The 136,819-nt window shown below is 45.5% G+C and overlaps 3 protein-coding genes, 2 long non-coding RNA genes and 1 other non-coding gene across 16 annotated transcripts; 3 read left to right on the top strand and 3 right to left on the bottom strand.

Moving 5' to 3' along the window:
- Positions 1–18,469: 18,469 nt before the first annotated feature.
- On the bottom strand, positions 18,470–33,913 carry ZNF207 (zinc finger protein 207). Of its 10 annotated transcripts, none has more exons than XM_055577224.1 (12): positions 33,735–33,913; positions 32,203–32,329; positions 27,778–27,916; positions 26,364–26,534; positions 26,165–26,240; positions 25,608–25,655; positions 24,440–24,519; positions 22,704–22,861; positions 21,466–21,558; positions 20,224–20,466; positions 19,454–19,613; positions 18,470–19,324 (listed from the first exon to the last, which is right to left on the bottom strand). In XM_055577224.1, exons 1-12 carry the CDS (start codon positions 33,773–33,775, stop codon positions 19,164–19,166), a joined length of 1,497 nt encoding a protein of 498 aa, XP_055433199.1. In that variant the 5' UTR covers positions 33,776–33,913; the 3' UTR covers positions 18,470–19,163. The 10 variants fall into 10 exon arrangements, with proteins under 10 accessions (XP_055433199.1, XP_055433201.1, XP_055433200.1 ...); XM_055577226.1 differs by having other exon boundaries at positions 24,449–24,519; XM_055577225.1 differs by having other exon boundaries at positions 26,364–26,531.
- Positions 33,914–37,031: 3,118 nt separating this feature from the next.
- C4H17orf75 (chromosome 4 C17orf75 homolog) lies at positions 37,032–48,634 on the top strand. Its single transcript, XM_055577223.1, has 10 exons — positions 37,032–37,300; positions 38,127–38,207; positions 40,463–40,588; positions 41,578–41,721; positions 42,109–42,166; positions 43,601–43,720; positions 44,498–44,562; positions 44,713–44,849; positions 45,670–45,773; positions 47,400–48,634. Exons 1-10 carry the CDS (start codon positions 37,161–37,163, stop codon positions 47,613–47,615), a joined length of 1,191 nt encoding a protein of 396 aa, XP_055433198.1. The 5' UTR covers positions 37,032–37,160; the 3' UTR covers positions 47,616–48,634.
- Positions 44,013–44,084, bottom strand: TRNAQ-UUG (transfer RNA glutamine (anticodon UUG)). Its single transcript has one exon. It is a non-coding gene; the product is annotated as a tRNA-Gln (tRNA).
- A 5,935-nt stretch (positions 48,635–54,569) lies between the features above and the next one.
- RHBDL3 (rhomboid like 3) lies at positions 54,570–107,925 on the bottom strand. The gene is made up of 9 exons (XM_055577222.1): positions 107,545–107,925; positions 105,936–105,959; positions 87,285–87,443; positions 82,697–82,921; positions 78,778–78,926; positions 76,839–76,951; positions 70,131–70,231; positions 59,268–59,328; positions 54,570–55,863 (listed from the first exon to the last, which is right to left on the bottom strand). Exons 1-9 carry the CDS (start codon positions 107,647–107,649, stop codon positions 55,592–55,594), a joined length of 1,209 nt encoding a protein of 402 aa, XP_055433197.1. The 5' UTR covers positions 107,650–107,925; the 3' UTR covers positions 54,570–55,591.
- On the top strand, positions 86,406–94,637 carry LOC129649613 (uncharacterized). Its single transcript, XR_008713196.1, has 3 exons — positions 86,406–86,638; positions 89,874–90,061; positions 93,867–94,637. It is a non-coding gene; the product is annotated as an uncharacterized LOC129649613 (long non-coding RNA).
- A 10,042-nt stretch (positions 107,926–117,967) lies between the features above and the next one.
- Positions 117,968–120,320, top strand: LOC129649611 (uncharacterized). 2 transcript variants are annotated; one of them, XR_008713194.1, is made up of 3 exons: positions 117,968–118,052; positions 118,176–118,299; positions 119,268–120,320. It is a non-coding gene; the product is annotated as an uncharacterized LOC129649611 (long non-coding RNA). The 2 variants fall into 2 exon arrangements; XR_008713195.1 differs by having other exon boundaries at positions 118,011–118,073.
- The last annotated feature ends 16,499 nt before the right edge of the window (positions 120,321–136,819 follow it).

Below are 136,819 nucleotides of genomic sequence, written 5' to 3'. Positions count from 1 at the left end.
ATTTGTTTCTTCCACTGAACTGTGTAAGCTCTATGAAAACATGTGCTATTTTCTCATATTACAAACATATATATCCACATATTCACCACCTAGCTTTAGCAGTCTGCTGTATTTGCTGCAGATTTTTAAGAATGAACAGTTGAAGCATTGTTTACCCCCACCCCCAAGAGGTAACTTCTACCCTATATTGGGTATTTACCATTCCCATGCAGGTCTCTATACTTTTGTTACACATATCTGTATGAATTACAGTGTTACATGTTTCCAGCATTATTTGCCATAATATTGTGCATATATTTATACAACTTCCCCTTATCACATGCTTTGTATTTATCCATGTTGACAGTTCAACTGTACTTTTTTTGTATTTACCTATGTTCGAATCATCTGTTCCTCTACTGATGAACATTCAGTTGCTTCAAGTTTTTCAATTACAAATAATACCACAGTATTTCTGTACATCTCCTTGTGTATACATCTGCTTTCTATACGACACAGACTTATAAGTGGAAGTGGTAGATCTAGGAATATGTATATCTCCAACTTTATTGATAATCTTGCCAAATTGCTCTCCCAAGTGACTGAACTAGTTTCTCTGTGGCAACATCTGTAGAGGTCCAAAATATTCTCTTCTTTAATAACAGATCCTCCAAATTTTAGATGGGTACATAGCTGACTAGAATAGATATCATTTATCATTCCTTATCTGTGGCCATGGGCCAAAATTCTGGCCAATAACATGTAAAATAGAAGTTGGGCCACATCTTTAAAAAGATGAAACAGACCTTCCCCCTTATTAATTGGCATATGGACATGATGGCCATACTGGAGTAGCTATCATGAAACCAAATAAAGGTGCCTACTAAAGTTGACAGAAAAGAGCCTGTGTCACAAATACTCTTATCAGCCCTATACTTGGGACTCTTATGAGAGGAAAAACTCTGACATACTCTTATCAGCCCTATACTTGGGACTCTTATGAAAGGAAAAACTCTGACTTTATTAAACCATATTATAGTTGGATTTTTATTACAACACCAGAATGTGTATCCTAATGAAACACACTTCTCATTTGCAGTTCACAAGAGATGCTGTTCCACATCTTCGTCAACATTTTTATCATCAGACCTTGCATGTGTGTTCAGTCATTTCCTACTCTTTGCAGCCCCACTGACTACAGCCCACCAGGCTCCTCGGTCCATGTAATTTTCCAGGCAAGTACACTGGGGTAGGTTGCCATTTCCTATGTCTGGGGATTTTCCCAACTGAGGGACCAAACCTGCATCTCTTCCATCTCCCACATGGGCAGGTCGATTCTTCCATCTCCTGCATGGGCAGGTGAAGCCCACTGGACCCTAACTTCTGCCAAACTGATACAGGCTCTTGAAATGATATTCTACTATGTTTGCTTGAATTTTTATGATTAGTGAAGCTGAGTCATCTTTTCGTATTTATTGGTCATTCCAGTCTTCTTTGTGAAGTGCCAGTTGATACCCTTTGCCCATTTTCCCACTGGATTATTATTTGTCAACTAAATGCTTTAGATATCCTAGATATATATACACAAGACATTGCAAAATACTTTTTTCTGACATAATCTTACTGTTGTGGGATAATTTCAGTTTTCCTGTAGAAAGAGAGGTTAACATGGCTTTACAGCACTTATCATATGAGGAGGCTGAGAATACAATTCTCACTTCTAATATGAAGACATCTTTCAGAAAGCATCCAGGATTTGCAAGCAAACTTTTAAAATACTACAGGATGGATTTTTCTTAGAAAAGGCACACAAGAAAAAAACAGGAGGAGGGATTCCAAAGATTGACACTGTCCTCAAAAGCTAAGAATAACCAACAAACATAATAAAGTAGACAAAGTGAGAGACACATACACAGGGACAGACTGACTCCGGGTAAAACAAAAAACTTTACTGGAAAGGAAATGTAATTTACACCTCTTGGCCTTCTGAGTAATATTTATTATAGTCATAAGAAATCTATTTCCAATTTTAAAATCAATCTATACACAAAACATGTTGTTTATAAAAAAAATGCAAATATCTGAGCCTTGACACTGAAGAAAAGTGTACATGTAAAAAAATGAAAGGTAGAAAAAGAATGGAAGAGTAATGATGATGTTATTAAGGGACTGAGATACTGTTGTTTTTTAAGATACTGTTTTTAATTGATGGAACAAGGAATAAAGATATTTTACAGAGGTAACAACCAGTGGAACAAAAACTGATAGAACTACAAAAATGAGAGAAGAGCTAAATCATTACCCACCAGTAGAAATCAACAAATGTTAACATTTATGTCAGTAGCAGAAGGATGTTATTTACGTATACTTGGGGGAACCCAAATGAAATACTATTAAAAGTAGTTTTTCCTTGGGACTGTGACTGGGGTGGGGCAGGGAACCATTGCTTTTTACTTTTTGGCTACATCATGCAGCTTGTGGGATCTTAGTTCCTTGACCAGGGATTGAACCCAGGCCTACGGCAGTGAAAGCACCAAGTCCTAACAACTGGGCCACCAAGGAAATCCCCTACTGCTTTTTCATTTGATCCACCTTAGACTTTTTAAAAACTGGTAAGCAACAATTCAAACAAAAATTTACTGTTGAAAAAAGCAACGGTATGAACTCTGTATCAATTTCCAAGGATCAGGTAAAAAATTACATGCTGTTAATTATGAACTTCTGGAGTTGTTTATCTTACCACTATTTATTTACTGATTGAGAAACAGAAGTCTGAGGTACACTTGTCAATATCCCGATGGTGATCAGAGATTTTTTTGACAAAATTAGAGATGAACATACTGAATTTAACAAACATTTATTGCCCACTATGTGCCAGGCACTACGCATAGTGCATGAGGTTTAACAACAACAATCAAGGTAACATAACTTATTATGACTGTTTACAAGATTTGCTTTTTTGCACCAAAACATATTCACTCTGGTTCCTCTGGTTTTACTTTTGTGTTCTCAACCCTCTTATGGTACTGCACTGCAGCCAAAACCCTTCTAAGAACTAAAATCCTGATGCTGAACACTAACTTCTGTATTTATTCCCATCTACAATCTGCAGATGGGTCACTGTTGCCAATTACTGGTAATTCACTTTTGTTCTGACATTATGCTCCACCACGCGGGCAGATCATTTGTTTCTTGGCCAAACCTTCCACTCTGGGACTATCTGGGTTTCCTGGCATTGACAGCTGTTGGGCAGATCTCCACAAATATCAGCTTCCATCCAACAAGTCCCACACTGGCAACCCACAGAACTAGTCTGCAGTGTGTTTGGCTCACAGTAGTTTTTAAAGCAGAAATATCTTTTTGCCAAATTCAAAAATATTTCTCTTTTCTAGGAAAATGAAATTTGGCAACCCTGATCAAACATTACACATGCATAAACCTCATTTAGAAGGGTCATAACTTCGATACTCTTCATTTGGCTCATCTCACTCATTTCTACTATATATCTGGTTCTTCTAAGCATTTTAGTTTGCAATCCCTAGTCCAGCCTCTCCTGTAAACTGGAGCTAATCTTTCACCATGTAGGAAAGGGGAATTTTTTTATTCTGACAGACATCCTATAGGAAAAGTTACTTCTAAAAAAATCTTTCCAATCGTCCTGAAAAAAGCACAAATTAGTTTCTCAGTTTTGTTCAAGAGACCTTTACTGTTGGATAGGATTATTCTTTAGCCAATCAATAAGTACCTTCTAAAGCTCCTGCTTTAAAGGAAAAAAAAAAAAATTCTTGTTCAAAAGAATAGATGTCAGACAGATTTAAGTCGCACAATGCTCAGATAAAGGCACGTGTCTATCTGGACTGCTTCTGTTCTGAAGAAATGAACTAACCCACTAATGGCAAGTCTAATTAAACATAGCAATTAAGGCCTCTCTTTAAGTACCATGCAGCATTTTAGGTTTTGGGGATGTAACGAGTAAGACACATACCTGTATCAAGGGGGTTGCGGTCTAGTCCACAGAGGCAACATCAATGGTTGAGTACTTGGTTTAAAGAAAGCATCTACGAAGGTCAGGAAGGCTCTGGGATTTATAAGAGGAAATAACCTCTAAACTAAAATTTGCTAAGTGTAAAGATGAGGACATGAACCAAGACAGGAGGAAAAGGGTGTTCAGGCAGAGTCTGAACAGACTATCGTGGGAAAAATGAAACTAGGAAGATAAGCAAGGGTCTGATTATGAAAATAAAACCTGAGTACTACCCTTGACTTCTATCATTTATGCCACTTTCCATCATTCAGGCTTTAACCTGAGGGAAAAGAGGAGTCATTAAATGAGAATTGGGAAAAGCAGCTGTTGTTATTGTTCAGTTGCTAAGTTGTGTGTGACTCTTTGCCACCCCATGGCAGCCCAGGAGTACGTCAGGCTCCTGTCCTTCACTCTTTGCTCAAGTAAGGGAACCACCCAATTTAAAAATGGTCCAAAGACCTTAACAAGAAACCTTACTAAAGATACGTGCATATGAAAAGATGTTCCACATTACATGAAGGAAGTACAAAGTTAAATGAGGCACCACTACAGCTACCAAAATGGTCAAAGTCCAGAACGCTGATACTACCAAATGTCAAGGATGCAGAGCAAGAGCCTAAATACACTGCTGGTGAGAATGCTAAACGGCAGCCACTCTGCAAGAGTTTGGCATTCATCTATAAAACATGTTACCGTACAATCCAGCAATTATCTCTTCATACTTATTCCAAAGGAGTTGAAAACATCAATGCAAAATCCTACACATGGATGCTTATAGCAGCTTTACTCGTAATTAACAAAGCCTGGAAGCAACCAAGACGTCCTTCAGTAAGTGAATGGATAAACTGTGGTACATCCAACAGAGTATTTTATTCAGCACTAAAAAAAAATCCACAAAGACATGGAAGAACCTTAAACACGTTTTACTGCAACTTAAGTGTCTGTATACTGTATCACTCCAATGTATAACATTCTGGAAATGGTAAAAGTATGAAAACAAAACAAAAAAACCACTAGTGATTGCTAGGGGTAGACACAGAGAAGATGAATAGGCAGAGAATTTTTAGGGCAATGAAAACATTCTGTATATTACAATGATATGTCACTATACTTTTATTCCAACTCATAGAAAGTACATCTAGAGTGAACCCTATGGTTAACTACAGACCTATAGACTTTGGGTGATTATGATGTATCACTGTATGGTCATTCATGGTATACACACACATATATACACCACTGTGGTGAATGATGAATGACTATGATAGGAGAGGCTTTGCTGGTATTGGGACAGAAGTTATCTGAGAAATCCCTGTACCTCCCTTTTAATTACTGCAAACCTAGAACTGCTCTAAATCACACACACACTTCACAGAATTCGAGTATAGTAAAAGATGTTAACCATGAAGAATTGAATACGGAATACAAAGTAATAAAGAGTACAAATATAGATTATAGATATGATATCTAAAAGGCTTCCCTGGTAGCTCAGCTGGTGAAGAATCCACCTGCAGTGCAGGAGACCCCAGTTTGATTCCTGGGTCAGGAAGATCTGCTGGAGAAGGGACAGGTTACCCACTCCAGTATTCTTGGGCTTCCCTCATGGCTCAGCTGGTAAAGAATTCCCCTGCAATGTGGGACATCTGGGTTCCATCCCTGGGTTGGGAAGATCCCTGCTATCCACTCCAGTATTCTGGCCTGAAGAACTCCATGGACTATATAGACCATGGGGTCGCCGAGTCCAACACGACTGAGCAACTTTCACTGACATGGTATCTTAAAGTTAAAGCTTTTTACATCCTTCATGAACTAGGAAGCAAAACCATGAGAAAAGTGCCTGTGTGCTGGCAGGGCAAAGAAGCTGACAAGGATTTGAAGAGATATGGAACCAATCAGTGGAAAAGTTCTTACACAGAATTTCTTCACAGCATCATGGACCCAGTGAAGGTTGAAATTGTTTTGTCACATCCACATAAATAATACATCCACAGTATTATTATACACTATTAGACACCAACCTGCAAAATTGTGTCAGTCTTCAGTAGTATGTCATTATAACCAATGTTCTTCAAACAATGTCTTTTCTAAGGTTTTTAAGTTTGATGTGTCCTTGTCAAAGGTCTCATTTGTGTGTTTCCACAGCTAAGCATCCACTTTTATGTAATTAAGATCATAGCTATATATCATGCTCTTCCACACAGCACAAATATCTACCATTTCAAAGAACTTTTAAAGCTATGAATATTTCAACAACCAAGAATATACTGTACCAACTCAATTGAAAAAAATGTAATCCTGCTTTTGGTGACAAAAATTTCATAAAAGACAAAATTCACAAACAAATCTTAAAAAAAAAAAATCACTAAAAAACCCAGAAAACCCCAAACCACCCAACTATTGAGCACTTACTATGCCGTGTGCCAGACTTCAATAAAAGACAATTTTAAGGAGTCAGTAAATCACAGGAGTAAGTCATGGAACAAATATATTTGCAAATAATGGTTTGCTTCAGTCACTGATTCTACCTCTCAAATTCCAGGTACAGATAATCTGGAAGAATAGCACACTCAATTCTGTACCTTCACAAAAAACCAGTTTTCAGAAAAGTTAAAGTTCAGACTAAGAATTCAGTTATATGAAATAGGATCTACATGGGTGTAACAGCTTTTGAAGGCTTCCCTGGTGGCTCAGAGGATAAAACATCTGCCTGCAAAGCAGGAGACCCAGGTTCAATCCCTGGTTTGTAAAGATCCCCTGGAGAAGGAAATGGCAACCCACTCCAGTATTCTTGCCTGGAGAATCCCATGGACAGAGAAGCCTGGTGGGCTACAGTCGACAGGGTCGCAAAGAGTCAGACACGACTGAGCGACTTCACACATACAACAGCTTTTGAAGTGTAAGATCAATGCCTTACTACTTAAAAGTGCTAGAAAAAAAGTCAAGGTATTTAAAGGAAGATGACCAAGTAAAGGTCCAAGACAGTGTGTTGTCAAGACATTTTAAGCTAGCCCTGGGGAAAAGAAGGAATTCTACTTTTTAACTCAATCAATAGTGGTCTGGCCCAATTATGGTTCTTGAGCCCTACTACTCCACATCATGACAATAGCAGCAATGGAAAAATGGTGGCAGCATCTGATGATCTGGGAGTAGAAGCTGCTTCTAAAGAGTAGTCCACAACCACAGCTCTCATCAGTAATGAACAAAGGCACTTCAATTCCTAGGAGAACGCATATCCCTAACATGGCATTCTGCGACCTTTATGTTTATCTCAAATTACTTTATCTCATTCTTTACAACTTTTACTCACATTCCTCTCTATATTGATATATATTTTCCAGGCATTCCCCTAATACTCTTAATTTGCCCAAACCCTAACAATTCTTCAAGACCTAGTTCAAACGCTACCTCTTTCCCAGACACAAGGCAGGTGGAGTGACCATCCTCCAAACTTCCTCAGAGGGCATTTTCACTTTCTTGTATTAGCATTTATCCTTAAAACCAAGAAAACGGAAGTTTTCTCAATTCCTTATATAGATCCTCAGTATTTCCTAAATGAAAAGTCAGGTGCAGGCTAAACCATGTTAACTATCCAACCTTAATTCTTCTGTGCTTAGGCTCAGCATAATCTAACTTCTTCGTGATTATCCAGCCATAGCAATTCGTAACTTCAGTTATCTTTAGAGTTCTGTTTAGAGCCAGGTTCTTGCCTTCTACCTAGTCCCTATAATGTCGACCCCACCGCCCACCTTCACACACCTTAGAATGGGCTTTTAAGTCATACATACTACTCACCAGCTCAAAGTCTTTCAATGACTTCCACTAGACTAAAATTCAAACTAGGATCTGTGATTGGCCTACCTACTTCTCCAGTCTCCACACACACCCTCCCAACCCACCACTTGCACTTGATTTTTTGTTCCTCCAAGAGGCTTTTCCCATCTGTTTCTGCACCTATTGTTCCTTTTGCCTATAACACTCACCCAAAACTTTTTTGCAAGGGCTGGCTTCCTAAACCCTCAGCTCCAAGGTCCCTTTTGGGATGTATCTCCTCTGTCCACCCGTATATAGGCGAGTAGCCAAGCATATAATAGGCCTTCATAAGCATTTACTGAAGTTTTAGGTTTTCAGTAACTGCCTATACCTAGACCCTAACTCTGCCATTTCCACTGGTCTGGTAGACATGGCTAAGTTACGTTACAGTAACTTTTTCTCACAAGCCTAGGCAAAATATTACCATCACTTTCGAGAAGGTAACTTGCTCAAGGTCAAGTTAGCTACTACTAAATGATGGAGATGGATGGGACTGCAAGGTTTAATTTTATGCTTATAGCCTAAACCACAATGCTACTTCTGGCTTCATCTACTTGTTCAACCTAACCACCACCAATTACTCCATACCTAGAGTATTAAAACTTATTTACCATTTTCTTCCAATAAACATTCCATATTTAGTAACTGTGGATTCCATTTCCCAAGGCACACCAAAACCTGTTCAGGACAGCTGATGTGTATAATTCATCCTCAGTATAATCTGTTCTGGATACAACTTAATAAACAGGGCTCAGACAAGTATCATTAATTAAGAAATGAAAATTTTTATTAATCTTTGTAAACAACAGACACTCAAATGTTAATGGTCAATCATTACCTTGGAATAAAAAGACATTTGCTTTTAATAATGCAGAAACAAAAATCCTTTCACCTTTAAATGAAGATGCAACCCAAAACTTGCTTCAGATATGAAAATAAAGCACCATTTTTCAAATGGTAGTTCTGGCTTTTTCAAAGCCTTGCAAACACTTCCAGACAAACTCAAGAGGGGAGAAAAAAAAAAGAAAAAGGCTTTTTGTGAGCTCCAATTATATGGTTCCACACACGAACGAACATCTGGGAACACCTCTTCCATCCAAACCCTATCATTAGGCTAAAATTTAATATAAACACTATAAATATGGTCATCCATTTCATTTTTCTTATGCTCTAGCTTCCAAGTGGTATGTCAAGGTGACAAAACACACTATTACTTATGCAAGAAAGCTTTAATTTAAAAATACCCACCGACCTCCCCCCTGCCCCGCAAATCCTAGTGTTAATTGCTAGTGTCTTTCTTTTTTGATTCGTTTTAAAAGTCAGTAAAAATTCTAAGCTAGTATTTAATTACAACTTTTAAATCAGTAAGTTCATTTACTTACATTCAAAAGCTACCAGTCAAAAGTTGTTTAGCCAGACCATTTAATCATATACATATATACATGGACTAGCATTTATCCTCCTTTGTTTGTTTTGTTTAGGGTCTTCTTACCATCATATCCCTTGTATGACTTGCTCTTCTTCACTTCCCTCCTTGCCAGTACAATGCTGGAGTGAACCCTGGAGACAGAATGGAGGGAACCCACCTGTTCTCCCCACCCCTTTGAGATCTTATACCATCTCACAAAATGCTGTATCACTTTGGAAAGAAGCAGACATAGTGTTCAGATGTAAATCACCTTCCCTGCTGTAACAATTCAATATTTTCACTTGAACCTCCGTTTACCCTCTTTTTACTAAGAGCAATGGTGTACCAGGGAGCAGAGATTCCAAAATCTCACCACCTTTCTCTCTTAATTTAAAAAACACTGCTTCGCTGAAAATCCACTGTTGCCTTAAGTTATATTTTACTATTATACAATGATTCCCACAATACTCCAGAAAGAGCACAAAGAGTTCATTCCCATTTTTGATCAGTTGCCTATTATCTGTCAGATCTAACTGGAGCTGTAAGAACAGAAGCCTTAAGGTAAACAGAAGGTCATCATTGGGTTTTAAGATGGGGACATTTAAATAATTCTTCTTTGAAGATATTCTTTACCTGCCACTTATTTCTACTCTGAAAAAAGTTTGAAATATGAAATTAGTAAAGCACCATAAAAATAAAAACAAACGAGACAAAGGAGTAAGGTACCTTTCAATTTAATCAGTGTGCACACAAATTTGTAAAAATGCTAGACACATTGAGTCGCAAAGGATATTCAAGAATTCTTGTTTATGTCTAGATATTACCTTAAACCATGGAAATTTAGCTATTTATTCAAATATTACATGCATTTAAAGTTACATACTTACCGAATTTTCAGCGTCTGCTTATCCTTGCTAGTAAAGGACAGAGTTCCTTAGAAATATACTTCACTTTAAATCTTAAAGACATCAATTGAGGGTCCACACTTTGTTTAGTGCTTATCTAGAACAATACATCACCATTATCACATACTCAGATATCAATTTTCAGATTTTAGAAGACGATCACTCTTCATACTAAAAAGCAAGAGTTGCCTCTTTATTACTGACTGACAAAAATCACAGCAGGAAAAACAATCTGAAAACATCCTTAGCATATACTGACATTAGCTAGGATGTGACTAAATGCTAAGGCGGGGGGGGGGGGGGGGGGAAATCTATGTGATAAAATGATTAAACAGGGATCAAGTAATTAGAAATATACTCAGGCTAATTTCCACTGGTATACACAGTCCTAGAAATCAGTATTCCAACCAAAGCTTTTCATGCAAGGTTAGAATGATTTAAGAGTACATTTGAAATTTTCAAGCTTCACTCAGAGGCTTCTGTGTAAGCAATTAGTCTGCATGACCATTTTGGGCAAACTTTCCTTTACTCTACTCTCAGTTAACTGCTCAGGAATTGCTGGACAGACAGAAATTGTGGTCTTTAAATTTTCTACCTATGTAAAACGGCAATCAAAAGCACTGAGAAAAAAATTTTCTGTCAACTACAAAAAAATCTGTAAAAGATTTTCCTTAAATGTTAGTTTTGAGCAAAAACATTTTTCCTACCTCACCAAAAGGAAATAATTTACATGTTAAAAGTTTCTGCAGTTATAATCTAGTAAGTGAAGGTCAGGAAAAAAGTGAGCCCCAATTATTAGGAACTGTGAGGAAGTCAAATAATCACCTTAACATTCTTGATTCAGATAATAGTTGAAGAACACAGAAACTCAAGACACTGCCATCAAAGTGTCCAACTTTAGAGAAATAGTAATTATATGAAGTATAAAATAGTAAGTACTCACCAGCAAAGCAGCTTTAAAGAGATGGTTTTAAGGAAAACCATTTCCACTGTATCTACACCATTTCTTTTACAGATTAAACTGTGAAAGGCAATGAAACTTAAGCCCTTAGGCAATTTTATATATAAAAAAAAAACCAAGCTAGTATCTTATAAAAAATATTATCAGTTGATAAACCAAGGTCATTAGAACACTTAACTGAAAACATGACTTCCATATTAACATTGAGATGATCTGTTTTCAGTGGCTCATCACCATCCCAGTTTAATAGGAATAAAAGATCAGCTAGTTTTATGAACAGACTGTCCCATATTATACAACTTTACACTTAAGGTGAAAAGGAAGCCATACAGACTGGAGAATGGTTCAGGCTTGTGTAAACTAAACTGTACACTTTCTTCTTCTCTCCTCAGTATTTAAAATTTTTATCAACATAAAAGCATAATATTTACAGCTTAAAGGAAATCTTTGAAGGATGGTTCAAGTCGACAATGAATCCTGGTAGAACTAATGAAACTAACAAAAACTTTAATGTATATGTCCTCATTGCCCCTCAAAAGGAATACACAAAGAAACCTGTCTAGATTTCTTGATAGTCAGCATTCATTTGGTAATTAAAATATTGCTTAGTTCAAAATAAAACAAACCCACAATGGTGGTGCACCAACAGAATAGGTTATAGTATACAAAAAAGATGAACAAAATCAGTACTTAATTACAGCAAAAGTTGCTAAAAACATGTAAGATCAAAAAACGTATAAAAAAAAATTTCTAGCTTATGATTGCACGCCATTTATCACTGCTAGAGGTGAGGAAACGTGACTTTTTGTCTGTTGATTCATATTGTAAAAAGTTAAAAAAAGTATGAGTTCCACCACAGGAGTGGCTTAAGTAGGAGACCCTGAAGCCAAACACCTGCACTCTATATACCAACATGAGCATACAGCCAACTGAAACTGCCACTGTCTTCCTCCTATGCACAATTTATCTATTTAGGTTCAATCATAACCAGATAAAGGAGCAGTATTACACCTTTATTACAACTAAGGTGATCAAACCTAGAGCTACTTTGGCCCAAATATTGTGTGTCTGAAAGTGTCCAATGGATCTCTATTAGTCATACTCACATTTAATAACTGCACAGCTTTCTTCCTTGTGTGGGTTATATGGATATGTTTGAAAAAAATAGGAACATCAGGTACTTACAGATTAAACTAACCTGTACTGGCAGGGCTGTGGGATTTTTCTTCTCTACCAGTAAGTAGCAAATGCTGAAATTCTGCTGCTAGTTAACAAAAACACAAATTGTATTAAACTGAGGAGTTCAATTCAGTTTAAAAAGTCAATGCGCATAAAATTTCCTCAGAGTCTGACATTAATACAGTTAAAATTTTTTTTCCCTAAGTCTTAAAAAATTACCTTATTTTGGCTATTAAATTTAGAGTGATCTTACGAGACTGAGTTAGTAATACTGTATATCTCTTGGATACATCTCAATTTTAATAAACTATTTTGGTATGTGTAATATGAAAACACAGGTTACTCTAAGGGTAAACTTGAATATTTTAAGATTCAACTTTTAAAATACTTGACTTCATTTCCTTATACTGAAGATTTTCAATTTTAAGAACCCGGGCAGAAAAGTAAATTCTATTGCTTCTCCTACAAGTATAGTAACAAGCTAGTAACTAAAAGGGAAGGCTCTGTTCAATAACTAAAATGTCTCACTTTTCTAACTCAAACTTCCAGAAACTTTAGTAACTCTTTCCTTGGTCCACTTGGGTACTTAAGCAGCCTTGTTTTATTAATAGAAACTGGGAAATGGTGCAGCAAATCTTGTTTATTTTCATCTTTGACTGACCACCAAACTATTTATGAATAAAATGTTAACAAGCTACATTGTAATAAATGATTTGGTGAAACCTTTCATAATGAATGTAAACCAAGGCCAGAATGCTGTCACTTTTTGTTACATTTATGGTTCTTAAAAAAGTCAACAACACTATACAATGGCTTCTCCCAAATAATCACTACTGGTTTGTGTATAGTAAGCTGGGTAAACAACATTCTTCATTTTTATCCAAGTTGGGCATCAATGAATTTCATTGCCAGTTCCTTATATTTAAACCAAAACTGAACATACAATTAAACCAAAACAAAACATACAATTCTTAACTATAATAATGGTTAAAAAACAAAACCCAGACACAGTAAGAATGCCAAAAGGCCTGGAAAATTCCAATAAAGGACTTCCCCCTTTATATACACAAAGCATTACAAAAACTCCTGACCCAACACAGCACATTACTGAAGTTGTGCTGTATCACTACTTTACATAGCACTACAATATTTGGCCCCTGACCCAACACAGCCCATTACTGAAGCTGTGCTGTAATATTTGGAATTAATGGCAGGGATCCAAGTAATCAATTGTTCAAACAGTTTACTCACATGTATTTTCTCTGCAGTTAATTTGACAAAAATTACAATATACAAACATATTTTCTTAAGAAAGTTGGTGATTTGCCTCCTAAAGAATCTAACTATACCAGTCTTCATTTACAATACTATGTTCAATTTGAGTCAAATAGAAATAAATAGCTCAAACTAGCTTCAGTGAAGATTGACTTTGGGTTTCCAATTTCTACCCTAAAATGACTTCTATATCCTGACTAGTGTAATTTCCCCTGAGATTACATGAGATTAATTAAGTTTAAAGAGAGAAGGTTCAATAATTTCAAACTAGTAAGAGTTTCAAACTATTCTTTTTTGAGTTCGGATGAAAATGAAAGGCTTTTCCTTTTATGGCCAAAATACTAAGCAAAAGGTCAGGAAAAACAATGCTTATAAAAAAGCAGTTCTTCTCCAAGCCTTAATGAAGAATCTAGTTTCTTTTAAAAACTGTATTTTCCAACACAATGCCAAGTAAAAACACGAAAACACTTGGAAATATTGGAGATATTTAACCAAAAAATTGTGAATATCCAGTATGTGCATCATAACACTATATGTAGCTGCTTATTTTGCCAAGAAATCACACAGAAATGTTAGATGATTTATATGCTATAAAAACAGATGGTTATTTATTAAAATGATTCAGATAACAGAAAATAAAATATTGAGAAAGAAGGTTAAGAGAGGAGTAACCTACACTAATATTCAAATCATGAGGATTGCAAGCAGAAGTATAATTGGGAGAATGTTTACTTACAAAACTCTGCCTTATAGTCAATAGTCTCATAATGAATCCTTTTTAGAAGACTTCCATAAAAGAGTAAGAGAGAACCAGTTTCATTTTGGAATAACATACAAAAGTTATTCAATATGGTAGATAAATACCACCTTAAAGACATACCTGATTTATACAAATTTTAGGTTACATGTTTCCTACTTTAAAAAATCTCATAACCAACACAAGTGTCAGTTTAAACAAAATTTTATCTCAGAAAGTAAGTGACTTCAACATTTCCTTTCCGTAATTTACCAAGTTTTACCAGTGGACATGATAGACACCTGAAAGTTAAGTAATTCTTAAAATTGTTATTTGTCTGAATCACAGAACTACAGAGTTCAAGGAACCTACGTCTTATCACCTTCAATAAATTATGTCACCCTTAGAAAATCCCTCCCACCCCAGCACTCAAATGTTTAAGAGTATATTCCAATTATAATTATTTCAATGATCACTATTAGAATTGGGACAAGCAACTTCACTCTTGAATATTTCAATATATTGGGGCAATGGTGGCTATAACAGAAAGCACCTCCAACTAAGGAGTCTTAAAAGGTGCAATTATTGAAAGGTGCAATTATTGAGCAGGGAGTAAAATATTCCAATGGAATTTTTTTGTGGTGACATATTCTTTTTTCAAACATTGTTATCTTCTTTCCATGATTCAGTTACAGAGAAAAGCATATGTTCTAGTTACAGATGTGAAAATTTGGAATTCATTCAATGTGTATTTCTTTACGCTCCCAAGAATTAAAACCACAAAGAAACACAAGCCTGAGTTTGCTAATAGGTTAACTGTTACTGTTCAGAGGAAAATGCTATCTGCATAGAATGATGGCTTTAACACAGGAAGGAACAAAAGTAATCCAAGTTAATGATTTGGCCTCTCTTCCAGATCCCCATTTACTTGCCCCCTACAACATATACATATACTTTTCTTAACCAAATAAAAGCAATTTTTGGTTGGAAACATACATAGATGCTTTTCATGTGTGCATACTGCATCAAATATTGCTCAGTAAAGATAAAAATGAAACTCAAAATAATCATTCCAAAACCACAGTTCAATATACTAACTTTACTATGTGATACAATTTCAGTTTGACTGCTTGAAAATAATCCACCCATACTGTAAGTCGTAATACCCAAACGTTTTTTATACCAAATGTGTAGTGTATACGCATACATACCACACATACACACCATCTTCCCACTTTTCACAGGGCTCTACATTAACATTTGCTCTAATGTGGTGAGAGTTATATATATTAAAAATCACAAGCATTTCCAGATGGCCTTTCAACCTTCAATGCATAACTTTGGGATTAAATAAAGTCGATTTCACTATCCAGTGGCACATCTAATGATTAAACTTATCCTTGAGGTTAAATTTAATAGTTTGAGAAGAAAATAACCAGTCAGATTTTCCTAAAAAGTGAAAGGGAAAATTTGAATGAAACATATCAGGCCTCCAAATCAAGAATGTCAAATTTTGTCAATTTACTAAAGTTCAATGTAAGTAATACCAGCTTTACTGAGGCTGTTAAGTATTATGTAACACAAATTACATGTCAAATATTTTGTTTATTAACACCACAGTCAAACGTGAATATAGAGCCTTCTCTGCCAAAAGAGTATAAAAACCCTAAATTTAATTAAATTTAGGGGCCTTCACCAAACTTGCTGCAAGTTTGGGGACATGAATATCCAACAGCCATAAAGCTGTGAAAGCCCCTATAAGGAATAAAATAAATCCCACTTGCCTCAGACTGAACAGGGCAACACTGAGACTCAGCCTCAGCCTGTCCTATGGCAGGGCTATAGGAAGAAGAAAATTTTTATTTTAGAAAAACATTACCCAATTAATTTAAAAGACATGCATTAAAAAAAATCCCAATGATCAAGCAAGCATAGGAAAAAAGGAGTAGCTCTTTAAAAAAAAAATCTATTGTCCACTGTAATTCCATTCTGAGTCCATACTTTTGTTGGGACTCTCCCCCACCCCCACAAATAACTAAATTTAATTAAACTGAGTTTAAGTTCAATTATGTAACTTGATCAGTGGAATAGGAGGGCTCAAAGAATATTTACCCCATTTCTAATTGGTAAATGTGTGAGAGATTGCTAAGACAGTAAGAATTCAAGTCAAATGATATTCCAGCAGTCACTCAAAAGTTGATCCTCACCTGCTGGCCTTGTTACTGTCATACAGTAGTAAAAGCTACATAATAGAAACTAGTGCCAGACAAAAATGGTGGTTCTTTTTTTTTTTTTCAAGTGGTGACAATGGATGTATGCTAGAGCCAAAGATGGCAGTCTCATTAATCTGACAACCTCCTAAATTATGTTAATCACAATGCCTGCTTGTATATAACTGGGTCCCCAAAGCTGTCTTCTCTGAGGGCAGATGAAGTTTACTTAAACTGAACTCCATCCATTATTTAAGACAGTTAAGTCAAAGAGTTAAAATTACTTCAACATAAGTTGTTCCACTCATTACTGAACCATAATATGGACCCCAGAAGCAGTCAGGTAAAAGGTTATGTTCTAGAAGCTTATTACGCTCTGATGCATGCACAAATTACACATTAAATATACCAAATGGGCACCATCTGAGCCATATACATACAAACACAAGAGATGATGTGCCTAAGTGCTGTGCATAACATTTTAAAATAACTTCTAATTAGAATTCTACCCCTTATTCAAAAGTACTAGTGTTTTCTCTTCATGGATCTCAGAAAGCAACCTCAATATATTAGTTTTCTTTGAATTAAATGCAAATGAAGCTTTAGCAAATTTTTTGAAACATTACTAACCCATTTTTACCCTCTTCCTGCCCCCTTTGCCCCATTGCTATCATCCATTCCTGGTTTGTTGATAACCCTGTACATGAAATGCTTGGGAGCTATTTGGTCTGAGAAAACATTTCCTATTTAATAATTCTAAATTTAAATTATGCCATCTTGACCTTAAAGATTCTCAACACAGGTCTTTCTTGGCAGTATGATATACGTACTTTCAAAGAAGTACACGATAATTCCAAAACTATCTAGGTAGATAGGTGCTGGTTAAGAAAAGGGGTAGAGAAAGAAATGCTTTCCTGGTGATAAATAGCACAGGAGCTATAACACCACTGGAGCAAAACAAATGGCACTCAGCTTTGTAATATTCAGTGTTTTCTTTAAATCAATGACTTTACTTGTCACTTATATACAGACTCTTTTATGATAATTAAAACATCCTTTAGTATTTTGTTACATGGTTAAACTTTTTTTTTTAAACAAAACTTCAGATTCTGTCTGATACCTACACCTCCACATAAGGTTATAGAGAAATGTTATTTTTTTAGCTGTCTTTTAACTTTGTATCAAGGAAAACTAAACTTGAGTTCATAATATTAATAATTATACTTTGTACAGGTCATTTGATACTTAAATAATCATAAAAGTATTCTATAAAAGATTTAAAAATAGATGCCAAAAAGTGGTCAACAAGCTATTATTATGAGACTTGCAACACAAGATACTGAATAATAGCAGTCATCTCTACAGAAAAGTTCTCCACAGAACAGTTTTAACATTCAAATTTCCAAGGACGAAAAGGTTAACAGCAAAAAGCCATTTAGGCTTAATAACAGAAGGCAGCCATTTAATCAAAGAAATAATGACATCTTCCAGGAACATAGTAAAAAATTTCAAATCCATCTGTTAACCATCTTAACAGAGGCACATTTAGATTCCCATAATTACACTTAGAATACATACCAGTCATTAACAGCACAAAAGGCTATTACTGCATGCACCTAAGCTTCTAGAATTTTGCACCTGAAAAGCTTCTGAGGTCCACTCGGTACTGCAGTTTCAAATATAATCAAAAGGAAATGAATGGGTCTGGCACTAGGCTCTAAACATCAGCAGCAGGAAGAAGGGAATATCAGGATTTACATTTTAAGTCTCTATGATATCTAACATGTACTGACACCAAGGGGGTAGAAGGGTGACACAATATAAAGATTTCATACTCATATAATGACCCATATATATATATCTCTCTCTAAGTTTTTTGTCAACTGAAGGATTAACATACAATTCCACATACACTATCCAGTTAAACATGCAGCTAACGAACAACCTACAATTCAATGACAGAATCCAATGATATATCAAAATTGCATTGGTAACTACGAATTTTATTATGTGGACATCTACTCTGGCATGCATTTGTACAAACCTTTCAGGCAGTGGTCCACAGCTGGGTTATGAATAAAAAGGCATAAATTTTTCTCTCATTTTATTACAATGAAGTTTAACAGTACAGAAAAGTCACATGACCTTGGAGGGTCAGATTTCTTAAACCCTGCAACATGAGGAACTCTAAATACATTAAATATTGTTACACATTCAGACTTCCAATGTACAGGTACTTGGAGACAGTTACAGCCCTCACCAAGCTAGGTTGGGGACATGAAGTCCAACAGCATCTGAAATGCTGTGAAGGCATAACTTTACAAATAGCAATGTAAGCTTACAGAACTTGCCTTTATTAAGGTGGTATGTTCATGTAATTCCAGCGCCTTCACAATATAACGAACCAAATTTACTATACTTCACTTCTAAAAACCTAGATGAAACATGAAAAAGAAGCCATACAGTATAAATTGCAACTTCAGGAAAAGTTCCTGCTTTATTATTCCAAATAAATTTTCCCATGTAAAATAAATGTCCAATAGTTCCTGGTATGTGGGAAGATAATGTTTTTGTTAAAGTCACAATGACGCCTTATTGACGGAAGCTTGGCTATTTAAACAGCACAAGTTGAGAAAAGGTTTAATCTCCAAACCTATTAGACTGGATGAAGTAAGATCAGTAACGGCCACCTTGAGACATTACAGGAGGTCTCATTCCCATCGGAGGTCGAGGAGGCCCACCTTGGTAAGGGGGCACCATTGGCGGTCCCTGCCCATATGGTGGCATAGCACCAGGAAGGTAACCTGGCATGCCTTGATGATGACCACCATACTGACCTAAAAAACACATTTAAAACACAAAAAGATAGGTTCAGTCTGTGCACCGTACTTTTAAATGTAATGTATTTTGCATATAAATTTGTTTTTCGTGTATACTGAATAAAAAAACGTAAAAAAGAAGAATACCATGAGGTGGCATTGGGGGTCTCATTCCTTGTTGCTGTGGGATGCCTGGCTGCGGTGGCATCATACCTCCAATTGGTCCAACAGGTGGATTACCAATGGGAGCCTGTCCTGGTCGAGGAAGATTACGTTGATATTTAGGTAACTGTGCTCTTCTCTCTTCCTAGGAATAAAAATATGTGAGATGTGAAACATATGAACACAGAGAGTTGTTAAACATGAAGGCAAGAATCTAAAGTCTTTATAGTCATTTTTAAATGTACTCTTACATTCCAGTTACTTTCACAACACAAATCAATCCAACTACTTAAAACCTTGATGCCTTAAGAAAACATCATCTATTTTTATATTTGAAGTATGTTATGTTTGAACAACTATCCAGGAATTATAAATTGCTTCAGCAAGAAACCGTAATCAAGGTGTATGTAGAGCAAGCAATCTGCAGATTCTATCTCACACTTAACTGCTTCTTCAATTTATTTACAAGTTTATGTCCAACTAAACTAATTTTTAAGAGTAAGAACCCAACTCACTACCTTCTTTTAGACATAGTGTTAGGGGAGGGGGACTGGATCTAAGATCAAAATATGCAATATTCACCTAGTTTTGTGAAGTTAGAATGGTAAGAATAAAAAATTCAAATGGCAAAAATTACTTGGCATTCAATCAGACTGTAAGACCATTGGTACACAAATTAAAATTTTTTCAAATGAACAAGTTGCTACAATAGTACTCAATCAAACTCTGCTAGTAAAAAATTTTAAACAACTTACCAGTGATATATCCTCATCTGGATGGATCAACTTACTGGTTGCACTGGTTGTGGTAAGTGTAGCAGGCTTACTTGTTATGGAAGCTGCTGGTTTAGCTGCAGTGCTATTTGTTGTACTAGTGGTTGAAGCTGTAGACTGTGTATATGCAGGGAATGTAGGCTTTGGTGGTTCTGTAGTTGTTGCAGGGGTACTATTTAAGGGCTTGAAATCTGTACCAACAGGTCCCTGGACAGCTGCCTGAGCCTGTAAAACAATCTTTCATCAATAAAACCTCAAAACTCAAAACTGAATTTATCTACTACCAATTTAACTTAAAAACAATACACTAACATTCAATAAAGGACAAAATTTTAAATGATAACTAAGTTAACATCATGATCAATCCACAAAATTTAAGATAACATATAATATTGAAAGATGCTGAATCAAAGCACATCTAAAACACAGCAGGGGAAACAAGAAACAAGACTGCTTATGTAATTTCTCTGATAGCATGTCTCCTCACCGAAAATTACTTAATTTACAAAGCTTTGTATTATTCCTAATTGATGAAATACTGTATTGTATCATGAAATAACATATTCAATTTTCATTACTCTAAATTATTTTTAAAAAATTGATGTACCAAACAAAAAGTCAAATTATAGAATACAAAAAAATGTTGGCATAAATTTCAGTTACTAAGTCTACCATAAACAATTATCAATGGTGACACATTAAAGATATGGCCTTCACAAGTATTCTTTATATAGTAATACAATGTCCGCTCAATTAACAATGTCTGTATGATTATGATGGACAAAAGGATTCAGTAGAGCTTTTAACATAAAGTTACCAGTAATAAATTTGTTACTTTCTGTAACACTATGCATCTGAAACATGTAAATTAGGCCAATTTTTAGAACCAAATGCAGAGTACTCAATTTCCTTAGGTTATATGTGATGCATTAAACAGCATAAAACAGAATAGCTTACTCATGCATCAAGCTAATCATTGGCCACTATAATGCACTTACTGCTTACATGCTTTTAACCCTTTAGAGCCATAGGAGATTGGGGTACATTTTTTTCTATTAGTATGTGGTTCAATTTTTCAAATACCATTGCTTTATAAGCCATTAATTTTATTTTAAAAAAATTAAATAATATATTTTTGGGATAAGATTTAAGTTTTAAAGTAGGGTCCAAAGGGTTAAGTTATAAAGCCATTTTAACAATTTTAAACTGCAACTTCCTGCGTACTTGTGCTGTGCTAGGAAACAGAGCTTTAGAAGATGCAGACAGACTTTCTGAATTGGATGAAGCTGTACTTGAGCTTGTTACAGGTGTCCCCATCTGTAGCATAAAAGAAAGGAAACAATGAAAAGTCTCCAAACAAATGGGTGAAAATAAGCCACGTGGTAGACTTTTTTTTCCAGTATAGATTGCATTTCTGTAAATGCAAAATACAATGCCATCAAAACTGTTTTATATATAGAGGTAGGCAGTTAATGCATTTGCAATAAACAGAGTGACAGTATGAGCTTCAAAAAAACTTTAATTCTATATCAATAAATCTAATTAACCAGTTTTTTCTTCCACCTAAACCTAAGGTGTTCGGCACTATGGTATTTCAAAACTGATACCTTAAACTGAGAATTATGATGCATTACTTCAATTTTCTCAGTAACAGTATTTGCCAAAAGTTTAATAACATCTCTCAAAAAAAACCACATCAGCCCCAACCTCAAAAACATAAGTTAATATGTTTTAAAGGGCACTTAAAAAGTGCCTTTTAACTACAAATAGGAAAGAGTTGAAAAAAAGAAAATATCTAATGGATCATTTTAAGGTGAACAATAAAGAACATACATCCTGATCTTTTGAATTCTGAATGAATTAAACACACCTGCCTAATTCAGAATGAAACTGGGTTAACAACCATTACATACATACTACATATAAAATAATCTTTTGCTTCTGAGTTCTGGTGAGGGGTAAAAAAAGACCAATAGGAAATACCAGTGTTACTAGGTCAAAATCCATTAAATGATGCCCTTCCTACAACAGTGCAACATTGTTTAACAATTCTAGATTAAAGTAAGAGCCCCAAAATAATTTGCTACGCTTTTAGGATTTTACATTTTTGTCTTTGGTTTCATTCTACCCAGAGCTCATTATGTAGGAGAGGAGTTAACATTTTTATTTAAGCTCTCAGAAATTAAATTTTCATTTCTAATAAAGTGAAGAGTAACCAGCATTAATTACTATGAAAAAACAACATACAACACTATTCTCTGGTTTCAGTTAATTGTTTATGAGTAGAGGAAATCAATGTGTGCAAACATGGGAGAGAATAGGCCACTCCTTAGTATAATTAATAAATTATATTAAAAAGATTAGGAAATACTTAAATAACCTATGACAAACTGAAGGATTTCAGTAAACTGCACTTTACCTTAAAATATTAATGCACTCCTTTTTCAAGAGTTTCACCTTACCTGTCCCGCACTGGGGAAAAGAGGCTTAGTAACTGGAGGCTGCGGAGCTGGAACTGTTGCTGTTGGTGCAGGTGGTCTGTTAAGAATACCTGGAGCTGAAACAGCCTGTGCTTGAGTCATTGGAGGAATTCCAGGACGTGGAACAGGAGGGGGCATACCTGCAGAGAATTAAAAAAACTTGTAGCCAATTAAATAAAAAAAAAAAAGAAAAAAAAAAACCCTATACTGTAAAATTACTAACTCTTTGACTGCTGAACTCAAAGAGGCTCAGACAACCTAGGCGTTTGCCACTTGGAACAATTCTGCCTCCAACTTTCTCTATGACTTTGTTCCTCTTTAAAATTTTTAGACGTTAAAGATAACCACGAGAAAACCTGTATATAGGCAGATCGACAATTAGGCCTATTGATATTACTAATGCAATAAAATTTTCAAACATATACAATTATTTCAATCATCTAATAGATGTTTTCAGAACTCTAATGCAAACTGCAATAAAAACTATTAATAGGTCATATACCCATAAAAATTATTCCAGAAAAGAAATTACTCCTTTAAATAATACATCAGATCAGATCAGTCGCTCAGTCGTGTCCGACTCGTTGCAACCCCATGAATCGCAGCACGCCAGGCTTCCCTGTCCATCACCAACTCCCGGAGTTCACCGAGACTCACGTCCATCGAGTCAGTGATGCCATCCAACCATCTCATCCTCTGTGGTCCCCTTCTCCTCCTGCCCCCAATCCCTCCCAGCAACAGGGTCTTTTCCAATGAATCAACTCTTCGCATGAGGTGGCCAAAGTACATACATTTTCCTAAATGCACCACTAGCCATTCTTTCAAGTGCCTCAAAGTAATTATTTAAAACTTACTGACTTCCCATTACCAAATGAATAGATTATTTTTCTTTATTCCTTTAAAGGTCTAAAGTTGTCTCAGATCATAATGTATGTGAAGTTGCCGCCTCAAAATTAATGATTGCACTAGCTATGATTCAAATTTTGCTGCTGCTTTATTTTTCCTGTTCCTTTTATACTATCACTTGAATACATGTGAATCTGTTATGGACTGCAAATCAAACGTGCTAGGATTAAAAAACTAGGCAACAGATCGAGAGAGTCTCATGAAAACCTCTGTGGCACACTTATTTCCTGGGCTAACCAAATCCCATCCCCTCACATTATAGACTAAAAAGTCAAGATATTTTAATTAATTTGCAGGCTTCCTTGTACCTAGGGGGTCCATTAGACTTTTTCTGGCAAATGATATCTAAGAGGCTAGAAAGTTACTTTGCCATAAAGTAAAAGAAATAAAAGCATCCTTTCTTGCCTGAGTCATCTTCGAACTACTGAGTAACATGTCTGAGGAACAAAAGCTAAGGCTGGCAAAGGGGCAAATTTAAGAAAGTATGGGTTCTTGTTATCACCATAGTCGCCAAATCTACCACTTAGGGTTGGATTTTTCTGTTACTTGCTAAGGGTCTCCATTACTTGTCTAAAATAGTCCTAATATATATAACCACTCTTAAGTCACAAGCTCAGTGACTCATACTTTTACCATCTACTTCAAAAAAAACAAAACAAAAAAACACATTTCTCACAGTAATTTTAAAAGAAGTTACTAACCCATAGAAAATTCAAAATCACATTGTACCAACGCTCATAAATCTGTTATTCAAAATACTTAAGAATAAAACATGTCATATTTTTATATGTCATATTAAAAAGGAAACTAACATTTCATACCTGGTGGCATACCAGGCATCAGAGGTGGTATTCCCGGTCCAGGTGGCATCATTCCACCCATTGGCATCATTCTATTAGAAAGCAGATTTCAAGAGACAACTAAAGTTAATTAACAGCATAAAACATTAGAAAATATTCTAGCTAAAAGCCTGAAACAACAATAAAGACTTGAATTTGACCTCTAATATTGAAATCTATCAAAGTGAAAGAACATACAACACACTAAAACAATCCTATCAAAATAAATCCCCTAAAACCCAGCAAACTCTCTGGTTTACCAGTAGAATAGGGGTGAAAAAATTCAGTGTCTGTTAAAAGAATATTTTAATACATTTAAAGTTATTGAGAACAAATATTTTACTCTTCTTAAAAACAAGAGGCCTTATCTAAAATGTGTAACTGGAAAACAAAATCATTTTTTGTCTCACTTGGAATATATCCACAGAATATAAATTAAAAAATGAAAACAAAACCAAAAACCTCCCCCCTTAAAAAGAACCCTCCAGTTTAGAGCTGTCAGATTTTTTTTCAAAAAGAAAAAATAGTGTATTCTATGGAGTGAAGATTTCTTTATCTGGGGATGCACACACATAAACTACCATCAAAACGAAAGATAACCAAAACTAAACTCAGTCTCTACTTTTTATGTAGAAAGTTCCTAACACTAAACCAGGACTTAAAAGCATAACCCATATGTATTTTCCTTTCCTTAGAAGAGCTCACCTTCAAATATCAGTGTCCAATTCACTTTAAAAGTTACAAGTTTTGTGAATTTTTGATTTAGGACTCAAACAGAATAATTTCTATATATAGGTTTTATTAAAGAAAATTCAATTACTTTCCATAATAGAGCATGTAATTTCACCTAAGAGTATACTCTTTCTTAAATATCAACCCCTTCTACTAAGTCTCATAACTTTCAGCAGTTTGGGAAAAACAGCTGCACAGTTAGAAAAGGATTTATGTGGGTCTATTACTATTTCCTCAGATGTTTTTTAGTTCCCTCCTTTAAGAGATCTGTGTCAGTTTGCAAATTTTAGAAGTTTTAGTGAGGAAGGTTAGAAAAGTTTTGAAGTCAACTGAATAGATACCATTAAACACACAAAAAAATGACATTATGATTATACCTCCTGAATTACATTATGAATGAGATGCTTACATGTTTTCACCGCAAAATGACTGGGTGTATTTTCTCTGATGATGCAATCTGTGAAAATGTATGACAAAATCAAAATCTAACTGTGATTTTCAAAATACAGTGGGAAAGTGTATTGTATACCTTTCACATCCAACAATATTTTTAAGTAAAAGTGATGAGCACGGGCACCTCATATTCATTTTAGTTCTTGAAGACTTAACAAATTATTTACAGAGTTTGCTTCTGTCACAACTACAAAGTGTCGTGGACAGTTCTGAATCTCAAAAACTCAAATCTACAACCAACTACTTTAATTACATCAGATGCAATTGAAGCAGATGGCTGCCTACATTTATCCTAAAACCCAAAAATCTATTCTCTCCAGAGGCAAATTTATATTCCTTAAATTTATTAGTAGATTTCTTTATTAGATAAGTTTAATAATTAATAGAGCCCATACCTTTTAGAAGCAAAAAACACAAAAAAAAACCCACAACATTTAATTGATGTAAACACCCAAGCTGAGAAAGATCACTACTAGGCACCAGCTCACAAGTCAATTAAAAGAGTTTTCTTACCCAGGTGGCATTCCTGGCATAACTGGTGGCATTCCTGGCATGAGAGGAGGAACACCTGGCATTAATGGAGGTATGCCTATAAATAAGAATTTTCACCAAAAAGAAAACATACAAAAAGTTAAGAGGGAAGAATTAATACTTCTAATCTGTATCAATGAAGACTTGAGAATGTTAAATTGTAAGAGGCCTTAGGTGCTACCTGGAGGCATTCCTGGTGCTCCTGGAACCGGTGGTAGTCCTGGTTGTGCCATTGGGGGGATATAACCTTGCTGAGGCTGAACAGGCTGTGGCTGAAATGAAGTCGAAGCCGCAGAGTCATCATCATCATACTCATCAGAATCATCTTGCTGCTTCTTTTTTTGACTCTCTGCTAAAAAAGGTTCAATTAATTTTCCCCATAGAGTAAAAGAAAAGAAAAACAAATCAAGTTTAAGACATTCAACATTTAAAAACTTTATTTCAATGCAACTAGCTCTTGAGAATTTTTTTTTGCAAAAAAAAATTCAGCCAACACTGTTCTTTACTCTTCGAATGGTTTTTCAATCTCTATTAAGCAAGGTTAACATTTTCTCCGTATTCTATGGCAGGCAAAAATCATTTTCCTAAATCAGCTATACTTTACAAAACAAGCTTCCTATTTCATTCCAAAAGGTAAATTATGACAAAGCAGTCTGACCTCCCTGTAACGCTTTCCAAAATAAAATATTTCTTAGGTTATTATTTAGTACACTATCTAATCTAGACTATTATGACTGCAATATTCACATATAATAAACTTTCATTTATAAAATAAAAAAAAAAATAACTGAGGGAAGTATTTTCTTTCCTAATTCGTATCTCCAGTGGAGTAAAAAGCAATTATCATATTTTTCCACTTAAACTTGGTTGCTGGCATATGGTGATTGTTGCATCATGACATTTTATATCAGACAAAAATTTTTTAAATGTTATTTGTGCTTTCCAATATATTTAAAAAAATAAAGCAGATTAACAGGAAAAAAAAAAAAAAAAAAGAAGATTCTATCATTTGGATAGGAGAGGGCTGCAAATACCAAGTCAAATACAGTACTAAAAATTTACAACTAGTGATTTCATAAATCTAAAGAAGGTACCTTCATTTTTAAAGGCCTTAACACTTGCTAAATCTACCTGGAATTCAGTTATGAGCAAAAAAAATAATGTATAAAATTATCCAAACAATACCATGTATACAAAATAAAATCTATTTCAAATATAAGACAAAAAAAAACCCTCAAAATTGTGGAATTCTGAGTAGATCTAATGTGCTGTGCTATGCTTAGTCGCTCAGTGTGTCTGACTCTTTGCGACCCTATGGACTGCAGACTGCTAGGCTCCTCTGTCTCCATGGGGATTCTCCACATAAGAATACTGGAGTGAGTTGCCATGCCCACCTCAAGGGGATCTTCCCAACCCAGGGATCAAACCCAGGTCTTCTGCATCACAGGCAGATTCTTTACTGTCTGAGCCACCAGGGAAGCCCGAATAGATCTAATACCGACCATTAAATTTATACTTGAAAATAGTAATAATACTCTCATTAGTGAAGCTTTATTAAGAAATTTATTTATTAAGCATTTATCTTAGTATTTTACCTTGTGTTTTTTGTTCAAGAAGTCGTCTTCTTTCATCCATATCTTTTTCTGGAATACCTTCCATACCATATATTTCCAACTCTATGTCTGTTCTCCCAGGTATTGCATTTGGTACTGCATCTATTGTCTCTTTATGCACCTAAATTAAAAAACAAACAAATCCATATAAACAAAACACAAGCCTTCCATTAGATAGACAAAAATGCCTCATGAAAGTCTTTTTTAAAAAGTAATTTTAAATTACTCATAGACCATTTAGTATAAAGGTAAGAGTAACTGGTGCTATAGTGAGACTGAATTCAACCCTCCAACTTTCGAGAGTTTGGGCAAATCATTTGACCTAAGCCTCAGTTTACTTCATCTAATTTAGTACCTAACTTCTCAGGTTATTTTTAAGATTAAAAAAAAAAAAAAAACTGTATATAAAAATCACTTGGCAATGTGTAGCTTATAATCTTGTTTGAATTATTAGCAATAAAGTAACAGTACTACTCAAATCAGGGAAGTTTGAAGTCTGAATTAAGTAATGGTTATGAAGCCTTATTATATTAACTATCAGAATAAACTGAAATTTCCAATGATGTACTTGACAAGCTAGTAATTACAAACCACAAAACTGACATTAACAATTAGCATTACCCACAACTAATGAGTCACCTAAGGAGCTTAACACTGCCAGAGCAGAGAACTTGTCACTATCTCTGAAGGTATTTGGTTGATCACAAAAAGAAGTTCTTAAGATGTATTACTGTATAACACTGAGAATTCAGGACCTTTTTTCACTGTATAGTCTTTGCTAGATCAAACATTTCTAACCCTCAGTGAGCAACTTCTGCCAATATGGTAAAACCCTGGTCAGTCTTGGTTCCTTCAGCAAAATGTTTTAACTTAGGTTAAAGGATGTCAAAGTAGTTTGCCTAGACCATTGGCTTCAACTGGAAGCTTAACAGACATGTAAATTCTCAGGGCATTAGAGTCCTACTGAATCAGAAACTCTCAGTACAATCATGAATCTAAGTCTTCAAGGTGATTCCTTTGCATGTTCAAGTTTGAGAACCACTTTTATAGGGTAAGGGTAATGACTCTGATACAGTTGTCCAAGTAACACATTTTTCTTTTCCTTTAAGACTCTTTCACAGAACAGAAGAAAGGTAAAGAAAACTGTTTTTTCTCCTTAGAGGAGTATCTCAAAGATTTAAAAAACTGAAATGCAAATGAAATTTAGAAATTATATTATGATTAAAAGATCCATGAATAAAGCTACTCAATAAATGATGTAATCACTTCCCCCCACGTTTTTTAGAATGTTACTTTTCTTGATGATGTACATGAAGTCATCTCTATGTTCTTTAAAGAAATATAGCTACATCCACAGACACAGTAACTAGTTTTCATTACGCTTGTAAGTGATGAGGGGGAAAAACATCTTTTACTATAAAAACTGGAGCATGTGTCTGATTAAACTGCCATGCCTATGTCACAGGCTGCTATAAGAATATATAAATAGAAAATTTCAATTAAAGACATTAACTAATAGTTTATCAACTAATCTCCTTCCAGCTTTCATGACATTTCTTTGCTCTTCTCTTACAGTACAACTCCCTCAAATAGTGCCTCTCCTTTCCCTCGCATGTTCTCTTGCCAGCACTCCAATCAGCCTTTCATCTTCTTCATCCTAGGAAAGCACTCCTGACAAGTAATCAATGACCTCTACTTTGATCAAACCAATCTTTGTCCTGTGCTTTCTTGATCTACCACTAGCTTTGATTTAACTCTCTCCTTAAAACACCTCATTTGGCTTCCAGGGCACTAATCTCTTAGTTTTCCTACCTTTTCAATCTTGATTGGTTTATTTTAATCATCTGACCTCTAAATGCTGGGAGACACCCAAGGTGGAGTCCTTGAACCTCTTTTCTATCTATACTCTCTAAGGACATCTAGTATCATGGCTTAAAATAGCCATCCTTTTACTGTATCCTCCCAAACTTCTATCTCCAGCTCCAACTTCTCTAAACTATAGACCCGTAGATTCAACTGTTTATATGCCATCTCCATCTGGATATTCAAGACGACCTTCTCAACACTAAAATATTCAAAATTAATGTAAGATGATATAGTATTCTCACCTCTAAGCCTATTCTTCCCGCAGCTTTCTACACATCAGCGGTCATCCCTTGGTATTGAGGAGGAACTGGTTCCAGGACTACCCGCCTCATACCAAGGGTGCTCAAGTCCCTTATATAAAATGGCACAGTACAGTCACCCTCCAGTATCTGTGGATTTCTGCACTCAGTTGATGGTGGGTTCAATCAACTGACTCCCAACTGTGGTTGGCTGAACCCCCAGTGATACCAAAATACCAAGGGCCAATTGACTACCACTGTATTCAACTCACTTTTCACACTGCTCAAGCCAAAAACCTTTAGATCATCCTCCACCCCTCACTTTCTCACGTTCCACATCTAACCTCATCAACAAAGTCTTATCTCTGTCACCATCACCTCTTGCCTCGAATACTCCTAAAGAGGACTTACTGCACTCTACAGTCTATTCTCACCCTTACAGCCAAAATGACCCAAAGTACACCAAAGCATGTTACACTTCAATTAAAACCTCCCATTTCATTCAGACTTAAAGAAACACAGCAGCCGACAAGACCTATATAAAGTAGCACATTGCTGCTCTTCCCTCAATATAGGATAATACTCCTTATGTAACAGTTTTTCATTTGCTGTTCCCTGGAATCTCTCCCTCATCCTCTTCGATCTCTGTTCAGATGTCAGCTTGTCATTCAGGCCTTTACTATCTTCTGGCCCGCCCCTATTCCCCTCTACCTAGTTTTAGTTCTCTATCATGTATCAGCATGCTACTAAGTCACTTCACTTCAGTTGTGTCCGACTCTGTGCGACCCATAGACGGCAGCCCGCCAGGCTCCCCGTCCCTGGGATTCTCCAGGCAAGAACACTGGAGTGGGTTGCCATTTCCTTCTCCAATGCATGAAAGTGAAAAGTGAAGTCGCTCAGTCGTGTCCAACTCTTAGCGACCCCATGGACTGCAGCCCACCAGGCTCCTCCATCCATGGGATTTTCCAGGCAAGAGTACTGGAGTGGGGTGCCATCACCTTCTCCGATGTATCAGCATAAGGCTAAGTAAACATTTATAGGTTGTTTTCCTCCACAATGTTAATCTAAACTTCACAAAAATGACTATTTTATTCACTGCTATATATATGGTGCTTCAAACATTGTACAATGCTGTCTCACGTAAATGGTGCAGTTCTACATCTGTACTATACAAGTCATCCACCAGTCACATGTGACTAAGCAATGGAAATGTGGCTATAATGCGACTGAAGAATTTAACTTTTCATTTTTAAATTTCTTTTTCAATAGTCACAGGTAACTAGTGACTGGGTTTCCCTCAAGGCTCAGCAGTAAAGAATTTGCCTGCAATGAAGGACACCTGAGTTCAAGGTGGCAACCTGCTCCAGTATTTCTGCCTGAGAAATTGCAAGGACAGAGGAACCTGGCAGGCTACAGTTCATGGAGTCAAAGAGAATCAGACAGGATTTAGCAACTAAGAACCAGTGATTGCCACAATGGAAAATTGTGGATGTAGCAGACGCTGACATTTCTGAATGGATTTTAAATTACTGATTGGCTTGAGAGAAGTGAGAAAGATCTACAAAAACTTATTTTTAAGCTTGGGGAAGCAATAATCTTGTTTTAATTTACCTCCCTGCCTCCTACTAACAGTAATTTCCAATGGGGATTCCTTCATCTCACGTCTCTCTAGGGTCCAATTATGCAAAAATTCAGGCAATTCTGGACAAAGTAGAAGAAATGTTTAATAAAACAGATCTTCAAAAATAAAACTAGATCTTCAGAAATATACATTACAAAGCTCCCCCTACTTAGAAATGAAAAAAAAACCTAAGTTTTAAATGAAACACAATACTACCCTTCCATGGAATAAATGGTGGAACTAAACCTAGCCCCAGGCAGGCAACAGATTGTAAAATCCTTCAATGGCAGAGTAATGGCAGTTAATTATGTACTAATTCTGAGTAGAACTGGTCAGATTGCCTACAAAATTTAAATCTCTGATCTTTGTTTTCTTGCCCAAGTATTGAGGAAATATTTTGGAATTTCAGCTTGTCACATATCTAACCTAGGACGAAGGTATCAATAACTTAAAGGTAAATACTAATAAAAATTCTTTAAACATAGAAAATCAATAGTGTATCTTCTCCATGGCTAAACAACCTTTTTTTTTTAATTAACTGGTCATCTTGTCCAATCTTTTGCAATGAACAACAACAAAAAAAAACACCCTTGGGTTTCAAAAAGAAATTCAAAGTTTTCCCTCCATGTTGTTTGCAAACTACAATAGAGTAAAATTAAGTAAGAGGAAAAAACTCCTTACCTGCATGCAATGAATAGCTAAGCCAGGTCCTGTATACAATTTCTTATGACATATATGGCATTTAAAATGCTTTGCTTTTTGGTGCTGTATAAGGATCTTCTCATCATCAAAATCTCTATTACAATACCTGGTCACTATTGTTAAGGTACAAAAATATAGCACAATAACATTACTTATAGAAAATAAATATGCAATTAAAGACAACACTATTCACTACTTAACATTAAAAACGGAAACAGCTAAAACCAAAAGTACTTTGTACAAACTCTGCTTTTGGTATTATATAACTAGAAATAAACCTGCCACTAATTTTGGAATTTTCAATGTCCCGGAAGCCCACAATCTCTTCACCAACCCTAAAAAAACACATCTCCGTAGGCAATACAGCTTCGTCAAATTTCAGCGTTTACCAGATTTATGCGAAATTAACTTCTGTTCAATCTCTCAACATTTACAAACGCACGATGTTAACTGCAAGGGATCAATGTTTATTAAAAAAAGAAAAAAAACAATTTACATCGACAGAACTTCAATTAAGCAGAACATAAAAATAATCAGATTAAGAATTTACATTTAGAATTTAACACTAATTTGGAATCTGAAAATAAGTTCACTGCGAGTAAAAGTAACCATTTCCTATAAAAACCCATAAAGTTGCCTGCAATTCCGAATTTATGTTGCCAAAGGTTTCATTTAAACTCACAGAAGAGTTGTTACCGAGAATTAACTCACTAATCAGATTTTCTTAAAAGCACTTTAACAAAACTTGTAACCATTTTTCAACTATTACAAAAATAAATTCAGTTCTGTAGCAAAGCTTTTTCAGGTACAAGACAATAAATAAAAACAATTGGAACGTAGTTTATTAACGTTCCCGGGAAAAAAAAAGACGCCACGTTTTATTCCTAAAACGTATTTTTTCACTCCTAGAAAGCTAGGTAGAAAGATAAGTAACCCCACCCAGTTACTTCCCGAAGATTAACGCGCCAGAGGGCGAGACGCGGAAACTAGCTCCCCCCGCCACCCCCGCAATAAAAACGGGGGAAGGGGGGGGGGGTTCGAAATCAGGGTTGACTAACAGAAGCCTTTAGGAAACCAGATTCTACCAAAAAAAACAAAGTGGGTGACAGACTCCGGAAGCTCTCTCCTAATCCTCCAGAGTCAATCAGCGTATTATACTCGAAGAAAGTCCCTTTGTTGAATCGTCACCAAAACAACGGAGTGTGGGAGTAGAGTCCTCAGGGGACTCTGTCCTTGGTGATGGGGTCCAAGTCGCCTCAGGGGGTCAACGCTCGCCCCAAAGCAAGAACCTCCTGAGTCACGAAGGCCCACGACCCACAACTGCCAGAACCTCTCGCCCCAGGGCCCCTACTTTCTGACAAGTCTTCCCAAATCCCAGTCCAACCACCAAACCACCGACCTCGAGGCCTAGATCCCACTCTCCGCCATAGGCCGAAGCCAGGCCTCTCCTAGACAAGTCACCACTAACCGGCGCCCCCGCTTGGCCTCGACTTCAAACCGACAAAGGATACCAGCACCACGGCTTCAACTGCTTCTTCTTCTTGCGACCCATAACTGCGCTCTATCGACAAAAGAGGAGAAAACAAACAGGAAAGAACGACGTGAAGAACAGCTCACTCTTCCGACCCAACCGCCACCACCGCGTCCCACAGGAAACATCCACAAAATGGCCGACGCCTTCGCTCGCTGCTCTGTCTCCCGTCAGGCTCTGCGGCCGGAGGAGGTGCCAAGCAGGGGTGGGGGGGGGGGGGGGGTGACGTGACGCAGGCCTCCGTCCTAAGTGGGTGGAGACTCGCGGCCGCGTCGGGCTGCCGGCCATCTTGTCAGTGCTTGCCATCTCGGCTTTCGTGGGCGAGCGAGTTCCTCAGAGCTTATTTTTCTTTGTAAAGGATATGGTGACCTAGGTACGCCGAGACGCTCGCGAATTGGAGGGGTGAGGAGGGGGTGGAAAAGCTGAAAAGATTACCCAGCGTAATTCAGGGTAAATTACAAATAAAGGATAACTGAGACAGCGCCCAGTTTTTCGTTTTGTTTCAGTGCCCTGATTACTCTGCAGTAAGCGGTGGACGTTTTTCTACTACTGAATCAAAGAAGTCGCAGTCTCTGTCTTGTAACTCACACATTGGTGATGGGTGCGTAAACTACGGCAGCATGGTCACCGAGGTGATGGAAATACGAGGTGTTGCGCGGTTTATAGAGCCTTGGCGGTCATCAGGGTATCAAAGAAGGTTGCCGGAAGGGTGATTGGGAGCAGGCGAGGTGGAGGAGAGGGTATCTCCCTAAGGGTGCAAAAAGTGCAAGTCTTTGAGCCTGAGCACCTGAAAAAAAGGCTAGAGGTAGTAAGGTTGGAGCTGGTAGTGAAGGGGCTGATGGCAACAGATGATGCTGAGGAGGCTGGCAAAGATGACTTCTGGAGATTCTCGAGCAGTCTGAGAAGTTGCGTTTTATGCTGAAGTCCCTGGGTAGCAACCTAAGAGTTTTAAGAGGACAGTTAGAGAATAACACAAATTAAGAGTATAGTTGCTTTAGAGTCCAGGTGCTTGGGATCGCTTTCTACCGCCTATTTGCATGACTTGGGCAAGCCACTTAAACTTTCTCTGCCTGCATTTAAAGCACAGTTCGTCATAGAGAAATAACTAGTAAGGTAAATTACATGTTCCTATTAAAAGGAAAAAATAATAGCGGGTATCCATGAAGCATTTGTGTGCCAGACAAGGTGTAAGTTTTACATTACTTGTCTCAACAAACCTGTGATGTAGGTGCCATTGTTATCACCCGGTTAATACAGATGAAAAAAAGGGAGCGCTTAAGGGAGTTGTAGGGAATTCCCTCGTCGTCCAGTGGTTAGTGGACCCTTAAGATCCTACATGGCATAAATAAATAGAATTATCTTATTTTTTGTTTTAGGAAGAATGAATAAAATGCTTTTCTGCAACTAATGTCCTACTTCAGACCAGTTTGATCTCTTATCCAGGTTACTGTCACATTCTCTGACATGTCTCTCAGACTCCAATCCACTGTTCTCACTATTGAGCCAAAATGTTTTATAAAACTCAACTCTAACTCAGCTCCATACTTACTCTGTGACTGTGTAAATTACTTCAACTCCCCCACCCCACCCACATTTTTTTCTGGCTGCACCATGCCTCTTGGAGTGAAAGCATGGACCGCTAACCACAAAAAGGGAATTTTTTTTGTAAGAGAGTTAGGAATAGAAGGAAAACAATATGAAGAGATATAGAAGACAACCTCCGTAAGTCAGGGAGAGAAACTTGGAACAGACTTTCCCCACAGCTCTCCAAAGGAACCAACCCAGCTGACAGCTTGACTTTGGACTTAAAATTGTAGAACTGTGGGACGATAAATTCTGTGGTTTAGGGAATTCCTTGGTGGTCCAGTGGTTAGGGCTCAGCACTTTTACTGTTGGGACCCCAAGGTGCACAGCCCTCCAAAAAAATAAATTTTGTTATTTAAACCACTCAGCCTTTGGTACTTTTAACAGGAACCCTAGAAAACTGAAACACTTATATACAGAAAATTCTATGGAATACATTTTTTAAAAACCTAGAGCTAATAAGAGTTCAGCAAAGTTCACAATACAAAATCAATATACAATATAATATTGTAAGGCAATTATTCTTCAATTAAAAATAAAATTTTAAAACAAAGGTCAATATACAAGAATCAATTGTACTTCTATACACAAGCAACAGCAATCTGAAAAAGAATTTAAGAAAATTTCATTTATAATAGCATCAAAAAGAATAAAAATTTAACAAACATTCAGAACTTATACTCTGAAAAACCAAAATATTGTTGTAAGAAATTAAAGATCTAAAGAAGTGAAAACAAAAAAAAACCTGAGATTAACTGTCCAAATAAATGGCTTTAAGACATAAATTTAGGTCAAGTCATCTTTAATTTTGTGGTCTTGAGTTCTTGAGTCAGTGGGTTTGAAAGCCAGTCTGCCACTTATTAGGGCTTCCCAAGTGTCCCAGTAGTAAAGAATCTGCCTGCCAATATAGGAGATGCAAGAGATGCGAGTTCCATCCCTGGGTCAGGAAGATCCCCCTGGAGTAGAAAAGGACAACTACTCCAGTGTTCTTGCCTAGAAAACTCCACGGACAGAGAAGCCTGGTGGGCAACAGTCCACAGGGTGACAAAGCATGGGATATGACTGAGCACTGCCACTTACAACCTTATTTTCCAGTGGACAAGTCAAGTAATTCTAGCCTTGGCTTACTCTTCTGTCAAATGGGATAATAATAATATCTACCTCATGGGGTTGTGAGAATTAAATGAATAAGTATTTGTAAAGCATTTAGAAAAGTCCTCACACAGAAAATGCTCAATAAATGTTAGCTACCATTTTTCTATATAAAGTTATGGGATGTAGGTGTACTTTATTATCTTTAATACGGTGATAAGGTAAAACGTGCAAGAAAAAGATGCCTAGGCGTTACAAAAATCTTTTCTTTATTCTGACGTGACAAAATCTTAAAACTAATTAGGCATTTTTTGAGCCGCATAGGGCACGGGCTAGGACAGAGGGTATAGCAGTGAACAAGATGGCATTCTAGTAGCAGAGACAGTAAACACATCTTGTCGGGGTGATAACTGGGATGAAGAATTAAGCAATATAAGGGGATAGGTTAGAGACTGATGCGACAGCAGTGGAGGTGCCAGGGGGATGTTTTGCATAGGGCGTTTAAGAAGTTGTCTCTGAGGAAGTGACGTTTCTGCACAGACCTGAATGATGTGAGAAAAAGAAGACAGAAAAATCAGGGGGCATTCCAGCTTTCTCGACTGAGAGCCCGGGAAACCAGCGGAACGCAGATGCGCGAGGGCCGGGAGCCGGACGAGCCCGGCCACAGAGGACTGTACGGCACCGGGGGAGCGGTTTGGCGGGGACGCAGGGCCGCTCAGAGGCCGCCGCGATGCTCCCCTCCTTGCAGGAATCACTGGATGGGGATGAAAAGGAGCTAGAGAGCAGCGAAGAGGGCGGCTCCGCCGAGGAGCGGAGACTCGACCCGCCGCCCAGCAGCCACTACTGTCTCTACAGCTACCGCGGAAGCAGGTGCAGCGCCCGGCCGCCCTTGTGGCCCCGCCCCGGCCCCGCCGCCCAGCCCCGCAGCCCACTCCGGGTTCCGCAGCTTGGCGTCTCCCAAACGCAGTCCTCTCCCCTCCCAGCCAAGGTCTCTGGCCCTCAGGGCCCTCCTCGCCTCACGCCATACTTCCCGGCCCCCAATCCTGGACCTTTGCGCCTGGTCCTCCCATGCCTCAGCGCTGTGTCCTTGACATCTTCTCAGCCCCTTCCTGTCACCTCTGCCTTTTGTTTAGCTCAGTGCCTTGCACGCTCAATAAAGTCAATCCCCATCCCCCTGTCCTTCCTGTCATTGTCTCCCCGCTTTCCTCCGTCCCCACCCCTCTTCCCTACCCCCACCTTCTGGTTACCGTCTGTCCTTGCTGCCTCTTTTCCCTCATCCAGAGCCGACTTCCTGGGGCTCTTTTGGCCCTGTAAAGTCTTTTTGTTTTTGTTTGGGCTGCTTGTGGGATCTTGGTTCCCCCCGCAGTGGAAGTGCAGAGTCCTACTTGGACCACCCGGGAATTCCCTGTAAAGTGTGCATTTAAGAGAAAATTTCCTTGACATTTCTGGATATTTAATTTAGGCTTTCCTCTACCCCTGAAGTGGCCTGGAGAGAGAAGGGGCTCCTGTCAGCGCTGTTTTGTGGGTTTTCCCTGTCACTGAAGCTAGGCGGAGGAGGACAGGGTTCAAGCATTTCTACCTTGCAGCAGTTTTAGTGATCTGTTTGCCCCCTTCCTTGCTTGCTGGGGGAGGGAGGGCATACTCCGCTTGACTTAGAGCCCATAGTTCATAACTGAATTGGTTTTGTGGCGAGCAGATTGGCACAGCAGCGAGCGGACAGCGATGATGGAAGCCCAGGTGGCACAAATGCAGAAACTCCCTCTGGTGATGATTTCAGGTAAAAACAGCTTGGCCTTAAGCCGTGTATGTGCTTTTCTCCTAAGGGCATCTCTGGCATGCAGATGTCAGTGGGTACCTTATCTGCCCTCAGCTTTCCCTGAATGAAACCATCAAGCCCCCTTCACCCCTAGGAACCTCATCTTCTGTTCCTTTATTCATTTATTCAAGGCTGGGGCAGAGCCACATACCATGGTGATTAGCACCGTGTTGATTAGGCAGACAGTTATTCTGAGCTTCTTGATTGGAACTCCAGTAAATATTCAATATCATATGAGTATCCAAAAATTTAAAATCCTCCTCTCCCTACCACCCCCCATTGAATACCCTTTCATAGCTCTGCTGCTGCATACTGCAATGTCAACTCCAAGCCAGCAGTGATTGCTGTCTCTTTTGTTCATTGATGTCTCCGTGCCTAGAACCTTGAGTGATAGATACTTGGCATAGGGTTGGTGTTTAATATATATTTACTAAGGGAAGGAATGAATGAACCTCAACACTTGATGCAAAGTAGGGTATAGTACAAAAATATTATGTTTACCGAGAGGCTGGATGATGGATGATTTAAGAAATTGGCCTATATGGGAAAAGAATCTAAATCTAAATTTCAGGTGCTGTAACAGTATTGTGGTTATAGATACATACATATATATTTTTTAAATCCTCATTTTTTAGAGATATGTAATGAGAAGTTTAGGGATGAAATAATATGATGCCTGGAACTTGCTTCAAAATAAGTCTGGGACTTAAGAAAACAAACTTATGGTTCGCCAGAAGGGAAGGATTGGGGGAAGGGATAATTAGGGATTTGGGGATGGACATGTAATCACTGCTATATTTAAAATGTTTAACCGACAAGGACCTACTGTAGAGAACATGGAACTCTGCTTAATGTTATGTGGCAGCCTGGACAGGAGGGGAGTTTGGGGGAGAATGGATACATGTATGTGTATGGCTGAGTCCCTTTGCTGTTGACCTGAAGCTATCACAGCATTGTTTGTTGATCGGCTATACCCCAATACAAAATCAAAAGTGTAAAAACAAAAAAGTCCAAAATAAGTCTGGGAGGTGGAGGGTATGGACAACATGGGAGTACAGATGAAAATAAAATTTTTTATAATTTTTATTGGAATATAATTGACTTACAATGTTGTGTTAGTTTCAGGCGTACAGCAAAGTGACTCAGTTTTGCATATACGTACATCCACTCTGTTTTAGATTCTTTTCCCATATAGGCCATTACAGAGTATTGAGTTCCCAGTGCTATACGTAGGTCCTCATTAGTTATCTATTTTATATATAGTAGAGTGTATATGTCAGTCCCAGTCTCCCAGTTTATCCCTTCCTTCCCCCATAAGCTGATAACTGTCAAAACTGGGTGGTAGGTACATGTAGGTTCATTATATTATTCTTTCTACTTTTCAGTGTTTGAAATTTTCCTCAATGTGGAACCAAAGATGTGAGGCATATTGGGTTCATATTCTCTGTTGGGAAGTTTGGTGATGGAAAATCTTCTTACATATTCAAATTATAGTTTCTGTTTATATTCTAATCTCAACCAAACTGAAATGTGTGTGTCTAGGTCGTAAATAATCACTGAGCTGGTGTGTTTATTCATGGGCAGTGGGTAGTTGGAGGTTTGAGGGAAGAAGAGGAGGCATGAAATAATAGAAGATGTGAGTGGACCAGGAGATGGCATGAGAGCTGGGCAGCGGTCAGGGCCCGCTGGTGGCTGGTGGTCATTGATTTCAAATGAGACGAGCCACTGTGGTGGCGGGCTTTTGTCCAGCCACATTCAGCTGCACAGGTGCAGGTGCAGACTAGGTAGAGAACCGGACTAACCAGGGCTGAAGGTTTGCTAAGCAAATACCAGGAGGCGAAAACGAAGGGGTTGAATGAGAATGTATGCGGGGCGGTGATCGTAATGACTGGCCGTGGAGTTTAGGCTGGGTAAGGAGAAGGGAGGTGAGGATGAGAAACTTGAGGTTACTGTGAAAAAGAGGTAAGGTCAGTGGGTGTGGGGGGGTCCCAGTGGAGTCATAATACTAAAGAGAATGAGCTAGAAAGGTAGGACTACTTTAAACAGATGAGGCAGATCATACTTGGTGACATACATTCCTAGAAGCTTCACCAACAGGAGCCAAACAGAAAGCTCTGCCGAGTCCTTAGTGAGGGCTTTTAGCAATGTCCTGTCTGACTTACTGGGTATAAATGCAGAGTCCACTGCTAAGGAACATGTGTTTTTCATTTGTCAAGCCTCTCCTTAGTGGACACTAATCTACCATCTGAAGTGGAGCCAGAGCTACGCAGTTTCATTGCGAAGCGTCTTTCTAAGGGAGCAGTCTTTGAAGGGCTGGGTAATGTTGCAGCTGTAGAGCTGAGGTAAGTGTAAAATGTGCTGTGTCCTGAGGTTTGATTTCTGAGCTAAATATGGGAAGCGATGAGAAACTCCAAAAGATCAACTCTGACTAGACCTGCAAAGTTCATCTTTGTTTCCAGGCAGCTGAGCCATGGGCCTCACACACACACACACACACACACACACACACACACATACATACACTTTTGAGGAATGGAATTAACATGGGCCACACACACACACACACTTTTGAGGAATGGAATTAACTGAATGGCAGAGACCCTTCCTCCTAAGGGTACATATTTAGTCTTGTACTTGGGAGAAACGAGCTCATTACCAAAACTGAAATTGTACACTGTACAGTTGTAAAGGGCTTTCACAAGCTTCAATGCCATTCTCCTTACAAAGGGGTGATAAAGCAGGTACTCTTACTTGCTATTTCAGATGAGGAAATAAACTCAGAGAAGTTAAGGTCCTAAGGCCAGTCACATTGATGGAATTCAGGCTTAAATATAGGTGTCCTTGGTTGGATTCCAGCCATCTTTCCATTACACCCCTTGATTGTAGTTCACTTCAGACCATGATATTGGCATCAAGTCCCTTCAGGAGTATGAGGCCACATCCCAAAGGTAAGACCACAAGGTCTACACTTCACCTCTTCCTGGAGCTTCAGTGATTCATGTATGTTTACGGGAGGGAAAACACAGATAAACCATGTCAACATGGGTAAACCGTGAACAAGAGTGGAATTTGTATGAATTTTTCACATAAGACAGAAGAATTCAAAGAAATTCTGTGTTTGTTAGGTGCTGCTTTAGCTAAAGCCCATTATGATGAAGGTTCACTTTCGTCTGTTGTTATCAGTAAACAAAGGAGAAGTCTGGGAAGCTCTAAATTACAGAGCAGTCTAACGATATTGCCAGATCAGGATGACCAGCGCTCACAGAAGCCTACAAAACAACATGCATGAGTTGTCAAAAGGATGCATTTTAGCTTTTTCTTTCTTTTCTAGAATTCCAGGTTACCGAGTCGGTTGTTATTACTGCCTTTTCCAGCAAGAAAAACTGCTTCCCCAAACAGCATCAACGGACTCTGAGCAGAAGTCTTCAGAGTATGTGGTCTGTTTTTTAGGAGGGTCTGAAAAAGGACTTGAGCTATATCCTTTCTTTGGTCTCTGAGGATATCAGGAAGGAAATGCTGGCAGGCAAGTGGAGGATTATCACTACCAACCTCCGAAAAGCCTTTCTACCTCTTATGCATTTACTTCAATCTCATACCTTCATACGACCAGTTTGTCGTCACTTGTTTTATCATGAATTTATTTATTTTTGGCCACTCGGCTTGTGTGATCTTGGTTCCCCAACCAGGGATTGAAACTGAGCCCTCAGGTGGTGAGAGCATGGAGTACTAACCACTGGTCTGCCAAGAAATTCCCATATCATGGCTTGTTTTAACCAACAGATATTTAAGAGATTTTCCTATTATCCATTGAGAGATAAAACCCTGTCTTGATTCATCCTTTATCACTTCCTTAAGAACATACTTTCAGGCTTGAATTGGACAAATACATTCAAGGGCTGAAAAATAACATGAACTGTGAGGTAAGGCAATTGCATTAATATTTTTAAAGACCCACATGACTAACATTATGTGACTGCTGTTCTTATCAAAGCATCCAGGTGGGCACAGACACTTAAATTCTGAAAATGTGCTACTTTGTGGGCTAGTAGGAAAGTGCTTGTTAAGAGGACCAAGGGACACAGTGCTCTTAAGTTTCACAAGACTGCTTGTGATGTTTTGTATCTATGAAAAATTCAATCCATTAAGTTCAAAGGTATACGGTCACGTGCCAAGCAAGGAAGAAGATGCTGCTTTCCTGATTTCTAGACATAAGATTTATACTCTGGGCAGAACTAATGGCTTACGAAGCCGCTGGCACCAGAGACACGCTGTGCAACGGGATGACTGTCCTTGAACTCAACCTCAAAGATGTTTAGAAACATCCCGTTTTTCATTAATCGATGTTTTGTGAATTAGATACATCCATATTGATTCCTTTATCCCTACCTTTTAAATACTGTGCATTTGGTTTGTGGGAGTTAAGTCATAACTCATAAATTTTCTACGCATTACAGGTGGTAATAATTCCTTTTGCTTGTCATGCCTGTGCTTACAAGGCAGTACAGAGGGGAATGATAGCATCAGAGTGAGCCAGGGATACAAGCAAGTCTAGGGTAGCTGCTCTCCCAAGATGGGGTGCTCCCACCAGTCCCTAGGGAGCAGCAGAGCCAGGGAAGCTGGATGAGCTCCTGGCAGTGTGTCCGACCACACCGGAGTGGGCTTGAGCACTTTGATGTGTTGACCTCTGTCCTCCCCTGTTCGCTTCCAAGTGTTAGTGAGCTGTCTGCGTTCCTTCAGTCATTCAACAGGCCCTTTATAAGCTCATCCATGGATGTTTTGGAAACTGTACCAGATGCTTGGGGAGATGAGGATTTTTTTTCCTCCCCTTAAATAAATTTTATTCATTAATTTTTGGAGATAAGGATTATTAAGAGCTCTGGGAGTTCACAGCACAGTGGGAGGAGATGGTCATGTAAATGCCCTAACTCCTTTCAGTGAAGAAATAGCATAGAACCCTATTAAGTCAGTTTCTTCATTTTATATAATGCATGTCTTAGTGTGTTTTTTTTTAATGCAGTACTGAATTAATCCCCTCTCTGCCTAACAAGCCCAGCAAAGTTATATCACAATTCCTTTTTTTGTTTTTTGGCTGTACCTCTCTGCTTGTGGGATCTTAGTTCCCCAACCAGGGACTGAACCCAGGTGCCTGGCAATGAAGGGCAGAGTCCTAACCACTGAACTGCCAGGAAATTCCTACAATTCCTTTTGTTTTAATTGGTGGCATTAGCTTAAAAAAGAAGGAGGTGTCGGTCCCCATTTCTTTTCACTGCCAAGAGTATCATGAAGAAAATGTTAAGTGCATTAATTAAGGTGAAGGCTTAGATCAAAGCAAATGACATTCTCTCATAATCTAGGAAAGTGGTGGGGAGAACCACATCCAGTCTTACCTGAGCAGCTGGTTTGCAGATGTTGTTTGCCCCATCCAAAGGGTGGTCCATCTCTTTCAGGAGAAGCTCACCTTTCTGCTACATGCTGTAAGTATTGCCCAAACGAAAGTATTTCCTTCATTGAGGATCACTTTAGCAGAGTTTGGTTTACTTAAAGACATACTTATTTTCTCTGAACATTACTTATTACTTCCACCTGCCCTCTGAATATTCATTCAGACTATGCTTGCGATAAGGATACACCGCTCTCTGTTTACACAGATCCAGAAAGTTACACTACGAAGGTAGAGTTGCCAATACTATCATCTAATACAATAAAACATTTTAATCACTTTTTCTTTTTCTTTTTGGCTGTGCCATACGGCTTATAGAAACTCAGTTCCCTAACCAGGGATTGAACCCGGGCCACAGCAGTCAAAGTGTTGAATCCTAACCACTAGACTACCAGGGAATTCTCTAAAATAATTACTTTTTGAAGTGATGTGGGAGAGATGTGATTTCTAAAACAATTTGAAGAGGAAAACGAAAATCCAAAGTAATTTTTAACTATATAAAAATGCCCAAATAAAATATTCAATAGAATATCTGGACAGTGGGGAAGTCTTGAGTAAGTGGCCAGGTTTTTCATTTTTCATGTGGCGGGTGGATGCAGCTGAGCCTGGACAGCCCCTCAAGCCCAGGTAGTAAGGCTAGGTTCCTGACCATCAGTGAGCAGCTGAACACAGCTCTGGAGAGCTCCAGGGCGGTGCCCAGCAAACATGGTCTGATGCGGTGGTTGTTGGGGGAGGCGACGTTTAGTCACTAGCTGCTCTGCAAGGAAAATTGGCATATGTGTATCAACTGGGCGTTATTTTTCTCTCATAGGCTCTGAGTTATACTCCTGTTGAGGTTAAAGGATCAGATGAAAAAACAAAGAGAGACATTCACAGGTAAAGAACAGTTTTGCATAGAGAGCACCTTTTCCTCAGCCAGTCTGATATTTCTGTTTTTAACTCCCCCACCACGCAATGCAGAATGAATTTGCTTTCTCCCTCCCATCCTGTAATATAGTTTGTGGAAAAAGATTGTGTGTATGGCAGGTTTCTGAGCGTGGCTAGTCTCCAAGGCCTTATTCACGAAGGCACCATGACATCCTTGTGCATGGCCATGACGGAGGAGCAGCAGAGGTCTGTGATCATCGACTGCAGCAGCTCCCAGCCTCAGTTCCACAATGCAGGTGAGCCGCAACCCTGGAACAGCCTTGTCAATCACTGTTTCACACTGACAACAAATGACACAAAGTTATCCTCCCTGCCCTGTGCAGTTTTACATGTTTATCCCCAAATCACCAAAAACAAGAGCATTTCTAGAAACATGGAAATCATGACATGCCTAGCAATTCTACTCCTAGGTGTATAGAGAAACTCTTATGTATGTACACAAGGAGACAAATACAAGACGTTCATAAGGGCACTGTTTGCAAGGAAAGAACTGAAAGCAACTCAAGTGTCTGTCAACAGGAGAACTGCTAAGCTGTTATACTCATACAGTGGAATACTATACAGCTGTGACAGCGAGTGAACGAGAGCTATATCTCTCCGTATAGCATCCAAACATACTACATAGTAAAAGAGCTGTTAAAGAAAAGTACAGTTTTAACATGCAAATTTTTTTACAGTATATAGGGCTTAGAGATAAAGTAAGTGGCAAACGTTTAAAGAAAGACGTGGGCATGATAATCCTTTCTGATGGGAAAATAGGGGGATGCAACTAGGAAGATGCATGTGGGAGCTTCGACCAGTTTGGTATTTCTTAGCCAGGTGGTGAGTTAAGGTTTTTTTAGACCAATATAGAAGCCTTAAATAATTCATTATAAGTGTTTTTATAAAGGAGAAAAGAATATTGTGATGCATACAAATATTGAATCCTTGTGCTGTGCACTTGAAATCTATATAATGTTACATGGTTCAATTATACCTCAATTTAAAAAAAAATAAAAAGGAAGAATAAATGTCTTGTGATTTCACTTTTATTCATTTTTCTAAAATATTTTATAGGGAGCAACCGGTTTTGTGAGGATTGGATGCAGGCTTTTATGAATGGTGCTGAAGGAGGTAACCCTTTTCTTTTTCGACAAGTCCTGGAGAACTTTAAACTAAAGGTAACTAACTGGCTGTGTGCCAAGTGCCACATGTAATCTTTGTCATAAAGTTTAGTTAGTACCAGTGACCAGGAAACAAATCTGCTTCACGGCTATAATGTCTGTTAACTAGGACACTTTCAAAACTATAATCCTCAATTTCCATTTATACCAATAGCATTGAAAGTGCCAGTTTCTCCAAACCCAGACACCACTGGGTATCTAAACTTTTTATCTTTGCTAGCCTGACAGGTGACAATGGTATTTGACTATTTTTATTTGTATATAAAAATTTCAATTTATTTCAACCAACACCAAAACAGTCCACCCATTTTTCCCGCTCCCTATCTGCTGCCTCTGTACTCTGAGTCCATGAGTTGTTTTTTATATATTTATATAAAAATATATATATATTTGGATTCCACATGTAGATGTCTTTCTCTGGAGAACGTGTTTCGCTTAGCATGAAGCCCTTGTTGGCAGATCTCATTCTTCTGTTTACTGGCTGAGTGGTATTCCATTGTGTGTATATACCACAGTTTGTCCATTCACCCATCAGTTGACACTTGGGTTGTTTCCATGTCTTAGCTGTTGTTGGTGATGCTTCAGGGAACATGGCACTACAGATATCTTTCTGAGTAGGTGCTTTGGTTTTCTTCAGAGAGATGTCCAGAAGGAGCATTGCTGGATGGTATTTTTTTCATTTGGATTATTACCTTAATGTATATTCCCAAAAGTGGGATTACCAAGTCAAGGGTTTGAATGCTTTGGTTTCTATTACAAATTGCCAGCTTGCACTTCAAAAAAAATAGGAACAAATTACAGAATGTTCAGTAATGTGTATGGGTTTTCTATGCAGAACCTAATATAACAGTTTTTTATCAGTCTTATTTATTTTTATTACTTTAATATTGGCACTCCATAGCTATTCAAATCTGTCTTTAATTATTATTCAGGCTGAACATTTTTTCATGTTCATTTACTATTAGCAAATAAACAGAAAGACATTTTGATGGAGCAAATGTATCCACTAGGATATAGTGACATTATAAATAGTAAAGGCAATACTATTGAAAGGTATTACCTGTCATTCTTTATATATAAACGCTATCTTTATATTTTTTGATGAATTGTCAAGTAAAGTCCAAGTTTTAACCATAAATTTGCATTATTCTGTGTTTTTGCACTGTAAGCCTTATTCATAATAATTAAAATGATGATCTAATTTTTGAAAAACAAACAAGAGCTAGAATCTTCAAAAGGCATTTATATTTTTCAGTGGGCTCTGTGTATGTATCATTGCATTTCCAATAAATTGAATTGAATGCTTGCTTATATTTTAGGGACATCCGTCTTATAATTTATGGCATATCTTAGTTGGGAAGCACAAAAAACATAGTTCCATGCCTAAAGGTTCAGAATTTTGTTGGGGAGGCATGTTGTCACCTTATTTAGGAGATTTGTAGTTTTACTTTATGTCAAAGATTTTGTTCTATCAAGGGCAAAGCATATTAGCATTAAAATATTTGAAATAAAAGGCAAACATTTCATTAACATATAGTTGAGTTCTCAGCTGGATAGGAGATCTTTTTCAAGCTTCATTATTATCTCACTGAACACATAGTTAACTGGGTAATCTTTTTCTAGGCCATACAAGACACAAATAATTTGAAGAGATTTATCCGGCAGGCAGAAATGAATCATTATGCTTTGTTTAAATGTTACATGTTCCTAAAGAACTGTGGTAGTGGAGATATCCTTTTGAAGATTGTTAAAGTGGAACACGAAGAAATGCCTGAAGCCAAAAATGTGGTAGCTGTCCTCGAGGAATTTATGAAAGAAGCTGCTGCCCAGAGTTTTTGATGACGTATTTGGAGATGATTGTATTGTGAAGTCCTGCAAGCCGTGGTGTTTAAAACTGTGGTAGTTTGGTAACTGTCATAGGATTGCTATTTCAGATTATTTGAAAACACATTATAGATTTTCTCATTTTGTATCTTCAAGATTAAACCCAATTAGATGTATAAATCTGAGGCACTTCTTCACAGTCATAGATAGATGTATGTTAGAACTGTGAAATTTTTACATTGCTGGTCCCGTAAGTTCTAGCTTCAGGGAATTGTTGCTTAAAACCTTCAGAGGTGATTTTGTGGCTTCTCTGAGGAGTTTGCAGTATTTAGCAACTTCCCCTCCCAGAAAAATCATAATACTTCTTTCTCAAGGTACTGTTGTTGTTTAGTCGCTAACTCATGTCTGACTCTTTTGGGGACCCCATGGACTGCAACCCGCCAGGCTCCTCTGTCCATGGGATTTCCCAGGCAAGGATACTGAAGTGGGTTGCCATTTCCTTCTCCAGGGGATCTTCTTGACCCAGGGATCAAACCCTCGTCTCCTGCGTTGGCAGGCCGATTCTTTACCACTGAGCCACAGGGAATCCCTCAATGTACTATAGCTTCTTTCAAAAAACTTATTCCTAGTTTTAGGACAGATTAACACCATGCCACCATTTCAAAGACAGATCTCTGCATCCTGTGGGTGCTTGATGGATTTTTTTTGTCCGATTGATAATGGCATGGATGATGAAGGCAGCTTTTATGTCAATATGCAAATAAATCATGAGTGTGTAAGGAATTAAATGAACTTTAAAAATAGGTGCACTAGCTTCAAGATAAGATATTATTTCTGATGGAAAGCTACTGCAGAAGTGGCCCCATCACTTTTCTTCATTCTTTTGTTCACAGGTATTTGCCAAGAGCCTATAATTTCTCTTTTTCTTTTATATGAAAATGCTTGAGTTTTTAAATGGAGTGTTAAAAAAGAAACAAAGTACATCAATTTTACAAGCAAACGTAAAATAAAGAACTCGCACAGAGATTCTTCACATTGATTTTAGTTTTCTGTACATGTGTTACAAGCCTTATATTGTTTTACTCTGAATCAACTGAAAGTGCCCTGCGTTAGAGCCACTGATAATTCCCATGGAAGCCAACTGTAGCTACACACATATGACTGCAGTTTGTTCTGCATAGCTCTTTAATAAATCCATTTGATAATGATTTTTGTTTGGAAGATCAGAAGTCTTCTGTTCTCACTGCCCTCAGGATGCTCAGAGGAACAGAAGCCCGTAAAACTCCTCTCCTAAACTCATCTAAATTCACATTAAGTGCTGAGTTTTAACTTTCAAGATGACTGACAACGGCCTTCTGCTTTTTCTTCTACAGAAATCTAGAGACATGACTCACTGAGCCATTTCTTTTCTTTAATGGGAAATACAATTCAGGATCCTCATAAAGGCTTTCATATAGTTTTAAACTTTAATAACTTGGATTGTAGTCAGTGTAGAAAAAAATCCAACTACCATCTTTTTTATAGCATTCAGAATGACTATGGGAAATTTTATGGCACAACCCTTGAATCTGACTTTTTCTAAGGTAGGGTTGCCCACTTGGAAATCAGTTTTTTAAATAAATAACATTAGGACATCAACATTTTGAGTCTGGAAAATGTTTTTCATTTTCAAATTCACATATCATTCAAGAGTCCATGTTGTAAATAGCATTTAAAAGCAAATATACTACCTGCTTCAAGTCATTTATGGATAGAGTCAAGGCATAATTACATATTCTTTATATGTACTTTTATATATATTTTTGGTTAAGTAGGCTCATGACATCACACAGTTATATACAATACAGTCTTATTTTAAAAGTGTGTGTATATCACTGCTGTAGACAAGGAAAATAGTGACATGGAGCTGACTGTCTTGTGGGCCGTGAGAAGAAACTCAGAGCTTGTGACCAAAAACATGTATTATATTCAAATTTTAATAAGCTAATATATTAACTTTCAAAGTTTTAAAAAGCATTTGTTAAGTGCTTTTACAGCACTTAATTTTAGGAATACATTGTGTATTATTTGTGTGCTATACACACAGGAAATGTATGTTTGTCATGGATCAAAAATGGTCTCAATTTACCTGTAATTATATTTATTATAATAACAATAAAACTTAGCTTCTCAGCAACACAGTCATTTTTATTCAGTGAGCTCAATTCTCCAGTCTGACATTTTTATTAATTCACAGCAAGTTTTGGGGGAAATTATACTTGTTTGGCTAAGGAATTTGTTGAAAAAAATCAAATTGCCTGCTAGGAGACATCTTTCTGCAACCTGCAGGAGGCATTAGGCAAACTATATGAGCAATTTCCATCACAGTGTTTTATTCATCGTCCAGTACGCTTACACCTGTCTAATTCAATGGCCCGACTCAATTCTTTTCACTCTCATTCATTATTAACCATGACAAAATGCCTGTCCTTTACCAGAGGATTACTTATACCAAATGCCAGGAAAGCCTGCAAGTGTCTCAGAAATAAGATTCAGTTACCAGGACTACATTTCTCCTAACCATGTGTCTTCTCTGTCATGGAAACCCCACTGGCTTCAACGAAGTCTTTCCACTTGGAGGCCTAAGAGGGCAGCTCCAATCCTATACCCGCTAAACTTCTGAAATGTGCCTCACAGACTTCATATCTCTCTAAGTTGGTGGAAATGCTAGATTTCGGAAGTCAGGGTTGGTGGGGCGGTGATAGGGAGCAGTAATGAATTGATAGCTGTGAGTTTTCTTGTGAACTACCTCTGGGAGGGCTGACAAAGTGGAGATCCTGTTAAGTGAACACCAAGCAAATACGCCAAGGTTCATGACTGTGACCAGATGGCCCCAGGCCAAGGGCAACGAGACTGGATCTTTAAACAAATGCCCTGACACTTCTACAAACTTAAGTGTCCTTAAAGTTCTATACAAACACCTGAGGGCTGAGCACAGGAACTTTGGAACCAGGCCGTCTTGGCTGTGATCCTACTGGCAAGTTACTGAACGTCTCTAGACTGTCCCTTCGTGGGTAGATATGGGTGTACTTATACCCACTTCAAGTAGCTGTGCAATTAAATAAGACTGAAAGTGCCTCGCCCAGTGCCTGGGCACAAAGTAGGTACCCACTAAGTGGTCTGTATAATCACCCTATTATCAGTTTTAAGTTATAGGAAGAATGAGAAGCTGGTGGAAGGGAGGAAGCAAGAGTGAAGAGCAGAGTGGTAGGAGGCCAGAGGCAAAGCTGGTTTAACGACTGCCGGCTGCCAGGGAGCTTACCTTTGGGAACCGAGTCCCGGGACCACAGCTGCTGACAGGACTCTGTTCCCCACACTCCAGACAGATCCTAGATCTTGAGCCTGAACCATGCTCTAAAATTTGCTCTGGGATGACTTCTGCCATCCCAGAAAGCATGTAGAAATATTTGTAAATGATACACAAGAAACTGATGTGAAAACATGATCAGAAACAACTCCCATACCCTGAATTTTAACAGGGTAGTTTAATCCTCCACTGAAAGCTGTGAATGGCCAAACTACATACACTGCCATTAGCGTAGAGAAACTGGTGAGAATGGTTTCTCAGGCTTCACCCACTCAAAGCCCACTTGATTATTAAACATACCAAGCAGCAGAATACCTTTAACATTTGCTCTCCTCTTATTTTTCCCCTTCTGTAAGTGAACTGTCCATGCTCTTTGACCCCAAGGACATTCCTACTCCTTTTTTAGGATCAGGGTGCTGACAGCCCCTAGAAAGACCTAGGGACCTGCCGGGTGGTCCAGCAGTTAAGACTCCATGCTCCCAATGCAGAGGGTATGGGTTCAATCCCTAGTCAGGGAACTAAGATCCTGCATGACAAGAAAGAAAAATACCTAAAGACTAGGCTATTGGGGTAATGAAGGAAGTATCTAGGATATTTTGAAGAAGACTCATCCAATAATAATAGAATATTAAGCTCTCTCTGGGGTACAGTGTAAGCGTGGAAGGGGAAGGCCAGGCACCCACCAGGACAGCTGGCACAGAGGTTCGTGACCTGAAACCCTAGATGAGTTTCCTTATTCACAGCCCTTTCCCTCTAAATTATACATAGAATTGTCTATCTGTGCATTTTTATGGGAAGAATAATCATAGCTTCCATCAACCACTCAAAAGAACTATATTCAAGAAAGGTTAAGAACTACCAAGCCGGAAAGACCAGTGCTGAGCACGGATGCCCCATCCGTACGGCATACATCACAGACCCACCCCCGCTGTTGGCCACCCTCTCTGCCTCCCCAACCCTAACCCAGACCGAGATGAAACAGGCTCCAATGCCAGCCCTTCCCGAGTAACTGGTGAAACTGGTGAGAATAACTGTATAACCAATGACTTAAAGAAAAAAAAAATCTTTAATGGAATCTGTGCTCAAATAATATGTTACAACAAAAATATACAGAATGTACACGATACAAAAATATTTAGAAACAAACACTGCAGCTTGTGGGGTTTTTTTTTCCACCTACTCCAGTCCTGGGGGCAGGGAGACAGGTGTTGGGCTGGGCAGTTTTTTAAGGCAGAGGAATATTGGAGCTTTCCAGCCAGCACTGGGAACATGAATGATGCCAGGAAAGGGTTTTCCACTGCACCCGGGAATCAGCATTATTTGCAAACGAAACTGGACACTGCAGGGAGATCCAGGCTTGGTGAGCATGGACTCCCCTAATCCTCTGGGCAAGAATGGTTCTCATTGAAATTGAGAACCCTGTGAGCTGGCAAAAGCGCCTCATCCAGGAGCTTTTCCTAATTAAAAAACTAATGATGAGTGGTGTCACTAAAATGAAATTTCTCCTTGGAAGGTCCGTTTTCCTTTCCCGAGTTTCTGTGATTCCTCTTCCATGTAAGGAGAGGGTGAGTCTGGGGCTGCTGTTTGGGGAACCTTCAGTTTTCAGCCTCTGAAGCCTGTGGATAAAAGGCTGACTGGCTTCCATAGCCTGAAGATTCTCTCCACCCTCTGCTTCTCAGCACCCGGTCAGGTGGCCATACTGGATGAGGAGGGAACGTGGGAACAGAGGGGCCTGCCCGGGAGGAAGCCAGACCCCCAGAAGTAAACCTTACTGGACAGCTGTCTGCCGGCCCTGGGCTGGAGACCTGGGGCATCTGAAGTGACTCCTGCCACCACTGCGTGGTCCTGCTTGGACGCGGTGGTCGGGAGAGGCGGCGGAGGTGGGCATTGAGCACAACAAAGAACTTCGAGGTTGCTTGTGGACCAGGAGCAGCTGGGGCCGGCGGCGCAGGGTGTAGAGAAGGAGCCCTTAGTGCATCCCAGGCCTTGCAGGGCAAGACTCCACACCTCCGCCTTATGCAGTCCTCAGTAACAACCTTCCGTCTGAAGCCCTGAAGGAACTGGGTGCTTCCCTGACTGGCTTTCTAGACTCTTCTGGTTCACAGTCTTCCCACGTCTGAGAGTGGAAGCCCCCTGCTCCAGACCACACCAGATAAAGGCAGAAGTGTCTCCACTTCCTCCACCACATCCCAGAGCGCTCAGGTGCCAGGACAGAGGCGATGCCCTGCCTCCCAGCAGAGCACAAGCAGCCTCTGTCGCTTCCAGAAGGGACAGCATCACTCAGGGTTAGCAGGGGTGGCAGCCCACAGCAGAGCCCCTCCCACCCCCATCTTTGCCCACGTCTTCTTGACCTCCTTTCCAGCTCAGAGTCTCCTCTCCTGAGAAGCTCACTCGTCCAACCACACCTGGCCCTCAGGAGGGTGGAGGATGGCTGGCAGGGACAGACTGGCACGGCTCAGCCAAAGACCCGGGGCTATCCTGCCAGGGTGTCCTTAGCACAGTGTTGACACAAGTGCAGCATGGCCTCGGGAGCCATACGTGGGGACCAGAACAATCTATCGTTGGCCAAGACAGGGAAGGGCTTGGCATAGCCCGGGGGTGAGTAGGGGTGTCGTGGGGTAGGAAGACCCTGCCCATTTATGGGTGATCACAGTGGCCCAAGACCCCTGAATACCTGGCCTGGCTGACTCTGGACCTTAGCATATGTAAGGGCTCTGACAGGCTTGTGGCAGCCCCATTCCTGCAGGAACACAGCCCTCTGGGCTGTCAGTGTAGGGAGTTCCCAGGGCAACATAAAGAGACACAGTTCATCAAAGGCCATCCTCCCCACACCCTCCCCTCGGGGTGGGCACCAGCTCCTGCAGGGGATTGCTGCCTCAGCCCTGTTCTGCCACTCGTTTTGGGGGGACGCAGATTTGACCATCTCCACGTGCCCTCCCGGCTCTGAGCATCTGTGGGCTGTCCTCCTCGCCTGCGATGTTCCCTCAAGCACCCACTGATTCTTCTCCAGGAGCAGTTTCCTGTCTGAATTGGAATCCCTGTGCCCCTCAACTTCAAAAGGCCCCAACATTCCTGCTCCAGCCTTTCCTGCACCCCCAAAGCTCCCTCCCTCCTAAGAGAGACACAACAGAATCTTTTCAGACAGGAAGGCTCCTCTAGACAGGAGTCAGAGCATAACGTGGCAAAGGGGAGGGAAACCTCAGCATCCTCAAGGTCCCTGGAAGGGCGGAGGTCTCCCTCCACCGCAGCACGTCTCCCGCTGGTCAGGGATTCTCAGGGAGGCACCCGGGAGGAACGGGGATGGGGAAGCAGGGGGTGGGAGTTTCCTATCTCTCAGTGTCCCCTTCCTCTCAGGCGGACTCCCCCACAGCCCCTGCCCTCTGCAGGTTTCCTCTGCAGCCTCCAGCTGGCCTCACATCATCTTTCCCATCACACGTGCATCTGCCCACCAAACCATATATGTGCACACACACACATGCACACACACACACACACACACGTACACATGTACCAGAACATTGGCTCTGTAAGCAGAGGACAAGCACACTGGGGGCTGTGGGCAGTGGAAGGGGAGGAAAAGACCCTGAACAAAAGGGGTTGGATGTCCAGACACTGGTGTGAGACGTCAGCACCCGGGAGAAGTCTGAAGCTGATACCCTTCCCTTCCCCACTGGCACTGGGGGTAGGGGGGCGGGGAGGGCAAGGGCGGGGAGGAGGGGAGTGAAAGTGAAAGTCGCTCAGTCCTGTTTGACTCTTTGTGATCCCACGGACTGTAGCCCACCAGGCTCCCCTGTCCATGGGATTCTCCAGGCAAGAATACTGGAGTGGGTAGCCATCCCCTTCTCCAGGGGATCTTCCCGACCCAGGGACCGAACCTGGGTCTCCCGCATAGGAGGCAGATTCTTTGTCACCCAAGCCACTAGGGAAGCCCTGAACAAAGTTATTGCCTCCCTCTCAGGCTCCTCTCACAGGTACCCCGAGGGCAAGGGAGCAGGGAAGGGGGAGCCTGGAGCTATAGGATCTCCCTCTGCGCTCTCCAGGCCTGAGAGAGAGCCCCACTGGTGGGCACCCCAGTGCCCACCGACAGGCATGGGAGGGCATCTTGGGTCCCCCCAGCCGAGACCAAAGTTGACCATCCTCCACCACCAGGCCCCCTTCCACTCCAGAGCTCCATACCCAATAGCTATGGAGGGAACACGTCCTGGCCCCATAGTGACCTCTGGGCTGGACAGGGCCTGCCTGGCTACTGGATGACTGGAAGCTGCGGGCCTTCCTTACACTCTTAGGCACCTCTGGGTGGTGGATGAAGGAGAAGGCTGCTACCCAGTCTGTGTCCCTGAACACATGGGACATGCCCAGCCCGAGGGGACAGCCACTCTCACCTCACCCCAGGCCTTCGCCCTGGCCCGCCTGTCCTCAGAACAGTCTAGAAAAACTACAGAAGCCACATCCAATTCCTCCAATGGGTGCCTTCAGAAAAAGGCCTCCACTGTCTGTTCAGATCTGAACACAAATGTTACAGCAGCCCAGCATCTCTTGTCCTATCCTCTCTGGCCTCACTGAGCTGGTGATGAGAAAAAGAATACGGCTGCTCCTGGCTGATGCTGCTTCTCCCTCCTCTCCTGGACCACGGTCCTTCAGGCCCTTAGGGGGGCGGTGGCAGCTTCAAGTCCAGCAGGGTGTAGGCAAAGATGTTCCAGAAGACAGCGAACAGCACAAAGACGGTGTACATGGCCACAAAAATCCACCACAGCGACTGGTCTTGCAGCCTCTGCTCATAGTTCCTCAGGACCACCACACCCAGGGTGATGCCCACAGCCACGCCACCCAAGTGCGCCACGAAGCTCGGGTGAGGGCAGGGAGGGTAAGCTGACGGGTGGAACCGCAGCCACACGGCCCGTCCAAACTCCATGCTCACTGCAAGGGGAGGAAGCACAGACAGGTCACCGGAGGGCACGGGGCGGGAGCTGAACGAGAGGTCTTGCACTCCGGCCAGCCACCCAGTCATCCAGCCACTAATTCTTTCACTACCCAACAGGCCAAGCGCAGTTTGCTGTGTGCATTGGACATATAGTCGTGAAGACGGCAGACACACTACTGTTCTCCCAGGGCTTACAGAATCTGGCGACCAACCAGCATATGATTACATAGTAAGATAATCCAGTAAAAGGCCAGAATACTGGAGTGGGTAGCCTTTCCCTTCTCCAGCGGATCTTCCCAACCCAGGAATCCAACTGGGGTCTCCTACATTGCAGGCGGATGCTTTACCAACTGAGCTATCAGGGAACCCAAAAGAAACCCTATGGGAAGAAAAAAAATAGGTGATTTAAAATCAAGGCTGTGTTTCAGGAAGGGGATTCTTTAGTTTGGAGAATCAGGCCAAATCTTCCTAAAGGAGGTACATTTGAATATCAAGAGAAGACCCAGAACGTCCCTGGTGGTCCAGCGGTCAAAACTTCACCTTTCAAGGCAGGGAGTTAAGCGCCCACAGGTCTCGTGGCCAAAAATTCAAAAATACAAAATACTGTAACAAATTCAATAAAGACTTTAGAAATAGTCCGTATCAAGAAAAAAATCTTAAAAAGAGAGAGAAGACCTTAAGAAGAGCGCTTCAGGCCGAGGGGACAGCTCTGTGCAGAAGCCCAAAAGGCCCGCACCCCTGCAGTCACGAGTCCTGGAGGCTCAGTCTCCCCATCTGTATAGTCTCAGACTCTACATACCAGGCTACAATGCTGGGACATCAATAAGAATCTCATTATGTGGGAGACCTTTACAGTCTACTAAGTGTCTTCATGTACTAGCTCTAAACCCTGGAGAACCTCAGAACTGGTGCTTTTGTGGTTGAAAGGAAGCGATGAAGGGAGAGAAGGGCAAAGAAGGAGCGGAAATAAATAATCTCAACAAAGTGTTAGAATGTCAGAACCTAAAATCTTGCTCTCCAATCCATCCTTCTTGTGCAAACTTGGCTTGGCCAATTCAACGGGGACGCGCTCTCTTGAAGGGTTAAGTGCCATTTTATTACCTATCACCCAAAGAACCTTGTTAGGTTACCATTTAATTAACCAGGGTGCCTCTTTCCACCCCAACCACCCCAGAGATGCCAGCGCCTCCAAGGATGTTCATTCCCCGGGGAATTGCCTAAGCTTCCAGGCCTGAGCCCTGCAACCCCAGGGATGGCCAATAGATGGCGGAAAAGGAGTGGCAAGGGACATACATCCTTACCTCCTCCTGCCTCCCCGGGTGCCAAGGCATCTTCCTGCCCTTTCCCTTGCAGGCCCTGCAGTCCACAAGGGAGGTTGGAGTGACATTGGTCTCAGTTCCAAAATTGCATTTTAGTTTTTATAATGCTTGTAGTTAGATTATTTTATTTAAAAAAAATTTTTATGTGGACCATTTTTTAAAGTCTTAAATTTGTTACAATTCTGTTTTATGTTCTGTTTTTTCTTTCTTTTTTTTTTTTTTTTTGGCCAGGAGACATGTAGGATCTTAGCTCCCCAACCAGGGATCTAACCTGCAGCCCCTGCACTGGAAGAAGAAGTCTTAACCACTGGTCCACCAAGGAAGTCCCCAGGTTGTATTCTTTTAAACAGTAAGACTCATGACTCTGCTCCCTTTTTTACAAACAGACAAACTCAGGCTGAGCAGATGAGGAAGCTATGCTCCCCCTAGCTCCTAGCCCACTGCCTCCCATAGCCTCTCCCAACCCCCTGCCGCCCCCAGACCCTGATTCAAAGATTCTGTGAGTTTTAGAGCTGGAAGTTCCTTTCTGGGATTAGAAATCCTCCAACGCCATCAAGGAAACAGAGATCAGAGGATCCTGAAAGCCATGGGGTACAAAGGATGTGGAAGTGGATTTAAATGGAGCCCACCCGGGCCCCTTATCCGTTCCATATCTGTTCTGGCTCAGTTTTTCCTCTTCCCCGCAAACCAAGTGGCTGACCCAGACAGAGATAGTCCCGGAGCTCCTGCCCAGCCTGGCAAAAGTGCAGGGCATTAGAGACGGCACAGGCTCACTCTGAATTCTGCCTCTACCACCTGTAGGGGGGTGACCTTCATGTTCTGAGCCTGTAAATTGAGCCTAAAAACAATCCGCCCTTCATAGCCATGTTCTGGGGACTGAATGAGAGTTTGTGTGTCCCTCTTCTCTTTCTGTTCAGACTCATCTCTTTCCATCTCAGAATGAGCCTCTTGGCCTCTGGTCTCATCCCCTGCACATACCTCCCCCTCCACACTGCAATCTGATGAGTCACTGAAAACTCAAAATTGTAAACATCTCCCTCATTTAAAGCCCCTCACTGGCCTCCTAGTGCATCCAGGGATGAAGCCCAGTTTTTCTCTTTGCATTTAAATCCCTCCATGGTCTGACTCCAGTGATCTCTTACACAATCACACACAGTCCTAAACCTCATGGGTCAGTTTTGTTAACCAACTTGCCAGCCATTACCCTTCACTCTTCTGCATCTTTGTTTCTGCTGCACCTGAAGTGGCCTCTTGCATCCTGTCTACCTGGTGAACACCTGTCTTGTCTTTCACACTCAAAATGTCCTTTGCAGGTAGACTGGCTTCTCTCAACGAAGGCCCTCATCACACCTGTTCACAAGGGTTCGTGGATTAGCTATAGCTTGTGAACCTGCTAAACTGCAAGTTTTAGAGTGTGTGTGTGTGTGTGTGCATGCCCATGTGAGCTTGCCCATATGTGCCTTTTTCTGGAAAGTAATCTTCAGTTTCCAGTAGGAGATCTCAAAGGATCGACTCCGTGACCCAAAAGGTTAAGAAATTACTTTTCTCACAAGGAAAAAAAATTTTTTTTCAATTTCTTTAATTCTGCATCTATACAAGATGACGGATGTTTGCTAAGCTGATGGTACTAACCATTTCGTGATGTATATAAGTCAAATCATCAGGCTGTACACCTGTAACTCATGCAGGGCCATGTGTCAATTTTATCTCAATAAAACTGGAAGGAAAAACATTTTTAAATAAAAATATTGAAACCAGAATTTTTTTTAAACCAAAAGGAATAAAAGCCCCAAAGGGTTATTCTTCTTGATCTGACCATTGAGCTACAGACTTATCCCATGTGGACTTTTCTCTCTATGTGGACTTTCCTCTCTGCACAGTCTATGTCTGTGAAAAGGAGAAGGTCAGGGAGCAGCACTGGAGGTCAGACTCTCCTGTAACCCCCACTTCTTTGCACATTGTGGACATGTCTCCCTTCTCTTTTTGACCACAAGTCCCTAAAGAGCGGGACTGTGCCATCTCTACATCCCCCAGGACTGGTACAGGGCCCCCCTTCCCCAGCCAGCCCGATCAGAACTTACTACAGATCAAGGCCACAGCCATCCGCAGCAGCTTGAATTGACACTTCATGCCTGACCAGTTCTAGGAAAAAAAAAAGAGAGAGTTTCATTAGTTTCAGATCAGACCACTTCTCTGCAGAGGTAGCCAGCCTAGGAAAAGCTGACATTTAAAAGAGTCATCTCTGGGAATTCCCTGGTGGTTCAGGGGTTAGGATTCCGCACTTTCACAGCCAAGGGCTCGGGTTTGTTCCCTGATCGGGAAACTAAGATCCCACAAGCTGTAGAGCGAGGCCAAAAATAAATTTAAAAAGAAAATTAGTGGGGTTTTCCTGGTGGCCCAGTGGTTAAGACTCCATGCTCTCAATGCAGGGGGCCAGCGTTCACCCCTGGTCAGGGAACTAGATCCCGCATGGTACAACTAAGAGTCTGCATGCCACAATTAAAGATCCTGTATGCTTCAACTAAGACCTGGCACAGTCAAAGAAATGTAAAAATAAATAGTTTTAAAAATTAAAAAAAGAAAATGTGTAAACAAAGGAAAGGCTAAAAGAGTTGGAGTACAATAAAAATAAAGATGGAGTTTAAAAAGAAATCATCTCTATTAAATCCTGAATGAAGTGGTTGTGGCGTAGTCCCAGATCACACCAGCACGGCTTGGAGATTTTAGGGGTTGGTACTGTCGTAAAAGCTCTGGAGCTGCACCAACATTGGAAGAGAATCTAGATCCTGGGAGACACGAGTCCCTGTCTCCACAACACAGATAGATATCTGAATGTTGCCCCAGCTGCTAGGTCTCATGGTTACAAAGCGATGCAGGCCAGCAAAGCAAGCCAAGTCAAAACAGAACCATCAGGACAATAGGAGAACTCAAAATCCTGCATTCGAGAAACAGATGAAGAGAAGATCTGGGGGAGGTCAAGTTCACTGTGGTCAGCTATCAAGTGAGTCAACACAAGCAAAAGGCATATTTAGTATAACCTGTAAGCAGAGACAACGGGTAAAACTTCAGAGACTTTTCTTTTTAACCTCAGGATAAGCTTCCATTTCTAATCAGCTGAGCTGTCCAAAGATGGAATGATCCATGGGACGGTGAGTTTCCCATCACAGAGGGGTCCACATGGGGGCTTCGCATCACTCAGAGCGGGTGCTTGAGAGAATCAAGCATTGGAAGCGGGGTGGGCCAGATGGCCTTCAGACAAATCCCTCTTTCCCCTGAGAATCTCTGAACACTCTGAACCTCCAAAGCAGATAATCAGAGCACAATTATTCACCTTACAAAAGGACTGTTCACTTTACAAAAGACTTCGCCACAGGGCTCCTTTGAGGGGCACTCCTGCAGTGCTTTCAAAGCTCCATTCCATTTACCCAGAAGCAGAAAGGAGCCTGGAATCTCCCTGGAAAACATCAGTCTTGGGGGAGGAGGCAAGTGGGGATACCCCGGCTTCTGTTTCCTCCCACCCACCTCCCCCTGCTTTTGCTGCCAGGCCCAGCTCAAGGGCACATCTTGAACTCCTCTGAAATAAAGGGACCCATGCATGAAATCTGACGGGGCTCCTGAAAACTGGCACGGACAGCAATGTCTATGGAAGCTTCAGTGGACCGAATGGAATGGAGGGACGCTGTCCCAAAGACAGAAATCCTGCCACATTCAGCTCTCTGCCCTTCGCCTCCCTCTTCCCCATTATTCCTCAATGATCAGCATGTCCTTCCTCACAAAAAGCAAGGTGAAGGTCTTCCCTGGTAGTCCAGTGGCTAAGACTCTGAGCTCCCAATGTAGGTGGCCCACGTTTGATCCCTAGTCAGGGAACTAGATCCCACGTGCCATAACTAAAGATCCCACATGCTGCAACCAAAAAAAAAAAAAAGGTGAGGTGAGTGATACACGGTCCCTCTTCAGGTGGGAAAGTCTGATCTCTGCTTGCTGACATGTTCTGTACTAAGAAGCAGATGGCAGGACAACGTTGTCCCCTGCTGGGGTTTGCCCACGGGGACTCTTGCTGGGGGCAGGGAACAGAACAGGAGTTGGTGCCTTCCATTGGATCTGGCAACCCAGTCCGAGCTGGCTCAGTTGGCTGAAGTTGGGTAGCCCCTCAGCTCTTCTCCAAGAGGAAGCCTTAGGATGGGAGGGACCTTGGGAGTCACCTGGTGGGCCATCTCCTCTCAAAGGGACACCCCTGCCAAGAAGCCCCTGTGACGGGGAGCTCCCAAGCTCCTGGGGCAGCCCCAGGAAGGGGTTACAATCATGGAAAATTTCTTCCTGCCATTGTCCAGCCAGGCTTTGCCTCCCTGTGATGTCCACCCACGGGTCTTCATTCTCTCTTAAAAGTGACATCCACATTCACAGCAGTGTAATTCACAACAGCCAAAAAAGTGGAAGCAAATCAAGGGTCCATGGAGAGATGAACAGAGAAATAGAAGGTGGGCTAGCCACACAGTGGAATATTACTCAGCCTTCAAAAGGAAAGACGTTAAGACTCATCCCAAACTGGAATGAACCTGAAAGATATTATGCTGCTAAGTGAAATAATACACTCCCAAAAAGACAAATAGCATTTGATTCCACTTATAGGAGGTACAGAGGAGTCCAAGAGGTGGGGGAGAGAGGAATGGAAGTTGTTGTTAAAAGGGTATAGAGTTTTAGTTCTGCAAAATGGAAAGAGTTCTGTAGATAGATGGTGATTCGTATCATACTATCATATGAATGTACTGAACACTCTTAAAAAAAAGTGACATGGAACACTTCTAATATCCCTTTTCCTCATAAAAGCCCTCTGGATATTTTACCTCATGTCTCTTTCCCTGAGTTCTGACTGATACTATGGGGCAAAGTAAGTTTAGAATGTATTGGTCACGCTCTCCTTCAGCTGAGGTCCACACCCCTCTGGGTCCAACCTGGGATTTGCCTTAAAAAGTACTGTCTGTATTTTTGGTCTGGCAAGATCACTGCTGGGATGACTCAGAATTCCTTTTTCCTAGGGTCCTTGTTTATAAATTTGAGGTAATAGTACGTATCTCATAGCCCACCTTATTGTTACGAAGGTGAAATGAATTAATATGTGTAAAGAACACAGACTGGAACACGGTAAGAGTCATCCATCTAAATGTCTGATAGTATCTAGACCTGCGGCAAAGATAGTGAGCTTGCCTTGCAGAACGGTTTTAAAACTTCAGAATCTCTGGGAAGTGAAATAAGTCAGAGAAAGACCAATACTGTATGATATCATTTACACGTGGCATCTAAAAAATAAAACAAACTAGTGAATAGAACCGGAGAAGGCAATGACACCCCACTCCAGCACTCTTACCTGGAAAATCCCATGGGTGGAGGAGCCTGGTAGGCTGCAGTCCATGGGGTCGCTAAGAGTCGGGCACAACTGAGCGACTTTACTTTCACTTTTCTCTTTCATGCATTGGAGAAGGAAATGGCAACCCACTCCAGTGTTCTTGCCTGGAGGATCCCAGGGACGGGGGAGCCTGCTGGGCTGCCGTCTCTGGGGTCGCACAGAGTCGGACACGACTGAAGTGATTTAGCAGCAGCAGCAGCAGTGAATAGAACATAAGAGAAGTAGACTCACAGATACAGAAAACAAACTAGTGTAACCAGTGGAAGGGGCAAGACTGGGGTAGGAGACCGGAAGGTGCAAACGACTGGGGGTAAGACAGGCTCAGGGATGATTTGTTTCACACAGGCAATATAGGCAATATTTTGTAATAACTGTAAGTGCAAAGTAACCTTTTAAAATTGTACAAAAATGGACTTCCCAGTGGTTAAGGAGTGTGCAAGTCATGTCTGTATGCTGAGTCAAGTCTGACTCTGCAACTCCATGGACGTTCAGCCACCAGGCTCCTCTGTCCATGGGATTCTCCAGGCAAGAATACTAGAGTGGGTTGCCACTCCCACAGGCAGGAAGTCCATCTGACTCCAGGAGCCTCCTCCAGGGGATCTTCCCGACCTGGGGATTGAACCTGCATCTCCTGCACTGGCAGGCAGATTCTTTACCACTGCACAACCTGGGAAGCCAGGGGTTAAGAATTCTCCCGCCAATGCAGTGGACAAGAGTTCGATCCCTGGGTTGGGAAGATCCCACGTGGTACGGGGAAACTAAGCCCGTGTGCCGTAACTACTGAAGCCCATGCCCCTAAAGCCCAAGATCCACAGTGAGAGAAGCCACCACAATGAGAAGCCCTGGCACCACAACTAGAGAAAGCCTGTGTGCAGCAACAAAGACACAGCACAGCCCCAAACAAAACAAATGAATTAATTGTAAGAACTGTATAAAAAGTAAAAAAAAAAAAAAATCTTAAAAAAAAAAAATCTGCAGAATCTCAATGACCTTCAATGAAGCCAGGGAACTCCAGTTTTCCCACATGGGTGCCCTGCCCCGCCAGCCCCCCCCCCCCCCACCAGCCCAGCCTCACCCACCACACCTGCCTGGCTCCGGAAGATACTGGAGTCTGCCAAGCTGATCCAGTCACACCCTCTCATCTGCACTTGAGGGTCAAGGAGGGCTAGGGCAAGGTCACAGTGAGTTAAGGTCGAGCTTGACAAGGTTCCCAGTCCAGGGCCCTGTTTGCCCACACTTCCGAGGCAAGGTTATGTTCTGTCAGTCTGTGCTGTCTGTCCCTGCCGGCTGCCCCCAGCTGCCCCCCAAAGCTGAGTGAACAGTCAGTAAGTGACCAGCCTCCCAGCAGCTGAGGGGTTAAACTAGAAAGTCACTCCTTTGCAGCAGCTGCCTCATCTCCCAGCCCCCTCCCCATTATTCCCTCCAATAAAATAAGCACAGTGAAACAACAGGAGAAGGGAAGAACCTCACACAGCGGCAGCGCTGCTGCTGCTATAAATGTTGAAAAGCCTGCAGGCCCCTGGGGAATATACACTTTTTTCAGGCCCTTTAATTTCATTCTCTCCCAGAGCCTTGCAGGGTGAGATGGTAACTCACCAACGGCAAACAAGACGGGAACCAGGCCTCTCAGCATCTTGCTCATCCAACCAGCTAAGAGCTCACAGGCTGAAACCCAGGCGGGAGGTTCTGTTCCCAGACTTCTTTACATACCCCCAGTGGAAACAACTTCTTGTCAAATCACTTCACGAAAACCCAACACAGGAAACAAGAAAGCATGACACAGATAAAATTAGATGTCATTAAGTAAAAATCCTACAGCAGGCTTTTTACTTAATAAACTGAACCTTGTAATGCAGCAATCTTCTGCGACTTTCAGACAACAATCTCTCCTGTGCTTTGACAGTACAGTTCAATTTGTGAAAATTTCGATCTCAAAATGTTTTAGAAAAACATCTATTGAGTGGGGCAAAGTATAAGAAAATATCTTGTATATTTAAAAATGAAAGTCTGCTCTATGGGCCGCAGCAAAAAGCAATTAATAAATTATTCAATTATGTGTGTCTTTATACTTCTAGAATTTCAAATAAGAAGTCCTGATTGCAGGTCTTTAATGCCATCCAGATCGTTTGTTGAAATATTTTCTAGATTTAATCCCTTGATGTAAACAAGCTTTTTGAAACTCAAAGTGCTTTTTTTTTTTTATGAAAAATAGGACACGCTTTCATTTCAGGCAGACTCTTTCACTTAAGTACAGTCCTGAGAACAGGAGGGTTCGACATTTTTCTATTATGTATCTGAAGCATAAAGTACACATTTTCAGATTATTCCCTGTGCAGACATCCGGTGGAATTTGTAATTAAAGAACACGTATAAAATATATACATAGGAATAAAACTACCATATGACCCAACAATCCCACTACTGGGCATACACTCTGAGAAAACCATAATTGAAAAAGACACATGTTACCCGGATGTTCATTGAAGTGCTATTTACAATAGCTAGGACATGGAAGTAACCTAGATGTCCACTGACAGATGAATGGATAAAGAAGCTGTGGTACATATATACAATGGAATATTACTCACCTATAAAAAGGAACACATTTGAGTCAGTACTAATGAGGTGGATGAACCTAGAGCCTATTACACAGAGTAAAATAAGTCAGAAAGAGAAAAACAATTATCGCATATTAACGCATACACATAGAATCTAGCTCAGTTGGTAGAGAATCTGCCTGCAATGCAGGAGACCCAGGTTCCATTCCTGGGTCTGGAAGATTCCCTGGAGAAGGAAATGGCAACCCGTTCCAGTATTCTTGCCTGGAGAATCCCATGCACAGAGGAGCCTAGCAGGCTGCAGTCTATGGGGTGGCAAGAGTCAGACATGACTGAGCGACTAAGCACATAACACACACACAGAATCTAGAAAGATGGTACTGGTGAACCTATGTGCAGGGCAGTAATGGAGACGCAGACACAGAGAATAGATTTATGGACACCAGGGCAGGGGTGGGACCAATGGAGAGAGAAGCACGGAAACATATACACTACCATACGTAAAACAGACATTGGGAATTTGCTGTATGACTCAGGGAACTCAAACCAGGGCTCTGTGGCAACCTAGAGGAGTGGACGGTGGGAGGCGGGAGGGAGGTTCAAGAGGGAGTGGACATATGTATACCTATGGCTGATTCATGGTGATGGATGGCAGATATCAACATAATATTGTAAAGTAATTATCCTTCAATTAGAAAATAAAGAAAAATAATAAAATTTAAATCAAAAGAGTTCAAATAAAATGATGATGATATTCATCCTTAAAATTATTTTTTACCTTTATAAAAAGTTTCAGGCTAAATAAAGGAACAAATTGTTAAAAAGAAAAAATATATATATATAAACACTTTTAAACTGTGGTGTTGGAGAAGACTCTTGTGAGTCCCTTGGACAGCAAGGAGATCCAACCAGTCCATCCTAAAGATCAGTCCTGTGTGTTCATTGGAAGGCCTGATGTTAAAGCTGATACTCAAACACTTTGGCCACCTCATGCGAAGAGCTGACTCATTGGAAAAGACCCTGATACTGGGAAAGATTGAGGGCAGGAGGAGAAGGGGACGACAGAGGATGAGATGGTTGGATGGCATCACCAACTCAACAGACATGAGTCTGGGTAAACTTCGGGAGTTGTTGATGGACAGGGAGGACTGGCGTGCTGCAGTCCATGGGGTCGCAAAGAGTCGGACACGACTGAGCAACTGAACTAACTAATATAAACACACATATACCTACAGGATCTCCCAGTATGACGATCTGCCACATAAATGACATTTTCACATGCATTTTTTTTCATGTCTTTCTCACAACTACTTTGTGAAGAAAGGATTACAGATGAGAGAACAGAATCCCTAAGGAGTTAAGGAACTCACAGCATAATAGATGGTAATACCAGACCTCAAATCCACATTTTCTGACAGGTGCATGCTCTTTCTCCTTCTGCTCCAGTGAGTTGCTTTATTGGGTATATACACACAGACCAAATCTTCATTTTGGAATTAAAGATCAACCTAAATGTATGTGCTCAGCCGCTCAGTCATGTCTGACTCTGCAGCCTCATTGACAGTACCCTGCCAGACTCCTCTGTCCATGGGACTCTCCAGGCAAGATTACTGGAGCAGGTTGCCATTTCCTACTCCAGGGGACCTTCCTGACCCAGGGATCAAACCCGTGTCTCTTGAGTCTCCTGCATTGGCAGGCAGATTCTTTAGCATTAGTGCCACCTGGGAAGCCCGCTAAACGTATATACACTACTATACACAAAATAATCAACAAGGACCTAGTGTGCAGCACAGGGAACTCTACTCAATATTCTGTAATAACTTATACGGGAAAAGAACTGAATAAGAATAAGTATATGTATAAGTAAATCACTTTGCTGTACACCTGAAACTAATACAACACTGTAAATCAACTATTTGTTACTCAGTCACTCAGTTATGTCCGACTCTTTGTGACCCCATGGACTGCAGCACGCCAGGCTTCACTGTCCTTCACCATCTCCCAGAGCTTGCTGAAACTCATGTCCATTGAGTCAGTGATGCCATCCACCATCTCATCCTCTGTTGTCTCCTTCTCCTCCTGCCTTCTATCTTTCCCAGCATCAGGGTCTTTTCCAAGGAGTCGGCTCTTTGCATCAGGTGGCCAAAGTATCAGAGCTTCAGCTTCAGCATCAGTCCTTCCAATGAATATTCAAGGTTGACTTCCTTTACGATTGACTGGTTTGATCTCCTTGCAGTCCAAGGGATTCTCAAGAGTCTTCTCCAGCACCACAGTTTGAAAGCACCAATATAAAATAAAAATAAAGGAAAAAAAAAGAACTCTTCTCTTATGTTTGCTAACATTCTGGGGAGAAAAAAAATCCATCATCTATTAGACTGAGCCACATCAAACTGCCAAGGTTGAAATGCTTCTGACCCACAGAAATACCAATTTCATTTGGCTTGTCCTAATGCATCTCCGAATCGCTGGGCGCAGAGCTAGTTTGGGTAAAGGTAGCCTCTTGATGAAAAGAAACTGACCTTTCTAAGAAGGAAGTGAGTGAAATGAGTATTCTTCTCTGTCCAATAAACAGCACACAGCTTTTCAAAGGAGGGCTACCAAATGTCACACTCCAGGGGACCCCAAAGCTCCCCGTTGGCCAGAGAAAGCCATGTCCTTCTGGAAGAGCACTGGGCTCAGCCGCACCACCACTGGCTACTTGCAGAAAGAAGTACAAACTGGAAGAAAACTGCTCTCAAATACCCACTCCTCAACCCCACGCCCCACCCTGGGCCCTGGGTCTGCTCTCACCATGGGAACTTCTGGAAACACCAGAGCTACTTCCCAGGTGGCGGCGAGGGGTGGAAACAGGGCATCGTTATGAAGTCCTGCTTGCCTCTCCCTTCTCAGCTGTGCTGGTTCATGTCCTTCCACACAGACATATCCTGGGGGGAACAGCTGGGGGAGGGTGGCATTTCCTCCCCCTGCAGAAAGGAATTGGGGCAGGGGGAGGGGGGAGTGGCGGAAGCAGGATTCAGAGGAAAAGCTGTGTCTGGGGAAAGGGTGGCGCTGATACAGAACGACCCATTTAAAGGGCCACGTGAGGCGGCCCTGGGCTCCCAGGGGCTCAGCAGACCGAGGCACACACCCTGTGTGTAAACACACTTACCGCCCCCAACCGCCCCCCGCCCCGCCACACCCTCACATGGGCTTTCCAGCCTCTGCGGCAGCTCTCTTTCTCTCTCAGGGTACAAATGGGACTTTGGTGCAAAGAGAGGGAATCGTGTTGAGGAGCAGGACAGTTGAGAGTAGCAGTGATAAAGAGGAAATGGAGGAGAGTCCCCGGTGGTCCAGTGGTTAAGACTCCATTGCAGCGGGCGCGGATTTGATTCCTGGTCCGGGAACTAAGAGCCCACATGCCTGGCAGTGCGGGCAAAATAAATAAGATGTGGGGGAATTGAGGAACTCTATGAACTGTTGTAACTGAGCATCTGAATATCTGCCACGTGGGTGAAGACAGTGATGGGGGAGGGAAGTGAGAACAAGAGGCTCCCAAAGAGAAATTCCTTTCCTGGACACGGTCCCTGCTCCCCTAACCCCGGGTTCTTCCTTCCTGCCTGCCCCCAGATTCAGTGGGTACCCTCTGCCATGCGTTCAGCCCTATTCCAGGCGCTGGGGAAAAGATAGGTAAGACCTGGGCTGTGCCTGTGTGGGGGGCATCAGCAGAGTGAACCAAGCACTGCCAATGACTCCTCTTTCAGCCTCCAAACTTCAGACTGCTTCCAAAACAAGGAAGCTGTCTTCCTTGGCCTCCTCTAAGACTATCAGATGGCTTTCAACTTCTTGCCTTGAAGGTCCTGTCTCTACTCTGAGTCCACCCCAGCCTCTTCTGTGAGGGCTCAGGCATGAAGCTAACACTTACAGCAAGTGGTTATTTTCAGTGTATCTCATTCGTCCCACCCCATCCCATTTCACAGATGTAGAAACTGAGGCACAAAGCACTGAAGTCATTTGCTCAAGGTCACTCTTCAGGAAGTAGGCGGCTGCCATTCAGATCGAAGCTGAATAACAGCCCCTGCTGTTAGCTAGTTCACCAGACTGCCGTTCAGGAAAAGGCGAGGAAGAACATGAGAAACAGGATGACGGTGTCCAGACACTGTGACGGGCTGGTGGAGGACAGTGGCCCTTAAATGGTCGCCAGGAGATGTGGGCTCAAGACCCCATTTTTGTCACCAATTTGATTATGACTTTGCACAAATCATTTAACCTGTCGGGGCCTTCTTTCCTATTTGAGAATTTTGGTGAGATCATCTCTAAGGTCCCTTTACTTCTTTATTTGTAATTTTATTTATTTTTGGCTGTGCTGGGTCTTCACTGCTTCAGGGGCTTTTCTCTGGTTGTGGTGAGCAGAGGCTACTGTGTAGTTGTGGTGTGACAGCTTCTCATTGCGGGGCCTCTAGGGCATGAGGGCTCTGTAGCTGGGGCTCCTGGGCCTTGGAGCACAGGCTCAGTAGTTGTGGCAATCGGGCTCAGTTGCTCCGTGACATTTGGGATCTTCCCAGATTAGGGATCAAACCTGTGTCTCTTGCACTGGCAGGCAGATTCTTTACCCACTGAGCCACCAGGGAAGCCCCTAAGGCCCTTTACTTTTACCAAACTATGAGAAACAACGAATTACAATTTTGATGGGTGCTAGTGGTCAAGAATTTTCACTTTTTAAAGCCACCGGGTAGCAAAGAGTTGGAATAGGGAGACAGGCAAAGCCAGGCTGGAGAAAATTGGAATCATACACAGAAGGGACCCATTGGAAGTGGCCCGGCAGAGGGTGAGGAAGTGTTCTTGAATTTGGCTACTGGCCAAGGCCACCTGGGGCTTTCCGAGCCCAGGCTAGAGCACAGAAAAGAATCTAAAACCCAACTCTGGTAGATTAACATCCAGGCCCAGTGACGGCGGGGAAGGGGTGGGGTGGGCCAAGAAAGGACTTCAGGGACAGGGGTGCTCACCATGACGATGTTGGCCAGATGGGCAGAGACGAGCGCATACACCCCTCCAGAGGAGCCCACCACCGGTGCGGTCATGTCAGCCACAGACACTGCCAAGGACCCTGGTGCAGAGAGAGAGACGGAGAATTCAAAGGATGCTGGAGTCGCTCCCCACCCCGAGTCCCAGGCGCTGGGATGCTGCAGCCTCAGGGCTGAGACTCCAGAGCGAAAGCTCCATCACCCTGGAGCTTCCTGAAAGATTCATCTACGACCGAAAGGACCATTTGGTTCAAACTTCTCCTTTTACAACTGGGAAGCAAAGTCTCAAGGAGGGAAGTGACTTGTCCACAGTAGAGCTCCAACCCAGATCATCTGCCTGGCAATCTGGCCTCACTGGGTGCTATCTCAGGGTTCTGAGCAATGCCAAGAAAATGGTAGCAGTAGTTTTGCCGAAACTGCCACCCTTATGGGGCGCTATGTGTCAGACACCTGCCAAACATTTTGTGTGACCCTCAAGCCCACTCGCTGAGGCAGGCGCTAACAGCCTCATTGCAGAGACGAGGAGGCTGAGGCCTCAGTCACCTGATAGGAATGGCTGGAGCCAGGACATGAGTCCAGGTCTGCCTAACACAAAACCCGTGTACTCTTGGCCTCTCCAGCAGCCACTCCCTGAACTGTCAACCTCCACCCTCTACCCTCACTCTTTCTCAATAGCACCCAGAAACCTGCCATGCATCACCTCCAACTGAGTGAAACTGCAACAGACCAACAGGATCTCTAGAGCTGGGCATCTTTGGAGGAAAAATGTCCTTGAGAAGTTCTGGGGAAGAGAGAAAGATGATGTCATACCCCCTGGGGGAAAGGAATGGTACAGACTCTAGGTCTGGAGGATGAGAAACTTTGGTCCTGGGAGGGAAGCTGGGCAAAGAGGAGATGGGCAATGCATTGTTCTGGTCTCATTTAAGTGTGATCAATGCTTTGGCTTCCAGGGAAGGACACAGGAGACTAAAAATAACTGGGAGTTAGAACCCAGGGCTCAGAGGATGAGAGGTGGCTGGCAGGGTGAGTGTGCAGAAATCACCACTGGAAAATGCCCGCAGGCTCCTGAGCCAATTAGTCGATGCCTGGGTGGAGAGAGGAGGGCGAGGCAGAAGGCCAAGTTCTGCAGGCCCTAAGGGGGTGGAGGGTCAGCTCCTAAGGAAGAGGCTGGGGCCCGCCTGGGAACCAGGGTACCTGACACCCTGGGCCTGGAGAGGTAGCAGCAATGTCATCTGCCTTCTCCCCCCATCGCTTGCTGCCGCCACCCCAGATTGCTCTCAAGGCTCTGAGCTCACTGTGATCCTACCAGGAAGAGATTCCCCACAACAGGTTCTTCGTCTCCAGGGGGATGTCATCTCTCAAGGAAAACATAAATTATCATGAACTAAGAACACCCGAGTCCTTCTCCCCTCCCAGGGCAACTATAAATCTTTCCTCTCCCCTTTCATGCTTCCCCTTCAGCTTTAATTAGGTATTGATCTATTGTCAGATAACTTTTTTTTTTTTTTAACTGCTGAGCCATGGGGTCAACCCTATATAACAGGAGGGGGAAAAAAAATCTCAGGGTGGCCTGCAGGCCGGCAGAGATCTGCATGACAAAGGATTCCCACGCTCCGGCTGGGGCTGGTGGAGGAGGCTGCATTGCAGGGCTGGGCTTCTCTTAATTACCGTCTGGACAGAGGAAGCTCCCAGGCTGGCCTCTTTCCTCTGTGAGTCCCTGCAGACGGGCCCAGCTTCTGCTCCTTCGGCCTCATCGGTGGGATCCACCAGGGCAGGGAGGCAGCAGGGTCCAGCCTCCATGCACTGACCTTTCCCTCACCCTATCCAGGGATGGGAGTCCTGACCCCAGGCAGGGCCACAGGTCAGTCTGGATGGTGGCAGGATGGTCGACTGGGGGCGGGACTGGCTACTTGTGTGACCTTGGACACAGCCCCTGAATTCTCTGGGCTTCAGTTTTCGTATCTGTGAAATGAGGAGGTTAGTTCTAAGGCTGTCCAATGTTTGAGCAGTAAGACTCTCTTTTCAAAGAAACCTGACCTATACCCCTATCCCACAGAGCAGAGGGCAGATAGCTGCTCAGGCTGAATAGGGGTGAGACATGGGGAGTAAAGTTTGCCATTCACTGGAGGGGACCTCCAGGGTTCCTTCCAGATCAGAAATACAATAATCCAAGCCTTGGCCTAAGATCCAGGGTCTGGGGTTTGAATACTGATATAAGAATCTAGAAGGTAATGATCTGGACCCACTTGCCCTCCATTTGTGGCAGAAAGACTTTCCTTAAATGACTGCAAATTAGTCCTGGACTATGGGCTTCCCTGGTGGCTCAGATGGTAAAGAATCTGTCTACATTGCAGGAGGCCTGGGTTCGATTCCTGGGTCAGGAAGATCCCTTGGAGAAGGGAATAGCTACCCATTCCAGTATTCCTGCCTGGAGAGAATTCCATGGTTAGAGAAGTCTGGTGGGAGAGAATTCAATGGACAGAGGAGTCTGGTGGGCTACAGTCCATGGGGTCACAAAGAGTCACACTGGACTGTGTGACTAACACTTTCATTTTCAGAGGGACTGGGAGAAGTCAAGTAGAAATGTGGGCTGGTATGCATATCAACAGAGTAAAGCCATTCCGGGGTAGGAAGCCAGGGCCAGGGAGGATTCCTGACAAACCTATGGGATGCAGTGTGAACCCACGGAGGTCAGGAAGGTAGAAGACAGAGAAGCAAGCCACACCTCTGCACAGCAGCAAACCAAAGGACCAGTGCTAGTCAGGGCTGTGAATTTCCACCCCCCGAAACCCTGGGTCCATGCCAGCACAGTGAGGAACTGGCGACTTTGCCATAATGCACAGCTGTGATAATTTTAGCCTGGAAAATTTAAAGCAGGTGTCCTCCAGCACCTCCCTTAGTTGCTGCTGCTGCTGCTGCTGCTAAGTCGCTTCAGTCGTGTCCGACTCTGTGCAACCCCATAGACGGCAGCCCACCAGGCTCCCCCGTCCCTGGGATTCTCCAGGCAAGAACACTGGAGTGGGTTGCCATTTCCTTCTCCAAAGCATGAAAGTGAAAAGTGAAAGTAAAGTCACTCAGTCATGTCCAACTCTTAGCGACCCCATGGACTGCAGCCTACCAGGCTCCTCCGCCCATGGGATTTTCCAGGCAAGAGTACTGGAGTGGGTTGCCAATTGTCTTCTCCGCCCTTGGTTGCTAAAGAAAAGCAAATCCAAATAAAAATTGCCAGAACACCTACCTTTAAGCAGTATAACTTTATTTATGTATGTACTTTCTCATTTAGTGCTTGCCATGTGGCAAAGCCTGGGCTAGGTTCTGGGGGGTGCGCCCATGGCTTCTGATCTACAGAATTTATAATCAAAGTTGGGCAAAACAGTGAAAAGATCGGGCTATTTTGATTTTTTTGGCCGAACCACATGACTTGCAGGATCTAAGTTCTCTGAGCAGGGATTCAACCCATTTCCCCTGCAGTGGAAGCTGAGGGTCCTAACCACTGGATTGCCAAGGAAGTCCCAAGACTGGATGTTAAAGTATTTAAATTCAGCCCTATAATCATTAGCAGAAGTGAGATACATCTTGGCTTCAAGCATTGGCTAGAAGCACAGGTTTGGGGAAGTTTCTACTCCAGTTCTAGGATTTCTTGGCTGAGCAAACAGGGTGATTCCACTTCTTTGAACTGCCTATAAAATGGGGGTGTCAGTAGCCACTTCAGAGGAATGTGATGAGATAACACACGTGAACCCTTTATCACATGCCTGGACCATCAGACATGCTGAGCAGAGATTAGTTATAATTGTTACAAAATGCAATGGCCTTGGATTTGGAATATTTTCATTGGGCAGGAATTAAAGAACAGGGCTTAATGTCTATGAAGACTGCCCCGCCTTGGAGGACTTCCCTGGTGGTCCAGTGGTTGAGACTTTGCCTTCCAATGCAGGGAGTGTGGTTTTGATCCCTGGTCTGGGAGCTAAGTTCCCATATGCCTCACGACCAAAAAACCAAAACCCAAAACAGAAGCAATACTGTAACAAATTCAATGAAGACTTTAAAAATGGCCCACATCAAAAAATCTTTAACATGAAAACAATGACCTTCCTTGGTTTCCAATAAATTCCATGCATGAAGGATAAGTCTTGCCTCTGGTTCTCATAACACTAAGGTCATGTTAGAGCATAGCCTTTGGAGTCAGACAGCCTGATCGGAGCCCAGCTCCACCACTTATGACTGTATGTTCTTAGGCAAGTCACTTTCCTTCTCCAAGCCTTGACTTCTGTATCTGTAACAGGTGAAGGGTAACAGTACCTGCCTCAGGGGGTTGTTGCGGGGATTAAATACAGCCTGCACAGGACGGGCACTTGGCTATCTGGTCAGAGCCTGACTGTCTGAACCGGCACCCCCTCTCTGAAGAGCGATGCACACACAGAGCAGAGGAAGAGGAAAGGGTGCAGGCAGATCAATCAGCTCAATCCTGGAGATCAATGGCGTGACATGTGATGACCAGAATGCCCTCTGCTCTGAATCAATGACTCAAATAGGACAGCGCACGTCGTTTGCTTTGCAGTACAGACCCACACCCTCAGGTTCAGCTGGCAAGCCCCCTTCTGCCTGTACACCAACCCCTTCTGCACTGGTGTCCCTGGGAAGTAATACCTACACCGCTTCCCCGCTGGGCGTCATCTGGTTTGGACGAGACCTGAGTCATCTTGAATCTGTGTTGTCTTCTAGGTTACTCCGGCACGCCCACTTAATTGACTACTAACTGCAAGTGTTACGAGCACTTCCCTGTTCCTCGCCATTAACCATCTGGGTCTCTGAGTAGGTAGGTATTGAAAACGTGGCTCTGAATCCCCACATGTTGACACCCAGGGGTGTGTGGGTGGCTGAGGAAGTCTGGCACACAGAGACGCTCATCAGACCTTTGTTCAAGGATGCAGAACGTGCTGGATTCTGGGAGAAGAGAGGCTGGTGTGGGCGCTGTCCAAGGTGGCCAAATTTTCAACCTCAGCCCAGGAGTGAAGGAGAACAGCGCTGGGCCAACCTCCCAGCCTGAGGGTTTACAAACTAGCAGACCAGCCTCTCCTGGGATGGAAGGGTGGGCGGGCGGGGTGGGAGCCTTCCCTCTTTGATTCCGGAAGCCCTCCCACTCACTCCCGGGGTCCCTGCCTGCCCTCTGTTTACAAGGCCGACGCTGCCCTGCTCTCCAGATGACAGATTTAATGCCACTCAGAAAGGATTAAGATCTTACTTAAACACACACGCAAAGCTCCCTTGGGCACTGCTGTCAAGGTGAAGAGCTGAAGCAGCAAACCTTGTAAAGAAAAAAGCCAGCAATAAAGTTGGAGACATCACCAGGGAGATTCCCCTGTTCAGAAGACCGGTTGGTGCAGACTCCTGCAGAAATCTCTTCCACTCTCCCCACCTCGCCCCGGTCCACCTCCCCTCTCACCAGGGCAGAGGACCAGGAGCTGGGACACTGTCCTCTGTCCACCTCACCCTGGTCCACCTCCCCTCCCACCAGGGCGGGGGACCAGGAGCTGGGACACTGTCCTCTCCTCACCTCACCCCGGTCCACCGCCCCTCCCACTGAGGCAGGGGACCAGGAGCTGGGACACTGTTTTCTGTCCACCTCACCCCAGTCCACCTCCCCTCCCACCAGGGAGGGAGACCAGGAGCTGGGACACTGTCCTCTGTCCACCTCACCCCAGATCACCTCCCCTCCCACCAGGGCAGGGGACCAGGAGCTGGGACATTGTCCTCTGTCCACCTCACCCCGCTCCTCCTCCTCTCCCACTGGGGTGGGGGACCAGGAGCTGGAACACTGTCCTCTCCCCACCTCACCACGGTCCACCACCCCTCCTACTGGGGTGGGGAACTAGAAGCTGGGACACTGTCTTCTCCCCACCTCACCCGGGTCCATCGCCCCTCCCACCAGGGTGGGGAACCAGAAGCTGGGACACTGTCCTCTGTCCACCTTACCCCAGTCCACCTCCCCTCCCACCGGGGTGGGGGACCAGGAGCTGGGACACTGTCCTCAAGGCCACAGTGATTACACGCATCACCTGCCACGTGGGCTGAGTCAGCCAGGGCCCAGACTCCTCCAGCTGGCACAAGCGCTCACAACCTCTTGGGCCAGACTCTCTCCGGCTTGCAGTGGGTCAATCAAGGGCCAGCCCAGGCAGAGGCAAGACTGCCCTTTGGGTACAGGTGGCCCCCCCCATCCCTGGGATCTCACTACCCTTGCTTTATTTCATTCTTCACTTCGCCCCGCCCTCCTCACATCCGGCACGCATATCTCATTTTTCGTTGTTCAGTCACTAAGTTGTGTGCGACTCTCTGCAGCAGATCTCATTAGTTCCCTCTTAAAGCTTAACAGGTGCCAAGAGAAGGTAAGGAATTTCCCCAAGTTCACACAGCTACGACACGGCAGTGAAAGACTGAAACCTCGGTCAGTCTGCCGGCTCCAAATCACATCCCTCCACCCACTTTGCCATCACACGCCTCGCTCTCTGGGTGGCATCCCCGTCCGGTCTCCCTGGGGAGGTGGGGAGAGGTACCCGGAGGAGAACCCTAGCAGTCGGGAGCCTGGGTGATGAGCGTCCGCTGGAAGCCTGGGGCCTGCCTGACGGCACAGGGTCTCATCAGCCGTCCTGGGGAGGTTCACCCCTATGGACTCTGGGCCCACCTGCCTACCTGCCACAACACCGGCCACATAGACAAGACCAATGCGGGTTGCTCCATGCACCATCTCCAGAGGCACCCCCACCAGGAGCTGGAGCACCACGTTGAGTCCCAGGTGTTCTATCCTGTACAGAGAGACCACAGTCATTCACTCAGCATGTCAAGAGGCTGGGGATCCAGCAGTGGACCAGACCCTATGGCTGGGAGCTCCCTGGTGGCCTAGTAGTGAAGAATCAGCCTGTCGATGCAGGGGACACGGGTTTGATCCCTGGTCTGGGAAGATCCCCACATGCTGCCAGGCAGCTAAGCTCGTGTCATAACTACTGAAGCCTGTGCTCCTAAAGTCCACACTCCATCACAAGAGAAGCCACTGTAATGAGAAGTCCACATGAAGCAATGAGGACCCAGTGCAACAATAAATAAACACTTAAAAAAAAAAACTTAGTAAGTCAAAGTTATTCCCCCAGTTCCTGTTGTGTCCACATCTTGGCTCATGAGGATACCCAAGCATGAAGGGCCTCCCCCACTCTCCTCCTCAGCCCTGAAGTCGAAGCTGAGACATAGCAGGCCAGGCTGCCATCCCCTTAGGCTCAGAGTAGAGACATTCATCAGTGACCATCAGAGAAGTCTCTTCACCCCAAAGCAGCCTCCCCAGCAGGTGCAGCCAGCTGGGGGAGGCTCTGTGGCCCCCTTAGAAGCTCAGCAGGAGCAGAGGTTCACAGTGGAGCTTCCTCGTGGCCACTGTGGGTCATTCTCCCAAGGAAAGAACCATGAGGGCCCGGGTGATCCTTCTTCCCATTGGCATCCCCACTGCCTGAGGGATAGGCACCCTCAGGGCTTTTCCACGCTTTCTCTCCACTTCTCTAGAGTCTGTAGAAAACACTGCAGAGGTCTGGGGTCCGGGGATTCTGACTTTCCAACTCCACACTCCCACTACGTAAAAACTGTCTCCAGCCAAGATTGTGCATTCAAGAGACTTGGACCTGGGTGGTCACCTGGCCAGCTAGGAGGTCCTTATCATGGGTAAGATGCACCCCTGAGGACTGGTGGCACTCCAGGTCCCAAAAGAGGTCACATGGCTCTGTAAACAGAAACTGTAATATTTCCAGAGTTCCTCAAGAAGACTCATGTCACCATATAGGTAGACCTCCTTTCAACAAATCAGTGCTTTATTTCACTTATAGTGCCACTCACACATAGTTTATGGACAATGAACCTGGTGGTTGACCACATTTCCCTCTTTGCTTTGGCCACCAGGAAGCTCAGAATAAATCTATAACCTACTTACAGCAAATATACAGAATCACATGCTGTGTGTGCTGATCTCACTTTGCTTTCTCTTTCCCATACACTCTTTTTTTTTTAACTGTACAATTTATATATATATATATATACAATAAATATATAAATTTATTTATTTTTGGCTGCACTGGTCCTCATTGCTTTGCACAGCCTTTCTCTATTTCAGCAAGTGGGAGCTACTCTCTGTTGAGGTGCGCAGGCTTCTCATTGCAGTAGCTTCTCTTGTGGCAAAGCACAGGCTCTGGGCACATGGGCTTCAGTACCTGCAGCACACAGGGCTCAGTAGCTGTGGTGCATGGGCTTAGCTGCTCCGTGGCATGTGGAATCTTCCCCACCAGAGATCAAACTCCCTGCACTGGCAGGTGGATTCATACCCACTGCGCCCCTAGGGAAGTCCCCTCAACTGTATAGTTTTAATGGCATGGTATGCACAAACATCACCACCACTAACTGTAAAACATTTTCATCTCCCATATACTCTGAATAATTTACACATACCAGTTTGGTATTAGATAAGTTTTAAGAATCCATCTCAAATCCTGTGTCCAGGTAGACAAAAATAAACTAAAATAAAATTTCAATCCAGGCTCTCTGGACCAGTTATTTCTCTGCAGGGATTGTTGATAGAGTGAAGGACACCAGTACTCACCCCGCATGCATGAATATGTATGTCAGGTAACGCCAAGCCTGTGCTCGGAGCTGTGGATGGTAAACCAGTGCGTTCTTCAGGTATCGTGGGTGGGTTACCTGCAGTACAAACTGGCCCAGCGACACCCCATTATAAAGGAAAAAGGCAACCTGGAGGAGAGCAGAGAGTACAGAGAGGCCGTTACTAGGCAGGAAACTGCCAGGAAGCCCTCCTGAGCTTATTATCATGCGGAATCCCTAGGGAAGTTGCCATCTGTCCTTCTCACACCCCTGTGACCAGCACCCAAGCTAGCTCTCCACCACCTCTCACTCCACTTCTGTTCATTGTGTGTTCAGGGTTCACAAAATGGTCTCAAGGTCTCTGCCCACATTTCCTCGGTGCTAAGCAGAAAGGGTTTGGAGGATTTTAAACTTTAATTCCAGTAATAACTCACATACCCACTTGGGGTTGAGGCAATGCCATCTAAGTTGATTTCAAAAAAAAAAAAAAAACACAAAACTGTGGCAAAAGCCATGTAACATAAAATTTACCATCTTAACCATTTTAAGTGTAGAGTTCAGGGGTGTTAAATACATTCATAATGGGCAACCATCACCACTATCCATTCACAGGATTCTTTTCATCTTGTAAAAGTGATGAAAGCAACTCTATATCCATGAAACATTAATTTCCATTCCCTGCCCCCCTGCCCCTGGCAACCACCATTCCGCTTTCTGTCTCTACGAACGCGACTACCCCAGGGACTGTGTGGAAGTGGAATCACACAGCATTTGTCTTTTGTGACTGGTTTATTTCGCTTGGCATAATGTCATCAAGATACATCCATGTTGTAACGTATGTCAAAATCTCCTTCCCAATATTCCACTGGATGTAGCTACCAAATTTTGTTTATCCATTCATCTGTCGATGGATCTCGGGTTGCGTTCACCTTTTAGCTACTGTGAGCAATGCTGCTATGAACATGGGTGTATAGATATCTGAGTCCCTGCTTTCAGTTCTCTTGGGTATACACTCAGGAGTGGCGTCGCACGATCGTATGATAATTCTGATTTAATTTTCTGAGGAACCGACATACCGTTTCCCACAATGGCTATACCACTTTACATTCCCACCGACAGTACACAAGGATTTCAATTTCTCTGAATTCTCATCAACACCTCACATAAGAATTTGTGAAGATGACTGAAGCATACTTGTTTAAGCCCGAAAAGAGTGTTTATTTTAACTATTTCTCCCTGGAACTCTCTCTACAATGCATAATTCATGTCCCTAGGTTCTTAATTTTAAGGATGCCTCAGGTATTGATCTGGGCTATAGGAGCAATGTCTTCTCCAGCAACTGATGGGGGTTTCGCTCCTGTACTAAATGATCCCAAATTCCTGTGTTTCTTTGTGACTCAGGTTTGCTTGTACATTTTCTCTTGTCCTCTCTTGCCATGCCTGGGGTGTCAGCAAGTTGTTAACCAGTTACCACAACCAGGTTCTTACTTCCTCTTGTTGGCAGGGAGGAGGCCCTCTTCTAGTAGCTTCCCATTATGTTCACTGTTATGGAATCAGAAAGTTAGGTTACTGGAACAGGATATAAAACAAAAGGCTTGGGCTTTGGTATAAGGACTCTGAAACAGTTATTTCATCATTTTCCAGTTTCTTCTAGATTGGTGATTTGAGTTTACACAGCTGAGGTTTTGGAAAATCAGAAACCAATCTGGACAAAAGATCCAGCTCCTCTGAATAACCTTGGGCAAATTATTTTAATTCACTGGTCATCCATTTCTCTGGGGCTTCACAGGTGGCACAGCGGTAAAGGATCCCCCTGTAATGCAGGAGATGTGGGTTTGATCCCTGGGTTGGGAAGATCCCCTGAAGTAGGAAATGGCAACCCACTCCAGTATTCTTGCCTGGAAAATTCCATGGATAGAGGAGGCTGGCAGACTACAGTCCATGGGGTTGCAAAGAGTCAGACTGAGCACACACGTGGCTTTCCCATTTGGAAATGGGAATACTCATGTCTACATTTCCATGGTGATTGTGAGGCTTAAAAATGATAAACTATAAAATGTTTTTTTTAAAGGTGGGCTTCCCACCAGGGGCTTCCCTGGTGGTCCAGTGGTTAAGAATCCACCATGCAATGGAGGGGACCTGGTTCAACCCCTGGTTGGGGAATTAAGATCCCACACGCTGTGGGCATCTAAGCCTGTGTACTGCAACTGAGACCCGATCTCTCTCTGCGTGCTCAGTCGTGCCCAAGTCTTTGCGACCCCATGGACTGTAGCCTGCCAGGCTCCTCTGTCCGTGGGATTCGGCATGGATTCCCCAAGCTAGAATGAGATTCTCCAAGCTAGAATACTACTGTGGGTTGCCATTTCCTACTCCAGGGGAGCTTTCTGTTCAGGGATCGAACCCACGTCTCATGTCTCCTGCATAGGCAGGCAGGTTCTTTACCACTAGTGCCGCCTGGGAAGCCCTAAGACCCGACGTGGTCAAAATAAATAATTTTTTCTTTTTTTTAAAGATAAAGTACACGAAGAGCCAGCCCTGTGAGCAGCATCAGCTGAGGGAAGGCAGCTGTAATTAGCTTGGGGGTAAGCCCTCCTGGGCTAAGCCTGGGAATGGCTCAGGGCTCCCAGCAGCTGGACTCCCTGGGAGCTGAATCTGTTCACCTAACACCATGCGTGCGGGTGGCCTGGCAGCAAACACAGCTTGCAAGCCAACTCGTTATTATTGGTCCTCAAATAGAAGTTAATAAATAGACCAACACAGTAAGCGCTTGGAGAACAAGTCCAAGAATATCTCGGAAAAATCGCAACTTCAACATGTACTTGGAGGAAGCCAGAACAACAAACCGAGGAGCTCTGGTCTGCAGTCCAGATATTCTGATTAAAGAAAGGAAGAAGCAGGACGCCATGAGGCTTAATGATCCTACAGTTTGATTCGGCAGGAATTTTATAAGAACGTACGCAGGGGCGGTAATTAAGCCCTAGCTCTGGAAGAGAAACGGTGGAGATTATAAAATGCCAAAAGGAAGCCAAGCATCCGTTTGAGAGCTCGCGCTGGGGATGGGGGTGGGCCACAAGTTCTGGGGCTGAAGAGCCGGAAGAATTCAGAGTCCCTCATACAGGACTGCTGATTCAGAAAGTGGTACTTTGGATCGTGTTGCATAAGATGAGACTTTTAGAATTACAATAGGTAAGGATGATTCCCTAAGGGGAGAATGTTCCTGCAAAATATGTGAAGCCCACATTTACCTGTTCATAAACACTCCTTCCCATACGTATTGATGTAATGCTTTTGTGCTCAGAAAGCACCACGAGCAATTCTCTGGCTCTAAACAGAGGAGTCGCGTGGGAGAAGGAGGGCAAGTCTGGTTATTCCCACTTTCCAGATGGAAGATGGAGTCTGGGGGGAACAAATGACCCATCCACGAGGCTCACTCCACTCACTCTGGGAGGAACTAACAGAAGTTGCCTTAATGAGTTTGCTTGGTGAAATGCCCCCAATCAAAGACCTTCTGACACTGTTCGTGTTGCCGTTGATTTGGGCGGGGGGAAGGGTCATACAGGGGTTTCGCTGCAGTACATGTGACTTCAAGTCATGATCTTTGTAATACCTCTGTGGCCGAGGGGCTATAACAACACATGCATGCCCTGCACCAGGGCCTGACCTGCCGTGACAACTGCCATTTGATCCTCAACCATCACCTTTCGGTGGTGAAGGTGCTGCACTTCCCCTTGTGATCTCAGATATCCTCCTGGAACTTCCCTGGTGGTTCTAATTGCTAGGATTCTATGCTTCCACTGCATGGGGTATGGGTTCAATCCCTGGCTGGGGAACTAAGATCCCACATGTCACACAGTGCAGGGGGGAAAAAAAATTATATCCTTTTGACCCTCCAGCAGCCCCTTCGTCACCCCCGTCCTTGCCTCTAGCAGTGTGACCGTGATCATGAACCAGGGCGGGGGGCAGCAGGTATAACTGTCGTAGTACCACTTCCGGTCAATTTCCCGGGGCAGGGTCTCGTAGGCCACGTGACGGATGAGTCGCTGGGAGAGGTTCAGCCCCTTCTCCTCCAGCAGGGCCTTGCTGCAGAGCCTGCGGTTCCCCTGCAGGATGGCCTGGCGAAAACTGTTGGACCGCTTGTTGCTCATCTACATGGGAACAGGGTGGGGGAGGGGGTCAGAACCGGGGTCTCAGGGGAGCCCCATCCCATTTCCCAGCCAGCCAGTTCCTTAGACCGCCCAGGCCTGAGGCCACCTTCCTCTTTCTTCTGTAATAGTTTGCTGCTGCTGCTAAGTCGCTTCAATCGTGTCCGACTGCAATCCCATAGACAGCAGCCCACCAGGCTCCCCCGTCCCTGGGATTCTCCAGGCCAGAACACTGGAGTGGGTTGCCATTTCCTTCTCCAATGCATGAAAGTGAAAAGTGAAAGTGAAGTCGCCCAGTCGTGCCCGACTCCTAGCGACCCCATGGACTGCAGCCTACCAGGCTCCTCCGTCCATGGGATTTTGCTGTAATAGTTTGCAAGGAGTTAAATGTAAGTTAACAAGCAATATTCACCAAGCTCTTCTGTGTCAGGGGCTGTTCTAAGCACATCACAGCTCAGCTCATTTGATGCATCTAGTCTACCTCTAGTTAAAGACCATGAATATCCCCATCCCACCAGATGAGGAGCCCAAAGCGTAGAGTTCTAAAAATCCATCAAGTCCAAACCCAGCAAGGCTCCAGAGCCTGGATTCATATCCACGATATCTCCTCCCACCCACCAGCCTGCATCCCTCACAGTTTCCTGAGCAACTATTAAGCATCAGGTGTTGCCAGACACGGAAACACAGAGGTGTTGAAGGCTGATAAGTGAAAGTGAAGAAAGTGTGAAGGTGTTAGTCACTCAGTCATGTCCAGCTTTTTGGGACTGCGTGAACTGGAGCCCACCAGGCTCCTCTGTCCATGGAATTCTCCAGGCAAGAATACTGGAGTGGGTAGCCATTCCCTTCTCCAGGGGATCTTCCCAACCAGGGATGGAACCCAGATCTCCTGCACTGCAGGCAGATTCTTTACTATCTGAGCCACCTAAGTGACCAGCAATCATGATTCACAGTGAAGCCTGCTGTGGGAGCACATAGGAGGGAGGCCCAACCTGGTCCGAAGGTGGTCGTGGAGGACTTCCTGGAGGAGGTGGCATGAGTGAGAACTACAGGACAAGTAGGAGTCAGCATCCCCGGCCCCTGGAGCCAGAACCCAAAGCTGTGCTTGTGGAAGGTCATCAGTCCTGAAGGACCCCAAGGGAACTGTGATACTTGAGGAGCCCCAGGCTGGGCCCCTTCCCCACAGAGCCCTGGCAACCTGATTCCCAGAGGCAGATGCTGATTTTCTCCTCCAGAGGCCTCCGCTACCTCCCACGCACTCTCCCTGACCACACTCTAGACCCTCCATACAGGAAAATATTCTAGAGACACAGCTCTCCTAATCAGAGTCCACGGTGCTGCCCAGGGGCTGCCCCATGGTCACTGGGTAGGGATTATCAGTGTATTTCTGGGACTGTGGGCCCAGAAGTGGACATCAGGCTAAACCTGAAGGCAGGAGTCCAGACAAGGCTGCAGAGGGGAGCCAGCCAGACAAAGGCACAGGGGTTTGAAGCCCTGTTGGGGGCAGAGAGCTGGGGAAGATCTGGGTTCAGACCAGGCCAGGATGAATGAGTCTCCATCAGCAGTCCCCGCCCCCTCTCCTGGGTTCTGCACACACCTGCAAAATCTGGCTGAAGCCTCCCCCCTCTAGCAGGCCTTCCCGGATGAACCCCTTCCAACGATTCCTTATTCCCATCCCCTCCATGCCTGCAAAGCTTGGGCCTGGTTCTCAGTGGCTTGGCAGCTCTATAAATTTAGGCAGGACTGAGGGCTCTGCGTTGGCTGCAAGCCCAAGACAAGACCATGTGATCTGATTAGTTTGTAGCCATCCTCTCCCTCAATCTCCAGGTGTGTACATGCCTTACAAACACACAGCTGCAAGACTCATGGCGGGGAGGCGCTCAGCATGAGTATGGGAGAAGCAGTGCGTGTGCGCACACACACACTCACCATTGACCTTGCCCTGATGTGCCTAGAACTGTGCTGGGCACAGCAGCGGCCGTGGTCTCTGGCCTCACGGAGCTTATAGGAGAGACAGAGGTGTAATCAGCAGCAAAAGATGATGTCTCCTTTGTTATCCTGTGCATTGTGTTATCCCCGTGATATAAAGGTGGAGATGGGAGCTTGGAGAGTAATTTTCCTTGGAAAGTAATTTTCTCAAGGACCCATAGTTAGTAAATCATGGAGTCAGGATTCAGATTCAGATCCGCCTGACTCTGGGGCCTATGCTGGCCCATATGGTGCTTTCATGACAGTTAGATAAAGAAGCCTCTTCTTCCAGGTGGATGCACCCTTTCCAGGCCTTGCTGAACAAAGCCCAGGGCAGATTTCAGTCCTCATTCATCTCTCTGCCTGGCATCCTTATACAGTCCACAACCTGTAGACCCATACATGACAACCCTGACCACTCAGCTGTAATGCAATGTGGTCTGTGTTAGAAGAGAGGCTTGCGCAAAGCACTGGAGGGCTCAGGATAAGGTTAGTTCATTCTGCCTGGGTGGGCGTGGGAAAAGGCTCACAAAAGATGCCGAGGACTTAACCTGGAAGAACATTAAGAGGCAACAAAAACTTTCAAACATTTCCTCTTATTTAATCCTTGCCACCATCCTGAAGAGGCTTCCCAGGTGGCTCGGTGGTAAAGAGCATGCCTGCCAATGCAGGAGATACAGGTTTGACCCCTGAGTCAAGAAGATCAACCAGAGAAGGAAATGGCAACCCACTCCAGTATTCTTGCCTCGGGAATCCCATGGACAGAGAAGCCTGGCAGGCTACAGTCCATGGGGTCGCAAAGAGTCGGACGTGACTTAGTGACTAAACACCACCACCACTCTGAAGAAGGTGTACTTTGGCTTCATTTTACACATGGGCTCAGAGAATCTTTCCCACTGAGTGGCAAAGGCAGCGCATTAAGCAGGACCCAGGTCCACCTGCCTCCAGCCCCCGAGCTCTCTGCCCTTCCCAGATCCTCCCTCCTGGTGAGTCCCTTCTTAGTCCCGCCCTCCAGGGCAGCCTTGCTCACAGGAATCCAGGCTCTGGTTGGCCACTCCAGCTCAGAACTTGAACAGAGAAATCTTGATGGCAACAAGCAACCTGCTGTTGTGAATTCACGCAGAAGATTTCCTGAACCCCCAGCTGGAGAGAAGCCACTCACTGGCTCTGCCATGCCCTCGCTCTGCCCCGGGCTGAGCAGAGCATGCGTCGAACATGCTCGTGCTGGGGCTGTGGAGGAGCCACGAGCTCGAACCTGTGGCCTGATCTTTGCTGGCGCTGCTGGGTTCCCAGCCACACAACTCACCTCCATGACCCATCCCGTGAATCCCAAATGTCCCCAACTTCCCTGCTTAATTGAGCTCTGCCTCCCATCCTCTAAAAGGTCTGCTCCCTGGGTCCAATCTGAACAGCAGATTACTTCATCCCTAAAAGCTTCACAGCTGCTCGCTGCCATCTGTTAATCTCTGGATGAAGGCAGGTCCTCAGTTAAGAGGCAATTAAAACACCAAAACCCGCGCATCAGAGAGCGGACATGGCACGATGGCAGATCCTGGCTCCCCATCACTGACGCCTGTGAATTCCAGAGGCCTGGATGTTCAAGAACTGACTGTTCACACCAGTCATTTAGTAAATGGGTGACAAGAAGAGAGGCGACTCTTCCATTCCACCAAGAGGGAAACCGCGTGGAATCTCCCAGCCTTGTGTTCATCCCGCTAGTTCATGCAGCTTCTGCTCACATCCCATCCACCCACGGTGAGTTGCTTCCTGCTCAACCCCACTGAACCCCATTCCAATCCTGCCACTGTAGCCCAGAAACATCACAGCAGTACCCAGTGAGGAGGAAGTCCTGACTCCAAGACACCAGACCACTGAGCAGGATGCGTGGGCCTCCTGTCTCCAGCCCCTCCAATCACCCAGGACCACTGCCAGCAGGTCTGAAGAGCTTCAGCCTTCACCCACATGCCCCATTGCTCCTGAAAGGCCTGGCCCGATCCTCCCAACATCCACTCCCCAGCTCTTCTCCTGTCAACGATGACTTCCCACTTCCAGCCCTTCATGTCCATGGAAGTGACTCTCCTCTGAGCCCCCAGGGTGGGCACTGATCAGTTTGAGTCAATCAGCACATCCCACTGACCCAATCTAGGCCAATGGAAGGAAGGAAATCCCAGGCCTCATGTGGGAGCTCCCATAAAAAGAGCTCCTCTCCTCTCCTCTCCTTTGGGGTGAGGTCTGAGGGTGTGAGGGCTGGAACAGCTGCAGCCACTTTGCTGCTGCCATAGTCCTGGAGTTTTTCAATGCTGAAGACCCACCAATCCCAGTAATTAATTATCCAAAAGGGCCCTCTAAGCCACGCCCCCAAACAGGCCACTCCCAGTGGCGAGGGACCCAGAGTGCTCACCAGGTTGACAAAATCCTGGTAGCATATCTGCCCGTTGGCATGGCTGTCGGCGAGAGCCAGGAGTACTTCCCTCTTGTGCGGGTCCAGCTTGGAACTGTGGCTGTCCAGGAGGCTCCGGAACTTGCCTGTACTGATGAAGCCTGTGTTCCCAGGGTCAAACTGAGGGAGAAGCACACACAGCAGCAGGGTCAGTGGGGCTCCATCCCTCCACCTGCAGGCCCCAGGTGCTCCATCACTGCCACCACTCATGGCTTTCATCCTCAACCCTCTGCTGACAGAGGACCAGAGGGCATCTGGACTGTTCCCAAGGCCCCCAGGGGAAACAAATAGGGCAGACAACCATGAACAACCCTACAAGGCCCTGGAGACCTCTGAGATCGCCCAATCCAACCAGCTGGTGCACAGAAAAGGGGAATGGAGGCTCAGAGAGGTGACTCTCTGCCCTACTTCTGACCCAGGACAAGTGGGAAGTGGGAATGAACAGGCAATGAGTGGAGGAAGAAATCTGGACCCTGGGCTGGAGGGGCTGAGTGGGTGAAGGCAAGAGGCCCCAGGCAGTGGGGAAGACAGCCTGCCAGCCCCTCTCCCATGCTCAGGCCACATGCACCCCACACCCTACACACAGGGCTCCCCAAAGACCCCGTGCTCTGAACGTCTGGTTGCTGCCCTTTTGCCCCTCATCTCCCTGGGAGACTCCGATTCACCCTTCCAACTCCTCAGATGTCCCATGTCCAGCCAGCCTTCCCCCAACACATGATCTGCTCTCCTAGAATCTCCAACAGCCCTCCAGCCTCCACCCTACTATCTATTTTCAACTTCTCTCTAGACACTGGTTCCTTGAAGGTTGGCATCACAACTTATCTCTGGGGCTCAGCACAGAGGCTGGCATAGTTTGACACCCACTGAAGATCTGTTGGGTGAATAAGTGGATGTTTGGGTGAAAAGATGGGCAGTCATTTTCCAAGGAACGGCTCAGGGGTTCCATTAGAAAAGGGACTGGGACTTCCCTGGCAGACCAGTGGTTTGCTTCAATACCTGGTAGGGGAACTAATATCCCGCGTGCCACTCAGAGTGGCCAAAAGAGAAGAAAAGGAAAAGAAAAGGGGCTTATTCATTTCTCCCAGAGAGGCCCGTGACCTTCAGGTCCCCCTTTCACTGCCCCTTCTCTTTCCCCATAGAACGCACCCAGTGTCCCCAGTCAGCGCACACTAACTGGCTTTACAGACACCCAGAGCAGTTCCTGATCACAAACTGCCTCCCCACATGAACTCACTGCATTTGGAGATGCTTCTGTGGGCTGCTTCGATTTTAACAGGCAAATAGGAACTTCACTGGTGGTCCAGTGGCTAAGACTGTGCTCCCAATACAGGGGGCCCCAGGTTCAATCCCTGACCAGGGAACTAGATGCTATAGGCTGCAACTAAAGAACCCACAGAATGCAACTCAGACCCAGCAGAGCCAAATAAATAAATAAAATATATATTTTTTAAAAAGGCATTTAAAAAATGAGCGAACAGACATTTCGGACATCTGCATGTACACAACAGGGAGCCCGGAAAATCAAGCCCACTTTTCCGCCTTTACTGGATAAGGTCAGTGAAGACTATTTTTGGAAAGGTTGATTCTGTGTGCAGCCTCTCTAAGACAGCCCAGGAGATATGACTCCTTCAATCCTCCCCAGAACTCAGTGAGAGGGGACATCTCGAAGGAGGCCTATTGAAAAGTCTGCACTTGTTCCCCACCCTCCACCCAAAATAACAGATTTCAGGGATGACACTTCTTTGGGTCCCACCAAGGAGTATTGCAGGAAATTCACCTCCACCCTGCTCCAGAAAGATCTCTAGGAGCAAAAACACCTACTATTTGCTGAGTGTTTTTATGGGGCTAAATACCATTCCAAGCACTTCATATATATGACTTCTTTAACCTCCTACCACAACCTTACGAGTATGTCCTATAATTATCTTCATATTGAAACCAGAGGGAAGGGGGCAGGGCACAGCCTTTAAAAGAGAACGACAAAGCCAAACGACATGACATAAACTTATTAGAACTAAATGACCACGAGGTGGCCGATGAGTCGACGTCCACTAGACCTGGGGCCTCAGTATATACTCACTGTAACACATCAGCAAGCTACGTGACACACCCACAGGCACCATGACAGCTCCAAGGCTGACTATCAAAGACTGAAAAGTGGATGGTGGCCCAGTTCCTGGAAATCTCCACCCCTTCCCCCAAATAGCTGGACTAATCCTCCCACGCATTAGCCTGTGAAATTAGCTAGCCCATAAAAAGTAACCCCACCCCATTTCGATGCCACTCTCGCCTTCTGAGATGGCCCACACTCTGTGGACTGTGTTTTTCTCTAAATAAATCCACTTCTTACCTATCAGCTGGTCTCTCACTGAATTCTTTCTGTGATGAGACATCAAGAGCCTGAGCTTCATTAAGTCCTGAAACCAGGTGTGCGATCTCAGTTAAAAGCCTGGGTCGGTTTGAGTCCAGGGACGTGGGTTCGAGTCCAGGCACGTGGGTTCAAGTCCTGGGACTTGGGTTCGAGTCCCAGTCCGAGTTACATGGTTTCAGTCTCACAGATGAGGAAGTGAAGACTCAGGAAGATGAGCGCAGAGAGGTTAAGTGACATGCCTGCGAGCCACGGAGCCGAAGACCCCAGAATCCCAGGCCCGGACAGCCCGGCCCTACCATCACCACCGGCTGCCGCTGCCTTCAGAGCCTGCTCTGCTGCTCAGAAGCCAAATGTAAGGATCAAAGAGGTGAGCGCAAAGCCCGGAAAGGAGGGGCTCCAGGAGCCTCCAGGGTCCACTCTAAACAGATTTTTAAAGCAGGAAAGCGCTCACACAGCAACAGCTCTGATCTCCTTACAGCTCAGACAGGAAATGATGTCTGTGGTGGCAAAGTGGAAACGGCAGCAGCTGGGGTGGGGGTCTCCCGCTCTGCCTGGGCCCCAACCCCTCCGGCAACAGGGACTCACCAGCTTGGCCCTGCCTGGTTCCCTGTGACCCTCGTCCTGGGTGGGCTGATGGGGGTTGGTGGGGGGGCGGTTCCAAGTAGGGGGTGTTCAGAAGCAGCCCTGAATCCTGGAAACATTCACCCTTCCCCGCCCCTCCCCTGGTGAGCACCACAGGGAGCATCTCCTGCATCAGCCTGGGGTGGGGGGAAGATAATCCCTCCCCGGGGGCCCATCCAAGGCTCTCCTGAGGGATGGGGTGAAGGGGCTGGGATCAGGCAAGGGCCCCTCTCCTTCATTCCGGCTCCAGACAAAGAACCACCTGCTCCCCTGGTCTGCTTCCCCCCCAACCCAGGGCTCCCTGCTGTCGCCCTAGTGACAGGGGCTGCCCTGGGGCTCCTGCCCCCAGCCCCCAACCCTGCCCCGCTGTGTCTGCCCCCAGCATGTTACAGAGAAGGAGCTGGAAGCTGGCCGAGCTTCCCCTTCTCTGCCAAAACTCTACCTTTCATGCCAGGGCCAGACAGGCCAGACAATGCGAGGTCATGGCTACCCTAATAATGAGGCCTCAGGGATAAAGGAGGGTGACTGGGGGGAGGCAGAGGAAGGGAGGGGGCCAGCTGCCTGAGCCCCACGGGAATGAACACAGGACACCTTCCAACCACCACCCCTGACACTTCGGAAGAGGAGGGCAAGAGCACAGGCTGACAGAGGGCATGGATGGGGCAGGGGGAGCCGGGGAACAAAGGGAGCGAGTGAGGGGGAGACAGAAACACACACAGAGAGAGGACTCATGCAGAAGGTGGAGAGAGGTGGGCACCACTGCCCGGGAGGATGCTGAGAGCTTCTAAAGGAGGCTGCAATGAACAAGGCAAAATCCCATTCTTGCCTTGGCCATGGAGCAGTTTGCGTAATTTCGGGTAATCATCTCGACCCATAATTGCCTCGGCCTCACTTATCAAGCAGAGCGAGCCTCCCCGCAGGGTGCAGTGGGCTGAAGCAAACGCAGGGCTGGGCTCTCCAGGGTCCAGGGTCGTCCGGACTCAGTGTTCAGCTCCACATGCCTCATTCAAAGGAAGGGAGAGCAGCCGTGTTACGGAGGCTTGGCTGACCCTCCTGGACACGACTCCCACCCTGGGCCTCCTCAAAGGCAGCGACGGGGACAGGATCATACAAGTGGTTTGGAGCTTTGGGAGAGACAAACCCTATACATGTAGTTTCCGGGACTTCCTCGGTGGTCCAGTGGATATGACTCCTCGCAGCCAATGTAAAGGGTGGGGATCCCTGAACGGGAAACTAAGATCCCACAGAATGCATGGCCAAGAACAAACACCCCAACAAACGAATGCAATTTCATTTCCTCATCAATAATGTACCGAATGGGGCTCCCTGGTGGCTCAGTGGTAAAGAATCTGCCTGCCAATGCAGGAGGCAGGTTCAAACCGGGGGTTGGGAAGATCCCCTGGAGGAGGAAATGGCAACCCACTCCAGTATTCTTGCCTCATTCAAATTCTGGGAAATCCCATGGACAGAGGAGCGTGAGGGACTATGGTCCATGGGGTCACGAAAGAGTCAGACACAACAGAGTGACTGAGCACACACGCAATGTACCGAAGGCCCCAAAACTGCGGGTCCTGGGTGCTCCAAGCCCAGATTCGCCCACTTTGGGTGGGGTGCTCTCAGGGTGAGGTCCAGGCTGGGTGGGTTGGAGACAGCCTGACTGGGGCTGGTCTGAGGGTGGCGGGGCTGTGAACAGGCCACAGGCAGGGGGCCCCCTGGGAGTCAGAAGCCGGGAGCACCCTTGCAGCTGCCTCCTGGATAGGCCCAGCTGTGGAGGTGGGTGAAGGGGAAGCCAAACCCACATTCAGCCTGTGTGGGGGCTGCTGGGGCAAAAAGAGAGGAAAACACAGAATGAGGAGTGATCCGCCAGCAGCTCCCGCCCACCTGCCTGGGCCTTGAAAAGAGCTGCGAGCTTGGGGTGGTGGGCGCTTAATCCCAGAATGCCCAGCCCCCTGGCCTCTTAATCCTCTGGGTTGCCGGTTTCTCCCCTGCCTGGGGCCCCGCCCCACGCATGCTCAGCCATTTGTACATATATATTCCTGTCTCCCACCCTGGGCCCCCTCCTGGCTTACTTACAACCTCGGCTGTGCAAAGTGTCAGCGGTTCAGTCCTGTCCTACTCTCTGCGACCCCACGGGCTGTAGCCCGCCAGGCTCCTCTGTCCATGGAATTTTCCAGGCAAGAATACTGGAGTGGGTTGCCATAGGGGATCTTCCTGACCCAGGGATTGAACCTGCGTCTCCCACATTGTGGGCCGATTCTTTACCGTCTCAGCCACTGTGGAAGCCGACTGTGGAAAGGACCCACCACATTCTCTCTGAGGGCTCCTCCCCTCCTCTGGGGTGAGGAGCTGGGGAAGAGTTCTGGAAAGAACCCCACCCTCAGCTGCTGTGCCATTTTGGGCAGAGCATTAGCCACACTGCCTGGATTTCTCTATCCATCATGTGGGAGGAACTCTCCCCTCTTGGACGGAAGTAAGGGAGTCTGTCCCCAGCCCTGCACACATAAACACACCGTATGCAGATGACAGCCGGGGAAAGAGAAATTCACAACCCATACAGTGCGTGGAGCGGCTGATCTTCAGTTCTGCATCCTTGCTCGGTCAAAGGGCTGATGGGAAATTTGGTCTCAGGATGAGGCAGCTACATGGTAGGGGCAGGGGTGGAGGGGTGGGGCTTGAGGTCTGTGTTGCACGAGGGACCTGGTGACACTGGGGAGACAGGCAGCAGATCAGGAGATTGTTAGCTCACGGTCCAGGGGAGCTGAAAAGGAACCTCAGTGGTTTTCAAGCTGCTCTGCAGAGTTCTAGGAGTTGGGGGGACCTCTGAGGCCCAGAGAGGTGGGGAAGGGTTTGCTGAACAGCCCCCTCTGCCTCCTCAGCCAGAGAGGCCCCATCTGAGTTAGTTTGTTTCCAGTTTTTTGTTTCTTTTTATTAGTTGCAACTGTGCAGCTTGAGGGATCTTAGTTCCCCAGCCAGGGATCAAACCCATGCCCTCTGCCTCGGGAACTTGGAGTCTTCACTACTGGACCACCAGGGACGTTCCTGAGTTGTTTTCTCTGTTGGTCTCCGGCAGACTCCCTGGTTGAACAGAGACACAATAGTAGCTGCATATGCAGTGCCTGCCAAGTATCAGGAGAAGGCGATGGCACCCCACTCCAGTACTCTTGCCTGGAAAATCCCATGGACAGAGGAGCCTGGTGGGCTGCAGTCCATGGGGTTGCTACGAGTCGGACAGGACTGAGCGACTTCACTTTCACTTTTCACTTTCATGCATTGGAGAAGGAAATGGAAACCCGCTCCAGTGTTCTTGCCTGGAGAATCCCAGGGATGGGGGAGCCTGGTGGGCTGTCGTCTATGGGGTCACACAGAGTCGGAAACGACTGAAGCAACTTAGCAGCCAAGCATCAGGCGCTACCTCGTGGAAACCTCAGGTCACCCTACATCCTGGTTTGTCTGTGACAGTCCCGGTTTACACCTATCATCTCAGCATGTTTCAGAAGGAACTGGGTGAGCAGGAACTGGAGATGACAGGATGATTTATTTGTTTATTCCAGCTTATTCATCTGGCTGCGTCCCATCTTCATTGTGGCACGTGGGAACCTCACTGCTGTCTGCTGGCTCTCCAGTTGTAGGGCTGCACACCGGCTTAGCTGCCCCAAGGCCTGTGGGATCTTAGTTCCACGACCAGGGATCAAACCTGCATCCCCTGCATTGGCAGGTGGATTCTTAACCACTGGACCACCAGGGAAGTCCCTCAGCATGTTTATTAACAGTGCCCCCTTTCACTCTCAAAACAGTCCCAGGTTGGATAATAAATGATGTGGTCCCCCCATTTAAACCTTACAACAGTCCTACAAGGGAGGTGCTATTTTATACGGGAGAAAGATGAGGCATCCAGCGCAGAGCTGCCCAGGTTTGAAGAGCTGGTAACTGGGCAGGTGGACTCACATCCAGGTGGAGGGGCCAGAGCCTACACTCTCCCAGTTTCAGATGCTGTGGCATCCTGAAGGGTTTGAGAGACCCCAACTCAGTCTTTTCATCCATTCATTCAACAAATACTTGCCAAGGATCAACTATGTGTCGGGTATCATGCTTGTATTATGGACAGGGAAACAGGTGCAGAGGGCAAAAGGAACTAGTTCAAGGTCACAGAGCAAGTCAGTGGTCAAGATGGAAATAGTTCAGGGTTCCTCCATGGGGGCTGGCTGGTGCAGCTTTGCTCTTCCTTGTTTTTCTCTGCCCTGTTCTGGTATTTGAAATATAACTGGCTCAGTGTTTCCCAGTGAGTGTTTCATGAAGCACCAGGCCCAAGGTGGTGCATTTTAAAAGGGTGTTGTGGTCCTATAAGTTTGGGAAACGCTTGGGACTTCCCTGGCGGTCCAACGGTTAATGGTCCAACGGTCCATGCTTTCAAGGTGGGGGGCACAGGTTTTCTTCCTAGTCAGGGAACTAAGAGGCTTCCCAGGTGGCGCTAGTGGTAAAGAACTCGCCAGCCAAGGCAGGAGATGGAAGAGACGCAGGCTGATCCCTGGGTTGGGAAGATCCCTGAAGGAGGGCACAGCAGCCCACTCCAGTATTCTTGCCTGGAGAATCCCATGGACAGAGGAGCCTAGCAGGCTACGGTCCATAGGGTCGTAAAGAGTCGGACACGACTAAAGCCACTTAGCACGCACGCACACACAGGGAACCAAGAGGCCACATGCCATGCAAGGTGGCCAAAAAATAAAATTAAAAAATTATGGGAAACCCTTTGGGAAGGGCATGATGCATAAAACCATATAAACAGTTCTTCAAGATCTTATAAGTGGAGAAACCTGTCTGAATTGTTCAGCCCAGCATTTTCTAAACTTATTGGATCTTTGATCATAATATTTTTTTCACAGCAACACTCCATGCAGCAAATTTTGGGGAAAATGCATGAATCCATAATAGAGGTGCTTTTCCCTTCTTTGAAACCAGGTCCCTTTGTGGGTGGTTTCAAACCAGCCTTTCACCCCCACCTCATGAATGGCAGGCCCTCGAGGCAGTTGTTCGGTGTCCTCCAGCAAAGTTAGAAATCTCCCAGATCCTGGCCCCAGGCAGAGGGCTGAGGAGGGTACCAGACCCTGGGAGAGAAAGAGGAGGAAGTGATGGGCCTAATGAGCCGCTGAGCTGAGATCTGCCTGCTCAGCACCCAGGACAGCGGCGCCACTTCCCTCCCTGCCGCAGGCCCGAGAGCCGGACCAAGCTTCTGCAGCAGCAAGGCATAGGAGAAAGAGGAAGGGACACGTCTACTGGATGGCTCATTTATATGTGTGATCCAGGCTCCTCTGTCCATGGGATTCTCCAGGCAAGAATGCCAGAGACGGTTGCCATGCCCTCCTCCAGGGAATCTTCCTGACCCAGGGATGGAACACCTGTCTCTCATGTCTCTTGCACTGGCAGGAGGGTTCTTTACCACTAGCATTGCCCAGGAAGCCCCACCTAGAGAGCCATCCTGGTACAGACCTCTCAGACCCAGAAGGTTAGGACCTAGAATCTAAGGAAGGCTTCCATCTCGGGCCCCACTGTCGCGTTTACCAAGACAAAAAGATCCCTGGGAAAGGACCACATAGTGTGAATGCTGGGGCAGGGGAGGGTGCAGACAGCCACCCCTCCCCACTCAGGGGGTTATCACAGCTCCTCTGCTGGCTCCTTGCACCATTACCCGGCTTCTGGGCTGAGCAGAATTAATGAGGCTGCCCTGGGGTTTCGGGCTCAGCAGAGTTGTCCCCACTCAGCAGCTACAGCCCACCAGGGAACTCTGGTCTATTCATGGATATTTACAGCCCCATAAATTAGGTCCAGGCCTGCAGCTGCCGAGGTCAGGAGGTGAGATTATGTGAGTAGCAGCTTTCCCTAGCACTTCTGCCTTGCAAATGAGGATGCTAATTCGCCCCATAGAGAAAACCACCTCACACCATCCACTGTCTTTTCCCCCAGACCTGAAATACATATTTTCGCAATAATTTCACAGTTTTGTTTTTTTCCTGGCTGCCCCACACAGCTTGTGGGATTTTAGTTCCTCGACTAGGGACTGAACCTGGGCCCTAGGCAGTGAAAGAGGAGTCCTAACCACGCTAACCATTCCTAATCAGGGAATTCCTCTGACCACTTTTATTCTCACATCAATCCTAGAGTATAAGTATGATTAGTCCCATTTAACAGATATGGAAACTGAGGCACACCAAGATGAATGATCTGCCCAGAGGCACTTCAGTGAGTAGAACAGGGTACCCCTCTGGCCTGCTTTAAAGCAGCTGAAGCTAGAAGTGGATTTATGAAGACCTCAAGTCTCCCTGGGAAGGAGAGACCAGTTTTTAAAAGCCTGGTTCCGACCTCTCCTGCCCTCCAGTCTCCCCACCTGGAAGCATGAGGGGTGCTCGGCTCCCCTGAGGTCTGGCCAGGCATCTGACGGAGAGTGAACCTTCTACAATTCTAGAATTCCCAGTTTTATTATTTCTGTCCTTCCAGCTGCCAGCCCAGGGCTCCATCCCTCCCAAGGGGCTTCTCCCAGAAGCTCTAGACCAGACTCCTGAACATCACTCCCCGTTAGTCGAAGAGCTGATCCCCCGGATCTGAGGCTGGCAGGCTGATTAGGAGGCTGGAACACATTCCCTTAAGCAGTGAAGCCGGGGATGTCCTGGCCTGGATCCAGGCTGAGCTGCTGGGCAGCTGGTCTATTTCCAGAAAACCATCCGGCCCTCTCTCTCAATACCTGGGCCATGAGGGGAAGACGAGCTCCCAGACTCCCCCTCCGGGGTGCAGAAACAGGGGTCAGGTGGGTGCCCAGGTGTGGGGGCCACCTCTTCCCTCCAGGCCCTGCCCATCTCCACTCTGAAAGAGAGCCTCGTGGAGGACCCCGCTTCTCCCCTTCAGGAGTCCCCTCCCCGCAGAAGGCCTTGGAGGTGCACAGGCCCTGGGGGGGCAGCTGGGGGCTGGGACTCAGGCTGGCCCCTTGGGTCCCAGAGGCAGATGGAACGCCTGTGCTGACTCATCCAGGCCCAGCCGTCACGGCTCCTGGGGGACTGAGGCCAAGTCACAGCTGTAAAGGCAGGGCGGCTGCTGGCAGGGAGAGGTGGGAGTGGGTTCGAGTGGGGAGGGGGTCTTACATCTTCCCCACCCCACCTGCTTCAGCCTAAACCCATTTCCTCCTGCTGTTTCTCTTGGAAACCACCAATGGGTCCCGCTGGATGCAGGAAGGAGGGAAGTGGGATGCAGACCTCTGACCAGGAGCAGGGTGGGCAGGATGCAGGGTCACCAGGCTCCTTCGCCTCCTGTGGCCCTCGGCCCCGATGCTGAAGCCACCCAGGAGCCTTATGCACACACACAAACCCCTCTGCAGAGGGTCCTCATTTGCTTTTTGTCTTGGGCCCTGCCCCCAGGCCTCAGTTTCCTCCTCTGTAAAGAGGGGATTGCACCACTCACCTCCCAGGGTTATTAAGAGAGCGAAATGAGATGACCTGTGTGCACACAGCAGATGCTCAGTGTTTGCTATCTCAGAGGAATACTTTCCAACTCAAACCTGTACCGTCCTTTTAAAAAAGGTGATGGAAGACTTCCCTGGTGCTCCAGGGGTTAAGACCACGCAATTTGATCCCTGGTTGGGGAACTAAGATTTTGCCTGCCATGTGGCATGGCCAAAAAAAAATAGAAGATATAAATAAATTTAAAAAGCTGGCAGAGGACTTCCCTGGTGGTCCAGGGGTTGAGAATCCACCTGCCAACGCAGGGGACATGGATTGGATCCCTGGTCTGAGAAGATTCTACATGCCGAGATGCGACTAAGCCCATGTGCCACAACAATTGAGACCGCTCTGGAGTCTGTGTTCTGCAACGAGAGAATCTACTGCAGTGAGAAGCCCGCGCACAGCAACGAAGACCCAGTGCAGCCATAAATAAATACATTTTCAAAATAAATAAAAAAAGCTGGTGGAACAAGGCTGGCCAAGTTGTCCACAGCTCGAGACGCTCATCAGCTCATTTCCGTAACACAAACCAGGGCCCTGTGCCCAGGCTCACCAGGAACTGTCAAATGGGAACCCTGGGTAGAGGAGGCCTGCCCTGGGCTCTGATCACCTGGTGCCTGAAGCCTCGTTCTCGCCACAGACTTTCCCACAGCCAGTGAGAGGAGGGAAAAACGCTTGGACGTCCACCCCCCAGCCCTTACCCCCGGCAGTCTCTATCCAAAAACTTCTCTCCTCTCTGTGGAAAGTTCAGAGGGAACATGGTTTTCCAGCTCCTGCCCTGAAGAAATCAGCTTGATAAGCTAGAAGGAACCCCAGCATGGGGATCTGGACACTTTGATTCAAGACCTAGAACTATTACCCAGAGGTAATTTTGAAAATGGTGTCAATTTCTTCAAATTCCAGTAACATGGTAACAACCATGTGTGTTTACCAGGGGTTCACTACACACCACCACGTGCTGTGCACCCAGCATCTCATCAGGCCCCAAAAGAGCCCTGAGGGCAGGCAGCTGACAGATGAGAAAACTGAGGCTTGGAGACGTCACCCAGCTGGCCCCTTGTCACGTAGCAAGCAAGGAGAAGCAGAACTGGGACTCAAGCCAGACTCCGTGTCCTCGCCTGTCCCTTGGTCACTCGGGGCGCCGAGGAAGAGGCCAGAAGTCTGCATGGCCCGGCGGCAGAAACACAGGTCAGAGAGAAAGCAGAGCTGGGCTCTTGTCTCAGTCTGATACTCCAGAACCAAGTGACCTCCTAAGGTCACAGACTTCTGTTTCCTCATTTGCAAAATGAGCAGACTGGACAAGCTGCTTCCATCGACCTCCTGATAAGCCGAGGTCCTCGAGGTGGCCACAGCCCCAGAGGGGCTGACCGGGGCGAGGTGGCCCACAGCCAGGGCCAGCACCTGGAGAGGACATCAGAGCCAGAGACGGCGTGGGCAGTGATGTAGCTGGACCTGTTCGCTCCCACATGTGTGTGCCTGTTCTGTGTCAGGCAGGCAGCCGGGCAGCACCCCACCTCAGCTCCCTCAACTTCACTGCTCAGCTGCTACCCAGTGCCTTTCTGGGAGTCAGGCATAACAGTGTTAATGCAGCATGACTGCTGGGGTCCCTGGGGGCAGGGGAGGGGAGCGGCCTTTGTGGTGGAGGAAAGTCCACAGACTCTAGGGACCTGGACACCACCTGATAAGGGGCTGGAGGCACAGAGCCCAGGCAAGGCAACCCCTCTCTGCTGGTTAATCCTGTGTCCCCAGGGGCGCCGCCAAGGCCCCCGAGTCTGGGGCACGTGTTTTCTCTGCGGCTCCTCACTAATCCATACAGCAGTCTCATCTGCACCTCTTTTCGGCTCCCAGAATCGTCTTAAGCCAGCCAGCAGGAGAGTAAATGAGGTAGGCTTTAGGGTCAGGCTCAGGAAAGACCCCAGGCTGGGGGCAAGGGGACTGGGTAGAGGAGATACTTGGGGAAAGCAAGCAGAAAACTCCTCTGAGCATACAAGTGGCTCTGTCTCCAGGAGTTGGGGCTGGGAAGGAGGTTGTCTAGAGGCAGAGATCTTCCCTATGGAGGCATGGATCTCAGAAATGACTCTGGGCTTATTCTAGCAAATTCTGATTCCCCATCAAAAAACAGCTGTCAAAGGTATACTACAGCTTAAGACTTCATGCTTCCACTGCAGGGGGCGTGGATTCAAACGCTGGTCAGGGAACTAAGATCACGCATGCTACTCAGCATAGCCAAAAACAAAACAGGAAAACCCAAACAAACAAAAACACCAACCAATGTCCACTGGGTATCAGACATTATTAAGAGAGTTTCCACTTCCATTTAACTCCCACAATCATCCCTAGACTTAAAGATTATCCTGTCCATTTTAGAGATAAAGAAATTGAGGCTCAGAGGGTCAGATTGGGGTCACTTGACCCAATCACAGAGTCAGTAGGGCTTGAACCCAGGACTATTTGCCCCACATACAGGGTTTCCTCCAGCAGCCCACCCAAGCAGCCTCCTGCTGTGGTTGTAACATGTTTATAATTTTGGAGGGAGAGTCAGGTTTTGTCTGCTTCCCTTCTGGGAGATTGGCAAAGTTAGGGGTCTCTTTTTGGAGACTGAAAAATGCATGCTCCCAGTGGGAAGGGGAAAAACGGGAAACATGATCAATTTCCTTCTAATTCTCCCTTTTCCTTCTCACGTGCTTGAGCTTGGAAAGCAATTGTGCTCTGTTGACTTAACAGAACTCTGCTCCAAACCGTTTTGCTCATTAAACATTTGGAGATCTTGGAGGCACTTGTATGTGTGAATGTGGCGATGGCTTTCCAGCCCCAGAGCCTTTTATGAGTTAGCAGACTCCAGCCCTACATCTGCCACGACCTGCTGCTTGACCTTGGGTCCTTGAGGGTACCTCCCTGGAGTCCAGGAAGGACTGGGAGACTATCAAAGCATAACCTGAAAAAGAGAAGCTTGGAGGAAACCTATGGAAGAAATGTAAAGCAATAACTAAAGGGTAACTGGACAAAATTGTAAATATCAGGGGAACAGATCAGAAATAAAAAATAAACCCCACCGTGTATATTAATAAAAACTTACCAAATGATAAAATTTCTCACTATATAAAGGAAGGCTTTCTTAATAAGTGATGCTGGTATAATTGGATAGGAATTAGGTCTGGAGGGAGTAAAGGGTTAGAGGATTTTTTTTTTAATCAGAGAAAAAGAAGTAGGAAATAGAAGCACCTATTTATGAGATCCTAATGGAGCAGGAGGAGAGGGGGACAGCAGAGGATGAGATGGCTGGATGATATCACCAACTCGATGGACATGAGTTTGAGTGAACTCCAGGAGTTGGTGATGGACAGGGAGGCCTGGTGTGTTGCAATTCATGGGGTCGCAAAGAATCGGACACGAATGAGCGACTGAATTGAACTGAACTGAATGGCAGAAAGTAAAGAGGAACTAAAGAGCCTCTTAATGAAGGTGAAAGAGGGGAGTGAAAAAGCTGTCTTAAAACTCAACATTCAAAAAACTAAGATCATGGTATCCAAGCCCATCACTTTATGGCAAATAGATGGGGAAAAATGGAAACAGTGACAGACTTTATTTTTGGGGGCTCCAAAATCACTGCAGATGGTGAGTGCAGCCATGAAATTAAAAGACACTTCCTCCATGGAAGAAAAGCTATGACAAACCTAGACAGCATATTAAAAAGCAGAGACGTCACTTTGCCGACAAAGGTCCATATAGTCAAAGCTATGGTTTTTCCAGTAGTCATGTATGGATGTGAAAGCTAAACCATAATGAAGGCTGAGTGCCAAAGAACTGATGCTTTCAAACTGTGGTGTTATTTGAATCAGTTCTAATGAGGTGGATGAAACTGGAGCCTATTATACAGAGTGAAGTAAGTCAGAAAGAAAAATACCAATACAGTATATTGATGCATATATATGAAATTTAGAAAGACAGTAATGATGACCCTATATGCGAGACAGCAAAAGAGACAGAGATGTAAGGAACAGACTTTTGGACTCTGTGGGAGAAGGCGAGGGTGGGATGATTTGAGAGAATAGCATTAAAACATGTATATTATCATATGTGAAACAGATCGCCAGTCCAGGTTTGATGCATGAGACAGGGTCCTCAGGGCTGGTGCACTGGGATGACCCTGAGGGATGGGATGGGGAGGGAGGTGGGAGGAGGTTCAGGATGAGGAACACATGTACACCCGTGGCTGATTCATGTCAATGTATGGCAAAAACCACTACAATACTGTAATTAGCCTCCAATTAAAAAAAAAAAAAAAAAAAACTGTGGTGCTGGAGAAAACTCTGAGAGTCCCTTGGAGAGCAAGGAGATCAAACCAGTCATCCTAAAGGAAATCAACTCTAAATATTCATTGGAAGGACTGATGCTGAAGGTAAAGCTCCAATACTTTGGCCACCTGATGTAAAGAGCCAACTCACTGGAAAAGACCCTGATGCTAGGAAAGATTGAGGGCAGGAAGAGAAGGAGGTAACAGAGGATGAGATGGTTGGATGGCATCACCAACTCAATGGATGTGAGTTTGAGCAAGCTCCAGGAGATAGTGAAGGACAGGGAAGCCTGGTGTGCTGCAGTCCATGGAGTTGCAAAGAGTCAGACACAACTGAGCAACTGAACAACAAAAGCAATTTATGAGATCTGAAGAGGGATGGAAAGTGTCTCAGCTCTGAAGCAACATAAGGAATCATGAAGGAAAAGCCCAATAGACTGAACTGCAGAAAAAGAAGACTTTTTTACCATTATTTTACACCATAACAACAGGTTAATATTTAAACTTTAAGATCCAGTATTTAGGAAAACCACTCCGATTCCAAGGCTATGAAAAGATCATTTCCTCAGTGAGAAGTTCAAACAGGAAACAAACACCTGGAATACCTGGGGGTTGAAGTGATGATCTTCAGGCTTCCTACGCGTTATAACTTCTGGGATCCACAGGGAAATACAGGGGAAGGGATGAGGTTGGGTGGCATGTTGCACTCCTGCTTGAACAGACCAAACACCCAGGATGCCAGTGGGGACCAGCTGGGTAAATTTCCATGGGGCTGGAGTCACCTGTTTTCTTCACCTCCAACTCCCCAGAAGGCACTCTGGTGGGGGGGTGTCCACATAGGATCAAAAGGCCAAGGTCATGGTTTCTAGCCCTTGGCTCCAATCAGCATCATGTTGGGTCAAAGCCACTCTACACGCTGAAGAACCAGACAACACAGAGAGACTGCTCCAACACTGGAAAAAGGTCCCAGCAGATCCAAGTTTGAAACCAGGTGATCGCTGGTATCCCCTTGACCCAGGAAAGGAAGGCGGACTGACTGGGGTCATCCTCCCCATCCCATGACCTCAGAAAGGTGAATTTCAGGGCCACATTAGCCGGCAGGGATTCTGGCAAGTGTCAGGAGAATCCCACCCCATTCAGCACAGGTTGACCCATCAGGGCTATTCCTGTAAGAAATTGTGGGGAAGCTGCCTGTAACCCCCAGCCAAATATTCCTTCCTGAGTGCAACAAGTTCACCATCACCAAATCCTGCCTTCAAGTAGGCCCAGAGGAAGAGTCAGAGAGGATAAGACCCCCCAGCTCTCCTGGGGCCATTCTGAAGTTGTACGACCATTTATGAAGCCTCACACCTGCTCTGCATTCAGCCCTATTGGGGATGGTCCAAGGGGAGCTGCACAAAGGAGGGGGAACAGATGCAGAGGGATGGGTATCTGCCAGAGGTTGGGCCCCCTGCTCACGAGCAGCTCTCCTCAAACACAAAGCACCGGTAGGAAGGAAGACAACAGAAATGGGCTTCTAAAGCCATATGAGGGCTGAGGAGCGAACATAAGGCAGAACTTATAGCAAGAGAAAAAAAAAAAAATAACTGTCCAGCGTAAGCTTGGAGAGTTTCTTTCCTAGAAGTGTGTCTGTCCAGAATGGTTTCTGGGTAGGCCTTCCCAGAAGCAGGGGGATGCGCTCTGTGATACTCAGGATCTCCCTCCAGTGGGAAAAACTGGATTTCGTGGACCAGCCACTGCTCTCCGGTGCCATGCATTTTCTCTGCTCCCTCAAGTTCCAAATCCTTCCTCCTAAAAATTTCCCTCCATTCGTCCAAATCGTTCGTTTCACAGTGTAAACACACAGACAGGGACTGGGGAAGGAAATTAATCAAATGAGAAAGACACAGACAGAGGGGAAAAACGAACGATACACTTTGTTCTAGGTTTCGATTCTAAATCTGGCAGGAGGTGTGAAGGGTTGGCAGCTTGCTGGTCGTGTGGCATCGGTGGCAGCAGGCGGCTCCCTCCTGCCTCAGGGCGTCAGGCCAGCAGCTGCTGTGCTCTTAGGAGCCCGAGGGGGAGTCGGTCTACCCCAGCGGGACCGGAGCGGTGGGAAGCTCCCCACATCGCAGTCAGGCCTTGTGTTAAGATGATGACACCCGCAAATCTCCACTCCAGGCCCACCCTGTCTTTCAAGCTGAATTCCATGTTTTTTCTTTTAAGATTTTTTTGATGCAGACCATTTTTAAAGTCTTTATTGAATTGGTTACAATGTTGCTTCTGTTTCATGTTCTGATTTTTGGGGGGCCCGGAGGCATGTGGGATCTTCGCTCCCTCATCAGGAATAGAACCCCCCCCGCCCCCCAAACACTGGAAGGTGAAGTCTTAACCACTGGCCCGCCAAGGAAGTCCCCTGAATTCTGTTTTCAGTCCCACTGGGCATCTGCATTTCGCTGATTCAAACTGAACTGGTCTGAAATCAAAGTTGTCAGTTTTATGAACCCTTACGTTTCCTTCTCCTCTCAGGTTCGGAAGCTCGATGTTGTACATGCAGTCTGCCTCATCTATTCGGATCTGTCTCCGATCTTCTTTGCAGCTGCAGCATCTTGAGTTGCAGCACGGACCTCTTAGCTGTGGCATGTGGGACCTCGTTTCCCAACCAGGGATCAAACCCCGGTCTCCCTCCACCGGGAGTGCAGAGTCCTAGCCACTGGACCGCCAGGGAAGTCCCAAATCTACATTTAGAATCTCAAAGTAACAGATGTGGTTCACCTCATCTATTCCAGTCTAATTAATTCTCCCATCACCATGTCCTTCTTCCTTTCCATTCCCACTTTTCCAAGTCAAGGTGCTTGTCTCCATGCACTGCTGCAGGCTCCTAGCCAGCTTCTCATCTCTACCCAACTCTCACACAGCATCTTCCCAAAGTAACCCCTGGATCTTGTAACAAACTTGCCAAAAATACTTTGAAAGGTTTCCCCTGCATTCAACAGGATGAGGTCTGGTGCAGGCTACTTTTTCAGCTTTCTCTGCCTCTGGAACCCAACACCTTCCCTCTGACCCAACCAGACTGGTGTCTTAAAGTCGCACACACTTCCTGGCATAATCGTCTTCAGCCCAGGGCACCATGCTCACTGTTCCCCAACACCCGGGCAGCTTGTGAAACAGGGAGGGAGAAGGAAACAGACCTCAGCACGCAAAAGCAGTTCCCCGCAAAGAAGAGAACCATTTCCCTGCTGAAGGCCAAGTGCTGGTCTCCCTGTTCCAAAGCCAATGCGGGCACTTCCAACTCCACCGCCCACACTTCCACTTGAGGTGTTGCAATCACATCCTGTTTTCCCCCTAAAGCTCCCCCATCCCTGAGGCAAAAGCAAGAGTGGTCAGCTTTCAAATAGGGCTCATATTTGAGTCACCCACCAAGGATGGCAGAGATCTGACCTCAGAGATGGCCGTGGATCTGTGATGGTGGAGGGAGAAAAAAAAAAAAAGGGCGGGGGCTGGAGGGGGATGTTCACCTAAGCCCTTCCCCCACCTCCTCAGCCCAAACGGGCAATCCCCTGGCACACAGAGAACATACATCCAGGGCTTTCAATACGTATTGTCAGATTTCTCCCTGGTATCAAGCTGGTTCCTGTGAAGTGGTGTTGGGAGGAGGAGTCAGGGAAGGATCTCTTAAGGGAGCCCCCCCAACCTCCTCCTGAAACCTGGAGAGCAGTACCATTCAGACCCAGAGCTGCCTTAGGCCACACCCCCACCCCCACGTCACCGTCTCAGGAGTGCGAGCTGGGGAAGCCCACGCAGGCAGGGAGACTGCGGGGTGGGCTGGCAGGAAGGGAGGGGGCATTTAACTGCTCACCTACCTGATCAAACAGGACTTTCCAGTGCTGGTAGAGAAGGAGCCATGCAGGAGAGGAGGAAGAGGAGAGAAAGAAAGAAACACACTTATCACCAAGGCCTCTGCAGCCCCCTGCTGTTTCTGACCTAGCCTCCCAGCTGCGGGCCCAGGCTCAGGGACCCGAGGCCAGGGATCCCTGGGAAGAGTTTCCCAAATGAGTCTACACCTAGCAAAGGTGGGAGAACTCAGATTGGGGAGGGAGAGCATCCCTCATTCTGGGACACGCAGGAGGGGACATGAGCAGAGCAAGGGTGATTCTCAACATTCCTTTAAAAAAAAAAAAAAAGCGTGCCATTCTGTCCAAGGGCCTCTAATAACTTCTGTTGCTTAGCGCCTATCTCGGTGTCTACTCCCAGGCCTGGGAATGCATGCCCGGATGCATCTCCAGCAATTCCATCAGACCCGCTGCAGCAGTCTCCACCTGCTGGGGGTCAAAGACCCCCTATCCGGAAAACACATCCGGGCATAAACACTAAGGTTTGGCCTCTACTTTGGGAGGAGGGGATTCCCGCATGCTCTGAAACCCACCCCCGTCTCTTTGCAGGCTGAGCCTAAGTGAGGAGCCCCTAAGAGTCAGCCAAAGCGATGGGACCAGAAGCAACAGAGGGGGTTTAAGCACAAGAGCTAGAGGGGATACAACCCTATGCAGACTTCCCCGCGGAGGCTGGGTAGACCGGCGGGGCGGGGGGGGGGGGGGGGGGGGGGCCGGGCTTCACTTCCCGGTCCCCACACTGAGAGGTCAGGGGCAGGGCGGAGCGTCTGCCCAGTTTTTCACCTCTGCGGAGCACGTTAACCTGGGGAGGGAGAAGCTTAAGAAACTCCACTTCCCAGGACTCCCCGGTGCCGGCTTTGCCCATGGCTCCCAGGACCGGAGGGAGGGGGGAAGACTCCGGCAGCAGATGGCAGGGAAGCCCTGTGGGGCAGCCCCTCCCTATCCTCGCCCAGGGGATCTTCGCTGGCACCGACTCGGTCTGGGACTCCTAAGCCCCCCTCTGGGAGCGAAAGCTCTCCTGGCACTCCTCCTGTGCGTCCTCCAGCCGGGCTCGGGGCCAGGGGCCAGCTAGAATTTCGATCAGGGTCTTGGACAGGGCAGGTGCCGGGCCAGGGCTCATCAGCGAGCGGAGAAGGGGTCGCCAGGGCGGTCTGCGCCGCCGGCTTCCGGGGACTCTGCGGCGCCCGCTCCTTCCCCGGCTCCGAGAGCCCGCAGGTCGCGAGTGGGAGGGGAGGGGAGCCACTGCTGTGACGCGGACGCCTCTGCGGGAAAATGCCGTGTCCCGGGCACTGCACCAGCCGCGGGGAGGGGGCTCGGCGGCCAGCGGGTCCCCGGCGCAGCGGCGGGCGCTGCGCTCCGCCGGGAAGCCCCGGGAGCCCGAGCAGGGGATGGCGCGCGCGCGTTTCGGGGAGACCGGTTCCCTCCGCCCCCTCCAGTCCGCGGGGACCCGGCCAATCCGGGGCGCTCCCGCGTCACCTTGAAACCTCCCAGTTATCCCGCGGGGGGCGAGTCGGGGGCAGCGGTCCCCACCGCGGCCCCCGCCCCCCAGAAAGTTTGCCGGGGCTGGGGAGGGGGCACTCACGTCCTCCGCCGGCGGCCGCTCCTCGGCCTCGGGTTCCAGCTCCTCGATGCGCTCCGCCTCGGCGCAGGCGGCCACCGCGGGGCCCGGGCTGGGGTGCTCGCCCATGCCGGGGCGGCGTCCGGGGCCCGGAGCGGATGCGGGGCTCGTCCCGGGGCGCCTGGCTAACTTTGAGCCGCGGCGGCCGCGCCGCTCTGGGCTGCCTGTGCGCGCCGCGCCGCCTCCGCCTCCGCCCCCATGGTCCCGGCCCCCGCGCCGCCGCCTCGCGACCCCGGGACGCCAGGCCCTCCGCCGCAAACTTCTCTGCGCCCGCGGCCCCGCCGGCCTCCGCCTCCACCCCGGCCCCAACGCCCGGCTCCGAGGCGAGGGCGCCCTTGGGCCGGCCCCGGCCCCGGCCCCGGCCCCGCGGCTCCCCGCGCGCTCCCTCCTCGCTTCCCGCGGCCCCCGCTCTGCGCCCGAGTCTCCTCCTCCCCGCGGACTCCTCGGGGGCGGTGCGCAGGCGGGGGCGGGGCTGCTCCCGGGACCGCCGCCCCCCACCGGCCACCCCCGGGCGCCACCGCCCGGGCCAAGTCGGTCAGAGCGCCGCGGCCCGGGCAGGAGGAGGGCTGCGGCGGGCTTGGCGGGGAAGTGGCTGCATGGCCCTGGCGGGGGTGGGGCTGCGCGGGCCCGGGCCCCATCACCACCTGCCTCCAGCCCAGCCCGGGTTTGTCTCTCCGTGCGGGACCGGGTGGGGTGAGGGATGGCGGGGGGCAGTGTCTACTTGCCGAGACCCACCGGGCTAACATGACTTGGAGGCAGCAGACGCGTGAAGGTGGCAGGGGCGAGGTTCTCACTAAGTTGGCAATGTCGGGGTTAACTGGGAGTGAAATGGGGGCAGGATGCTAGGAAGACAGGATCCCCGCCCCCACCGCCACCCTTCCCTCACTTCGGTCCCAGATCCTGGGAGGTCCAGGTAGGCTCAGGTAGGGAGAAATCAGGGGAGTCCCGGACCCCAAACCCTGAAATCTTGCCCTCCGCACACCCAGAGCATGGGACAGTGTCCTGGCTTCACGGAACCAGGCTGACAAAGGTAGGACCAGGCAAGATGGGAGGTAAAGAAACTACAGCAAGTAGAAATCGAGTTACAGCCAGAGGAGTAGGGGATCTTCTAAAGAAAAAAAATTGGTGCTGTTTGCTTGCAGGAAAGACCTCCCAGGAGAGGCAGTCTCTCTTAAGCAGAGGCTCTGCCTGGAAAGGGTGCCAGTGGCCGGCTGGGATAGGTGCCCTCTCAGGGATTCATTTCTGGTGATGTTCCCCAGTCAGCCCCCAGCCCACACCAAAGGTGCCTCCTTCCACTCCTCTTACCACCACCCACTCACCCACTGGCCTTTGCTCCTCTCTCTCCCTCTCAGAAATGGATGCTCTTTTCCAGTAGTGCAAGTTGCAATTAATGTGCTCATCTTCATAAAGCAAACACATAACCCCAGGATCCAACCTGTGACCATCTCAGCCGACAATAACTGCTCCCCCTAAACCCAGAGAAGGAAATTAACTCCATTCTAATTAGGTGAGTTTGCTACAGACACCAATTTTCATCTCTGGTTTCAGAAAGTGTGATCATTCCAACTATTTTTGTTTCTCACCACCCTCCCCCCATCCCTACTCTACTAACAAGTCAAGATCCTGCCAAGATTTCCTTGTAAATAAAACTGTCTGCATAGGATGTGATTTTGGAAACAGCTTTCAGGGGACAGGAGAGAGGCCGATGGACTCCTTTATGGAAAGAAGCCCAAAGGACAAGGGCCCAAAGGACAAGGGGCAGCCGGGGGCCCTGAGGTCAGTGGCACTGCCCCCAACACCCCCACTGCTATCATTTACAGGACCTGACTGGGTGCTGGCTGTCTTACACTTAGATCTTCCGGGCTGGAGAAGTGGTCAGGAAATGGGCAGTTCCAGGGAAGAGGGGAGGCGAAGAGCTCAGAGAGGGCTTGGTCTCTGGGCAGTCTCTGACCTCAGCTGCCCTTTGGGTTCTGCCTTTTCTTCAGCCCAGGGACAGCTCTTATCAACCCATCCAATTCTGTTATCCCCTCCAGTAGAAGGGATCTCAGCAGGCTCCATTCAGTTCGCTGAACCTTTGCTGGGCTCCTACTAAGTGCCAGAGACAGAACTTTGGGAAGAGAGGTAGATAGGATCCAGACCCAGACCTCCAGAACCTGTTTAATTGGGAGTGATAGCCAGGGAAGATCAAGGGGTATAGAAACCCAAAGGAGAGGGTTCCTGTGGGTCCAAGAGGGCTTCCCAAAGGATATGCCCCAAAACAGAGCAAAATGGGAAAGCTGGAGGGGAAACCTTCCAGGCGGAGGGAACGGCATGGACAGAGGCTGGGCTTGGGCAGCAGTATGGTTTGGAAAAGGAACTACAATCAATTTGGCATGGCTGGAAATTAGAGCAAGGAATTCAAATGTAGAGAACCCAGACTGGGAGACTTCCTTGGTGGTTCAGTGGTTAAGACTTTGCCTTCCAATGCAAGGGGTAAGGGTTCAATCCCTGGTGGGGAGTTAAGATCCCACAAGCCTCAAGGGCAAAAGAAAAAAACCCATAAAACAGAAGCAATATTGTAACAAATTCAAGAAAGACTTGAAAAATGGTCCACATCAAAAAAAAAGTCTTAAAAAAAAAAAAAAGAACCCAGCCTGGAGCAGAGGGTTTGAAGGTTTAAAGGGCTGTGAGGAGTTTCCTGAGAAAGGGATTTGAACTTTGCCCTAAGGGCAATGGGGAGGCCACCAAAGGATTGTGAGCAGGAAAGTAACATTGGAAAAGATCCCTCCAGGGAATTCCCTGGTGGTCCAGTGCTTAGGACTCCACACTATGACTGTCTTTTGATCGCTGGTCCAAAAAAAAAAAAAAAAAAAAATCTGTCCAGGAGGCTGGCCTCCCTAACCCTAAGCATAGGGAGATGGGAGGTGACATTCAAGGACTCAATGGACATTAGTTTGAGTAAACCTCTGGGAGTTGGTGAAGGACAGGGAAGCCTGGTGTGCTGCAGTCCATGCGCTTGCAAAGAGTCGGCCATGACTCAGCGACTGAACAACGATCCAAGGAAGCGGTCATGAGGGCAGCACCAGTTAGAATAAAGTGGAGAGCGGGGCTCTGGGAAGTATCAAGAAGGGGATGTTGTTCCTTCATCAGTCCTAGGAACATCGCACCCAACCCTGGCAAACAGTGTTCCCAAGTCTCCTAGGGAGGAATTCCTGAACTCCAGCCAGGGCTCTCGCTTCAGGAGCCCGCTCCCGTCCCTCCCCCGTCCCCGCTGGAAGGAGCACCACCATCTGGACTTGGAGACCAGCTGTGACATCCGGCAGCTCCTATGAACCTGAGGCCGCATGCACCTTTTGCCCTCAGCCTTGCCTTTGCCTCACCAGCCAGCCCATGGCACTCCTCAGCCCAGGGGAACATGCAGCTGGGGCCAGCCCGCCCCCCAGCAGGCAGTGGGACATGGACCTTGGGTCCCAAGGCCCAGAACCCCTGATGAGTAGGAGTGGCCAGGCTCTCTGAGAGCTCTTGTCCCACTCTGAGAAGACCTGAGGACCAGCACATCCGGAGCCCTACTGGGGACAAAGGAGAGAAAGGGCACGGCGACCACCCACTCTCACTGGATGCTGCAGGGCCCTGCCCAAGGGCCCTGGTCTGCCTGGAGATGACAGTCAGCAGAGGCTGATTGGCATTTACACTCTGCTCTTCACTGTGTAAGACCTCGATACCCATGACCTCTTATGAAGTTCCCCAATGGCTCAGTGGGTAAAGAATCGGCCTGCAGTGCAGGAGACACAGGAGGCGCAGGTTCGATCCCTGGGATGGGAAGATCCCCTAGAGAAGGAAATGGCAGCCTACTCCAGTATTCTTGCCTGGAAAATCCCATGGACAGAGGAGAGCCTGGTGGAGTGCAGTCCATGGGGTCGCGAAGAGTCGGGCACAAATGAGCGACTAAGCACACAACAGCCAGACACTAAGTCAACGCTGAACAGGATAAAAGCCTGGGAGAAAGCGGTTCAAACCTTGAAGCGTCAAACTCAACTCAGAGGGGCAGGATGAGCTATGGAGATGAACCTTGACAGAGGGGGCAGCTTTGCAGTAGAGTGTGGAAGGGTTTCTCGGGGGACAGAACCAAAGCAGTAAAAGCAGAGACAGGAAAGCCACTGACTGTCTTGGGAACAACTCAGTGGGTGAGCACAAACGGGAGATGACCAGATGGGTGAGAAGTCGTGTCCAGAAAGTCTTTGAGTGCCAGTCTGAGGAGCCTGGACCTTGCTTAATGGGCGATGGAAGAAGTAAGTGGTGGCGGCTTCTAACTGGAGCAGCATTTTAGGAAGATTAAGTTGGCAGCAGCCCAGGACAGCAATTCAACTAACACGTTGCGAGTGTCCATTTTTTGCCAGACCCTGGCCGAGGTGCTGAGAATACAAAGGGAATAAGACCCAGACCCTGGCCTCCTGGGAGAAAATTAGATAATCCTCTAATTACAGCCCAGTGCGATAAGGGAGGAAGAGCTGTCTGGGGGTGCACCCACCCAGAGAGGGAGAGTGGGGGTTCTTTAAGGAACTGATGTTCTGATGGGCCGGGAGCACCCGCACAATGGGGCTGCTACTGGAGAAGCAGGAAAGCCAGGGAAAGGGAAGGAGGGTGGAGAGGGGGGCCCAGGAGTTTGTTTGTGGACACCGTGAGCTAATGAGAAGACAGGGAAGAAACATTAAGGGCTGTAATTACTGCTCAAAGCAAATGGCAGCGCCGAGAAGGAGGGGTAAACGGGGGTGACTTTTTCTTCAGAACCTCTCAGCTTAGGCCTCGTGTGCAACAGCAGTTTCCTATCCTGATGTCTCCCTCAGCCAGGCCCACAACCCTCAGGGCACTTTTTCTCCCCAAAGCAAACCTAAAACTGACCCTCACAGTCCCCGTTGCCTGCATCCAGCTCCATCTTCTGAGAAACCTGCAAACAGCCCCGAGCTGCTTGAGATGAAGACATGAGTTATTTTTGACTGAGATCCAAGCCCCGGCCCTGAATTCTTTTGTCTTCCCGGAATCCCCCAGTCATGTTTGAAGTCTGCAAGTCCGAACAGCGGGTGCGGCTCAGGGAGGAGACCGACACTTGGAATCCAACCCTCCTCCGTCCCCAGCTCCAGCATTCTTCCATTATTGCCCGCTGTCTCCGAGATCAAACGCAACAAGGCTGCTAAACGGACTTTTTTTCTTCTTCTCGCCTTTCGTCTCTTCCCCTCTCACTCCAGGGCCCCCAATTTTCCAAGGAACTTAAATCACTGAGAGACATCTAGGTCCATAGACACCAGATCCTTTCAAAGAGAGGTGTGGGCACCCAAAAAGGAAAAGCTCAGAAAAGCACAAGGGGAAACTTGCCCAGTTCCAAGATTTAGCCAATTGCACATGCAGGGAAGGGCTTCCCAGGTGGCTCAGGGATAAAGAATCTGCCTGCAATGCAGGAGCGGCAGGAGATGAGGATTTAATCCTTGGGTCGGGAAGATCTCCTGGAAGAGGGCATGGCAACCCACTCCAGTATTCTTGCCTGGAGAACTCCATGGACAGAGGAGCCTGGCGAGCTACAGTCCAGGGGGTTGCAAAGAGTTGGACTTGACTGAAATGACTTAGCATGCACATACATGCAGGGAAACTCTCAGCTGCTTTTCTGGTTCTCCTCTTCCTTCTCTGCCATCTCCTTGGGGGCAGGCTGTCCCCGGAGTCCCATTTCTGGGTTTTCTTTGGGCCTCCAATGCTCTGTGTGACCTCTGGTTATGTCACAGGTAGGCCCTGTGTCCTTAGCAAACAGCACCTTCGAGTTCAATCGTGTGCTCTCTGATGGATGCTTTCTCCTTCAGAAGTCTTTACTCAACCCTCCAAGCCCAAGTAGAACCACTGCTTCCTCTGGATCACTTTTTTCTTTTGACCTTGCATTACATTATCTAAGTTTTGCCTTCCTTGTACCCAAATACATATTCCTTGAAGGAGAGATTATGGCTTATTCAGTGTCACACCCATCACAAAACACAACACTGCACACGGTAGGAGCCGAACAAATGTCTCTTTAATGAAAAACAGAGCATGTCTCTTGATCTGACATGAGGTCTAATTACACAGTTACTAGTCTCAGCCCTCGATAAGAAACAAGTTTTATGTTTTACAGAAAAGAGTTCTCTGCATAATAAAAATACAATTGTATCTCTGTTGCCTTTATTTCAAAGCACTTACATATTTGTCATTTCATTTCATCCTCAAAAAGCCGGCCTTTCTGAGGTAGCAGAACAGATACAAAGGCGGGACAGTAAGATTCCCAGGACCCAGAGGGGGTTTGATTCTAGATTCCTCTCACCAAATTTCTTTCTCTTTTTTTAAATGAAGACGAGGCTTTCTGGGTTTCTCTGTTGCTGCGTGGGCTCTTCTCTAGTTGCGGCGAGAAGGGGCTACTCCCTAGTTGTGGTGCGAAGGCTTCTCATCGTGGTGGCTTCTCGTTGAGGAACGCAGGCCGCAGCAGTTGCGGCTCCCGGCCTCTAGAGGGCGGGCTCAGTAGTTGTGGTGCATGCGCTTAGTCGCTCCATGGCATGTGGGATCTTCCCAGACCAGGGATCGAACCCATGTCTCCTGCATTGGCAGGTGGATTCTTTACCACTGAGCCACCAGGGAAGCCCCCAAATTTCTGATTTTAAGAGTGAAAGACAGACTTTCCTGGCAATCCAGTGGCTAAGACTCCATGCTCCCATTGCAAGGGGCTGGGGTTTGATCCTTGGTCAGGGAACTAAGATCCTGCAAGCTGCATCACATGTGGCCAAAAAAAAAGTTAAATACACAAGTCCTGACCACGACCTGCAGTGACCACCTCCCAGGGCAAGTAGGTGGGGCTTGTCCAGCTGTAGGCTGGTAGAAATCGTAACATTGGGAGGGGCTCTGGCTGTGAAGTAAAAGCCACTGGATTGTTTTCTGCTTGGCTGCTGTTAAGCTGCGTGTGCGGGGTCCCCAGGAGGGGGAATGGTTTGCTGTCCCTCCCCACTGCACAGCCAGATGGAGCTTGTGCAGAGTGAAAGGGACAGAGTCTGGAGGCAATCTGCCACAGAGCCTGTGGTAAACTTCCTGCTTGAGCATCTACTCCATTAGGACAAGCACTTGGTTCTGTTTGCTGACAGCAGAATCTTTGACTTCTAAAATGATTCCTGGCACCTGTAAGGTTCATAGCAAACACCTACTCAAATAGATGGGGAAGTGGAAGGAGTGACAGATTTAATTTTCTTGGGCTCCAAAATCACTGGGGACAGTGATGGCAGCCATGAAATTAAAAGACGCTTGCTCCTTGGAAGAAAAGCTATGACAAACCTAGACAGTATATTAAAAAGCAAAGACATCACTTTGCCGACAAAGGTCCATCTAGTCAAAGCTATGACTATTTCCAGTAGTCATGTATGGGTGTGAAAACTGGACTATAAAGAAGGCTGAGCACTGAAGAATTGATGCTTTCCAACTCTGATGCTGGAGAAGACTCTTGTGAGTCTCTTGGACAGCAAGGAGATCAAACCAGTCAATCCTAAAGGAACTCAACCCTGAATATTCATTGGAAGGACTGATGCTGAAGCTGAAGCTCCAATCCTTTGGCCACCTGATGCAAAGAGCCAACTCATTGGAAAAGACCCTGATGAGGGCAGGAGGAGAAGGGGGTGTGGTTGGATGACATCACTGACTCAATGGACATGAGCTTAAGCAAATTGCAGGAGATAGTGAAGGACAGGGAAGCCTGGTGTGCTGTAGTCCATGGGGTTGCAAAGAGTTGGACATGACTGAGCAATTGAACGACAACAACAACCTGTTCAATGAACAAATCTCTCCTATTTCTCCTCTGGGCCTGGGGAAGGGCTCCCAGATGTCAGAATTCCTAGAAACGCAGCCCAGGGTTTGGCCTCAGAAGCCTTCCTTGGCCTCCTTCGCGAGAATGTCAGGGAGTCCAGCATCTGCTCTGGTGAAGGAAGCCTTGGGGTCCTTTCTGATGATGAGGATGCAGCAGCAGCAGCCAACCATCCTGGAGCTCCAGATCCAGGATGGCCAGGGGCAACCAGCGCAAGGGAGAGTGAACAGAAACACGGCAGCCGCGGCAGCAGCAGGAACGCCAGGCACAGGAGTGAGACGGTGGGCATGCAAATCTGCTTCCTCCATCTCTCAGCCACTCCGCCCAAGTGAGGCTGTGTGAGAACTTCTCAGTACACATTGTAAATACCATCTGTCACACTGCCTGCCCAGACGCGGCCTTCCTCCCTGGAAGGGAGTCGTGCTTTATTATTTATGCAGCATGCACCCTACTTAAGTGCCGTGCCACTGAGCGAGGGAAAGAAATGCCCAGAAGAGTCCAGGACTCCAGGGATCTGCCCCTCAGATAGCAGCTGGTCAGGGAGGTTTGGCCATCATCTTTCTGGAGTGGGAGGTTCGCTCCAGGTCTCCTGGGGATTAGGAGGTCTGCATCCTCGCCCTAGTTCTGCCACCGGCTTGCTGTGCAACCTTGGGCAAAGCAGCTCAATCCCGTGGGCCTCCGTCTTCTCATCTGTAAATGCAGAGGTCAGACTAGATGACTTGTGACATCTCTTCTGGCTCTGAAATTCAATTGTTCTCATTCTAATCCTTCATCCTCCTGCTGCCGGCTCAGAAGCCTGATCATTTCTGGTCAGCCCTCTACCCGGTCTGGAGAGGACAAATGCACATCAGGATGGGATTCCTCGGCACTTGCGAGCAGGCCCAGGAGTCCGCAGGCCTGGGTTCATGTCCAAGCTCTGCCCACTATGTAGACAGGTGACCGTGGGGAAGGCACAGGTTCCTAACCTCAGTTCTGTCTTTTGCAAACCATGTGGGTGGGACTAGGGGATTTCAGTAGGAAAATCCATCTTGCAATTCTGCAATCTGATTTTCCCCTCCAAAACACTGCCGATGAACATTTTTACAGGCTGAGGCTCCAGACACAGAGATGAATTAGACCCTCACTGAGGTCTAAGTCGGATGGAAGAGACATGCTAAAAAGCTAGGAAAAAACAAACAAAAAATGGTACAATGCGATGGGTACTGGGTAGAGATGTATGCAGAGCACGTGGGGGCAGAAAGGGAGTCCAAGTAAGTGATGCCAGAGCGGAATCAAGAGACCACCGAGTAGGAGCTGGCCAGGTGGATGAAGCTTGATGCGTTCAAGACAGAGGGAGCTGCATGTACTGAGGCAGGAAGGTGTGAATCTGCATAGAAACTGCCCGTTTGTTGTTAGGGTGATGGAGACATTCTGGGAGTTTGTGCACTGACTGCTTCCTCTCCCACCCCTTTGGAACAATCCAGCACTCCCGGAATGGGGATAAGGGGGGCTTATGGCTGACGACTCCGCTTGGCCCCCTGTCCATAAAGCATCATCACCAAGGAGATGAGAGGCTCACAGGGCTCCCTTTCCATCTCCTGCCTTTCTCTATTCTCTAAATTAGAATCAGGAAAGCAGGCTGGAAATAGGGGGCTGGCTTGCGAGTGGCTCCAAGGTGACCCATAATTCTCCAGCCTTGCACACCATGAGGCTGGGTCAGGGGAGGGACATGGCTTTGTGCAAAAGGGGGGCCCAGAGGCTGGCTGGTGCGGGCAGTCTGTCTGGGTTTGCTGGGCAGCTTCCCGCATGTGGCCGGGGCACGTGATCTGTCCTACAGCTGTGGCGGCCTGTTGTGGCTCCTCAGGGAGTGGGCCGAGTCCTCTGCAGAGCGATGGAGTTAACCTGTCCCTTCTCCGTGAAGGACGTCCTGCAACGGAAATGCGCTTGTCCTCCCAGCCGCTCAAGCTGGTGGCTGCGGCGGAGGCAGCTCCGGTCTGCAGCTTGTATGCCTGCTCTGCATACTCCCAAATACATAAGAACAGCAGAGAGGAGACACACAGGCGTCCAAGACATCCGTTAGCTGTGAACAGACTCATAAGCTGCGAGCCATGGGGTTAACCAGGCTTGGGGAAAGCCAGTGAAGCGCCAGCAAGCATTCTACTGGCGTGGTTCGCTGCAACAATTTATATCCAAGAGGAAGGGGCTGCAAGCCAGGGAAATACCAGAACCGCTGAAGGAGCGGGCACATTTGCCAGATGGTTCCTGGGGCACAATTGTATCTGCAGAGGAACGGTCTGCGGTGGGAGGTCCTTTCACGGGAGAGCAGAGGCGCAGGCTGATGGCTCATTCATTATCCCAGGGCTCCTCTGGAGGAGGCTGGGGGTTGGCGCACACCCACGCTCGTCCTCGCTTCCCAGAACCTTGAGGCTCTGATTGCCTGAGGTTGAGGTGTCGAGGGGAATTGGGCCTCTCCAAGCACTCCAAGCTCTGTGTCTTTAGATGCCCGCCACCTGTATCTTCTTTCCCAGCTTAAGCCCTTCAGTCCATCCTCCCAACTGCCAGCTGTCACTTTCTCTCCTTAATGTAACTGCATTTAGTCAATTACACAGCTGGGGCTCCTATGCTGAGTGTGGCTGTGCCGCCAGGACTGAACTGTGAGGTAACGGGGACGAGGCTGGGAGTAGGTTTGAAATTATTTGCTACATTAGCACAGAATTTGCCAGAGCTTGTTGTTTCCCCCTGATAACACATGTGTCTCTTTTGTCTTTCTCTGCGAAACTAGATTGTGAAAAGTAGAGGCTATGTCTGTCTTGGCTTTGCTACATATTCCAAGTGGATGGATGGGTCAAAGCCTGAATCCCGAAGATGCCCCTGAGGGCCCTGGTCGCAGGGCAGAGGCAGGGAGGGTGAGTGGGCAGTCCACACAAAGGCACCCTGACAGCGGAGCCCAGTGGTACCCTGTGACTAGTGGTCTGTGACTTGCCCCCACATAAGGACAGCAGCAGAGTCTGTGTGTCGTAAGGCTGACCACCTAACGGGGTACCTGTGAGAGTCCATGCTACAGACCTCCACAAGGAAAGGATGCCTTTAGAGTCACCTCACTTTCTCTACCCCTGAGAACGATGCCCTTTGATATGGTATCCAGGGGGTTAGTGGAAAACACGTATCTTTATTCATACAGACCTCCATTTGCATCTAGCAAGATAACCTCCAGCAGGTTAGTTCACTTAGGCTCAATGAGCCTTAGTTTCCGTGGATTCGAATGAGGCTAATATGACCAGGGCTTCCCAGGTGGCGCTAGTGGTAAAGAATCCACCTGCTAATGCAGGAGACTCAAGAGACGTGGGTTTGATCCATGGGTTGGGAAGATCCTGTGGAGAAGGAAATGGCAACCCACTCCAGTATTCTTGCATGGGAAATCCCATGGACAGAGGAGCCCGAAGGAATACAGTCCACGGGGTCGCAAGGAGTTAGTGATGACTGAGCGCATGCACGCACACAGTATGACACAGCTTGCCACATGTAGTAGAAGGGAAGAGACAGTGCCTGGCTGGCACAGAATACCTCTCAATCAGCACCCTTTTCCTCCTGGATTCTCAATACATGGTGTTGAATACATGAATAATTATTTCAGAGATTAATACACTTTGACATCTTTCCTGGATCCCTTCACATTCTGAAAAGCCCATATATTGCCTCCCCCGCCTCCCCAAACCAAGGAACCAAATTTGCGGTTTACAGCACTGGGGTCTATGGTGTTATCCAAAAGATGGAGAAGTACCTAGGTTTATTTTTAAAAGAAAATACAAAGAAACTAGCTTGGGAAACAGTGCCACAAGATTTTATGTTTGACCTCTTTCTCCCCTCGACGCAGGAGGCACACAATTGGCGCCTAATAATTGCACACCAAAGGCTTGGCCTTCTGAGAGGCTGGGGAGTTGCGAGACTGGCTTGGAACCACATGAAGTCCTGAAGCCACGGTGTCCTCTAGTGGGGAAAAGTAGCCACAGCACCCCACAGAGCCAACCGAGCTGCAGAGTCCCCGGCCGGCAGTTCCCTAAAAGGCTCTGGGATAGGCCCCAGGGTGCAGCCACCAAGACTTGCAGGGCTGTCTTCCTGACTGGGAAATACAAACAAACAAACCACGCGTATTCCAGGAAATGCTTTTCTGATTGTATTACTCAGAGACAGCCACACTCGTTCCTTAAAATGAGTAGGCATTAGTAAGTGAGTGGGGTCTAGACAATGATTCCAGGCTGCCAGCAACACAAGAAGAACCCTGTCATTCACCTTCTCCGATGGAAGCACATAGCACCTCCTCTGAAGGATGTTTTCAATAGAACTAAACCTGAGTCTGACCTAGTCTCTAGATCTAACCACCAATTCACAGGAAACACATTGATAGTTAACAAATAAACTTACAGAGGAATACATTGAAAACCACCACAGGGATGTGGTTAGAAGAAATTCAGACTGTGGAAAACTCTCCAGGACAAATGACCTCGTTTCTTCAGCAATAAATTGCAAAGCAGAGAGGGAAAGAGCTGAATCTTTTTTTGGATCCTGATTTAAACAAAATGGGGAGAAAAACTTCTTTAAACAACTGGGGAAATCTGAACTCTGTATTTTAATCTTGAGAAGTTATTTTTTTTAAGTGTGAAAATGGTATCATGTTTTGTAGTTGTTGTGTTTTTTTTTTAAGATTCCCTATCGTTGAGGTACACGCCAAAACATTTTCAGATGAAATGATGTGCTGTCGGAGACTTGTTCAAAACAATTTCAGAGTGGGAGGGGGAACAGATGAAATAAGACTGGTTGAGTTGATGACTGTTGAAGGTGGCTGATGGGTTCGCGAGGGGTCATTATGCTCTCTGCTTGTTTCTGTTTTTATTTGAACATTTTCATCATTAAAGGTTAAAAAAAAAAATCCCTACTGGAAAAAGTGTCCACCTTAATTCTCAAGAGAACCTGCCGATGGCTCCTTTAAAGCTTTATTCTCTGACCCTACGAGAAAACACAGACTTCCCTGGTGGCTCAGATGGTAAAGAGTCTGCTTGCAAATGCGGCAGACCTGGTTTCAGGCCCCAGGCCGGGAAGATCTCCTGGAGGAGGAAGTGGCAACCCACTCCAGTATTCTTGCCTGGAGAATCCCATGGATATAGGAACCTGACGGGCTGCAGTCCATGGGGTCGCAGAATCGGACACGACTGAGCAACTAAGCAGAGCACTCGAGAAAACCGGAGCCCACTGTTTGACAACCTCTGTAGGACGGGGTGTTAGGGATTGCTTTCACCTGGAACACTTGAGAAATACGATCAGAATCAGATGAACTGCTGTGCTTTACAGCTGTACCATTTGAATGAGCTTCTGTTTTTTTATTTTTTTAAATAATGTTATGTATTTGTTTTTGGTTGTGCTGGGTGTTCGTTGCTGTGCGCGGGCTCTCTCTAGTTGCAGCGAGCAGGGACTGCTCCTTGTTACGGTGCATGGGCCTCTCGTGGGGGCTTCTCTTGTTGGGGGGCATGGGCTCTAGGTGCACGGGCTCCAGTAGATGCGGCACGTGGGCTCCGTAGTTGCAGCACGTGCACATGGGCTTAGCTGTTCCGTGCCACGTGGGAGCTTCCTGGACCAGGGATTGAACCTGTGCCCCCTGCACCAGCAGGCAGATGCTTATCCACTGAGCCACAAGGGCAGTCCTGTTGTTTGATTTACTCCTGGATAACACGGTGGGAAGAGGCTGAGAACCAGTGGACACATCTTCTAAGGGACTGCGTTGACAATGCTCTGATATGGGGGTGGGGGTTGCTCCTATGCTCTCTACAGTCTCTACATGATCTGCACAGCCCTCTCTCCTCAGTGATAACTCTTGACCCAAAACTCCCCCCAAAAAGGCAGTGGGCATCAGAGCATTGCTAAGTGGATAGATGGACTCAGCAAACTCCTGCCTCCTTCTTAACCCTCATGCTCTCCTCTGCCGCTGGCTTACATAAACACAGCTGTATCAGCAGCCCGCCAGCTGCCAACTCTCCTAGAAGATATTCCGCGTTTTTCCTCTTCTGGCTAAAAATAAGTGCCAGGCTCTCCTGAGCATCTGCAGGTGCTGTGCTCACTCTGTCACGCCGGGGTTTTAAGGTGCTCTAGTTCGGAAATGTGGAGTTGCCTGTGCCAAGCCCTAGCCAGAAGCTCTGTTCCTTCTTTTGGGATGTGGTCCTAAGCAAAAATTAAAGCAGAAAGGAGCTTAAGAGGGCTTCCCTGGTGACTCAGACGGTAAAGAATCTGCCTGCAATGCCCAAGACCCAGATTTGATTCCTGGGTTGGGAAGATCCCCTGGAGAAGGGAATGGCAACCCGCTCCAGTATTCTTGCCTGGAGAATTCCATGGACAGAGAAGCCTGGCAGGCTACAGTCCATGGGGTCACAAAGAGTTGGACACGACTAAGCGACTAACACACACATATGAAGCCATTGCTAACAGGTACCAACCTCAATCAAGGCATCAGACAGGGGACACTGGTTCAAGTCCCAGGCCTGCTACTCAGCTGGATCCATGACTGGTTACCCACATTCCTTCAGCTGCAGCTCTGTTATAGTTTTAACGAGGATGATGATAATACTATACCTCTTGGATATGAGAATTAAATATGTGAAAAGGACTTTGGAAACAGCTCTATAAAATGTGCTAATTTCCCCTCCTTTTTATTATACTCTCCCACCCACCCCCTTGTGCCCACAGGCTTGCTTTATGTATTCACTGAACAAATATCTGAGTGTCTGCTATGTGCCAGGCACTGTGCAAGGAGCTGAGGATAAAGCCATGAACAAAACAGAACACAAATTCTGCCCTCACAGAGTTTACAGTGTTGGGGAAACAACTAACAAAATTAATTATACAAAAAGTACAGTATGAAGAGTGGTGATAAGCATAATAGAGAAAGAGAAAGCAAGGATTCAGGATAGAACTACCGTATGATCATGCAGTCCCCCTGCTGGGCATATATCTGGAAAAAATAAAAACTCTAATTCTAAAAGACACATGCACCTCAGCATTCATAGCAGCAATATTTACAACAGAACCAAGACATGGAAGCAACCTAAGTGTCCACTGATAGATGAATGTATAAAGAAGTTGTATTTATATATGCAACGGACTACTACTCAGTCATAAAAAGAGTGAACTATTGCCATTTGTAGCAACATGGACAGACCTAGAGAAGACTGTTCAATAGGAAAAGGATAGTGTTTTCAACAAATGGTGCTGGAATAATCGAATATCCACATGCAAAGCAGATATTCAGTATATATAAGCTCATATAATATAAAAGGGACCAAAGGTTTGAATGTATATAAGAGCTAAAACTCTTAGAAGAAAACATAGCTATAAATATTGGTCACTTTGGGTTAGGTAACAGTTTCTTGGATATGTTACCAAAAGCACAAACAACATAACAAATACATAAGTAAATTAGACTTCTTCGAAATTAAAACCTTATGTGTTTCAAAGGCCTCTACTAAGAAAATGAAAAGACAACTCACAGACTGAGAAAGTAAACTCTTACAACAATAAAAAGATAACAACTTTTAAATAGGCAAAGGACTCAGACATTTTTCTAAAAAGGACATACTAACAACCAATAAACCCATGAAAAGATGCTCAGCATCACTAGCCATTCAGTTCAGTTCAGTCGCTCAGTCGTGTCCGACTCTTTGTGACCCCAGGATCGCAGCACACCAGGCCTCCCTGTCCATCACCAACTCTCGGAGTTCACTCAAACTCATGTCCATTGAGTTGGTGATGCCATCCAGCCATCTCATCCTCTGTCGTCCCCTTCTCCTCCTGCCCCCAATCCCTCCCAGCATCAAGGTCTTTTCCAATGAGTCAACTCTTCGCATGAGGTGGCCAAAGTATTGGAGTTTCAGCTTTAGCATCAGTCCTTCCAATGAACACTCAGGACTGGTCTCCTTTAGAACGGACTGGTTGGATCTCCTTGCAGTCCAAGGAACTCTCAAGAGTCTTCTCCAACACCACAGTTCAAAAGTATCAATTCTTCGGTGCTCAGCTTTCTTAACAGTCCAACTCTCACATCCATACATGACCACTGGAAAAACCATAGCCTTGACTAGACGGACCTTTGTTGGCAAAGTAATGTCTCTGCTTTTCAATATGCTATCTAGGTTGGTCATAACTTTCCTTCCAAGGAGTAAGCATCTTTTAATTTCATGGCTGCAGTCACCATCTGCAGTGATTTTGGAGCCCCAAAAAATAAAGTCTAACGTCACTAGTCATTAGAGAAATGCAAATCAAAACCACAGTGACATATCATAAGACATGGGAGAAACTTTCAAGCAATGCTATTGTAAAGGAGAACAGAAGGCGGAGGACAAGAAGATAATTTTTTTTAATGGCAGAAATAACAATATGCTTGTATAAGAACATCTAGGGGAGGGTGGTTCTCTAACACCCAGGGAACATCCAGTGGTTAGAGCTCTGAGTTCTTACTGCCAAGGGTCCAGGTTCAATCCCTGGTTAGGGAACTAAGGTCCCATGAGCCAAAACAAACAAACAAATCCAGAAGAAAGGAAAACAAAAAAGAAGTTGATGACAGTGCGGGGTGGGGAGGGAGGGAGAGAGAGACAAAGAAAAAGAATTTCTGGAGGATGCAGATGAGAGGGGCTGGAAGCTAGTGCTGAAGTAACGGGGCTGCCTTGTGGACAGTTTATCTGTAGTAACAGGAGAGAAAGGACAACAGATACATACAAAATGCTGATATACATGGTGTAGGAGCTACGGGAGGTTCTCTCCCAAGTGCTTTCCTTCAGAGAACTCAGTCTATTTTCCTTGACCATCTTGCTCCTATCTCAACACACACCTTCAAACAGAGCAAACTTGCTTCAAAGAAAAGTAGCAAGCCAACAAGCAAACCAATCCCCAGAAATTATCTGCTCCGGTAGCTTTCATTCCACTCAAACTGGTCATTCTTTTACCCTGAATTCCTGCAACAATGTTATTTACCTCTGTTCTTTTAATCTATTTTTAAATTAAATTTTATTATTGAAGAGTAATAGTTACACAAATGAAACTCAAAAGTTCAGAAGCCAACCTCTCTCCTACCTCAAGGCCAGTTTATTGTATATCTTCTGAGAGATAATCTACATATGTGAGACCATATGTGTGTATATTTGCATATGTCTCCCTCATTGCTTTTTTAAACCACAAATGGTATCCAGACTTTCTGTTCTGCATCTTGCTGTTTTCCCTGAATATGCATCTTGGAGATTGCCTCATATCAGTACAGATAGCATTGCCTCATTCTTTTACATAACTACTATGATGTGATGGTTTTAAAAAATGTTCACACGTCTTTGATAGTCCTACTTTCAAGAAGTGGAGCTTCAGGGACTTCGCTGGTGGTCCAGTGGCTAAAACTCTGCACTCCCAATGCAGGGGGATTGCATTCGATCCCTAGTCAGTGAACTAGATCCTACAGGCTGCAATGAAAAAGATCCTTCACACGGCAGTGAAGATCGAAGGTCCCATATGCCGTAACTAAGACCTGGTGCAGCCAAATAAACAATTAAATATTTTTCAAAAAAGAATTCGAGCTTCTACTCTAAGGGCATGCACACATGATCACTTGCTTCAGTCGTGTCCGACTCTTGGCAACCTATGGACTGTAGCCGTCGAGACTTTTCTGTCCATGGGAATTGTCCAGGTAAGAATACTACAATGGGTTGCCATGCTCTTCTCCAGGGGATCTTCCCGACCCAGGGATCGAACGTATGTCTCCTGCATTGAAGGCAGATTCTAGGGAAGCCCCTACTGCAAGGGACGCAGGTTCAGTCTCCGGTTGGGGAATTAAGATCCCACATACTTTGCAGTTGAGGCCAAACAAAACAAAACAAAACAAAGAGTGGGGTTTGAGTCTCTTCCCCTTAAGTTTGGGCTGGACTGAGTAACTCCTAATAAATAGAATACGGCAGAAGCAATGTGCACCTTCTGAGGCGAGGTCACAAGATAGAGTGCAGGTTCCCCCTTGCTCTCTAGCTCCTGACTCACTTGCTCCGTGGTGAAGCGAGCTGCCTGCGGCATCACTCAAGCAGCCCTATGGGAAGAGGCCCGAGTGGTGAGGAACTGAGGCTTCCTGCCAATAGCCGTATGAGCCAGCCATCTTAGAGGAAAGGGGTCCTCAGGCCCGATTCAAGCCTTCAGATGACAGCAACCTAATTACAGACTCTGAACCACAACCACCTGACTAAACCACTCCTAAATGTCTGACCCACAAAAACAGTGAGGTAACGAATATACTTATTTAAGACAAGCGTGTCCTGTCTCTTCCATCAACATATTTCAATCTGAAAATCCCTGGTTGGCCATAAAGCCTGTCATGAATATAAAGTTATTGAATATAATCCTCTCTTGTCACATTGTCTGTCCCTGCCTCCCTAACGACCATCAGCATGTACATCTGAACTTGCTCAAACCAGGTCGCTCTGTGGTAAATCAGTGTGGTATGTGGGACTTTGGAGCACGTCTGTGCTGGCCCCTCTTATGTGTTCTCAGGTGATGATTTTCACCAGAGAAGCTGGTATTTTCATCAGGGCTCCCACCAGCAATTCTCTGGGTCAGTGTGAGGGCCATATAATTTTAAGTTTTTTGAAATGTTTCCACTTAGTTCAGAAAGTGAAGTCTGCTAAGAAACAAATCTGACTTTCTGGGCTTTCCTATCTCTGCTCCTGACCTGAGCAGGCCTCCCTGCAGTGTAGAGAGAATCTGTCAACTGTACTCTGAAGATGAGGAAGAAAAAAAAAGGACCTAGTCTTTTCCCCGGAGTGGGAAAGCAGCTAATAGCATTCAGATATTTTGAGATGAAACTGTTACCATGGGAATGTTTCCATATCTCTCCCTTAATAATGATGGGTAGAAACAATGAACAGTACAGCTCTCAGAATTCTAGAAATAAAGGAAGCAAGGAAAGGAAAATGAAGCTAGAAGAACAGGTTCCCAAGAAAGAACTGATGAGTTCAGTCAAAACTCTGCCCTGGGTGCATTCGAGGAGAATGGGGGGCAGGGAGTTCGTAGGTCAGCATTTTTCCTCCCAGGACCACGGTTCCCATACAGGCTGGAGGCAGGTAATCTGGAGGTGGGGGGGGGGGGGAGCGGCAGGTGATTCTTCAGTACTGCTGGTAAGGGGGCTAAGTTGCTCTTTCCTTCTAGGGCTTTGTAGGGGGGGAGGGGCAGGGAGTGGGGAAGGAAAACGAGACCTACCAAATCCTGATGCTTCTAACCACGTCTCCATTTCTGATCTGGCAAGAGGTCAAAGGGCTTTGATGATCCCTTTATCCCCAGGGCCTCGGACTGGACCCTGAAGGCAGAAGCAGGCCGGTGCACGGACGTTCTCATCTTGCAACCCGGAATGTCCTATGCTGCCCTCTACAAGGGGTCAGCAGGGCCCACTGCCCGCCCTCCACCTCCAATTACCCTCTGCTCGAAGCACATGTAGGGGTGCTGCCAGCTGGGCTCCTGTCTCTCCAGGACCTTGAGAAGTCAAAGGACAGATGACTCACTGATGAGCAAGAGAGGTTATCTTCGGGGACAGGCGTTTTACCCTTATCTGCTAGAACCCCATACCCTCTCTCAGAAGGATTTGTTGCATTTTTTTGTTGTTTCTATTTTTTGGAAAGAGGCACCCTAACAGACCCATCCTATCAACAAAATGAATGAGAATCCAACCCATGAGCTGGAGGATTTAGGAATTCATATTGGTAAGTGCAGGCTTCCCGAGTAGCTCAAATGGTAAAGAATCTGCCTGCAATGAGGGAGACCTGGGTTTAAGAGGATCCCTGAAGAAGGAAATGGCTACACACTCCAGTATTCTTGCCTGGAGAAATCCACGTACAGAGGAGCCTGGTGGGCTACAGTCCAAGGGGTCGCAAAGAGTCGGACACGACTGAGTGACTGACAGACACAAAGATATATGCAGATTGGGTGCCTTCTTTTAAAAAAAAAAATTTTTTTTTAACTTATTTACTTGGCTGTGTGGTCAGGTCTTAGCTGTGGCATGCAGGATCTTCACTCCAGTATGTGGGATATTTTGTTGTGGTAAGTCGGCTTAGTTGTCCTGTGGCATGTGGGACCAAACCCGGACCCCCGTGGAAGCTCACAGTCTTAACCACTGGACCGCTGGGGAAGTCCCTGGGTGTCCTCTTAATGTAAGCACATTTAAAATATCCCACAAAGAGGAAAGAAAAGGATACTGCCTCACCAACACTGCCTACACATGAGGACTGACCTAAGGTCAGGAGGAATGATGATCTATCAATGCTCCTAGGCCAAGGTTTGTTAGAAATATCGAAATCTAGATTGTCCTTTTCCCTCTTGGCTGTGTGGCTTGTGGGATCTTATTTCTCTGACCAGGGATTCAACCTGCACCCCCGGCAGCAAGAGCTCAAAGTCCTAACCACTGGACAGCTAGGGAATTCCCTCCATTTTGTTCTCGAGATCCTTAGTTCAAATACACTATAAGCAGCACTTGAATTGTTCCTTGGAGGTAGTAGGTGGAGGTCAATCCTTATCGGAATGCAGTGTAAAGACCAGATGCCTTATTGGGCTGGGTCCTCCATCTCTAAACCACCACCCCGTGAAGCAACACATACCACTTTCCCTGTTTTGCACACCTCCCAGAACTACATGTTTTCTGTTCCAGAATTCATGATTCACAAAGAGAAAATCCGTTGAAAAATTCGATTTAGCAAAAATATAAGCTCAACAGAGAGTGGAGCAGGGAGCTCTAAAAGCAGGTAGATCCACTGGCACAGAGAAGTCAGCCAGGAGACCCTCCGGCAAGCTCCCTTGCCCACTCCCACCTTTCGTGGCCTTGGGAGCGCCACAGTCCTGGCCACGTGAGAGGGGCTTTTCCTGGCAGATGGCATGCCTCTCTTAATTCTTTTTCACTGATTGCTGGGCAGGCAGAGCTTCTTTATTTTGGTTTTAAGGGTCATTTGTCATACATAATAACTCTCACTCCGCAAACGTGAGTCCTAAAATGTGGTAGAATCTTGAGTGCAATGTTAAGATGATACAACTGCGCCAGGCTTAAAATCTGGTCCATGTTTCAGCTGCCATCGACACTTAACAGGTAACCACAGCTTTCCAGTTGTTTGAGATGAACACCTATTCTGTTTCAAGTACATTATTATTTTTTTAATATTTATTTATTTGGCTGTATCGGGTCTTGGTTGTGGCATGAGAGCTCAGTTGCCCTGCAGCAGGGGGGATCTTAGTTCCCCAACCAGGTATCGAATCCATGTCCCGTGTATTGGACGGTGGATTCTTAACTACTGGATCACCAGGGACGTCTCAAGTGCATTATCACAGGGTATTTTTCAACTCAGCTGCTACCTTCGTATTTTTTAATAGAAGTGTGTGTCAAAAATGCTTTACATACCACACTGAAAGGAAATTCTTTCAAAGAGGTGATTGCTGGTCTCCAGCCCCAGCAGTAGGAAGACACACAGGAACTTGAATTCCTTCAGCCCAAGTGAAACTAACTAAATACGTCTTATGTGTGAACTGTTCAAGGTCCACATTGAACATGGCCTCCATAAAGCTGTTTGGGAGCTCCTCAACTTGAGAAAATTCCCCCTTTGCTTGAATCCCCATTGCACTCGATTTTAATCTCTTACAGTTATTATTTTTCTACGTGTAAATACAGACATTTACATATGAACTCTTAGAAGATAAAAATGTATCTTACCATATCTTATCTTTAGTTCTCACAACACCCAGCCCAGAGCTTTACACACAGAAGCCTCCAGATACACATTTCTGAATGAATGAATGCCCAAGCAGTATGGACTCCCTCCTGACAGTGCAGCAGCAGGAGGGTGATCACTGAGTTCATGCCAAGGACAGCTGCCCAGATGGCTTGAAGGGAAGCCCACACACACACACCCCATGCTCAACTTTGAAGCCTATGACCACTGGATCTGAATTACCTGAATCTCTGCTGTTCAGTATCTGATTTTGCTGAGGCCCCTCCCCACAGCGTCTCAGCTGTCAGAGCCATCTCAGCAGAAAATATTTGGCTTTCCCTTTAGTTTGATTTCCTCAGTCCAATAAGCTGCACTGCCTTCCATAGAGTTTTAAGGCAAGCAGCCTGCAATTCATTTGTTTGTCTGCTCATTCAAACAAAATATTTATTAAAATACTTAGCAAAACTGTGCCAAGTATTGTTCGAGGCTCTGAGTATACAAGTGGTGATTAAAACATCTTGGCATCAATCTTGGTGATGAGCTTTTGGATCTGACTCCAAAAGCAAAGGCAAAATTAACAAGTGGAACTACATCAAACTAAAAAGCTTCTGCACAGTAGAGGAAATCATCAACAAGATAAAAAGGCAACCTATTGAATGGGAGAAAATATTTGCAAGTCACATATTTGATAAGGAATTAATAACCAAAATACATAAAGAGCTCATGAAACTCAACTGCAAAACAACAATTTGAAAAGGATTAAAAATGGGCAGAAGATCTGCATAGACATTTTTCCAAAGACGACATACAGGTGGCCAACAGGTACCTGGGAAGATGCTCAACATCACTAACCATTAGGGAAATGAAAATAAAAACCACAACGTGTTATCACTTCACACCTGTTAGAATATAAAGAACACAAGAAATAAACGTTGGCAAGGATATGGCAAAAAGAATCCTTGTGCACTGTTGGTGGAAATGTAAATTGGTGCAGCCTCTATAGAAAACAGTAAGGAGGTTCCCCAAAAAATTAAAAATCAAATTACCTACTACCTACCTACAAACATCCAGCAATTCAACTTCTGGATATTTGTGTGAAGAAAACAAAAGCACTAACTTGAAAAGAATATGAACCTGCATGTTCAGTACATTGTTACTTACAATAGTCAAGATATGGAAACAATCTAAGTGTCCATCAATGGATGAATGGATAAAGACGATGTGGTATATATATACACACACAATGGAATATTATTCAGCAATAAAAAATAATGGACTCTTGCCATTTGCGACAAACATGGACAGACCTTGAGGGAATTATGCTAAGCAAAAATAAGTCAAGAGAAAGACAAATATCATACAATTTTACTTCTATGTGGAATCTAAAAATCCACCACCCCCAAGCTCACAGAGAGAAAACAGATTGGCAGCTGCCAGAGGTGTGGGATTGGGGGTTGAGGGTAGGTGAAATGAGTGAAGGGGGTCAAAAGGTATAAACATCCAGTTATAAAATAAATAAGTCATGGGGATGTAAGGTCCAGCATAGTGACTACAGTTAGTAATATTGTGTTGCATAACTGAAAGCTGCTAAGTAAATAGATCTTAAAAGTCCTCATTACAAGAAAAAAAATTTCTCACTATGTATAAGATGGATGTTAACTAGACTTAATGTAATGATCATTTCACAATATATACAGATAGTGAATCATGTTGTGCACCTGAAACGAATATAACATCAGTTAAATCTCAATTTTAAAAAAGACAGACGTGGCCCTACACCCACGAAGTGTATATGCAAGCACGGGAAGATACTCAACAAATGAAGGAATGCACATGAGGGAAAAAAAGGATGAAGCACAGATGGTGAGATGCTAAGCATTTGGGGTGATGTTTCTGGGAATTTTTTTTTTAAGATTAGATGGTCTGGAAAGGTCCCTCTCTGGGGAGGTGACATTGCAACTGAGATGTGAATGACAAGAATGAGGCAGCTTGGCAAAAATCAGAGAGACGAGCATTCCAGGCAGAGAACAGTCAGTGCCCAGGCTCTGACGCAGCCACACAGTAGGTCGAGAAACACAAGGTAAGGCCAGGAAGCAGGCAAGGAGCACCTCAGGTAGACTTTATAAGGGCAAGGAGTCTAGGCTTTCTTTAAGTGTGATGAAGAGACCCTGAAAGATAGTCATGGCAACATGAAAGAAGAGATGTTAAAAGGGAAAGGATGGGAGTGGGAAACCAACAGTTAACTTGCATTTAGTCCAAGCGGGAAGTCACGGAGGCCCAGACTTAGGTGGTTGTAGTGGAACTGGAGATAAGTGGACAGTTACATAGTTTGGAAGCAGAGCCCATGGGACTTGTTGATGGATTGCAGGGGTGGGGAGAGCAGAAGATAACTTCCAGAGCTTTGCCCTGTGAAACAGTGTAGATGGCAGTGTACTCTGGGAAAACTGGGAAGCGGGTGGTTAGTGCTGGATATCTAGGGCTCTATTTAAGGAGAAATCCAAGAGGAAATATTAGGCATGAAACAAAATAGAAGTGTGGATTTCTGGAATGAGGTCAAGGATGGTAAAAGTGATTTGGGAGTTACCAGAGGACTGGATTTAAAGCCACGGTGCTGTACTAGCAATGAGCTATACCTACTTCCAGGATCTTGGTTTCTAATAAAATAATAAAAGGACCAATGTTTCTTATAGAAATAGCTGCGTCAGGACTAGGACAGGGAAAGCACAGGAGGATGCCTGGGAAGTCCGTAAGTACAAAAGCTGCCTGGAACCTCTCTTGTGGGAAGGTTTCCCTCCAGAAAGTCAGGAGGGCTCAGAAAATAATGGGCACATGCGGAAACGGCACATGAACCAAGATGAGTCACTGCTGTTGGCCAACCCTGAGATAAGAACACGCAGCACTGAGCAACAAAGTAAATGACAGCAGTGGATTATGATCCAAAGAACGAAGGAAATACACACCAGCCCGTAAATCACTGAATAAATATATGGGGGGAAGGCACTGCCGTCCCTTACATAACAATTCCCATTAGTAAATGTAGAAAAAATGATAGAAGTGAAAAATTCGGCAAATATCACAGCTGTAACCATTCTGGGCAAAATCGGTAATAGTCAAAATCGCAATGAAGGTACCAGTTCACACTCACTAGAATGGTTACAACAACAAAAAATAGATGATAACAAGTGTCTCAGCAAGGATGTGGAGAAACGAGAACCCTCACAGGCTGCTGGCAAAATGTAAAATGGTGTAGCCACTTTGGAAAACAGTTTGGCAGTTCCTCAAAGACAGAGTGACCAAACGGTCCAGCAATTCCACTCCCAGGTATATACCCAATGGAAATCAAAGCATATGTCCACACAAAAACCTGTATGCAAATCTTCATAGAAGCATCATTCATACTGGTCAAAAACTAGAAACAATAAAAATGACCATTAACTGATGAATAAACAAAATGTGGTACATGCATATCTTGTTTCATTGCACTTCACAGATCACTGTGGTTTTTACTGTGTTGTTCTTTTTTTAACAAATTGAAGGTTTGTGACAACCCTGTGTTGAGAAACTCTTTTGCTGCTAGTTTTCCCAAAACCATTTGCTTTATGATGTTTGTGTGTCACATATTGGTGATTCTTGCAGTATTTCAAACGTCATTATTATCATATTGTTATAGTGATCTATGATCAGCGATCTTTGATGTTGCTATTTTAACTGTTTGGGGGCACAATGAACCACATCCCTGTAAGAGAGCAAACATAACTGAAAAATGCTGAGTATGTTCCACCTGTTCCACTGAGCAGCTGCTCCCGTCTCTCCCTCTCTTCAGGCCTCGCTACTCCCCAAGACAACAACTCTAGTGAAATAAGGCCAACTAATAACCCTACCTTGACCTCTAAGTGTTCAAGTGAAAGGAAGACTCACACGTCTCTCACTTTAAATCAAAAGCTAGACATGATTAAACTTAACAGGGAAGGCATGTCAAAAGCCGAGAGAGGTTGAAAGCTAGGCCTTTCTCGCCAGTTAGCCAAGCTGTTGAGCACAGAGAAGTTCTTGAAGGAAAAGAAAAGCGCTACTCCAGTGAACACATGAGTGGTAAGAAAGCAAAACAGTCTTATTGCTGTTGTGGGGGAAGTTTAAGTGGTCTGGGTAGAAGATCAAACCAGCCAAATATTTCCTTAAGCCAAAGCCCAATCCACAGCCAGGCCCTTACTCTCTTCAATTCTATGAAGGCTGAGAGAGGTGAGGAAGCTATAAAAGAAAAATCTGAAGCCAGCAGAGGTTGGCTCATGAGGTTTAAGGAAAGAAGTCATCTCCATAACATAAAGGTGAAAGATGAAGCAGCAAGTGCTGATGTAGAAGCTGGGCAGAAGATCTAGCTCGGATAATTAATGAAGGCAGCTACACTGAACAACAGGTGTTTAATGTCAGCTAAACAGTATTTTGGAAGATGCCATCTAGGACTTTCCTAGTAGAGGGTAGTCAATGCCTGGCTTCAAAGCATCAAAAGGGCAAGCTAACTCTCACTAGGGCCTAATGCAGCTGGTGACTCAGAATGAGACTCATGTTTTCATGCCTGCTAATGCAACATCCACTCTGCAGCCCATGGATCAAGGAGTAATTTCAGCTTTCAAGGCTTAATACTTAAATCCATTTTGTAAGGCAATAGCTGCCATTGAAAGTGATTCATCTGATGGATCTGGGCAAATAAATTGAAAATTTTCTGGAAAGAATTCACCATTCTAAGAACATTCATGATAAATGGAGAAGGGTCAAAATATCAACATTAAAAGAAATTTAGAAGAAGTTTATCCCAACTCTCGGGTGACTTTGAAGGTTCAAGACTTCAGTGGAGGAAGTAACTGCAGACGTGGAGGAAACAGCAAGAGAATTAGAGTTAGAAGTGGAGCCTGAATATGTGCCTGAATTGCTGCAATCCCATGATATAACTTTCATGGGTGAGAAGGTGCCTCTCAGGGATGAGCAAAGAAAGTGGTTTCTTGAGACGATGCTATGAAGACTGTTGATGTGACGACAAAGGACTTAGAATATTACATAAACTTGGTTGATAAAGCAGTGACAGGGTTTAAGAGAATTGAGTCCAATTTTGAAAGAAGTCCTACAGTGGGTAAAGTGCTGTTAAACAGTATCCCGTGCTATCGAGAAATCACTTGTGAAAGGAAGAGTCAACTGATGTGGCAAACTTCATTGTTATCTTGTTAAAAAATTGCCACAGCCAACCCAACCTTCAGCAACCACCACCCTACTCAGTCTGCCTCCATCGGCACTGAGGCAAGAAGGCTCAGAGGGTGGTGAGCATTTTTTCAGTAATAAAGTATTTTTAAATTAAGGTATGCACACTATTCTTTTAAGACATAATGCTATTACACATTTGATAAACTACAATATTGCTATTACACAGTTAATAAACTACAATATAGTGTAAACGGAACTTTTTACATGCACTGGGAAAACAAAAAGTTCAAGTGACTCACTTTACTGCAACATTTGCTTTATTTGGGGGTTTGATACCAAACTTGCAATACTGCTGAGGCATACTGCATAGCCATACGATGAAATATGATTCTGCTTCCTCTCCGGAGAAAAGAATGCAGTAGTGACGCATGCTGCAACGTGGATGAACCTTGAAAACAGGCTGTAGAGAAAGAAGCTGGACTTCCCTGATGGCGCAGTGGATAAGAATCTGCCTGCCAATGCAGGGGACATGGGTTCAATCGTCCCAGGAAGAGCTCACACACTGTGAGGAGCAACGAAGACCGGGCGCCACAGCTGCTGAGCCCACACTCTACAGCCCTCGAGCCACAGCTCCTGAGCCTCTGCGCTACAGCTACTGAAGCCCACATGCTGTCAGCCTGTGCCTGGGCCCTGCAAGAGAAACCGCTGCAATGACGAGCCCGAACACTGCAACGAGGAATAGGCCCCCCTTGCCTCAACTCGAGAAAAGCCTGATTAAAAAAAAAAGCAATGAAGACCCAGCGCAGCCAAAAAAAAAAAAGCCAGGCACAAAAAGACCACATATTGTAGACTCTATTTATATGAAATGCTCAGAATAGGCAAACCCTATTATCATTTTTGCAACTTTTAACGTTTCAAATTATTTCAAAATAAAAAGTTTAAAAAAAAATAAAATCAGGGTTCTTGATGAGATCACCGAGAGACAGCAGAGATAGAACGGATGAGGAAACTCAGGACAGAAACTTGGGGCGTGCTAACACTTTTAAAAGGGTGAACACAGGTTGAACAGCAAGAGACTGAGAAAGCAGTCAGCCAGATAGGAAAATCAGCTATTTGCAGCGCCTGCCAAGACAATAGAGGTGAGGGATGCATTCCTGGCCCCAACACCCCAGACAGCTTAATCAAGACATTTGTCAGATACATGTAGCAAAAAAATCTGGCTGCCACCCAAGCCTCAGCAGCTCACCCAGATGCAATGGCTCAGCCCTGCTCAAGTGCGGGCGATGGGACAGAGGCTGGCCCCCACGTGCTGTCTGCTGTGGGGACAAAGATCTATTTTCTGGGGGAGGAAAGAACACCACCAGGGACAGAGCTCAGTGAATGTACACAATGACCCTAATCTTCATTTTAGAGAGACAGGAGAGAGAACCAGAAAAGTCCAGGGATTTACACGCTGAATGAGGCAGAGTTGGCACTCCAACTCTCAGCTCTTGAGTCCATGCTTTCTATTCCTCTGCCAGCAGCCTGGTGAACTGTCAGTAGCACTAACAGATTAGTCTCCAGGGCTGCTAGTCAAGTGTATCCACAAGGGCTGCAGTGACTGAGTAAAGCGGTTTCTCAAGAAAAGGTTGAATAAATCAAGAAAATTAAATTAGACACAAGCAGATTGGCATGTATCCCCCTGGGTACTTTAAGGTTACGGCAGGAGCAGTGGTCAAGAATCTGCCTTCCAATACAGGAGGCACAAGAGACGCAGGTTCCATTCCTAGGTTGGGAAGAGCCCCTGGCATAGGAAATGGCAACCCACTGCAGTATTCTAGACTGGGAAATCCCATGGACAGAGGAGCCTGGCAGGCTATGGTCCATGGGGTCGCAGAGAGTCAGACACGACTTTGTGACTATAAACACCACCACCACCACCACCACCACCAGGAAATGAAGACACACACAGTCCCTGATGCTCTTCTAGACGGTATACAGAACAAGTTGGGATGAAAGATGCTGGAATTACAGAAATCCCAGAGGCAGAATGGAGAAGCAGAGACAAAAACAGTTAATGACAAAACTTCTGTTTTCCCCTCAATTAAAGCCCCTGTTCCAAGGTACTTTTCCGTTAATAAATAAAAAGCAAAACAGTAATTTTTTCAACATTAACAATTTTAGAACAATTAAACAAAAACCATAAAGACTGCTTTTAAAAGAGTAGTTACATCCTTACCTTCCCTCAATTATCTACACCTGAAATAAACCTAACCGCCAAGCCTGCACTCCTCTAAATAGACATCATCAATTACCTGGTGACAGCTACCAGAAGGGAAGGCAAAATGCCTCCAAGGAACTGAAAAGCGTCCAGAAAATTTGCTTTGCCAACTTTAACCCTTCTTGGTGATAGAACTGTCAAACTCTTTATTGGTTTTTTTGTTTTCTCTGTCTCTTTTTGTTGTTGTTGGCCTGTCTTTTTAAACTGAACATACCGCATATTTACTAA

The sequence above is a fragment of the Bubalus kerabau genome, chromosome 4, assembly GCF_029407905.1.
Source record: "Bubalus kerabau isolate K-KA32 ecotype Philippines breed swamp buffalo chromosome 4, PCC_UOA_SB_1v2, whole genome shotgun sequence".
NCBI lineage: Eukaryota > Metazoa > Chordata > Mammalia > Artiodactyla > Bovidae > Bubalus > Bubalus kerabau.
This window is presented reverse-complemented; position numbering and strand designations above follow the sequence as displayed.

Coding starts and splice junctions, on each gene's coding strand:
- ZNF207 (XM_055577224.1), bottom strand. CDS start 33,775: ATGGGTCGCAAGAAGAAGAAGCAGTTGAAGCCGTGGTGCTG. Junction 32,330..33,734: donor CAGTTGAAGCCGTGGTGCTG/GTATCCTTTGTC, acceptor AATAGTGACCAG/GTATTGTAATAGAGATTTTG. Junction 20,467..21,465: donor TGTTTCCTAGCACAGCACAA/GTACGCAGGAAG, acceptor ATTGTTTTACAG/GCTCAGGCAGCTGTCCAGGG.
- C4H17orf75 (XM_055577223.1), top strand. CDS start 37,161: ATGCTCCCCTCCTTGCAGGAATCACTGGATGGGGATGAAAAGGAGCTA. Junction 37,301..38,126: donor TACAGCTACCGCGGAAGCAG/GTGCAGCGCCCG, acceptor TGTGGCGAGCAG/ATTGGCACAGCAGCGAGCGG. Junction 40,589..41,577: donor GTTGCAGCTGTAGAGCTGAG/GTAAGTGTAAAA, acceptor TTTCTTTTCTAG/AATTCCAGGTTACCGAGTCG.
- RHBDL3 (XM_055577222.1), bottom strand. CDS start 107,649: ATGGGCGAGCACCCCAGCCCGGGCCCCGCGGTGGCCGCCTGCGCCGAG. Junction 82,922..87,284: donor ACCAGGATTTTGTCAACCTG/GTGAGCACTCTG, acceptor GTTCCCATGTAG/ATGAGCAACAAGCGGTCCAA. Junction 70,232..76,838: donor TGTGGCCGGTGTTGTGGCAG/GTAGGCAGGTGG, acceptor TCTCTGCACCAG/GGTCCTTGGCAGTGTCTGTG.